The 142,397-nt window shown below is 48.0% G+C and overlaps 3 protein-coding genes, 3 long non-coding RNA genes and 1 pseudogene across 13 annotated transcripts; 3 read left to right on the top strand and 4 right to left on the bottom strand.

Annotated features, from left to right (window-relative positions):
• Positions 1-5,138: 5,138 nt before the first annotated feature.
• LOC122481897 (general transcription factor II-I repeat domain-containing protein 2-like) lies at positions 5,139-26,485 on the bottom strand. Of its 7 annotated transcripts, none has more exons than XM_043578154.1 (6): positions 26,205-26,485; positions 25,626-25,722; positions 20,853-21,078; positions 19,409-19,495; positions 8,046-8,202; positions 6,864-7,067 (listed from the first exon to the last, which is right to left on the bottom strand). In XM_043578154.1, exons 2-6 carry the CDS (start codon positions 25,650-25,652, stop codon positions 6,914-6,916), a joined length of 651 nt encoding a protein of 216 aa, XP_043434089.1. In that variant the 5' UTR covers positions 25,653-25,722; positions 26,205-26,485; the 3' UTR covers positions 6,864-6,913. The 7 variants fall into 7 exon arrangements, with proteins under 7 accessions (XP_043434085.1, XP_043434086.1, XP_043434088.1 ...); XM_043578155.1 differs by having other exon boundaries at positions 25,626-25,725; XM_043578150.1 differs by lacking the exon at positions 25,626-25,722 and having other exon boundaries at positions 5,139-7,067.
• A 7,433-nt stretch (positions 26,486-33,918) lies between these two features.
• Positions 33,919-39,060, bottom strand: NMUR1 (neuromedin U receptor 1). The gene is given in 3 exon segments (XM_043578158.1): positions 33,919-35,874; positions 38,111-39,026; positions 39,028-39,060. Coding segments are annotated over 3 exon segments (1,332 nt in total). The 3' UTR covers positions 33,919-35,491.
• A 5,435-nt stretch (positions 39,061-44,495) lies between these two features.
• Positions 44,496-50,924, top strand: LOC122479535 (annotated as a pseudogene).
• A 26,745-nt stretch (positions 50,925-77,669) lies between these two features.
• TEX44 (testis expressed 44) lies at positions 77,670-79,267 on the top strand. The gene has a single exon (XM_043578159.1). It carries the CDS (start codon positions 77,946-77,948, stop codon positions 79,128-79,130), a length of 1,185 nt encoding a protein of 394 aa, XP_043434094.1. The 5' UTR covers positions 77,670-77,945; the 3' UTR covers positions 79,131-79,267.
• A 23,078-nt stretch (positions 79,268-102,345) lies between these two features.
• Positions 102,346-112,957, bottom strand: LOC122481901. Its single transcript, XR_006296950.1, has 2 exons — positions 112,844-112,957; positions 102,346-102,604 (listed from the first exon to the last, which is right to left on the bottom strand). It is a non-coding gene; the product is annotated as an uncharacterized LOC122481901 (long non-coding RNA).
• LOC122481902 lies at positions 110,810-115,722 on the top strand. Of its 2 annotated transcripts, none has more exons than XR_006296952.1 (4): positions 110,810-112,062; positions 112,376-113,375; positions 114,011-114,587; positions 115,496-115,722. It is a non-coding gene; the product is annotated as an uncharacterized LOC122481902 (long non-coding RNA). The 2 variants fall into 2 exon arrangements; XR_006296951.1 differs by lacking the exon at positions 110,810-112,062 and having other exon boundaries at positions 112,205-112,760; positions 113,210-113,375.
• A 7,415-nt stretch (positions 115,723-123,137) lies between these two features.
• On the bottom strand, positions 123,138-133,801 carry LOC122481903. Its single transcript, XR_006296953.1, has 3 exons — positions 132,945-133,801; positions 132,705-132,834; positions 123,138-123,822 (listed from the first exon to the last, which is right to left on the bottom strand). It is a non-coding gene; the product is annotated as an uncharacterized LOC122481903 (long non-coding RNA).
• Positions 133,802-142,397: the final 8,596 nt, after the last annotated feature.

Below are 142,397 nucleotides of genomic sequence, written 5' to 3' on the forward strand. Positions count from 1 at the left end.
AAAAGAGTATTTAGACCAAATACCCTGAGACTAAAGAAAAAACTTGTACAATATTGTACCCTGAGTAGTAGGTTTATTTTTCGTATCTGCACTAAGCAGATAAGAAAATTATACTGACTGGGGCACCTGGGTGGCTCAGTTGGTTAAGCATCGACTCTTGGTTTCAGCGAAGGTCGTGGTCTCATGGCTCATGAGTTCAAGCCCTGCGTCAGGCTCTGGGCTGACAGTGTGGAGCCTGCTTGGGATCTCTCTCTCCCTTTCTCTCTGCTTCCCCTACTCATGCTCTCTCTCTCTCTCTCTCTCAAAAATAAATAAACTTAAAAAATTATTTAAAAAAAGGAAAAAAAGAAAACTATACTAATAAAAGCCAGATTTGTCATAAAAATGAGTTAAAAATATGGAAAGGGGGTCAGCTAGAATAAACACTGTGGTGTTGGGCTGGAAGTAGAGCCATCATTGTGAACTCATAGTTTTCAAAATTACAGACAGATTTGTCAAAATAGCTTTTGGTATCTATGTGTATGTACATACATTTCCTGACCATCCACCGAGAGGGCCTGAAGGTCCTAATGCCCAACATCACTGACCTCACCCAGCACCCAGGTCTTGGTGTCTACTGCCATTCTGTAATGAGAGTCCCCAAGACTTCTTGGGGAATAGCCATATCTTCACGGCTGTGGCAAGGAAATTACAAGATGAGCCTCTAACACCTTGGGGTGCCAGAAGGTAAGGAAGGGTTCAAATAATAATGGGGACATGTAGACCCATATCAGTGGACACAGGAGGCAACTTGAATGGGCTCCCATGCCAAATCTGGGGCAATCTGATAGACAAAATAAATAATGATCATAAAGGATTATAACCCTTAGAATAAGAAGCTATAGGATAAAATAAGAATCTGTGAGTCCATATGGATATAAATACTTGAATGAATGGAGAAAAAAATTAATGAGGGTGAAGGGAAAGGACTTCCTCATGGAATTCCAACCAATAAATATAGGATGAGCAAAATTGAAAACCACCATTTGGCAAATACCCCGGTGGTAACTGTTTCAGGCAAGAATCAGCAATAGATGTTAAAATTAATAGGAGAAAGTAGGATAAGAAACAGACTATTTAGAGAGTCTCTTAGTATCTGTCCATGAGATACTTATAAACAAGTAATATTATAGTGAAGGAACCTGACAGAAACCATCTTAAGCAAACGATCAAAGATAACATCACCAGGAATGGGGCAAATGGACTCCATATGCCTCCTGATATGACACTGAGGATACAACATTTTGGGGTAAGGGTATCACATAAGTGGAAACAAAAAAGGAGAGGGAGGGGTTGCCTGGGGGGGCGGTCGTTCTAAGGTGGGTCAGGAGAGGCTTCTCTGAGGAGGCAACACTGAAGCTCTGACCTGGGTGGTCAGGAGACCCAGAGAGGAATATTCCAGGAACAGCTATGCAAAGGACTCAAGGCACAGAAAGAAGGCAAGTATCAGGTGTGCAGCCAAGAGCAAAGTGGATAAGAAATCAGGGAGACAGGAGAGCCCCTATTACATATGGCTTTGTAGTCCCATCGTAGGTGAGGAGTTTGGGGTTTTTTTCCTCTTTATTTTAAATTTTTTAATGTTTACTTATCTTTGAGAGAGACAGAGAGAGACGGAGAGAGAGACAGAGAGAGACAGAGAGACAGAGAAAGAGGGAGACACAGAATCCAAAGCAGGTTCCAGGCTCTGAGCTGTCAGCACAGAGCCTGACGCAAGGCTCAAACTGACAAACCTCAAGATCATGACCTGAGCCAAAGTCGGATGCTCAACTGACTGACCCACTCAGGTGCCCCCTCCTTTTTTTTTTACTGGGTAAAGTACAAATAACATGTCATCTTAATTACCTTTAAGTGTATAGTTCAATGGTATTAAATGTATTTGTAATATTGTGCAATGACTACCACCATCCATCTCCAGAACTCTTTTCATCTTGCAAAGCTAAAACTCTATACCCACTAAACACGAAGCCCCTCCCCCCAACCCCCCCGCACTAGGATCCTGACTGACGACTCTAAGCTCCTAAGTGGAATCATCCTATATTTGTTTGTTTTGTGATTGGCTTATTTTACTCAGCATGATGTTCTTAAGGTTCATCCATGTTGGAACATGTGTCAGAACTTTCTTCTTTTTTAAGGCCAAATGATATTCTAATGTTATGTACATACCACATGTTGCTTATGCATTCATCCGTTGGGAGACCCTTGGCTTGCGTCCATGTTTTAGCTGTTGTGAACATGGGTATACAAATATCTGTTCAAGACCCTGCTTTCAGGTGTTCTGGGTATACACCCAACAGTGGAATTGCTGGATCAGATGCCAATTCTATTTTTAAATTTTGAGGAATCACCACATTGTTTGCCACAGTGGTTGCACTATTTTCCATTCTCACCAACAGAATACAAGGGTTCCAATTACCCTACAGCCTCTCCAACACTTGTTTTCTGTTTGCCGTTGTTGTTTGTGTTATAGTAGCCACCTAATGAACGTGAGGTGGTATCTCATTGTAGTTTCAATCTGCATATCCCTATTGATCAGTGATGCTAAGCAGCTTTTCATGTGCTTACTGGCCATTTGTACATCTTCTTTGAAGAAATGTCTGTACAAGTCCTTTGACCACTTAATTGGGTTGTTTTTTTGTTGAGTTAGAGGAGTTTGACTTTTATTATAAATGATGTAGGGAAGCATCAGAGAATGTTAAGCAGGGGAGTAATGTGACTTAATATGATGTTGTTTTGACTTATTTTTTGGTAACTCTATGAAGAATATTTTGGAAGCCAAGAATTGGAGATGGGGAAACCAGAAGCAGGGAGACCAGGTAGGGGCTTTTGCAGGAGTTCAAGCAAGAGATGACAACAGTCCTAACTAGGGTAGTGTTCACTACTAATGGGATTGTAGAGAAGTGGGAAGATTGGAAACCTTGGTTAAGTAGTATAATCAAGATTTGGCAACTAAATAGAAATGGGAAGTAAGTTAAGGAGGAGTCCAAGATGACTGCCAGGTTTCTGCCTTGAGCCAGAACTGGGTGGATGATGGCACCATTCACTAAAATAAAGAAAACTAGAAAAGAATTGGCTTAAGAGTTTGGGGAGAGAAATGATGAATTAAATCATCAACACCATGCATTGAAAGGGCCTGTGGGACATCCCAGTGGAGAGGTCCAGCGGCTTCCAGGCTGGCGTTTAGAAAGAAGTGCAGGGCTGGAGATTCTATGCTGAAAGCTTGCACATAACTGAAGCCATGGGACTAGATGGTCCCAAGCTGGGCTTCTAGGGTCTGGAGACTTCCTGAAAGTGTGATAAAAACACACGTGTAGGTACATGTGTGCATAGTTCTTGGAAAAGGGTTTGTATCTCTTGAAGTTTATTTATTTTTTGTGGGGGAGGGGCAGAGAGAGAGAGAGAGAGAGAGAGAGAGAGAGAGAGAATCCCAAACAGACTCCATGCTATCTGCAAGTGGGTGGAACTGACCCAGGGCTCCATCTCAGGAACCATGAGATCATGACCTAAACCCAAACCAAGAGTCGGACACTTAACAGACTGAGCCACCTAGGCGTCTTGGGTTGGTATCTTTTAAGTGTTGCTTTAAGAGAGCCCTGACTGACCTCCCCTGTCCCCTGCCCACCCCGCCCCCATGCTAAAAGCCACCGGTAAATTGTAGGGAAGAAAAGTCACTGGAGGAAAATCATCATTTGAAGGACAGAGGAAGGAGAGGGCCTGAGAAGAAGCATTCCGAGAGGAAGGAGGAAAATGAGAGTGAGATTTCAAGGAGAGGGAAGGGAGGGCAGTGGTGGCAAATGGTGCAGAGATTAAGGTCAGATCTAGAAAGCTGAGCTTCTTCATGCTCATTAATGGTCCCAGAACCTCTGCCCAAAGGGTGTCCTGAGTGTCATCAGATGTAATCTCCCATTCCTTCCCCAGAAAACACGGTGTTTCTCTGGCCTTCTCAGAGCCTGGCAGAACAGAAAAATCAATCCTATGGCTTATGTGACGCCAAGAGAACTCACCCTGGCCGCCAAAGGCCTGTCAGTACACACCTGACGCAATCAGATAAACTCAACTTTGAGCTTGGAAGACTGACAGATGCTTAGGATTTCGCTGTTAAGAGGGGAGGGGGGAAGGAGAACAGAACACAAAATGATTCAGACATAATGCACTCAACCATATAAAATAATTCATAGGAAGTAAAAGGAAACAAACATATTTAAATATTTATAGGGGTTACCTTTGGTTGTTGACATTATAGACTTTTCCCTCTATTTCTTTATAGTTTCCAAATGTTCTACAATAAGTACATTTCACTTTCATAATTGGACTACTTAATTTTTTTTTTTTTTTTTTTTTGAGAGAGAGAGAGCGAGCGAGCACAAGCAGGGGAAGGGCAGAGGGAGAGGGAGACACAGAATCCTAAACAGGCTCCAGGCTCTGAACTGTCAGCACAGAGCCCGACATGGGCCTCGAACCCACAGACCGTGAGATCGTGACCTGAGCCAATGTTGGACGCTTAACCAACTGAGCCGCCCGGGCGCCCCATAATTGGACTATTTAAAATACAGTGTCTGTAACAGTGAGCAGTCATGTCCCAATTTCACAGTGGAAAAACACATTTTGGGTCACAGACCTTTGTAAGGGGCTGCTGGTACCTATGGGCCTTCTCCCCAGAATGATGCTCATAAGCTCTTCGACACGGACACCTCATTCTGCATCCCCTTGGGGGTGGCCCTGATGGGGAGGAAATGCCTATCCGTGCCTGTAAGAGGCAGAATGGCTGTGGGACCAGCCACAACTTCTTCTAATGCTGACCAACAACATTGAAATTTCAAAGAAATGTGTAAATCCAAAATGGAAGCACCAAAAGAGAAGCCGAGGGGCCAGTATTGGCTATGCTGTCCCAGCTCTCTTCAGGGAGGGGGCTGAGTCTGTCATCCTTGGGGATAGAGCTGCTCTAGGCATCTAAACACCCCATTCATCCAGCGGACTCCCTGGTTCACATCCCCGGTTCACAAGTGCCTTTGGGAAAAACGCGATTGCTTCTAGGGCAGAGGTTTACCAACGTGAATCACTCTTCAGGGCCAGAAAGGTACGGCAGGGGGAAAATAAACCGCCAAGGTATAATCAAACTTTATTTTATACGTGGTAAGATACAAACATAGGATGCCAGAGATTGTAGTTTAAATTTGACAGTGAACAAATACAATTTGGAAATCGAAATAATCAGTCTCATAATGTATTACTCCTTAGATTTGAAATCCAAAACGTGACATTCCTTTCTTAAGCCCCGAGGTGTCATTCGACGCCAGGGTGTGTATCTGGTGCAGCGACGTGCCGCAGGGAAGTCACCCCTGAACCTTTTAACTGGGGGCAATACTTAGTAGTTTTCTGTTGTTTCATAACTGAAAATAGCTGCTCACAAACGTAGGTACTTCCAAACATGGACAGAATCTTTGCACAATGGTTCTTATATTTAGGGTAACCATTCCCAAGGTGTTTGTAGAATTCTGGGATTCCGACACAGTCGTATTTCGTTTTCAGTATCGTGTTGCACTGTAGTTCAATAACCTCCATCTGTAGCTCCTCGCTCACGTTGTTAATATTAACTGAGAAAGGTGAACTGAACAACGTCAGCTCGCTTTCATAAAGTTTGAAATCAGAGAACCGTTTTTGGAACTCAGTCTTCAACTCTTTAATTCTGGGGATATAGTTCAGGCCATCTCTTTCATTTTCGGAAACTAATTTCAGCGTGGGGAAGTGGGCCAGATTGTTCCTCGCCAAATGAGTCTCCCAAAGACACAGTTTCATCAAAAACGAGTGAATTGAGTCATACATCTGCGTAACCACTTGTGAACGCCTTTGCAGGGAGATATCCAACATGTTTAGGTAAGTCATAATGTCAACCAGAAAGGCTAAGTCTTTGACCCAATCTTTGCTAGTAAGCTGGGGAACAGGTTTTCCTTTAGAAGACATGAAAAAATCAATTTCTTCCAACAGTTCGAAAAACCGCCTTAACACCATGCCACGACTCAGCCACTTAAGTCCCACGGAGAACAAGCTTCCATACTGTGCATCTAACTCACTGAACAAAGCACTGAACTCTCTGTGGTCTGAGCCATGGGAACGTATCCAGGTTATGGTGTGAATTACTATGTCCATGACATGATCCATTTTTAACTTTTTAGTGCAAAGTGACTCCTGGAGAATGAGGCCGTGCACAGACTTAAGCTCTGTGTCTTTGCAAAGCCCTGACACCTTAGATTTAAGTTCTGTAACCAGTTGCTCAACACCAACCAGTGCAGAATTGCCATCGGTGCTAACACTGACTAATTTCGACCAGTCTACATTAAATTTTTTAAGACTTTCCTCAACACATACAAATAATTCGTTTCCTGATGAGGTGCCTGTCATGGGTACCATGTCCAAAAGCTCTTCGGTCACATCAAAAGTTTCGTCAACACCACGAATAAATACAGCCAGTTGGGGGGCATCATCTACATCAGCCCCTTCATGAGCTGCAATGGAGAAAGCCACAAATGATTTACCTTTTCCTCGCAACTTGTCCTGTAAGTTCCCAGCCACATCGCCAACGTGCTGCGGAACAATATTAGCACTTAGTCTTATGTTCGCAAATGCGTGTCTCTGTTCAGGGCACATAATCTCCGCGGCACTCAATAGACATTCCTTTATAAACTCGCCATCTGTAAAAGGTTTGGACGCCCAGGCAATTTTCTCACTTAATACGTAACTGCATTTCATAGCAGCATCACTTATTTTATTCACGTTCAAAAGGACATCATGTTGAAATTTCAGTCTTTTTTTCAGCTCATTTAGTTTTCTATCACGCATCTTTTCTGTATATCCCTCATGGTTCCTGCTGTGGTTTGTTTCATAATGGTGTCTGAGGTGATACTCCTTCGACACAGACACGCTTTGTTTGCATATTAAACACGTAGGGACATTCTTTACCTCCACAAAGAAATAGGCTCGTTCCCATTTTTCTTGAAATGTGTGGCTTTCTTGCTCTAGCTTTCGTTTTCCCACTTTTGAAAGAGACAAATGCATAAGAAATATTAACATGTCACCTTCGCTAATGCTTTGCAAGAAAAAAGTACTGACTCTATTTTTGCAAAGTGTAAGTGTGCTGTTCGCTCCTTCAGTTAGGGAAGAACTTAGTGAATGGTGCGGGTTGTAGTCAACAGCTAAGAGGAAGCCTCTGATTTTCCTGTGCAGATGACTGCAGACATGTAGGGATGCAGCCCCAGGGCCACCAGATTTTCTGATGCAGCAGCAAAAGAAGCTGGAAATCCAGATTTCTATGTGAAATTTCTTGATTTTTAAAAATATTCATAATAAATTATGGGTTTTTTTCCCCCTGTAAATACTGTAGAAGCCATTATGACTACTCACTAGATTAGGCAGATTAGGGACTCGTTTGGGGTCTCTGGTTTAAACCTGACAAAAACTCTACTTGAAGAGAATTAAATATCTAATTTCTGAAACCACAGCTTTACGAACCTGTCCAAACACAATCCTAGAGAGCCCCCAAGAAGGGGAGCTAAGCTGATGTATCTCAAAGTGCTGTCTTTTTGCAGACTTCAAGGTTACAGTTAACTAGGACAATACTCATTAACTTGATCTGAGGAGGACTTACCCATTTTTAATACAGGGAGAAATTGTATTTAAGTGTCCCTATCCTGAGGGGCGCTGGGTGGCTCAGTCAGTTAAGCATCGGCTCTTAGTTTCAGCTCAAGCCACGCTCTCACAGTTCGTGAGTTTGAGCCCCGCGTCAGGCTCTGTGCTGGCAGCGTGGAACTTGCTTGGAATCCTCTCTTCCCCTCTCTCTTTGCCCCTCCCCTGCTCGCTCGCTCTCTCTCTCTCTCTCTCTCTCTCTCTCTCAAAATAAATAAACTTAAAAAACAAAAAAGTGTCCCTATCCTGATTGCAGCCCCTCTCTGGGGAACCCGGCTGACAACCCGACCCTGGCAAGTTTCAGTCTACGGAGCTTTAGTGTCCCTTACTTCTCCGCATGCTGTTCTTCCAGCCTCTCTCTTCTTGGCCTTGACTTTTCTCTCCAACAGGGTCCAGAGCTATGGCAAGCCCTCCAATCTTTGTCCTTGCTTGTCGTCCAAGGCCCTCTCTGCATCAGCCTGTGATGTGAAGTCAGCATAGGCGATCCTGCAATTGTGGGGACCGGGTGGAGGGGAGAAGAAAGCATAGTCAGCATTCAGTACTTTTGGCTTCTGAATTAGTAATACACATACAAGATTCAAAAGGCAAAAGGTAGAAAAGGATATGGTGCAGTGTGCCTTCTGCCCAATTTCTATCCTCAGAGGCAACATGCTGTACATATAAAAGCAAATGTACACATATACACACTGTTTTTGTTAATTTATTTTTGAGACAGAGAGAGACAGAGTGCGAGCAGGGGAGGGGCAGAGAGAGGGAGATACAGAATCTGAAGCAGGCTCCAGGCTCTGAGCTATCAGCACAGAACCCGACGCAGGGCTCAAACTCATGAACCGTGAGATCATGACCTGAGCCAAAGTTAGACGCTCAACCGGCTGAGCCACCCAGGTGCCCCACACTCTTATTTTTTAAAGCTTTACTGAGATATAATTCATGTATCATAAAACTCATCCATTTAAAGTGCACAGTGAGGGGCACCTGGCTGGCTCTATCAGTGAAGCATGTGACTCGTGATCTCCAGGTTATAAGTTCAAGCCCCATGTCGGGTGCAGGGATGACTTAAAAATAAAATAGTGCACAATGACTTCTAATGTATTTATAGAATTCTATAACCATCACGATAATCCGATTTCGGCAGATTTTTATCATCTCCCAAAATGTCCGTCAGTGGTTACTCCTCGTTCTCCCAAGTCATTCCCAACCCTTGGCCCAACCGCTACGCTATTTGCCTATTCTGGACATCTCATACAAATGGGATCATAGGACTGTGCAATCTTTCGTGAGTGGCTTCTTTCACGTGGCCGCATGTTTTTCAGATCCTCCATGTTGTAGCATATGTTACTATTTCATTCCTTTTTATGACAGAACAGTATTACGTTGCATGGAAGAACCACGTTTTGTTTATCCATTCATTTGCTGGTGGACATTTGGGGTTGTTTCCACTTTGGGGCTGGTAAGGATGAAGCTGATACGAACATTTGTCGAAACGTGTGGATTTACGTTTTCATTCCTTTTGGGTGCGCACCTAGTGGCAGAATTGCTGCACCATATGGCAACTCTATGTTTAACATTTTCGGAAACCGCCAAACCGTTTTCCAACGCAACGGCCCTATTTTACGTTCCCGCCAGCAACGAACGAAGGTTCCAAGTTCCCCATATCCTTGCCAACACTTGTTATGGCCTGCCATTTTTTATAGCCACTCTACTGGTTGTGAAGTAGGATCACACCATGGTTTTGATTTGCATCTCCCTAACGACTCATGTCGAGCATCTTTTCATGTTCTTATTGGGCACTTTTACACCTTGTTTGGAGAAATGTCCATTCAAGCGCTTTGTCCATTTTTTTAAAAAATGTTTATTTATAAAAAATGATAAAAATAAAGATGTTTACTTATTTTTGAGAGAAAGAGTGATCGCAAGCAGGGAGGGGTAGAATGGGAGGGAGAGAGAGCATCCCAAGCAGGCTCCACATTCAGTGCAGAGCCCAACGTGGGGCTCGATCCCACACCTTGTGATTATGACCTATGCCGAAATCAAGAGTCAGACTCTTAACCGAGTGAGTCATCAGGCACCCCAAGCCCTTTGCCCATTTTTTAATTGGGTTGTCTTATTATTGAGTTCTAAGAGTTCTTCACATATTCTGAAGATAAGTCCCTTAACAGACACATGATTTGCAATATTTTCTCCCAGTCTGTGGAGTTTTTTTGTATAGTGTCCTTTGAAGTACAAATGTTTTTAATTTTAATAAAGCCCAACCTGTCAATCTTCCATCACCTGTGCAACACTCTAACCTAAGATCACAATGATTTACTCCTGTGTTTCTGCCACAGTCTTGTTTTAGCTCTTGTGTTTTAGGTCTTTGATCTGTTTTTAACATTTGTGTTTTGTACACAAAATACAACCTCCATTATATTTTTACATAAAAAGTAGAATATCACACACACTGTTCTATATTTTGCCTTTATATTGGAGATTATTTCCCATCAGTACACAAAATGCTGTTTCACTTCTTTTTACAACTGTATACTAGAATATCTTTTGGATCTACCAGAAAATTTTAGTCAGTTTTCTATTGACAGATATTCAGGTCAATTCTAATTTTGCACAACCAATTTTGTAACACATTATGTCACACTTGTCTGACTCTATCTGCAGGATAAAACAGTACGTGCAACTATAACAGATACTAACTCATCTCTATAGACTTCACCAATATCCCTCTACCAACGAAGCCCGAGCATGCCAGTTTCTCCAACCCTCTAGCACTGTGATGATACATTTTTTGATCTGTGAACATCTAACAGGTAGGAAGTTGCATCTACATTAAATTAATTAAAATTACATTTTAATTAACAATTCTTTTAGTATGAATGAGGATGGGTGTCTTATGTTCAAAATTCCTTTGGGAATGCAAGCTGGTGCAGCCATCTGGAAAACAGTATGGAAGTTCCTCAAAAAACTAAAAATAGAACTACCCTACGACCCAGCGACTGCACTACTAGGCATTTATCCAAGGGATACAGGTGTGCTGTTTTGAAGGGACACATGCACCCCCATGTTTATAGCAGCACTATCAACAATAGTCAAAGTATGGAAAGAGCCCAAATGTCCATCGATGGATGAATGGATGAAGAAGATGTGGTATATATATATATATATATATATATATATATATATATACACAATGGAGTATTACTCGGCAATCAAAAAGAATGAAATCTTGCCATTTGCAACTACGTGGATGGAACTGGAGGGTATAACGCTAAGTGAAATTACTCAGAGAAAGACAAAAATCATATGACTTCACTCACATGAGGACTTTAAGAGACAAAACAGGTGAACATAAGGGAAGGGAAGCAAAGATAATATAAAAACAGGGAGGGGGACAAACCAGAAGAGACTCTTAAATACAGAGAACTGAGGGTTAGGGAGGGGGTGCGGGAGGGGGGATGGGCTAAATGGGTCAGCGGCACTAAGGAATCTACTCCTGAAGTCATTGTTGCACTATATGCTAATTCGGATGTAAATTAAAAAAAAATAAAAAATAAAACAAGTTAATAAAAATAAATAAAATTTAAAAATAAAGGAAAAAGATACACATAAAAAAAAATTCCTTTTCTGTGACGTACCTGTTCATACTTTGCTGATATTTTTACTGGATTGTTGGTCTTTTTCTCATTGATTTGTAAGATGCACTTTACCAACAAAATTAGCCCTCAGTTGTTTTTTTTTTCATTTCTTTAATGTATATTTTTTTGAGAGAGAAAGACACAGTGTGAGTGGGGGAGGGGCAGAGAGAGAGGAAGACACAGAATCCAAAGCAGGTTCCAGGCTCTGAGCTGTCAGCAAGAGCCTGACGCAGGGCTTGAACTCATGGACTGAGAGATCATGACGAAGAGCCAAAGTCGGAAGGTTAATCGACTGAGCCACCCAGGCACCCCTATTAGCCCTCAGTTTTGATAGAAATTACAATTTTTTTTTCCTGGTTTGTCACTTGTCTTTTGACTTTGCTTAAGGGATTTTTTCCCCCACGTAGAAATACTTTATGCAGTCAAACTTATCTATTCTTTTAGGACTTCCAGGATTTGTGTCACACTCAACAGGTCTTCCCCTGCTGAAGATTAAAAACAAACAAACAGCAGAGTCCAGCTGGTTCAGTTGGAAGAGCATGTGACTCTTGATCTTGGGATTGTGAGTTCCAGCCCCCCATTGGATGTAGAGATTACTTAAAAATAAAATCTTTAAAAACAAACAAAACGAAAACATTCTCCATGTCTTCCTCTAGTACTTTATGATTCCATACTTTCAACGTAAACCTTCATGAACCTGTAACTTACTTCGGTGAAAGATAAGTAGAAAGGATCTGCTGAGTAAGAATATTCTTGAAGAATGTACCACACTCACTTCTGACATAGGTATTATAGGCTTTATTTAATACGGCCATGGATTCCTTGGCTTCCGCTATCTCCCCTTTATAATAATTCTTCATGTAAAGGAATGATTCTGAAGACTTAAGTATATGTAATCAAAACTTATTTGAATATCATTAGAGAAATTCTATGGTTTTGGGCAGCAATTTGTTGTTGTTTTCCAGTGTTTCTGACTGTAAGCATGGCAGAGTCCCCAAATCTCCTCACAGAAAACGCTGACAACAGCTAATTGCTAACAATATGGGATTCATCCTTTCAGACTTGTTTTCTGAATTGGTAGGATTCTTTTCTAGAGATGTTATTCAGAATATACTGGTATAGACTATTTTAGAGTTTACCTACTCCAACAATTTTCACTCAAATGTATCTGTAACTCTGATATGCAAGCTGCACCTCATTAAGAATTCCTCCAAAATAGGGGCCTCTGAGTGGCTCAGTTGGTGGAGCATGGGACTCTTGATCTAGGGGTTGTAAGTTGGAGCCTCACAGTGGGTAGAGATTACTTAAAAATAAAATCTTAAGGGCTGCCTTAAAATAGGGGTACCTGGGTGGCTCAGTAGGTTAAGCGTCCAACTTTGGCTCAGGTCATGATCTCATGGTTCATGGGTTCAAGCCCCACATCAGGCTCTGTGCTGACAGCTTGGAGCCTGGAACCTGCTTCAGATTCTGTGTCTCCCTCTCTCTCTGCTCTTCCCCCACTCACGTTCTGTCTCCCTCCCTCAAAAATAAACATTAAAAAAATTTTTTTAATAAAATTTTAATGGGCACCTGGATGGCTCAGTCAATTAAGCGTCCAACTCTTGATATTGCCTCAGGTCATGATTTCACGGTTCATGAGTTTAAGCCCCACATAGGGCTCTGTGCAGATGATACAGAGCCTGCTTGGGATCCTCTCTCTCTGCCCCTTGCCCACTCATTCTTTTTCTTTCAAAATAAAAAAACTTAAAAAAAATTATCAAAATCTTAAAAAAAAAAAAAAAAAAAAGAGGGTTGTGTGGGTGGCTCAGTCAGTTAAGCATCTCACTCTTGATCTCAGCTCAGGTCTTGATCTTAGGGTTCTAACTTCAAGCCTTACATGAGGCAGTTTTGAGCTTACTTTAAAAAAAAGGGGGAGGTGGTGGTGGTGCCGGGGTGGCGCAGTCAGTTAAGTGTCTGACTTCCACTCAGGTCATGATCTCACAGTTTTTGAGTTTGAGCCCCACATCGGACTCTGCGCTGATGGCTCAGAGCCTGGAGCCTGCTTCAGATTCTGTGTCTCCCTCTCTCTCTGCCCCTCCCCCACTCATACTCTGTCTATCAAAAATAAACATTAAAAAGATTTTTAAAAAAGAGAATTCCAGGGGAGCCTGGGTGGCTCAGTCGGTTAAGCATCCGACTTCAGCTCAGGTCATGATCTCACGGTCCATGAGTTCGAGCTCCGCGTCGGGCTCTGTGCTGACAGCTCAGAGCCTGGAGCCTGCTCTGGATTCTGTGTCTTCCTCTCTCTCTGCCCCTCCCCTGCTCATGCTCTGTCTTTGTCTGTCTCAAAAATAAGTAAAAACATTAAAAAAAATAAAAATTAAAAAAAAAAAGAGAATTCCTTTCAAAATACATCCTACTCCATCCTTTCTGATTTCACCACATTCACCCTCTTACTCTACCAAAGCCTAGATACGTAGTGCTAGTGTTTCATTAATTATTACAACACAGTTCTTTTTTTAAAAAATTTTTTTTAAATGTTTATTTTAGAAGGGACAGCACAAGCAGGATAGGAGCAGAGAGAAAGAGAGACATAGAATCTGAAGCAGGTTCCAGGTTCTGAGATGTCAGCACAGAGCCCACTGTGGGGCTCGAACTCAAGAACAGTGAGATCATGTCCTGAGCCAAAGTTGGAGGCTTAACCAACTGAGCCACCCAGGTGCGCCCCCCCCTTTTTTTTTTTTTACCGATGATGGCTTTAAGGTTGTTGTTGTCTTTTTAATATTTATTTATTTTTAAGAGAGAGACAGAATGCTAGCAGGGGAGGGGCAGAAAGCTAGGGAGACACAGAATCTGAAGGAGGCTCCAAGCTCCGAGCTATATTAATACAGAGGCTAACGTGGGGCTCAAACTCACAAACTGTGAGATCATGACCTGAGCTGAAGTCGAATGTTTAACTGAGCCCCCCAGGCGCCCCTGTTACAACATAGTTCTAACGGGCCAATTCAATGCTTGTTTGGCCACCTGTCCAGGCAATTCACCAAGTGTGCTGTTTTACTGGAGTCAGCCCTGGAGAGAGAAGAATGGAGATGATCTATGACTGAATTCTTCCAATCTTCAGTCTCGAACTTGGTAGAATAAGCCTTCATTTCTCAATGACACCACTACAGTTTTCTAGAAACTTCTGACTGTCCATTTATGATGCCCCCTTCAGTTTTTTTATTCTCTTTTTTCCTTTTTAAAAATTTTTTTTAATGTTTATTCATTTTTGAGAGAGAGAGACAGAGAGAGAGTGCAAGCAGGGGAGAGGCAGAGAGAGAGAGGGAGACACAGAATCTGAAGCAGGCTCTAGGCTCTGTGCTGCAGAGCCTGATGCGAGGCTTGAACTCACAAACCGCAAGATCATGACCTGAGCCACCCAGGCGCCCCTGTCCCCTTCAGTTTTTTATGCCTACTGGTAGAAAGGTTGGATAACTACTCTTTTGTTTTCTAAAACCAGGCCTAAGTGACTTGGGAGAATGCAGTGAAATTCTGTTATGTCTGAACCCAGTAGAAATACATTGTTTTTCAACACCAGTACAAAACACACCTTTTATTCATCCCATCCTTGCTCACCAATCTGATTTGAAAGGCATCCTTAAACACTTCTTTTAACTCACGCTGAGTGACTTTATCAGGCAGGTCCTTGATCAAAAGTGTTTTGGTATTTCGAGCTATGTAACACAAAAGCATATTTTCAGTCTGAGTTCAGATCTAATAAGCATCAAAAGTTCTACAAGGGAGGAAAAATACTTCTCCAAGAGTTAGGGAGTGTTAATAGCAATACATATTCCTTCATTTAACAAATGTTTGCACACACATCTGGGTGAGGGCCTATGCTACATGGTACATGAAAATACAGGCTTCTACTCTCGGGAGTGTGGCCTTGGAGGAAAAGGCTAGCAAACATACAGTCACATAATTACAAACCCTGATAAGTGCTAAGAAGGAAAAGTAAAAGGGAAATGAGAACATCTAGTAAAGACTTAACCTAGGGGCGCGTGGCTGGCTCAATCAGAAAAGCACGAAACTCTTGACCTCTGGGTCGTGAGTTTAAGCCTCACATTGAGTGGAGAGATTACCTTAAATGAACGAAAGGAGGGGAGGGGAGGGGAGGGGAGGAGAGGAGAGGGGAGGAGAGGAGAGGGGAGGAGAGGAGAGGGGAGGAGAGGAGAGGGGAGGAGAGGGGAGGGGAGGGGAGGGGAGGGGAGGGGAGGAGAGGAGAGGAGAGGAGAGGAGAGGAGAGGAGAGGAGAGGAGAGGAAATCCCCCATACTCCCCCCACCCAAAAAAAAAGACTTAATCTAGTCTGGAAGGGAAATTTTTTCTGATCTGAGGAAGTGACCTTTAAACTGAGATTCTATGGATGGGCTGCAGGTGGTCAGGGACTGAGTCCTGCAGAGAACATTATGGCAGAGAAGGAAAGGTACATAATGACAGAGAGTGCTGTAGACAAAGGATGCTATGACAGGGAAGGTGAGCCAGGGAGCTAGAGCACACAGGGTGAGAGCAATGCAGATAAAGTTTGTGCTGTGGAAGCAGGTGACCTGGTGGTAACTAAGTACTTGTACACAATAAGAAAGAATCTGATACTACTAGTTCCTGACCCAGAGTCTTCTAGATACACAGTTATCTATAATGTTTACTTATTTTTGAGAGAGAGACAGAGTGTGAGTGGGGAAGGAGCAGAGAGAGGGAGACACAGAATCCCAAGCAGGCTCCAGGTTCTGAGCTGTCAGCACAGAGCCCGATGCAGGGCTCAAACTCACGAACCGTGAGATCATGACCTGAGCCGAAGTCGGACGCTTAACCGACTGAGCCACCCACGTGCCCCCACAGTTATCTATAAATAAATTACCTTGTTTACATACCTTTCTTTACTTCCCTTCCTTTTGGTTTTCTCAATTTAATTTCATTCCCAAGGACCTTTGTCTCACTAAGTTTCAAGGCTTTTCCCTGATCATTAGCAGATTTAAAACTCACATAACCAAATTTCCTACAGAGGTGTAAAAGGGGAAAAAAAACACCAAGTAAGATCAAGAGGCACATGACTTCTGGTTGGCTAGTCACACTGGACGTGAAAGTGGAGATCAGCACTGAGTCATTTACAATTTAGAACTAAGCCTCCACCAACCAGCAATAAGAATGCCAATAAAGTAACCAAAGGAGTGGTTCTCACCTATAGGCAAGTTTGACAATGTCTAGAGACATTCTGGCTGTCACAACTGGGGGAGTGCTTCTACTACTCAGTGGGGAGAATCCAGGCACACTGCCACAGAGCCTGCAATGAACTGGACAGTCCGCCACAACAAATTATCCGGCCCAAAGTGTCAACAGTGCCAAAATGGAGAAAGCCTGTTCTGGATCAAGGGATGAAGTCAGTGCAAATTCACCTGCTGAAATCTTTATTAGTTTTCTGTGTAGCAACTGACCAAATTTAACCAAAACCTATAGAAAATGAAGTTTAAAAGTAAGGTTTTGAATTTTTGTTTTAAGAAAAATCCACGTGCATTTGTGAATTAGAACAAAAATATCACTCCTAATGAGGAATGTATTAGCAAACCCAAGGGCTATTACAGAAAGATTTTTTTTTTAATGCAAAAAGGGTTCTTATTTATTGCAAATTACAAACAAAAAGTTAACAAAAACCGTAAGAGCGATGTGACAAAAGTTGTGGCGTAGACTCTGGAGCCAGAGTGCTGGGTTCAACGCCGAGCTCTGCCACTTTCTAACTGTGTGATGTTGGGCACATTACTTAACTTCTCTGTGCCTAAATTTTCTTTGTGAAATGGGAAGAACAGCAATAATTACCACTGAGGATTGTCTTAACAGGTTCAATGAGTTAATAGAAATAAGGAACGAAGAACAATGCCCGGAACAGTGAGTGCTCAATGAATGTTTACTATTATTATTATTATTTTTTTAATGTTTATTTATTTTTGAGAGAGAAAGAGACAGAGTGCAAGCGGGGAAGGTGCGGAGAGGGAGACACAGAATCCGAAGCAGGCTCCAGGCTCTGACCTGTCAGCACAGAGCCCGACACGGGGCTCGAACTCACAAACTGCGAGATCATGACCTGAGCAGAAGTCGGACGCTCAACCGACTGAGCCACCCAGGTGTCCCTGTTACTATTATTATTTTTTGTTTGTTTTTACCTAAGACAGTCTGAGTACTATAAAATATGCTCACACCCAGGAAATATCTTCTGATGAAAAAGAAGTGAGAAAGATGAAATTCAACTTGGCAAAAAAAGCAGAAGTGATACAGAACCTATATTTGCCACCAAAGCGAGGGGGCTACGATTAAATGTGCAGCTTAGTTTAAAATAATTCTGGGCAGGGGCGCTTGGGTGGCCTAGTCCATTAAGTGCTGGACTCGGTTTGGGCTCAGGACGTGATCTCACAGTTCATGAGTTTGAGCCCCCTTCGGGCTGCAAGTTGACCGTGCGGAGCCTGTTGGGATTCTCTCTTTCTCCCTCTCTCTCTCCCCCTCCCTTGCTTGTGCTCTCTCAAAATAAATATATTTAAGAAATAATAAAGTAAAATAGAATAAAATAATCGTGGGCAAATAACATCACTCACTGTAGAAAATCATGGAAATATGTTTCTGTAAAGACAAGGAGAATCTCGGGATTACTTTAACATTTCAATTGGAAAAATGGGATAGCAATTTAATATGATGGATTTTTTAAATAAATTTTTTAAAATTTATATTTATGAGAGAGTGCATGCATGTGAGTGGGGGAGGGGCAGAGAAAGAGGGGGACAGAGGATCTGAAGCGGGCTCTGTGCTAACAGCAGAGAGCCCGACATGGGAACTGAACTCACGAACCATGAGATCTTGACCTGAATCCAAGTCAGATGCTTAACTGACTGAGCCACCCAGATGCCCCAATACAATGGATTTTCTAAGAGCCACTGAAAGATTTTAAATATAGTAGTCCCTCTTATCCGTGGTTGCAGTTATCCACAGTCAATTGTGTGGTCTGGAAGCAGACAATCCTCCTTCTGACCTAGCTTCAAAATGTCAACAGCACTCTAAAGCGAGGTCACAACGCCTATACCACGCACCTCACCCCATCTCATCACGGAGGCATTTTGTCATTTCACAGCATCACAAGAAAGAGGGTGTGCATAGCAGAGTAAAAATATTTTGAGAGAGACAAACCATATTCATGTAACTTTCATTATAGTATACTGTTACATTTGTTCTATTTTGTTGTATTGTTGTTCATCTCTTAGCGTGGTTAAGTTATAAATTCAACTTTATCACAGGTATGTTGTAAAAGAAAAAACATAGTATACGCAGGGTTCAGTACTATCTGTGGTGTCAGGCATCCACTGGGGATCTTAGAATGTTTGCCCCGCGGATATGAGACTACTGTACTCACTTTGAACTGCCAGAGACTGATGTGAAACCCCACTAAAGGGTGAACAGCAGGTACCAGAAGGATCCGATGAGACAGAAGTCTGGTAACCCACAATGAAACAGAAAAATACGGGAACTCGTAATTTCTCCAGGGATAATAATGCTGGGCTGATCGACTTAACATTCTTCATCTATCAGTATTTACCTGGGCATGCCAACTCTGACATCAACCACTGTGAGATCATTTTTAGCAAAACCTCACTGAGACCAGTTTTTAGTTCAGCAGCGGTTTTGTTGAAATTCGGGTTTCCAACAAACAGTTTGAAAGTTACAGGTGGTTCAACTGCCATACAAAAAGGTTAAGAAAGAAAGAAAGAAAGAAAGAAAGAAAGAAAGAAAGAAAAAGAAAGAAAGAAAGAAAGAAAGAAAGAAAGAAAGAAAGAAAGAAAGAAAGAAAGAAAAGAAAAGAAAGAAAAGAACTCAAATAATCAGTTCAGTAACAATGATGCTAAAAGAAAATTCCGTTAAAGATTCTGGCATATTGTAACGCCAAGCTGCAATAAAAATCCCCTTGTTTATCACTTGGGCTTTCGCCTTGTCCACAAACATCATACCTACACTTAACCAATACGCAAGTCTCCGTGTTTTGTCTTGTGCTTTAAAACACAACAAACAAGTTACCTTCCAATCTCTGTTTTTTGATTTCAGGGGAAGCCTTCTGTTTAGCCATCTCCTTCTTCCATTTATCAGGTGTTTTTTTGATAGGCTCTGTGGGCAAAAACCAGAACACTATATTTTTAATGATCTGTCTGTACCACTAATGAGTAAACCGGAAGCTTTTACTCTAATCACAAATATCATACCTATGGTATGTCTACTCTTCACAAAACACATAGGTTAGGTCTGGTCAGAGTACTGGTGAAAGCATTTATAAATTAATCAGAAAGTTCTTCAAGTTCCTAAAAGAAATCCAACAGCCTCTGCCCAAGGGCTTCCCTTACAACCTGAACTCCTTGATACGGGCCACCCCTCTACTGAACTGATTTAGGTCATTCTGACCTTCCTTTTCCTCTTCTTCCTTACAGCCCTTTTCCTCAGTCACTGTCCCCAACCCCTACAGGAAGGGCTTTCTCCCTCTGACCCATGTAGAATACACATCTTCTTTTTCAGATTCTAAATGAAAACCTACCTAATCAATTAGACAGACTTATTAAGAATGAGAATAACTTGGGGCGCCTGGGTGGCGCAGTCGGTTAAGCGTCCGACTTCAGCCAGGTCACGATCTCGCGGTCCGTGAGTTTGAGCCCCGCGTCGGGCTCTGGGCTGATGGCTCAGAGCCTGAAGCCTGTTTCCGATTCTGTGTCTCCCTCTCTCTCTGCCCCTCCCCCGTTCATGCTCTGTCTCTCTCTGTACCAAAAATAAATAAAAAATGTTGAAAAAAAAATTAAAAAAAAAAAAAAACAAAAAAAAGAAAGAATGAGAATAACAAATTGTTCTTTCAGAAAAACTTCCTGTAAATCTGGCTATAATACACAAACCAAAAAAAAAAAAAAAAAAAAAATTCACTGCCACTTTAACCTCTTATTTTGAAATAACTTTAAATGCATTGCCATTGTATTTTAATAAAAATATAGTAATTACTTATTTGGAAGCAGTATCTTTTTTTTTTAATTTTTAAGTAATCTCTACACCCAACATGGGGCTCAAACTCACAACCCTGAGATTCAGAGTCATATGTTCCACTGACTGAGCCAGCCAGGCACTCCTGGAAGCAATACAATTTAAAATGTTACATAGATTCCATCAAGACAAAAACGAAATCACTGAGAATTAAGTTTGGGGGACTATTAACGCGCGTGGCTCACAGCACCACGACAGAAACAATCAATGTATAATGTTCAGTGAAAACTGATTCTGGTCATGGGGACAGCAGAGGTCAAATGTCCACTGAGATTTCCTCCTCAATGAAGCCAGGCCTGAAAAATCAGCCAGAGATTGCCACGGCAACTTTCTGAAGGGGGTATCTTCACAGAACGCCTCTAACAGCAATGTGGAAGGACACAGGGCTGACCCTTGCTATCTTGTAGCCACTAGCCAGGAACGCCTCTGGAAGAGGACTTGTTACCTTTCCCATCTTGGCCCAACTCCGTGTTCTTATCTTCTTCCTCCTCATCGTTCCCACTTCTCTTCTTGGCACTCCTCCTGTCTTTTGGCAATTTGGCCCATGTGGCCGTCTTCCTGTGTGGTGATGTTAGTTTCTCAGCAACCACGGGAGCCAGAGACGTTTTCCCCCCGACTTTATTTTCTGGAGCAGTAGTAACCTTCCCACCATTTTTCTGAGGGACGACAGCCTGGAGGTGAAGTAGCAACAATGAAAGCAGGTCTTCCCCCTGCCCAAGAGGTTACAGCCACATATACAGTCAGCAAGGGCAAGATGTGGTCAGGCACATATGTCAATGTCTATGTTGATCTGAGATGAACTTCTCAATGTGCAGTAAGAGAGCTCCCAGCGCCACCTGATGTGCTCGTCTTAAGAAAAAGGAAAAGAAAAACAAATTCCTAAACTTCACTTAGAGTTATCAAATCAGAATCTTTACAGGGAAGGAACTAGTTTCTAGGAGTATCCAAGCTACTGCCCTAGGAAAATATGCCAAGTCAACTACTGTTTAGGTGGCTCTACATGCCTTTAGAGTGCCAAATTTTTGCATACAAATATACATCAAAGTGAAAAGCTTCCCACAACAGACGACTAGAATGAGAGCCAAGCCCCAAACATTGAGTCTCATGTTTTCTAATTATACCATCAATTCCCACCCCATGGCTACTAATAACTGGGCACGGTATTATAAAATTAGATACCTAAAGATGACAATTTTAGTAAAACACTGAATGCAGTTTCACCATACACAAAAGAACAAGATGGGCAATTAATAGAAGCACTGTCTTTATCTTTCCAGTGCTAACTAGAACCATGTCATAATACAGGGAAGGCATTACTGGTGTTATGGGCTGAACTATATCCCACTAAAATTCATATGTCAAAGTCCTAATCCCCAGTATCTAAACATATTACTGAGGGCGCCTGGGTGGCTCAGTCGGTTAAGCATCTGACTTTGGCTCAGGTCATGATCTCACGGTCTGTGGATTCAAGTCCTGTGTTGGGCTCTATGCTGACAGCTCAGAGCCTGGAGCCTGCTTCAGATTCTGTGTCTCCCTCTCTCTCTGCCCCACCCCCACTCATGCTCTGTCTCTCAAAAATAAATAAATGTTAAAAAATTAAAAAAAAAAAAGAATATTACTGTATCTGGAGACAGGCCTTTAAAGAAGTAATTAAGTTAAAATGGGGTTGTTACACTGGCCCTAATCCAATATGACTGCTGTCCTTATAAGAGATTAGGCCACAGATGACAGACGAATGACTACGTGAATAAACACTGAGAAAGCAGACATTTACAAGCCAAGGAGAGAGGCTTCAGAAGACCAAACCTGCCAACAGCTTGATCTTCAACTTCCAGTTTTCAGAACTGTGAGCAAATAAACTTCTGCTGTTCAGCCACCCAGTCTGTGATATTTTATTAAGGCAACCCCAGCAAACTGGTGTGTATATATATATAGCCCTCAATCCACATCATAGGAAGAGATAAGTACATGTGATTAGCATTACTGATTATGAACACAATTTATAGGCAAGCAGATGAGGGGGACCTGTGCATCTGGCATGGTAATGATGTGGGATCAGGGAAGTTAGGTGAAAGAGATTAGGGTTTTATTTATTTATTTTTTTAATCTATTCATTTTTAGTAATCTCTATACCCAACGTGGAGCTTGAACTTACAACCCAGAGATGAAGAGTCACATGCTCTACTGAGCCAGCCAGGTGTCCCAAAAGATGAGGGTTTTAATGAAATAATTTCAATGAGCCAGCTTTAGGTTCTGGTTACCTTAAAAGTTCATCTAATTGCAACAGTATTACTACATGCTGCACTAATCAAGGATTATAAGAACCACACTTTAATGACCAAGGGTGACCAGTGTGAACAGTCAAGAACCACATCACATGCTTATCAGCCTAAGAAAAATATGTGACTACTCCTGTTTTCCTCTAAGCTACCAGAGTCTGAGTTCCAAAGCAAAAGTTGCATTCACCAATGGGAATGCAAGGTGGTGCAGCCACTCTGGAAAACAGTATGGAGGTTCCTCAAAAAACTAAAAACAGAACTACCCTACAACCCAGCGACTGCACTACTAGGCATTTATCCACGGGATACAGGTGTGCTGTTTCGAAGGGACACATGCACCCCATGTTTATAGCAGCACTATCAACAATAGCCAAAGTATGGAAAGAACCCAAATGTCCATCGATGGATGAATGGATAAAGAAGATGTGGTATATATATACAATGGAGTATTACTCGGCAATCAAAAAGAATGAAATCTTGCCATTGGCAACCACGTGTATGGAACTAGAGGGTATTCTGCTAAGCGAAATTAGTCAGAGAAAGACAAAAATCATATGACTTCACTCACATGAGGACTTTAAGAGACAAAACAGATGAACATAAGGGAAGGGAAACAAAGATAATATAAAAACAGGGAGGGGGACAACCAGAAGAGACTCATAAATATGGAGAACAAACTGAGGGTTACGGGAGGGGTTGAGGGAGGGAGGATGGGCTAAATGGGTAAGGGGCACCAAGGAATCTACTCCTGAAGTCATTGTTGCACTATATGCCAACTAATTTGGATGTAAATTTTAAAAAACAAAAAATAAAATTAAAAAAATAATAAAATAAAATAAAAAGTTGCATTCACCAAGAACTTTCTGGCTGATCGGTATGGAAAGCTAATGCAATGTATAGTGACCATCATAATACATTAGATGTTCTCTTAACTGTGTCTAACCATCATATAACATATCTATGGCTAGATTAAATGACAGTCTGAATTCCAAACAGGACTTACTAACTTGCCATCCACGAAATACCAAGCATGTGTGGCTAGCAGGTTCCTCTATGGTACTCAAAATACACCCGGGCATTTCTGTTCCATATGGCTAAAGTGTATCCTTAAAAAGCATCAATTGCGTTTTTTCCAAACCTGCAAGTGACCATCGTATTTGCAGTTTCAATTACATAACCAAATCATACAAACCAATCATGCAAAAAGTAAGTTACTAAATCTATGAAAACCAAGTTGAATGCTTTGGGCATATTAGATAAAGCTTAAAAACCTGTAGTCAGGTTAGGTGTGGGTGAGCAGCCATAAAAGGATGGAAAAAATGGTAAATATGTAGGCGTATTCAAATTGCTTTACTAGTAGTCTTTCTGGTTTTCTTTGCTCTAAAGAAACAAACTTGGGGCACCTGGGTGGCTCAGTCGGTTAAGCATCCGACTTTGGCTCAGGTCATGATCTTGAGGTTCGTGAGTGTGACCCCCGCGTCAGGCTCTGTACTGACAGCTCAGAGCCTGGAGCCTGCTTCAGATTCTGTGTCTCCCTCTCTCTCTGCCCCTTCCCTGCTCAGGCTCTGTCTCTCTCTCTCAAAAATAAAATAAGCATTTAAAAAAAATGTAATAAAAAAAAGAAACAAACTTCAGGGCGTCTGGGTGGCTCAGTCAGTTAAGTGTCTGACTCTTGATTTCAGCTCAGGTCATGATCTCACAGAGTTCGAGCTCCACATCCGGCTCTGTGCTGACAGTGCAGAGTCTGCTTGGGATTCTCTCTCCCTCTCCCTCTCTCTCTGCCCCTCCCCCACACGCGCTGTCTCTCAAAATAAATAAAAATAAACTTAAAAAAAAAAAACCTTCAAATTACAGAAGATGCACTTATGGGTGTACTTTGTACAGGGAAGACAAATTATTCCAATGCTGAACCCAAAGTCAAAGACAAAACCTTAGTCCCACATCAAAGGATTGGTAAATGAATATATATTTAATGTTTTAAATTAAAATCAAACGGTATGTATGGATAATTTACTTTTGATTGATTAAAACAACTACTAGACTGAATAGGGCTGAGGACAGTTTCTTTTATATAACTCGTTGCTCAAAGTGGACAATAAACGATTGTTGACTGCCTCTCACAACGAATGCTTGGGGGGAAGACAAAAAAAATGAGCTGGGAAGGGGTAAGGGCTTTGGATTCTGCAGAACCATGGATAATCCTGGCTGTGTCGCTTATTAGTTCTAAAACCATGGGCAAGTTAGTTAATGGCTAAATCTGTTTTCCCATCTATAAAATGGGGCTGATGCCGCCTGCCTAATATGGTCACTTAATGCATTAAGCCCGAGCACGGTGGGGGCAGACATGAAACATTCACTATTCATTAGCTGTGTCCTCACTCATCCACCTCAGTTCTTTCAGGACTTAACTTAAACCCGTCCATATTCAAATGCTAATACAGAGGCTCCCAGCCAGAAGCAGAGAATGTAGTAGGGACCTAAACATTTGTCAAAAGAATAAATATGGAAACAGAGATGTTTGGCGGGCATACAAACTAAAGAAATTTAATGGGGCAGTCTGACAAATCAAGAGATTTCCTTTCAAGCCAGTATTTCCAGGCAACCAATATCACTTTTCAAACAAAAAACACTTTTGCATTCCCCCGGAAACAAACCTCACTTCTCACAATGTATCATTATTCTTTTTACAGGACACGGGTAGTTGACTCGATAAGATTCTGTTTGGAATTTCTGCATCTATGCTCATGGGAGTGGTCTGTAATTTTTTTTTTCTAAAAGTGACTGTCAGATTTTAGCACTGAGTCTACAGGGTGGGCTTGTGAAACTAGTCAGAAAGTGTTCAGGATACCACTTTTGAGATTAAACAAGGCAGTTTAACTGTTTTACTCTGGATTCTGACAGTAGTAAGTCATTATGCTACGTGCTGTATATATAATTACCTCATCTCTACCTCCATCGTCTGACATCTCATCTTCCGCATATTCTATCTCCTTTGGAAAAAAACCTCATTTTCTTCAGTTCATCTTGCTTTTTTTCCTGCTTAAAATGGACAAGATTATTAGGCTCATCACAGGGCCTTTGACATTCCATGCTATGTACGTTTTGCCTCTAGTATCTGCAATAAGTTTCAATTTGTAATAAATTCTATTTGTAAGAATTCTACTTGTAATAAAATTAGGCCTCATCCTAAAGTTAGTTATATTTGGAATATTTTGCTCACACTGGGGAGTAACAAAATATGTCGAAAAAGATAATTTTTGGTAAATGTCTGTAGGTCAGATGTCCCGTACCGTGACTTCTGCCAAAACCTAGAAATGGTAACTCCTCAAGGTATTAGGCAAGCTTCCAAGAATTCCTCCCTTTCCCTCTCATCGGCTCCCTTCACCACGCGTTTTCAAATAATTTCGATGTTTTTAAAAATTAATTCCACTACCAACTGCTCAAATGAAGGCACACCGGGCCAAAATAAAGCCCCCATACAGGTAAAAAATCAGTACCTACAGTTCAAATGTCTTTACCTTTCCAGACTGAGAACTCAGTGTTAAGGAGAGCAGCGTCCATCTCTACCTCCGTCCAAATTTACAACACAAATAAGGAGTCTCGCACCAGAACCTAGAGCCGCCACTTCTCAAGTTAACCCGCACAGTCTGGTCCCTCCTTTACAGGCGACTGCGGGGGTGCGGCCCCGCCCACCCAGGGCCCAGCGAGCCACCGCGCACTGCAGAGCCGAGCAGGAAGCCCCTAGCGCCAGCAGATCTGCAGCGCCCTCCCAGCGGCCGCCCAGGACTCTAGACCCGTGCTGAACGCTCTCCGGAAGGAGACGGAGACCTTGTGCCTCCGCGTCGGCCAATCAGAGCCCGCACAGTCTCTGGGCCAATCCGAGACGCGGGCCCCAAGAGGAGACTGAGAGCGCGAGCCTGGGGGCGGGGTCTCGAGTCAGGGCCACCAATGCTGCGCCTGCGCACAGGGCGGACATCTTGGTCGGTTTTCGTCGGTTTTCGTGGGAGGTTCGGTGTTCGGTTCAGGTTGGCGGAGTAGAAGAAGGTGCAAGCCCTGTTAGGTTTGGGGACCTGGCGGGTGGTCCCACGTCCCGGTACACCCTTGTCGGTGGGTCCGGAGAAAGTGAATGGCAGTCATAAAAGCAGCCACTCGTTGCCCGCTCGTGAGCAAGGGTAGATAGGTTCCAGGCGCTCAGTTAACCCGGTGAGGCCGCCACCTGCTCGTAGCCGAGAGGGAGGCGCAGGGCATCAGAGGCTGCGACCCGACAGGAGGGACTGGGGGGGCGGTCTCTCGACCCCGGGCACCGCCGCCACGTCGCCAGTGACGTTGGTGATGGTTCTAGCCCGAATCATTAATACCTGTTTTGTGCCCGGCGTAGTTGCTTTTCACGCATTTTATCATGGACTTCTCGAAACAAACTTGTGATTTAGGTGTTATTAATAAAATACCATATCATTTGAAATAATGCCTATCTGTAAAAGTGAAAGATGTGATGACGCTAAGTAAAAAGCATTGTTATTAAAATCAGGAATAAGAGGGGTGCCTGGGTAGCTCAGTCCGTGCAGCATGAGACTCTTGATCTTGGGGGTTGTGAGTTTCAACACCACATGTGGTAGAGAGTTCACTTAAAATTTTGTTTTAAATCAGTAATAAGAGACATATTAATAAAAGACAAAAATGGGCAAAGGATACGAAAAGCAATTTTCAGAAGACGTTTAAGTAGCACAAAAGAGTGTGAAACCTTGCTCGACCATACAACCGTCAGGAAAATACAATTTAATAAGATACCATTTGTATCCGTCAGATTAACAGAATTTAAAACCTCAAACAGTATTTGGGGCAGTATTTTAGGATCGTGGGAAACTGGCAAATTGTTACTGTAGGGAAGAAAATACATTTTTTATTTTTATTTATTTATTTATTTTTTTGCTCTATCCTCCTAAATTCTGGGGTGGGGGACAAAAGAGATAAACAAGAGAAAAGCATGTAAGTTTCTTCATCGTAAGTTTTGTGTAACAGGGGAGCCTTCAAAAGGAAGACCTGAAGAAGTGGTTAAGCCTGAGTGTTTTATGCTTTTGATGAAGAGTGGAGACTTGTGGGAACACAGAATGGGACAAAGGAGTATGAGCTCAGTGTGGGAAACGAGAGAAAACAGCAAGGCCTGTTGGTTCATATTCCTCATTGGTGTCTTGGAGAAAAGGGTGCTCCTTTCCTCCGCATACAGGGAGGGTACCTTTGCCTCAGAGTCCTCTCTGCACCTGCTTTGTTCAAATTCATTTAGCTTAAAATATTCACTATGCCAAGGTGCCATACTTCGGGATAGTGTGCCCTGAACCCCCTCATTACAGTCACTCACAGAGAACTTTGTCAATTTCCAATCAAGGTAAAAATTTTCATTCCTTATATTTAATAATTCCCACTTATAGGTATCTAAATAATAAAGAAGCAGTCACACTGATAGACGTGAATTTTTTTAAATATTTCTTAATGTCTATTTTTAAGAGAGAGCACAAGAAGGGGAAAAGCAGAGAGGGAGACAGGATCCGAAGCAGGCTCTGTGCTGTCAGCAGAGAGCCCGGTGTGTGGCTTGAACTCATGAACTGTGAGATCATGACCTGAGCCGAAGTCGGACACTCAACTGACTGAGCCTCCCAGGTGCCCCCATAATAAAATTCTTTTTAAGTTTGCAATAAAGATTTCACACATTAGGGAACCTGGGTGGCTCAGTCGGTTAAGCGTCCCAACTTTGGCTCATGTCGTGATCTTGAGGTTTGTGAGTTCAAACCCTGCATCGGGCTCTGTGCTGGTAGCTCAGAGCCTGGAGCCTGCTTCAGATTCTGTGTCTCCCTCTCTCTCTGCCCCATCCCCACTCATGCTCTGTCTCTCTCTGTCTTAAAAATAAATAAAACATTAAAAAAATTTTTAATAAACATTAAAGAAAAAAGGATTTTATTATGAACATTTCCAAACATACATTAAATAGAATAAAAAATGAATCCACTTTTACCCATCACCCAGGTTCAAAATTTCAATATTTTTGCCAAATTTTTTGCAACTATTCCCTGCCTTACTTTCCCCCCCCTTCCCTTCATTTTTTTTTTTACTTGAGCATTTTAATGTGAATCCTAGGCATCCTATCATTCTACCTATAAACACTTTATTATGTACATTAACATGATATTGGCTTGATACCAGTTAATAGCTAGTCTGTGTTCAATTTTCTGTCTCCAAAATGCCTTCTTACTGTTGGTTTGCTTGAATTAAGATTCAAAAGTTTCTACACATTCCATTTGGTTGTTATTGTCTCAAATCATTTAAAATCTTTAATAGAAAACCTCTTTTAGATGCTATCTATTTATTGAAGAAACCAAGTCATTTGTCCTATAGAATTTGACCTCATTCTGGATTTGGATGACACCTTTAAGGTATCTTTTTTTTCTTTAATGTTTATTTTTGAGAGCGAGCACTTGAGAAAGTGGGGAAGTGGCAGAGAGAGGGGAACAGAGGATCTGAAGCAGGCTCTGCGTTGTCAGTGCAAAGCCTAATGTGGGACTCAAACTCAACGAACCGTGAGATCATGGCCTGAGTCAAAACCGGATGCTCAACCGACTGAGCCACCCAGGCACCCCTCTTCATGGTATCTTGAACATATTCGTCCAACCTCAGTGTTCTTTTAAACTGGTAGTTAGATCCGGAGGCTCCGTTACATTAAGGCTCAGGGTTTTTTGCAGGAAGACTTCATGGTTGGTGGCGTGTAATTCTCTTGCCTTCCTCTAGGAGGCACTTAGGGTCTGGTTGTCCCACTTCAGCGAAGTTAAAATCGATCAGACTGTTCGGGTGTTGTCAGCTTCATCACCCATTGTAACCATTAATCTTCTACCTGATGGTTCTAGGCAGTTTGTTTTGAAAAGCAAATGATTGAAAACAATCTATTATTCATTATGGGGGGAGGGGATATGTGTAGGGACATGATAGGAATCAAATTGCCAAGAGCCTAACAGTGGTTTATGTAGGTGTTGGGAACAGAAGTATCATTTTCATTCTGTATACTTCAGTGTTTGAAATTGACTAAAATAGAAACAAAAGAAATCCTGCCTATGCATGTCTAAAGAGGTAAACCAGCCAGGGAAAACGACTGGCAGGAAGATTCCAAATCCAAATTCCAGGAAGGGCAGCCAGGGAAGTGCGCAGAGTGAAAGCCGTGAATGTGGAGCGCAGTCTGCTTTGCTGTGTTTTTGCCTCCCGGTGTCCCTTCCTCCTTCTGACAGCCTGCATTGCCTCTAGGGTCTCCCCCTTCCTCCCCTGGATTCAGTTTCGGTGGAATTGTCATAAGAGAAGGTCCGCCTCTCCTGGCCAAAGCTCAGAGGCCAGTCAGACTCCTTCTCCCCCGCCTCTGAGTCTTGAACAGCATCACTTCCTCCTGGACGCCTCCCCTCCACTGAGGCAGGTGCCCCCTTCGGTGCCGCCCGAGTTCCAGCTGTCAGAGCACTTCTAGGCCAGTAGGTTTGTATGCCCCGTCCTACCCCCGTACAATGGCTGGCACGTGGTGCCAGCTGAATGACTGATGCCCACATTGCTTTCATGCTGCTGGAGACACTTGAATAATAGATAAAAAGATCCTGCTCCTCTTATAGATGTTCCAGAGAATGTGGTAGCAGCTTCCAGGCCTTCCAGTCTAGCCCCAGCCTGTGGCCACTTCTCCTGAGCCAGGGGACTCTTACCCAGCCAGGTACAGCCTTCCATGAATCCCTCACCTGGGGGCTATCTACTGTCAGCACAGAGCCTGCTTTGGATCCTCGGTCCCCCCCCCCCCCGCCCCTCCCCAGCTTGTTTTCCTCACGCTAGCGCGCTCTCTCTCTCTCTCTCTCTCTTTCAAAAATAAACATTAAAAAAAAAAGAATTGGTATGAATCCCTCACCTGGGCCTTGGGCCTCTGTTCCTAAACAGCCCCCTAGTTGTCCTTCCCTGCCCTGTGCAGAAGCTTGAAAGAGGGTGAGGGTTAGGGGACTGCATTAAAGGAGGTGACACAAAGGGACATTTACCTGAGAGGGTAACTACCATCCTCACACTAAACCTTGTAGATTTAGGAACCTGAACACTGTTTGGAAGGATGCTGTCTTCTTAGCCTGTGAGTTCTCTTATTTGTGCGCAGGCAGGTTGCACATTCTTTGTTTAGAAATATCAATACCTTTCAGTCCAGTCTGACTTTGGCCTAAGGCCATTCTGACTTTTAAGGCTAATTAGCTGCTAAGCCGAGATTCAAACCCAGGGGGCCTGACTCCAGAGGCCTTGCTCCCCACCTCTGTACCCTACTGCTTTGTCGGCACTCAGGTTCTTTTCTTGTGCTGAAGAGGTTTAGGCTGTTAGAAAAATGTACATATGTTTCTAGGATCAAATGCCTTAAATCTGTCCTCGTCTTTTCTTGCCTTGAAAAAAACAAAAGCTAGTTTTAAAAACAGTGAGAGAGAATGATGATTAAGAAGTATTACTGTAGTTTGGGCTTTTAACAAACAGTTATAATATCTGCTCATCTTTGAAACGTACAAAGATAACCACTAGTAGAACAAACAGAATGCGTCATCTTCAAGCCAGTGAACGGATGCATGTGTTAAGGTTCTTCGTTGCAAAAAACAGCCAACGACTCTGGCCGACTCAAGAAGAAAAGGAATTTATTGAAAAGCTCCCAGTAGCTTGCAACAGCCACAGGAAGGCCAGAACAGCTGGCAGAGAAAAGAGGGCAGAAACCAAGGAGCCTGGGTGGCGGGAGCCCCAGGAACCAGCCCAGACGGGATGCTGCTGTTGGCACTGTGGGCCTGGACACATCTGCCCCTGTCGTCACGGGTCTTAGGATCACTTGCTCCAGATAGGAGTCCCATGTCAGATCAGCCAAGCTGCCTGAGGGCGAGTCATGGGCCACTTGGTGATGTCAGCGGTAGAGTGTCCGGAACCCTTCCAGTGTCTGTAGTGGGAGCCTGGGTTTGGTCTCTTGACGAGAGTCATACACTGAGGGACTCCTGGCCCACACACACACCAGGAATGCGGTAAATATGCCAGGAAGCTCCCAAAAGGCAGCTCCTCTCTACAAGGAAGTCCTGGGACAGAGAAAACTTGGTGGATCCATTAGAGGGGAACATGGGGAAGGAAGAGTCTGAGAAGTATCCAACATGAGGTGGGCTCCCACATGTCAGGACTGATTTGGAAACACCATCTGACTATGTAGCAATAGATGTGAAGTGCCGTGTCCTTCACATTTTCTTTCTTTCTTTTTTTTTTTTTTTTTTTTAGTTTATTTATTTATTTTGAGAGCGTATGCAGGAGGGGCAGAGAGAAAGAGAGAGTCCCAAGCACTGTGGAGCCTGATGCGGGGCTCGAACTCACCAACCATGAGATCATGGCCTGAACCAAAATCCGGAGTTGAACACTTAACTGACTGAGCCAGCAGGCGGCCCCTGTCCTTTACGTTTTCTGAATAGATACTTAAAAGAAGGAAGAGTGGGAAAATGCAGCTTTGTTTGTTGAGACTAGTCTTGGGACTGTGAATTCCCAGAGAAAATAAACCTTCTGAGAAGGATGATTCCAGCATGTTCACCTTGGCGCTTAGAGATTCTGGCACAGAAGGTTGTGTGTGACCTGGCAGAGAAGGACCATGGGATGTAGGACACATCCGAAGGGAGGTGAAGATGGGAGGGAGCTGATGAAGTGGAGGAAAGCAGAGCCGTTGAGAACGAGCAAGGCTGGCTGAGGTAGAAGAATAAATCTATCATGGGGGAAGAGCAGGAAGGAGGCTGTCATGGTCAAGAGTTCCCCCTTCCAGAAATGGAAAAACTCCTGGAGGTCCTGGGAGTGAGGAGGTCACCAAGGAACCAAGAGGCGGGGTGGAGGAGAGGTCTCCAGAGCTGAAGGAAAGATCAGGAACTGAAACAGGGCAGCAGTGGGACATCCATGTGGACTTCGATGCCTCCCAGGATAATGGCAAGAGTGGGATAGATGGAGGGGTGCCTGGGTGGCTCGGTCGGTTAAGCGTCCGACTTCGGCTCGCGTCATGATCTGAAGGTTTGTGAGTTTGAGCCCCGCATCGGGCTCTCTGCTGTCAGCACACAGCCACTTCAGATCCCCTGTCCCCCTCTTTCTCTGGCCTCCCCCCTCACGCATGTGCACTCTCTCTTTTTTAAAAAAGGAGTGAAGTAGATAGGAAGGGGAGAGAGCCCCAGCTCTTGAACACAGAGGAGGAGGGATGTGGGTGACCATAGCCAGGAGGGGAGGTGGCTTGAGCCCCAGAAACCCCAGACACTTAAGAGTTGGGGACCCCTGGCCTGGGAGTAGCCCCAGGCGCTCCGGGGAACGCTGCCCCACCCTGACCGGTGCAGAAGGGCCTGCCGCAGGGGACTCACTGCCGGGGAGTGGGATCCTGCTGGCTGGCCTTTCCACCTCCATCCCTTTTGCTCCAGGACAGAGCCCAGAGCGGTTTTTTTCCACTTTCCATGGTAACTGGCGACCTGTGACAAATGGGACCCAGCCACTGACACGCTGGGGAGACACTTGAGAGACAGGCATCGAGTTTACACTAAGGGGAGCCATGCCTTCTGATAAGTCACGTCTCCACCTTCCCCAGTCAGCCCAGCACTGCTCTGCAGCAGACCTCCCATAACCGCACACTGGCCCAAGCTCCTCGGGACCATAGGTCATCTCTGACAGTCGCTTGAGAGAGGCCCCTGGGAGCCCACGGTTAGTCTTTGGGAACTGCAGGCTCCAGCCTGGAGTCCGGGGCCTGGCTGCTCCCCCTGGCCAGCCCGGAGCCCCGGGAGCTCACTTCAGAGGCGACCTTCTGTGCTGCTTCTTTTCACAAGCCCCTCTCTCTGAAGGCCCCCGTCTGTCTTCCACACAGTGGTCACCTCGGGAGAGTAAAGCTATGGGTGGTCCCTAACTTTCCTCTTTTCCTTTAGACTTAATCCTTCCTCCCTCCCTCCCTTCTCCCTTCCTCCCTTCCTTCCTGTGCTGAGAGAGAATGTGAGCAGAGGAGGGGCAGAGGGAGAGGGAGAGGGACAGAGAGAATCCCAAGCAGGCTCTACACCCAGTGTCGAGCCCGACGCAGGGCTCCATCTCATGACTTGACCCAAAATCAAGACTCGGATGATTAACTGACTGAGCCACCCAGGCACCCCTAGCCTTAATCCTTTCTTTAAAAAAAAAAAAAAACGTGGCAAAATACACATAACATAAAATTTACCATCTTAACCATTTAAGGGTGCAGTTCAGTATTAAGTACAGTCACACTGTTGGGCAGCCAATCTCCAGAACGTTCTCATTTTGCAAAACTGAAACCCTGTATCCATTAAACAACTCCCCATTTCCCCCTCCTGCCGGCCCCAGCAAAGATGGTCTTTATTAAAATTCATTCATTTTTGCTTATTTGTACTTTCCAATTTTTCTACCAAGAGCATTCGAAATTTTTATAATTGAATTTCAAAATCTCCAGAACATTGTGCACAACCTGTACAATCTCTCCACGTCACAGGGAGAACCTGGGCAACAGACCTGCGTCACGCCGCCCTCTTCACTCTGGGCACCTGCAGCACCCGCCAGGGAGGCTGGGAGTCCTCCCACAGCAGTCCTGTCTCAGGAAGGGGATGGGGTCCACAGACTTGTAACAGGTCAAGTTCCAGAAACTGAGTGGGTCCTGACTGAGCACGGCGCCAGCCCCCAAGCATTTGGGATGGGGCTCCGTTTCAGGACTTACATACTTACCCCTGGTCGCTCTTCCCTCACTGAGCCCCAGGCAAAACTGTCCTCACGGTCACTCCTTGCCCTTGGTTGGCCCATGTCTCTTACCTCCGGAATCCTCTGGTCAGCCAGGCCCGGGTTCTGCCCACCTCAGGCCCCCCAACCAGCCCACGTGGAGGCGAGGACTGAGGCAGTCAGGGGCCTCGCTCACACGCTGGCCCTCAGTTGCTGTCAAGCAAAGAACACGCCAAGAGTGGCTCTCAGTGCAGTGGCAGGGGCGGGGGGTGGGGGGCGGCGCGGACATGGAGGTCAGGGAGGGAGTAGGAGCTGGAGGGCGGTGAGGAAATACAGAGTAATTTCTGCCTTGTCGATCCTGGGTTTTCCATCAGTTTTGTTACAAGCAGTGACTTAAGCACACGCACCAAAAAACCGCGGCTGAAGTGCCAACGTGTGACACTGTACAATGTCAGGGCCCCTCTTATTTTGCAAACAAGGGACCAAGGCTTGGAAAGGTGATGTCACGCTGCAAGGTGGTGGCAGCAGGGCTGAGACCAGAACCAGGTCCCCCGGATCCCCGGCACCCCTGCCACCCAGCGACTCCACCAGGTGGAGATCCAGAGCAGAACGAGCTGACCGGGGGCCACGGAGGGCCAGGCTGGAGGGGGCCCCGGGTACAGGCCAAGAGCTGAGAGGGCCGGAACGGGCCGGAACCTGCAGAATCTCAACAAGAAGTGGGAAGGAAAGGTGGGACCCAATGAAAACCTTTCAGAAAATGGGGATGAGGGTGGGGGAGAGCCCAGATGGAGGCTGGCTCCTCCAGTTAACCAGCTGCCATGTTTCTGTAGAAGGACTTTGCCTGTGGGCCTGGGGCTCTGGAGGGCAGATAGCAACGTTGTATTCCTTCCAAAACTTGGGTGGGGGTAGGAATCACTGAGGTGCCAGTTCAGAGTTTAGAGGCTGAAGTGGGGACGGGCACAAAGGGGGACAGGCCACGAAGACACCCCAGCAGAGGAAGGCGAGTGTGGCTCCCAAAACTGCATGTGGCACTCTGGTCTCTCTGGGTGTAGCTGCTTCGAGGCTCCGCTCAGAAGGGGTCAGTCTCTTGCTGCCCCTCTCGGCCACCATTCTCAGTCAGAGGGTGGGCCCTGGTGCCCGGGGAGCCCAGGTCACACAGGGTGCTGCCCATGGTCACCCTGCTGAGGCTGTGGGAGTTGTGGCAGGGCCTGTGGTAGCGGCGCCGGGCCCCCAAGCACAGGGCTTCCTGGAAAGTCTCCCTGAAACGGCTCGACATGAGGTTGTAAAGCACAGGGTTAATGGCGGAGCTGAGGTAGAAGAAGACGCCGGAGATAATATGCACGTACTGGAAGGCCAGGTACACGCCCTCGGTCCAGCTGGACACAAAGCTCCACATGAGGCGATCGACGTGGAAAGGGGCCCAGCAGACTCCAAACACCACGACCAGCACGACTGCAGGGACACAGAGGGGAGACTTTGGTGCCTGCCAGAGTCCTCTCAACTAACCGCCTTCCCTGGGCTTCAGTGTAGGCTGCCCGCTTTCACCTTCCCACCCCCGCCCGTCGTCCATATGGAAGTTTCTAGAAGTTTGCCTGCCCTGGCCTCATCACCCCTTTCAGAGAGGTTGGTCCCACCGCTGTCACTGACAGGGCAGCGGGCGTGTGCTCTACCCCCCTGCCCCCCGCCCCCCAGCCACAGTCAACTGGACCAGGCGTGGACATCTGAGCCAAACTGGCCCAGTCTGGCTCTCTCACCACAGAGTTTGGAACTAGGTGACTCTAAGAGTTCACCCAGCTTCCCAGAGCTTCCCTCCAGCTGTGGTGTTGACCAGCCACGCCCTTCCTGGGGTCTCTTTCATGGGCTTGCCTCGATTTCTGTTTATTTCTTGTGTTTGCTTCTGTGACTGTCTATCTTTCCCCTGCAGTGCCTTCCCCACCACACCCCAGCACGGTTTTCCCTCCTAATCCAGGATTTCAATCAGGATGCTGCTTACAATATCCCCACCAGGCCCTCAGAAAGTAAAGGTGGGGGAAGGAGCCGGGGAGGTGGGGAAAGGAGAAAGCCAGAGCCCCAGGCCAGCAAGCAAGGCAGGCTTAAGGAAGCACCCCAACTTCCCAGGGGGAGAGCCATCCCAGCTGAGCAGACTTGACCCCCACGGGACAAGGAAGGAAGTAGAAAGCAGAGGCAGAACGGGCAGGGAGCAGGTGGTCTGCAATGCAGGCTTCACAGAGCTGAGGGGCAAGCTTGGAACTCTGGGGTCAGCCTCATTTTAGGGAGCAGCACGAGTGGCCTTGGGCTCTGGGACACTTTCTGGAGGGCACGATGAGTGGGTCTCTCACTGGGAATGGGGCAGTCCCCTATATAATCCCACGGCTTTGACCAGGGTCTCACTAGCTCTGTCTTGCCCTGGCTCACCCCACCTACCTGATTCAGACCCTGCTAGGGTAGGGCAGGATGGGGACGAAATCAGTGATTGGCTTAGTGTCATTTTGTCTGGCTTCCCCAGGGCCACTGTTGTTGAAAAAGAGCCAGATCTAGATGATAGTCACACCCAGAGCCTCAACCCAGCTGGGCTTGCCATGGCCTGCCCCAATCCACACTTCTGCCCTGACCTTCACAAATATGCCCCCTGATGAGACTCTCTTAGACAGCAGTGGCCATTCCTGTGGTCCCCTAGGAACCAGAGATATAGCACGGAGGGAATTTATCATCTTGCCTCTCCAACACCTTGCTCCCCTACTTTGAGGAATTTTGCTCCCCCCAGATCCCACCACGTGAATCCATGGGGACTGCAAACCTCAGCATCCTGCACTCTGGGCCAGGGGCGGGCTATGACCTAAACCCACCAATTGGAATCCTTCCCTGGGATTTTTCAACAGCCATTAAGGGAAGAGGGCAGTTCCTCAAGAAAGGGGAATTCTGTGCCCATGGCCATGCCTCCCAGGCTGCTATAGGGAAGAACAAAGCCAAGACGTGTTTAGGAGCAAAGATGAGAGACCTGGAGATCCAGCTCCCACAAACAGCTCTGCCATCCTGGAACCCAGCCACATGCCCTGGCCCTGTCTGTGGTTTGATTCCACGAACCAGCACCAGCTTCTGCACAGGCCTCCAAGCTTAGAAGGACCCTAGGCTTTGTGGCTTAGTTTATGCTCGATTATTGCTGTCTGGACAGTCTTTTTTTCTTTTAATGTTTATTTATTTATTTTGAGAGAGAGAGATTTAGAACACAAGTGGGGGGTGAGCAGTGAGGGAAGGAGAGAGGAGAGAGAGAATCCCAAGCAGGCTCCACACCTTCAGCACAGAGCCCAACACGGGGCTCGAACCCACGAACCGTGAGATCATGACCTGAGCCAAAACCAAGAGTCAGACGCTTAACCGACTGAGCCACCGAGGTGCCCCGCTTGCCTGGACGGTCTTAATGATTTTTGAACAAGGGACCCCAAATTTTCATTTCACACTGGACCCCACAAATTATGTGGCCCATCCTGCCGTTTATCTTTGAGTTTCTTACAGAGTAATCGCACAGGTGCGTGCACACACACAGGGCGGCATGGGCGGCAGTGGTGACGACTTCAAACTTCACACTCAGCCCCCATCTCAAACCCAGACACTCAGCCCCCAGGTCCTGGAAGCTCTAGCCCCTTACCCAGGGCCTGGCTCAGTCCCTCTTCCCCACCGCAACACTTACACAGCATCTTGGTCACCTGTGTCCGACCCTGATCCTGCGGCCGCTGAAACCTGCGGCTCTCGCTGGACTTGGCCCTGCCCCTGGCCTCCTGCCTGAGCAGCAGCAGTCTCTCCCGCTGCAGCCGAAGCCCGATGAGCAGATAGAGCACGCTGATGGTGGCCATAGGCAAACAGAAGAAGAACAGAGTGGTGATTTGCACCACCAGGTTGTAGAGGGCCCGCGAGCGGACCAAGGTGCACACAGCTGAGTGGGGCACCGTGCCCCGGCAGGGCACCTCCAGATGCTGGATGCCGTGCAGGCTGGCGTTAGGCAGAGAGCACAGCACGGCGAGGCCCCAGATGGCTCCGAGTACGCGGCGCACGTGGACCCGAGTCATCGTGGATCTGGCCTGCAGCGGGTGCACCACGGCCACGTAGCGCTCCACACTCAGGGCGGTGACATTGAGCACCGAGGCCAGGCAGACCGTCTCGAAGAGCAGCGTGCGGAAGTAGCAGCCACCAGCGCCCAGCAGGAAGGGGTAGTTGTGCCACATCTCATAGAGCTCCAGGGGCAGGCCCACGAGCAGCACCAGCAGGTCCGACACAGCGAGGCTGAGGAGGTAATAGTTGGTGGGCGTGCGCATGGCCTTGTGGCGCAGGATGACGGTGCAGGTCAGCCCGTTGCCCACGGCGCCCACCACGAAGATCAGCAGGTACGTGGCGCAGATGGGCATGAACAGCTCCGTCTGCCGGGGCCCCCGGTACTTGAGTCTCAGTTCCTCATCGGTCAGGTTCAAGTCCTCAGGGCCAAAGACCCCCCAGGCCCTACTGCCATTGCAGGGCACCGGGCTCCCTGCCTCCGTCGGGGACATGTCTCCAGGGAGGATGGAGCAGTTGAAGCAGAGAGGAGTCTGTGGAACAGAAGAGAGAGACCCCCCCGGAAACGTCACTCAGAGATCCCTGGTAATTCATGAAACCAAAGGTGCCGGCGACACTAGTAGGAAGGTTATTTTACGTACCACTGAGAAACAAAAAACCGTCATCTGTTGTAAGGTGTGTAACAATTTCAGAGACGTAAAAATGTACATCTTGGAAATGATAAAAGCGGGATTCGGTCGGGGCGCCTGGGTGGCTCAGTCGGTTAAGCGTCCAACTTTGGCTCAGGTCATGATCTGGCAGCTTGTGGGTTCGGGCCCCGCGTCAGGCGCTGTGCTGACAGCTCAGAGCCTGAAGCCTGCTTCAGATCCTGTGTCTCCCTTCCTCTTGGCCCCTCCCCCACTCATACTCTGTCTCCGTCTCTCAAAAATGAATAAACATTAAAAAAAACTTTTAAAAAGCAGGACTCAGTTATGAATTTCACAATCCACCGAAGCTTTAAATAAACAATGGATCCTCCGGAGCATGGGCTTTGCGGTCAGCAGTCTCCCCTTGGGTCTGTCCCCTTTCAAGCCCTGGACTTTGGGAGAGGGACTCGGTTTGGGCGTCTGTAAAATGGGCACAACATGCAGTATCTTGTCAGTACGGTTTCTAAGAACAAGGCCTCTGGAAGCAACCGCCCGGATTCAAATCCAACTCCTCAGTCCTGGGCTGTGTGGCCACCTGTAGGGGAACCTTTCTGACTGTCTCCTTATTACAAGGATGCAGGGAGTTTAAGCTACAAAAGGTATTAGCTCAGGGCCTGCCTGACACACAGAAGGGCCCGGTTATCAGCCATCTCTCAAGGAGGACTGAGTCATTGTGGGGACGAAGCGAGGGGGTCAAAGGCTAAAAACTAGAATGCTAACCCCAAAGCTGGTTCGTGTTCCTGTTTCCTATCACCTGCGCTGTTAAACGTTGAAATATTTGCCAACCGTGACCCTGCTAGTTCTGGGGCCCCCTCTCCTCTGTTGGGTCCCTATCTCTGCCAGTCCGTGGGATACAGTGGTAAGGACCCAGACCACAGAGCCAAACACGCTGCTTTGGGGTCAGATGCCAACTCTGCTACACTCTAGCTGTGACCCCTCCTCACTGTGCCTCAGTCTCCTCACCTGTGAAACGGGTGTGTCCACAAAGCTTACCCCCTAATTGCTGTGAAGATTAAATGAGGGAACACATATCAAGTTGTAAGGGGTGTGCCTGGCACGTTTTAGGTGTTCGAGATCAACGCATAGGAACATTATCCTTACTTCCCACGTGGAAACGGAAGATTAGTCCAAGGGAGGGGCACCTGGCCGGCTCAGTAGGTAGAGGGTGCAGGGTTGCGAGTGTGGAGATCACTCAAAAATAAAATATTTTAAAAAACAAATGTAAAAAAGAACCGTCCAAGGGAGATGGGACAGGGGCCGAAACAAGATTCGGCTGGGCAGACGGTTTGGTGGGACAGGCCAGGAGCTGGGGACTGTCCTCCTTAGCCTTTTTGCCAAGCCCGCCATCGCCACCACCCCTCTCCCCAGGGCAACCTCGGATTTTCAAGCTCTCTTCCTGGATCGTCTCCCTATTCCATCACCTACATTTCCTCTTGCCAACGGGGGCTTGGGGCATCCCCGTTGCCCATGTACCTGCGCGGCCACATTTCAACTTCCTTTCTAGGTCCTTTTCTGTCCCAGACCCCAAGAATTCTTAATCCGGAATGTCTTCCTCCTCACCAGAACCTCCACCCAGAAGTCTCCCCCAGCCTCCCTGCCAGTCTCACACCTGATCCCCGCACCCTGGGATGGAACGCATTTTCACCCATCCAGGCGGTTCACCCGCCCGCCTCCCAAGCTGGGGGCAAGGGCCGAGCGGGCAGCCGCGGGGAGGAGCTGGGGACCCGCAGGCGCCGAGCAGGGTTCGAGGGAGAATCTCTGCGCCACCGGGAACGGTCGCAGCGCCCGTGGCCGGCAAAGAGACCGAAATAACCCGGAGGCTGCGAGTCCTCCGACAAGGGGGGCGCCTCCGATCCCTACGGCCCTGGGGAGACCCTCTGTGCGCGCTTCCCAGTCCCGCGCCCCAGCCCCAGGCCACCCGCGCGCCCCGTCCAGCCGCCCGCGCCCTTGGCCTCGGCGGTATCGCGTTCACTTACCCTCCCGTAAGCGGCTGGAGACATCGAGGCGCGCGGCGGGCGGCGGAGACCGACGCCCAGACGCGGCGCCAGGAACCAGCCGACTGGAGGCTGGACGGCGACCGGCCCCCAAGTAGCCCTTCCCGTCGCCCCGCCTGTAGTCTGGGTGACCCTAAAGGGACCGCCACCAGGGGGCGGTGCTCCCCCCGCATCGCTGGACCCAGACACCCTCATCTGGGGTCCCCACACCCACCCCTAGTTGTTTCCAGACGTCTGGCGCGACACTCCCAGGAGCACCATTATCGAACTCCCACGGAACCCTCACAACAACCCCTTTACAGATGAGAAAACCGAGCCTCAGAGACGCGAAGTGCGAGTGGTCTGGCTCTCACACCCTTGCCAGGGTCTCCAGCGTGCTTTTACCCCAACTCCTTATTATGGGGTCTCTCCAGACCCCGCCTCCTCCTGCCGCACATTTCAGACGCACCTGAAAGTCCACGTGCCCCAAAGGGTCTCCTCTCCCTCTCTGGGGCCCCAAGTCCCAGGGCAACAGTCTTCACCCCTCTCCCTAGGGTTCCCGGCCCCTGAGCATCTCCTCCTGCCCTCCCAGAACTTCTGCCTGCTGCGGGAGCCTCCGTCCTCCCTCCAGTCTGTCCTCCCACTGCCCAGTGGGAGCCCCCAACACCTCACTCCTCTGCTGGAAAACCTCCCCAGCCACCCACCTCACTTCCTTCTGAAAAAGAACATACCAAAGTCTAGCTTGGTGTTGGACCCCATGCCCCACTTGCCTTCCTGCCCCCCCCCCACTATATTCCCTCACCCCCAAATACCCTCCCTCTCATCCATTCAAATGTTTCTCCATCCCTCTCACCCCACCGCAGGGTGCCCAAGGGGGAAGGAGGGAACTGTAAGGGAAGACTCATGAGTGCTGGAATCCCAGCCTCCTCCTGCTCCCAGAAGCTGTAGACAGGTGAATTCCAGCAGGGAGCCCCTTCCCTGCTCTGTCCCTTCCTCCAACCAGCTCCTTAGCTGGAAGTTATTTCATTAGGAACCTTCTAGGGAGCCTACATACATGAATCTTGCAGGCCCAAATGCTGGCTCTTGGGCCTCTTCCCAGGGTCTGATTCATTTAGTCTGGGCAGGGTCCAGCAACCTTCATTTTCGAGGACCACCCTCCAGGGGGCCCCAAACCTAAGAATCACACTTTGAGAAGCACTGAAAGGGGTTAAATACCAAGTCCCAGGACCCAGAAGGGCTGCCTGAGCAGTGTGAATGGGAAAGAGATCAGCCCCTCTGTGCCTTGACTCTCCTTCCCGGTGGAATGTGTAACCATGTGTTCCTTGAAACATCAGTGCAAAGATTTAGCACAGGGCTGGCATGCAGCCAGCACTCAAAAAAGTCTATGTGATGACAAGTGGAGGTGTGACCTTCTTCCCCCCAGACTTTCCCTGCCTCCCCTTCACCCATGAGTCACTGTCTGGCCTTGGGAACTGGGAGTCAGACCCTCTCAGAGCCTCCACAAGCCCTGCCTTCCCAGGAACCCCACGTGTAAACACAACCCCAGGCACAGGGAAATTGTAGGCCAGTGCAGGGGCAGATGTCCTTGGGGAAAAGAATTCTAGGGTGTCCCTGAGAATTAACTGCTCCACCTCAGATGAGTGACCCCACCCAGAACCTTCAAGGTCCAAGCTGCTATTATATCAGAGGAGCGTTGAAGGGTAGGCAGCATCACTGGGAAACAGCCCACCATGGGGTCAGGGTGGTACTTAGCACGTGATGAGCATTGTCAACCCCTGCCCCCGTCACTGGAATCACATTCCCACCACACACACCACTTTGCATACACTCTGAGCATCCTGAAACCCACTGTGGACTCATTGGAGGTGCTCCGAGCCCAGGAAAGGAAAGGGAAGGACCTATTTCTGCCTGACAGAGACACAACGGTTCCTGCCAATAGGAATTCTTTAGCTGGCTGCATCATTCACAACATTAACTGAAATCAAAGACCATGCCAGGCTAAAATACAGGGCTAGCCCCCCCCCAGAAGGGGAGGCCCAATGGCCATCATGGCTATAGCCACCCCTGCACTGTTCAGAGGGCCCTGGGTGTCCCAGCCTCAGGCCTGAGCTCAAGACCGCCATGGCAGCATGTCCCATCGGAACTGATGGTAGGTATACTGCTGCCTCCCTGCTCCGTCCTGAGGGAGCTTCTCCAGGGCCACGTTCGCTGGGGTACTGCAGGGCTGAAGCCTGGAGTAAATGCATCTTAGGTTTTCTGGGTGTACATTTCAGTCTCCTGGCCTGGCTGGTGGTCATCTGCCCAGACCAGGGTGTTAAGGGCCCCACTGAGCACAATCGCAAATGCCTCAGGGGTCAACGGGAGGCAGCCGGGAGACCTCTCAGGTCCTGGAGTCTGTGCAGGGCTCGCAGGGCCTGAAGTACATGATTAGCTCCATAGCCTTTCCTCACCCTGCTGAGAGCCACAGAAGGGCAGCTGCCCCAAGCCAAGTCTTCACCGTCACCACCTGAGCAGCTTCTGGAACATTCACCATTCACCCCCACCCCTCCCCCTGCTCTACTGCCTACAGGGACCAGACAAGGAGGATGAGATGAGCTTGGGGACACCAAGGTATTGGATGGGAGAGAGGAATTGTTCTGAAGGCAGTGGGGACAGCCCAGAGTCCACCAGTAATCAGGCTCAACAAACATGGAGAGCTGGGCATAGCAAACATTTGGAGTGGGGAGAGTGCCCATGCTTACCTAGGAACTTCTCCACGTCAGACACCTGTCACCTGGCTCTGCTGGGCTGGACTGGGGCCAGGCCAGGGCTAAGGGAGAGAGGAGGAAAGGTCTGAGTCCCTTCAGAGTGGAGGAGGGGTCCCCAGTGCAGGGGCTGGGATTGCACCTCAGTAAGCCATGCAGCCCGTGTGTGGCCATCCGCACTCCCCAAGTCCCCAGGCCTGGATCCACTCACAGAAACCAGCACGCTTCCCAAGGAGAGAGAAGGCAAAGGAAGGCAAGGAAGAGTGAGGCCTGGAGGAGAATCCTTGCTTGTACTGCCACAAACTGGCTGTGTGGCCTTAGACAAGCCTCTGTGCACTCCAGACACCGGCTTCCTGGTCTGTAAAAAAGCAAGAACAGCACTTACTTCTCTAGATGCTAAGTGAGATAATGTGGGTTAAAACACCTAGGGCTGACACACTCAAGAAATGGTAACCGTAACTGTGCTCAGAATTCTCTGAAAGATACTAGAAAGCTGCCAGGAGTCAGGGCTGGGGTGGAAGCTAGAGAAGAGAAAAGCTTGCTCAGCAGGGCTTGGAAGGGCAAGGTCCCCAACATCCTAGGGCAGGAAAGCTACTCCCCAGTGAGAAGAAGGAAAACACAAACTTATGGGGAACCTGGCCACAGTGCAGGAGGCCCAGGCCCTGCAGTTGGACCTCGGGGACCAGCGGCCAAGACCTCCACTTAGCATCGCCTCTGCCTCTCCTGCCCACGGAGAGGGCCACTTGGGACGAATTGTCTGGCTCCTTGCCTTCTGAGGGCCATGTGGCCTGGCTCTGAACCATGCCCGGTCTCTCGGGCAGGGCCTGGGCTACAGAGTCAGTCCACTTGTGGCCAAAGGGAGGACAGACTCAGGTGGCACATCGAGAGGGCCAGAAAACGCCTGGGTCTCTCTTGTCCTGAGTCTGTGTGTCCTTCATCCCACCCCGGGGTGGGGCTAGTTGTCACTGGTGCTCCTGGCACCTGCTCGTCCACACGGCCTTCTCAGTTAACCGCAGAGAGGCCCCTCCCGGGATCTTCCCTGTTATGAATGCTCACGGTTAGCTCATAACCGAAGCTCCTGACCTCCTGCCAGTGACTGCTGTCAGAGGGCTTAGGGACTCGTTAGTCACATGGGTTTGCTGTGTCTACCTTAGTGTTTTTGTCTTCCCTTTGAGTTTTTTTATACCGGCATAATCTGAGAGTCAATTGCAGCCATAATGCCCCTTTACCACTAAATACGTCAATTCTGGTTTAGTTTCAGTGTCCCATGAATATCATTGATTCCACCTGGGAGGAGTAATCGCTTCTCATCTAGCACGTCTGATAATAGAAAGCAGACGACTTTTAGTTGGTCTGAGTACTGTTTTATATTTTATCGTGGTTATTGCCATTCCCAAGGCCTCCACAGTCAACAGATACAAAAGCAGTAAATATTCGAAGTGCTGGCAAACAGAGGCTCAGGATTCCAAAGGATATAACATGAAATCGGAGGAAATAAATTACAAAACCTGCAGGTAGTGGAAAAAGGACAGTTGCTCATGCATACGGAATGAATCTTTCTAGAGTTATCATGAGGTAAGTGAAAAATGCCGGGCATATCACCCAGCAACCATGAGACATGGGGCAAGGGACAGAACACAGGGACACTGGGAGTGTGCGGTGGAGGGCTGGACCCCAGTGTGGACACAGCAGGCCCGAAGTAAAAAGAAGGCAGGAATCTGAGCACTTGAAGGCAGTGGGCCAAGAGATGCCGCTACCGAAATTCTGGTTGCAAACGATAGCGGGCTCCTGTGCACAATGTGAGGATCTTGGTTTGCAAATATCCAGACTGGCTCTAATTAAGGCAGAATTTCCTGGAGACTATCAGGTAGCTGGAGGACCAGGGAGGCTGTTCGGTGTGGCCCACCGCCCCAGGCATGTAACCAAAAGGCCTGGGGGTGTGGCCCTACATCTTCTGGATGCTTGCCCTGGGCTGGGACCACATCCCTACTTTTTAAGGCACTTGCCTGGACTTCCTGCCCCGGGTGAGACTTAGGATGCCCTGAAGTGAAGTTGGATCTGACCCCGGTGTTCTCACTGCTTGGGACAGGTGAGCCTTCTGGAGTGGAGGAGGGCAGATTCCCACTGCGTGGATCATTGCTGGCAGACAGCCTGAGTGCCACGCAGCTGAGACAAAGCGCGTGGGTCCCTGCCACTCAGAGGTTCAAGGCCTCTTCAAATGCACCAACATCAGAAAAAGGGGCCAGCAGCTCATGTGGGCACAGTGGGACCCAACTTTGGGGGTGGGGGGTGGCTTGTCCACCAGGAGAACATGCATCTGCAGGGAAGATAAGAGATTGCAGATTTTAAAACTCGGAAAGACCAGCTCACCCTCATACTTGGGGAAACCACATCCAAGAACTGAAAGTTTAAACCTTTTCTGATCTTTTTGGACTCAAAAAAAAAAAAAAATCAGACTTATAAACAGCCTGTTCTCAAGTAGCAAAATGTCTGTTACTCTTGCCAGCTGCCTTAAGGTGGAGGTTATGACAAACTGGCCTTAAACACAAGGAAGCAGTGAGTCTGAAGCATTGAATAACTTGCCCAAGGTCCTGTAGCTAACAAGAGCTGGAGGTGGGATTCGGGACTAAGTTTATCCAAATAAAAAACTTTCCACCTTTTACTCTATGGTTCCGACACTACATCCCCCATTTCCAAAGACAATCAAATTTCAAGAGTCTGGACTCAAAAATTTTTTTAATTTTTGAGAGAGAGAGAGACAGAGACAGAGAGACAGAGTGCAAGCAGGACAGGAGCAGAGAGAGAGACACACACAGAATCCAAAGCAGACTCGAGGCTCTGAGCTGTCAGCACAGAGCCCAACGCAGGACTCGAACCCATGAACCGTGAGATCATGACCTGAGCCAAAGTCAGGCGCTTAACTGACTGAGCCACCCAGGTGCCCCTCAAGAGTCTAGACTTAAAAATAAATGTCCACATGCATTATTCATCCCCTCAGAGACTGGATTTTTGTGGCCATGCCTAGCCTGGTTCCCCTTCTCAAGCCCATGTTGCCTCTCCCTCGCTGGGTTATGAGTTGTCTTCAAGAACCGCCCTGCCTGGTTCTTAGTGGCCCTGAACTGCTTAGAGGTGTCACTTTCCATGGGCTGGTCTGTTCCCTCCATGTTCCCAGCCCATGGGCAGCTACTGAGTGCCTTTCCCTGGAGAGCAGCGTCGGTACCCATTTGGCTCTGGAACTTTTGGAAAAAATTCAAGAGTTTCCTAGTTAGGGCTTGGTGCCTTCCAAGGGGTTAGGACGTGTGGTTGCAGCTCAGAGGCTGTGAGGTGAGTTTCCAAGGATGCAGTTTTATAACCTCTGTTCTGAAGCTCTTGGGGAGGGGTGCATGTTGCTTAGACTTTCTATGCCTCAGTTTCCTCACCCGTAAAGCGGAGATGACCACAGACCTACTCATGAAGTCATGAGAGGATTCAGTGAAATAAGGATGTAGGGTGCCCAGAAAGCACTTAGCTGGCACCTGAGAACTATTTTTCAAATAAAAGAAAGTAGGTGCATGGCTCAGAAGCTTGGTACCTCTTCTGAGCAAAAATGAAGAGATTTTTAATATTTCTCTTCTGAGGCAGCAAGAGACAATAATGTAGAGGCTTCTCCACCCCCTGGGAGAAGTAGGCAGAGAGAGACAGAGGGCCAGAGGAGTTACAGGAAGGAGGCAGGCCCCATCCCCGTGTAGGTGGCCCGGCAGGCCCTGTCCACCCTCAGGCTAGCATCCTGCCTTCCGGCCACTCATGTTCCCACGAACTTCTCAAGTGTGTTTGTGTGCAAGCACTGTAAACAAAGATGGAGAGAGCAGGCTGCAACAAGCAGGCCTCTATTAGGGCAGAACCAGTTCAGCCAGGCTGAACCCGTCTCCCTCAGGAAAGGGACCCAGGAGGACCCCAGCCCCCACCTGGCTCCAGGCTGGCTCTTTCCCCGAGCAGAGGTCATTCTGCGGTGAAAGAGGGCGGCTGCAGCAAGAGCAGGGACTTGGATGTGTGACCTTGGACGAGTCCCTTCCCTCCTCTGACCTCAGCTTCCTAGTCTGCAGAAGGCGGACACATAGTCCCCTCCATGGAGTTGAGGACGGGAGAACAGGTTGAGGTTCTCCCGCAGCCCCCCACCCTGCCGTGGCCAGCGTGCAACTCACGGGCTGGGGAGCGAAGCGGGGCCTGGCGGGAGGGGCGCCTGTGTTCCGTGTCTCTTCCTGCGTCTGATTCTGAAGTGAACACTGGTTACCTCTGGGGGTTGGTTAGGGTGGGAGGAGGAGGGGAGTTAGAAATTTGTTTCAACAGTCAAATTTGTTCCTCCTATTTTTTTTTCTTTTTTTTTTTAACGTTTATTTATTTTTGAGACAGAGAGAGACAAAGCATGAACGGGGGAGGGTCAGGCAGAGGGAGACACAGAATCCGAAACAGGCTCCAGGCTCTGAGCTGTCAGCCCAGAGCCCGACGCGGGGCTCGAACTCACTGACCGCAAGATCATGACCTGAGCCAAAGTCGGCCGCTTAACTGACTGAGCCACCCAGGCGCCCCCTTTTTTTTTTTTTTTCATTTTAAAGTGCAGTTCCTTGGGGGCACCTGGGTGGCTCAGTCGGTTAAGCATCTGACTTCAGCTCGGGTCATGATCTCAGGGCTCCTGAGGTGGAGCCCCCCCCTCCCCCCGTCGGGCTCTGTGCTGACAGCTCAGAGCCTGGAGCCTGCTTCGGATTCTGCGTCTCCCCCTCTCTCTGCCCCTCCCCCTCTCATTCTCTTTCTCTCTCTCTCAAAAATAAACATTTAAATAAATAAAATTAAGTAAACAAACGAATAAATAAATAAATAAATAAATAAAATGCAGTTCTTTGGAGCACCTGGGTGGCTCAGTGGGTTGAGCATACAATTCTTGATTTCAGCTCAGGTCATGATCCCAGGGTCATTCCTCCAATTCCAATCTAACCAACCCGGCATTCATCCCCTTTCGTTCATCCCTCCCTGAGAGTGAGAAACGTGCCTTTTGTTATTTTCAGCATATTTATTGGTAGGGTCGACCCCCCCCCCGCCGAGTGTGTAACCAGTCTTCCACGCTGCCACCCTTTGCGGACCCCTCCTCACCCTCTCTAAGCCTCTAAGTTGTCCCGCTTCTCCCCACGTTTATCTGGGAGGCATACAGGACGCCCTCCTCGCCGCACGCAGCCTCTCAGATAGAGGGGAACAGGCTTCGTCGCCAGGGATGAGAATTACAGCATTACCGGAGACAAATCTGGCAGCAGGTACCAAAATACAGAGATGTCTCTCTCTCTCTCTCTCTCTCTCTCTGGTCCTGCAACTCTACCTCTAAAAATGTATGAAAAAGAGTCCACCTGCAGTCCTGATGGCTCCAGGTGCGTTCACCCCGCCCAGCTCCTGCCCGTGACCGCCGCGTCCGAAACTGCCCAGGGGTCCCCGCCCCGCTGCTGAGATGGCCACGTGCTCCTGCCATGAGGAGGGTCAGAGGCTGAACGACAGCGCCAGCTCTTCCTGTCCAAGGTGCGGAGGGAGGAAGACAGCACACAGTGCGTGAACTGCAAGCTCAAAGGTCCTCCATGGGCTTCCTGGAATATTGGTGTGTTTATTTGCATCGGATGTGCTGGAATCCATAGAGATCTTGGGGTTCATTTATCCAAGGTCAAGTCAGTCAACCTGGACGCAGTGGACACCAGGACAGATACAGGGCATGCGAGATATGGGAAATACTAAAGCAAGACTATTCTATAAAGCCAATCTTCCAGAGAACTTTCGAAGACCACGGGTAGAGGGGCGCCTGGGTGTCTCAGTCGGTTGAACATCCAACTTCAGCTCAGGTCACGATCTCACAGTTTGTGGGTTCGGGCCCCGTGTCGGGCTCTGTGCTGACAGCTCGGAGCCTGGAGCCTGCTTCAGATTCTCTGTCCCCTTCTCTCCCTGCCCCTCACCAGCTCATACTCTGTCTCTCTCTCTGTCTCTCAAAAATAGATTAACATTAAAAAAAAGTTTGAAAATAAAAGTACCAGCGCTAAAAAAGTCGCAGAGCCCACTGCCAACCTTTTAGGACCTGATGGCGCTGCTGAGGCACCAGTGACCAATGGGAACACAACCGCGTTGCCAGCCCTGAGTGATGATCTGGACACCTTTGGACCAATGACTTCGAATCCCTTACCTCCAACCGTCTACGCCCCCAGCTCCGGGGACGTCCTCTATACCTACAGCTGCCACTCTGTCTACGTTAATATCTGGGGTGCTCGATCTGTTCACTCAGCAAGCTACAAAGTCAGAAGAGGTGGGGAAGAAGGAACGCGCCAAAGACTCCATCTTCTCTCTGTGTGGTACAGAAACCGTTCGGCAGAAGAGTACTCCTGGTGTGCTTATGGGACGCACAAATATGCCCTTTGCCTCACGAGCACCGTCTGTCTTTCAAGGCTTTCCATCGACGGGCACGCCTGTGCCTCCACCTGCAGCTCCTGGTCTTCTAGGAAATGTGATGGGACAGAGCGCCAGCCTGAGGGTGGGCATGCCCAGGCCCAGCGGGTCTATGGGAAACACATGAACCGGTGTGATGTCACTTCCTTCAAATGTGGTCGGCCCCCAAGGAGGAACCGTAGGACAGAGGGGCGCACCCTCGGGTGAGCTTGGCCTGCCGCAAGCTCAACGGCCCCAGCAGAACCTCTCGCAGATGAATCAGCAAATGGCTGGCACGGGTATCAGTAGTACGAACCCTGCAATGGGTTTTGGCCAGCCCCCAACACAACAGCAGTTTGGCCCGGAAGCTCATCCGTTCAGACTCTCGGCACACAGCTGTGGAAATGAAAACTGCAGGGCAAGTTACATCCAGAACCAGCCCCTGACATTCTTTGCTAAAACACATCTCGTTCCCATGTTTACTCATGTACTTTTTTTTTCTTTCTCCCCGTTTGTTCATATTAAGAATTATCTGACTGGGGCACCTGGGTGGCTCAATCGGTTGAGCGTCCAGGTCATGAGCGTCGGCTCAGGTCATGATCCCCAGGGTCATGGGATCGAACCCCGCACTGGGCTCTGTGCTGAGTGTGGAACCTGATGAAGATTCTCTCTCTCTCTCTCTCTCTCTCTCTCCCCCCTCCCTCCCTCCCTCTGCCCCTCCCCCACTTGTGCGTGCTCTCTCTCTCTCTCACAAATAAAAAAAATTAAAAAGAATTATCTGATTGACCATGTTGGTCGGTACTGATTAAATGTGATGTGGGGGCACCTGGGTGGCTCAGTCCGTTAACCTCCTGACTCTTGACTTGGGCTCAGATCATGATCTCACAGATTGTGACTGTGAGCCCCGCAATGGCCTCTGCACTGACAGTGCAGGGTCTGCTTGGGATTCTCTCTCTCACCCTCTCTCTTTGCCCTTCCCCCACTCGCACATGCACTCTCTCCCTCTCTTAAAATAAATAAAGTTTAAAACATTGAGGGGCACCTGGGTGGCTCAGTCAGTTAAGCATCCAACTTCGGCTCAGGTCATGATCTCACGGTTCATGAGTTCGAGCCCCACATCAGGCTGTGTGCTGACAGCTCAGAGCCTGGAGTCTGCTCGGGACTCTGTGTCTCCCTCTCTCTCTGCCCCTCCCCCTGCTCTTGCTCTGTCTCTCTCTCTTTCAAAAATAAATAAACATTAAAAAAAATTTTTTTAATTAAAAACATTGATGTGAAAAGCAAAAAAAAAAAGAATTGTAGCTCAAATACGGAGATGAGGTAAGAGGATACCAGGCACAGCCTTTCTGTAAAATAATGAATAATTGGAGACAAGTTCAGTTTTCTTTGCCTCAGCTCCTGAAGCAGGGTGGCTTACATGCCTCCTGAACCCATCTGCCTGGAGGACCAGATAATTGGTTGTTAATTGGCTTCCTCCCAGGGCTCTTAGCATCCTGCATTTTCTGGTTGTGTTTGTACAAGAATCCAGAGGGCTGTTGTGTGTCAGAGAAGGTCCTGGGGCAGAAAGTGGAGGGAGCAAGGCAGGCACTTGAGTCGGGACCCTTCCTCCGTAGGCACAGCTGAAATCAGAGTCAGGCCAAAGGGAGACCGGTCTTCAGCATGATGGTGTCTTCAGCATGTTCTGGTTTAGGCCAAAAGTTCCAGGGACTTAACACCCCAGGAGCAACCCTCCCACTGAGGGATGGGAATGGGTGGGAAAATGTCTCATGTGGTAGGCGACTTCCAAGATGGCCTCCGATGACCCCTGTTTCCCGGGACTCACACCGTGTGTATTTCCTTTCCACACTGAAAATGGCTGAACTGTGTGATAGGATGTTACAGAAACGACAGTGTATGATATCCAAGGCTAGATCATAAAAGAATTGTAGCTCCTGCCTTTTTCCCTTTTGGATCTCTTGTTCTTGGCGGAAGCCAGCTGCCATGTTATGAGGATGCTCAAGCAATCCAGGAGAAGGTACACATAGGAAAGGTGCATAAGGACTCCTGTCAACAACCAACACTCCCTCATCAGGCAAGTGAGACAGCCATGTGGCCATGTTGGAAGTGGATTCCCCAACACAGTCAAACCTTTTGATGATTCCAGCCTCATGAGAGACCCTAAGCAGAACCCTGAGCTAGAACCACCTAGTTGAGCTGCTCCTGGATTCCTGACCCTCGAAAATGGTGTGATATAGCAAACATTTATTGGTTTTTTTAATGTTTATTTATTTTTGAGAGAGACAGAGAGCACGAGAAGGGGAGAGGCAGAGAGAGAGGGAGACACAGAATCCGAAGCAGGCTCCAGGCTCTGAGCTGTCAGCACAGAGCCCAACGCAGGGCTTGAACTCAAGCACCGCGAGATCATGACCTGAGCTGAAGTTGGACACTTAATGGACTGAGCCACCCAGGCACCCCAAATGTTTATTGTTTTAACCTGCTAAGCTTTGGAGTGATTTGTTGTGCATTAATAGCTAACTATATTCTCATACAGCCCTGTAGGAATGGAAAATGGTGTAGTGACTTTGGAAAACAGTTTGCTGGTTCCTCAAATGATTAAACAGAGAGGTACCGTATAACCCAGCAATTCCACCCTAAGTATACACCCAAAAGAAATGAAAACATGTGTCCCCAGAAAAACTTGTGCATGAATGTTTACAGCAGGATGTATGCAGGATAGTCAAAAGGTGGAAACAACCCAAATGTCCATCAATGGACACATGGAAAAATAAAATGTGATACATTCATATAATGGAATATCATTTGGCCGTACAATGGAATGAAGTGGAGATACATCCTGTAGCTTGAATGAGCCTTGGAAAGCGAAAGAAGTCAGTCACAAAAATCCACATGTTCTGTGACTCTACTCATACGAAATGTCCAGAAGGCAAGTCTATAAAGACAGAAAGTAGGTTAGTAGTTGCCTAGGCTGAGGTGGGGGATCGGGGTGATAACTAAAGGGTATAAGGTTTCTCCTTAAGGTTATGAAAATATTCTAAAATTGACTATGGGAATGGCTAACACACATTTGTCAGTAAACTAAAAATTACTGAATTGACTACTTTTAATGGATCTGTTATATGTATATGAGTTACACTTTAATAAAACTGTTTAAAAAGCTGGTAATGAAGGGGTGCCTGGCTGCCTCAGTTGACAGACCATGCAACTCTTGATCTCAGGGTTGTGAGTTCAAGCCCCACGTTGGGCGTGGAGCCTACTTTTAAAAAAAAAATGCTGATAAGGAATACACCCCAGCTTCTTCCCCGCTGGTGAGACAACTCTGAGGCGTGTTCCACACAGTCTCTCAGAAGATGCCCTGTAGGACCGATCCCATTTCCCATGGCCGTATTATGCCTGTTAATATGCACTTTCTTTTCTCTCCTTTCTTCCCGGTCTCATTTCTCCACCCCATGCTTTCTGGGACCACATCTCAAATAAACTTCTTCGCCCAGTTCTTGTCTCAAGGTTTGCTTCTGAGGGAACCAAACTAAAGCAATCATGTTCTTCAGGTTGGAGGCCAGGATGCCCTGGCATGGGGCTCATTCTGCACCCATCCATAGAGAACCCAGATGGAACTGACAGACTGTCCAGGGTGAAGGCTTGAACCAAAGTCCAGAACGGTCACAGAGCTGCCCGCCATCCTCCCCAGCACGCCTGGCATGAGCCTGGCACGATTTGCACACACACACACTTTTAGGCATGGGAGAATTAAACAACCCAGCCTGTCACCGCCCTTTACCCGAGTCAGGCTGTGTGGGACATGTTCATTTCCCCTTTGGCTTATTTTGCTTGTCTCTGTGGCTGGGCGTCATCTGACCACACAAACTACCAAGACAGAGAAACAGGAGGCTCTGAAGGGTTGTGTGGAACTCAGTCAGGCAGTCAGACCCTCTAATGGTGAACCAGAGGTATCTGATTGAGGGGGGGAAAAGATTGCACAGCTAGACTTGACATTAAAGATACAGGAACATCCCTGGAGGCCCCCCGCCCCAGGCAGAGGGGCCGGCATGGTAAGGCACCTCCCTCACAGGTCACTCTGGCTGCAAACCTCACCAACTGTCGCCGAGCACAGGCTGACTGTCCAACAGGAGAGGGAAGACGCTTGGGCTCGACTCAGCTTCTCACAGCAGCCTCCAGGCCCAGACTGGGAAACGGGTGCCTGGAGTTTTATGCTTTCCCTGATTTAGGCCTGTTCAGCCGTGGTCAAATGCCATCATCTTCAACCAAAAGACAGCTGGTGGATGTTAATGCTTCCAGCATTCACACACAGGGTTACCCAAAGCAACAGAACTAAAGAGCTCCGATTGGCCCAAAGATTTCATAAGTTGGTCCTAGAATAAGGACTTCGATTTCACTTTTTATATATTTTACTGTGATGCTGAATTTCATGTGTCAGATTGGCTAGGCTATAGTACCCAGTTATTTATTCAAATGCTAAACTAAGTGTCGCTGTAAAGGTATTTTGTACACATGGTGAACATCTACAAGGAGTTGACTTTATTACTTTCCATAATGGGGGTGGGCTTCGCCCAATCAGTCGAAGGCAGGAGCTGCAAAAGCTGAGGCTTCCCAGAGAAGAAATTCTGCCTCACGATGGCACCATCAACTCCTACCTGAGTTTTCAGCCTGCCAGCCTGCCCTACGGATTTCAGAGTTGCCAGCCCTCCAGTCACATTAGCCAATTTCTTTAAAAGAGGGACAGAAAAGGTATATACCTATCACCTATCGGTTTCGGTTTTCTGGAGAGCTAGGACTGGTACATCTACCTTTAGAGGAAGGTAAGCCTGAGAGGCGCTGTGCTGTGGGGCATCACAAACAAAGAGTCCACCTTTCAGGGGCATGAGCGTCTGTCCTGGGGGAGACAATGCCAAGGTCACAAGGAAGCAGGTAGGGGATTTGCAAAAACACGTCCTGTGGCTCTGCACCCATAAAATGCATCCTGCTGTTGGTTTAACCGAATTGGCTAGAAAACATAACTCCCACAAAGCTATCCCAAGATAGTGCTGCAAACGGAAAATTACAGAAACCACTCAAAGGTCTCCCAAAATCCAGGTCCCGTAAGCCGGCTGCCACATAAATCAGAGCAGGTCACAGCACTGCCCTGATGAAAATCCTCCCGAGGATCTTACAATAAACCCGAGTTTAGCTCAGCCTGCAGTCCAGCCTTGCCCACTCCTGCTCCCCTTCTCCTTCCCTTTGCTCTGCCGGTCCACTCTGTGCCACCTCAGGATCTTTGCATGTGCTATGAAACTCCTGTCTCCTGGCTCCTTGTTTGGTGCCTTCTCCTCCTTGAGGGCTCTGAGGTGGCCTTCCTGACCACACATTCTGACGTACCCCCCTCCACCCCTAAAACCATCTTCTGCACCCCCTGTTCATGCCCTTCATAGAACTTACCACAGTCTGGGGGCACCTGGGTGGCTCAGTCGGTTAGGCGTCCGACTTCGGACTTCTGAGCCAGCGGGGCTGAGGCGAGGCCCGGGAACGTGCATTTCTAACAAGGTCCCTGGTGAGGCGGTTGCTGTCTGTTAAGACTGGACTTTGAGAACCGCTGATGCCCATGGTCTGCTCCTCAGTTTCTGGCGTCTGTTAACCTGGGTTCCAGTCACAGCTCTGCCCCCTGCTGGCAAGCGGCCTCTTAGACAAAGAAATTCTTCGGCCCAAGTTTGTCTCCATCAGAGAGATAAATGGAATATTTACTTCCTGCTGTGGTTGTAAGGATTAAGTTGAAATAACTTGGGTAAATTATTTAGCACAGTTCCTGGCATAGAATACGACTGGGGACAAATCAATCCTTTTTCAGTTGGTTGTGGTGTGGGAATTTGGCTGGAAGGAAGCTGCTGTTTGGAAGGTTTTGTTTCTTCGTAAGCCTTAATGAATTATTTGACTTTAAGAAAAAGAAATTTTTAAGTAGTCTCTATGCCCAACGTGGGGCGAAACTCACAACCCCAAGATCAAGAGTTCCAGGCTCCACTGACTGAGCCAGACAGCCCCCCCGCCCGTGAAGTATTTGACTTTTAAGAAGATGGGGTGCTTGGGTAGCTCAGCCCCACTGACTTTGGCCTTGAACTCCTGATGGGGTGTATGTGACATGACCTGCAGCAGAGATCTGAAGAGCCATTGCTCATTTTTACCCGTTCCCTAGCTCCTGTCCTCTGCCAGAAGTCTGATGTGTCCCTGGTGGGGGTTGGTCCTTCACTTGTATTCCAGAATGAAGAAGAATCACAGCCACAGCTGACCCACAGCCAAAAGGAGCCAAGCCACAACCAAACTGTGAAGGAAATGTACGACAGGCATGGCTGCGAGCTGCTGAGATGTTAGGACACATTACTGCAGCTAAACTTAGTGACAACTCAGTAAAACTATCCTAAGAGAGACATCTGGCTAAATAAAGCATGATGCGTCTATATGATGGGAATGTAGCTAGTAAATTTAAACATTTTTTAATGTTTATTTATTTTGAAAGAGAGAGAGACAGAGACAGAGCGTGAGTGGGGGAGGGGCAGAGAGAGCCGGAGACACAGAATCGGAAGCAGGCTCCAGGCTCCGAGCTGTCAGCACAGAGCCTGTCACAGGGTTCGAGCCCACAAGCCAAGAGATCATGACCTGAACCGGACTGACGTCCAACCGTCCAACCGACTGAGCCACCTAGGCGCCCCGCAGCTAGTAAATTTAAAGTTACATTTCATTTATTTTTTTAATGTTTATTTATTTTTGAGAAAGAGAGGTGGGGGCAGAGAGAGGGGGACAGAGGATCTGAAGCCGGTTCTGCACTCACAGCACAGAGCCGGATATGGGGCTCAAACTCACAAACCATGAGATGGGGACTTGAGCTGACGTCGGACACTTAACGGACTGAGCCACCCAGGCGCCCCTTAAAGTTACATTTTAAGTTGCATTAACTTTAAATTCATATTTAAATGCATGCAGCTATTGAAATTACATGTAAGGATATAGGAAACAGCTAAAAGTGTCATTTTTTAGTAAGTAAACAAAGGCAAAATTTAAAACGGAAAGTACAGAGGGATCCCGATTTTGTAAATAAAAACATATCTTATAAAATATATATCTTGTATATATTGTATATGTTGGTTGAAGTAAGTTGGGTAGAAACTTTTCCTAGAAAAAAAGAATTGGGGTGAGGGGAAGACACCTAAAATATTTTAACCATAGTTATCTCACGATGGTGGATTAGGGGGGTGCTTGTTCTCCTTTTTACTTATCTAAACTTTCAACTTGCCTGTAATAAACATGTCATGCTTTTATACTTTAGAAAAATAGTTATACTATACAGGTATGTTTCAAAGAATCAATAGCCTAGAGACGCCTGGCTGGCTCAGTCGTAGAGTACAGGACTCTTGATCTTGGAGTTGTAAGTTCGAGACCCATGTTGGGTATAGAGATTACTTAAAAATAAAATCTTGGGGCGCCTGGGTGGCTCAGTTGGTTAAGTGTCCCACTTCAGCTCAGGTCATGATCTTGCAGTTTGTGAGTTCGAGCCCCGCGTCGGGCTCTGTGCTGACAACTCAGAGCCTGGAGCCTGCTTCGGATTCTGTGTCTCCTTCTCTCTCTCTGCCCATCCCCTGCTCTCTCTCTCCCTCTCAAAAATAAATGTTAAAAAATGTAAAAATAAATCAATAAAATAAAAATAAAAACAAAAATTAATCAATTGAGGTGCCTGGGTGGCTCAGTCAGTTGAGCATCCAACTCTTGATTTCTGCTCAGGTCATGATACTAGGGTCATGGGATCAAGCCCTGCACTGGGCTTCTCATTGAGTGTGGAGACAGCTTAAGATTCTCTCTCTCTTGGGGCATCTGGGTGGCTCAGTAGGTTGAGTGCCCGATTTTGGTTCAGATCATGATCTCACGGTTCATGAGATCTGCCCTGGCAGCATATAGCCTGATTGGGATTCTCTCTCCCCTCCTCTCTTTGCCCCTCCTCCACAATCTCTCTCTCTCTCTCTCTCTCTCTCTCTCTCTCTCTCTCTCTCTCTCTTAAAATAAATAAATAAACATTAAAAAAAAAAAGAAAGAAACAGTCACATGTTGTACCCACGGAGCCAGCCAGACACCCAGTAAATTTTGTGTTAACAAGCCTCCAGACTCAACTGCAATGCAAGTCAATTCTTATGTAATTATATGGAACTCTAATTTAAGGTAGGCTGTGGGTGACCTTCAGTGTATCTAATATGTTGTGAATGGGACCCCAAAATAAAATTTCCCCAGAAGTGGTGGTGGTTGCTAATGATTCCTATTCTCCTGTCACTGGATACCTTGTGGAGTGACAGTGAACGTGCAGCTTTTAGGGGGCAGGGGTGGGAATGGGAGGACTCCTTCTCAACTGCCACAATGGGGTCTGGGGCTCAGATCCTGACTCTGAGAGGGATCAGCCACAGAACCAGGATCCTGGATCAGGGGTGGCACCCTCCTGCAATGCCGAAGAATCAGCACTAGGGGACAGCCGAGAGCCAAGTCAGGCTGGGAGGGCGCCTGGGAGCTTCCCCGCATCCTCTGCTCTCCCTGCCAGTCTCCCGCCTGGGACCATCCCTACCACCAAGACAGTAGCTACAGCTTAGAAGATGGTGCCATTTTTCAAAAGGGAATCGCTTTGCAAGTAAACCTAAGTGTTTCACCGGCTCTTTCCAGTGGGATACTCAGAAATATTCAAGATAGGTCAGAGGGGTTTTTTAATTAATTTTTTAACGTTTTTATTTGTTTTTGAGAGACAGAGAGACAGAGTGGGGGGAGGGGGTGGAGGGGCAAAGAGAGAGGGAGACAGAGCATGAGCAGGGGAGGGGCAGAGAGAGAGGAAGACACAGAATCCGAAGCAGGCTCCAGGCTCTGAGGTGTCAGCACAGAGCCTGACGCGGGGCTTGAACTCATGGACTGTGAGATCACGACCTGAGCCAAAGTCAGACGCTTAACTGACTGAGCCACCCAGGTGCCCCTTTTAAGTTTATTTTTGAGAGAGAGAGAGAGAGACACAGAAAGACAGAGCTCGAGCAGGGGAGGGGCAGTGAGAGGGAGACACAGAATCCGAAGCAGGCTCCAGGCTCTGAGCTGTCAGCACAGGGCCCAATGTGGGGCTCAAACCTTTGAACCAAGAGATCGTGACCTCAGCCAAAGTCAGATGCTTAACCGACTGAGCCACCCAGGCGCCCCAAGATAGGTCTGTTTTTACATGTTTAACACAGTCTACCATTTAAAACACGTTCTCAATTCCTCTGTAGCCAGTTTGTGGCTGATTTTAGGGACTGACCTAATATAGTTCATATCTCATTTTTGTGCGGTATCACTTTAAGGTATTTTCACCTGCTGTTCATCATGCTGATACTTTCAAGAGGTTAAAAAACTTTTAGTAGCAAGATTGGTGGCAAGGACCATTTCTCTGTAACACTGAGAAGGTTGACGTGGCACAGACAGAAGCGTCCTGAGAAGACCACTCCGCAGAAAGCCGTGACGTCACGAGTTTCTTCGAACTGGCCTTTACTAGCATGGGACAAACCACCTCAAAAGTAAGTAGTTTAAAGCAATTACCACTACTGCTACTATATTTTGGGGGCCGGCCTGAGTGGCGTGGTTCTTCCGCTGGTCTTCCTTCCCTGGGTTCACTGTGTGGCTGCAGTCAGCGGGCAGGTGGGCTGGAAGCTGGCTGGTCTGGGTCTCAGATGGCACCACTCAAGGGTCTAGTGTTTGGCTGGGGTGGTGGGGGGCAACCAGGCCATGGTGATCTCATTCTCAAACAGGTCATATTTCTTCACTTGGCCGCTGGGCTCCAAAAGGAGCAAGAGAAGCCAAGCCCTCAGCACCCAAACACTTTTTACGCCTCTGCTCTGTCGTGTTCGTACTGCCCCCTCGACCAAAGCAAATCACACGACCAAGCCCTGGTCAGGGGTAGAGAAGAGAGTCCCCAGTCTCGACCCGAGGAGCTGCAAAATATCGTGCCCTTTAAAAAAAAAAAGATCTACTATGTGCTCTTTCTCCTCTCCTGCCACTGCCAAGGACATCTTTATCCAAGCAGGAACGGATGGCAGCCCCTCCCCCTCCCCCATTACCCCTGTGATCAAGGTCAAGTCAACTCCATGTGCGTTTCCCCAGCTGTGTGTGTGTGGTGTACCAGTCTCATGAAGTTAGATGCTATGGACTGAAATATAACCCCCTAAAATTGGTATGTTGAAGCTGTAACCCCCAAGTGCAACTGCATTTAGAGATAGGGCCTTCAAGGAAGTAATTAAGGCATGCGTGTGCACACACACACGCACACACACGCACAATCCTATATATGCAGCTGGATGAATGTGTAGATGGGTGTTTTGTTTACTGGACTGAGGAGTTTTTAAATCCTTTCCTTTTTTGTTACATCAGAGCACAGATTTCAGCAGATTGTATTTTCTGAAAAATTAGCCACAGCAACGTTTCCAGTCCTGCACGCTGGTCTAAAAACTTGTCACTGTCTCATGAAAGGAGGCAGCCTAACAGAACCAGAATACACACTCGGGGGGTGCCTGGCTGGCTCAGTCAGTGGAGGATGCCACTCTTGATCTCGGGGTTGTGAGTTCGAGCCCCAGGTTGGGCATGGAGCCTACTGAAAACAAAAATCCTTTTTTTTTTTTTTTTAAAGAGAGTGTGAGTGGGGGAGGGGCAGAGAGAGAGGAGGACAGAGGATCTAAAGTTGTGACGTGGGCTCTGCACTGACAGCAGTGAGCCCCATGTGGGTCTCAGACTCACAAACCATGAGATCATGACCGGAGTCAAAGTCAGTTGCTCAACCAACTGAGCCACCCAGGTGCCCGCCAAAAAAAAAAAAAAAAAAAAAAAAAAAAAAAGAATACAGACTCTGAAGCCAGACTGTTCACATGCAGACCCAGAGCCATCATTTTCTAGCTGTATGATCTTGAGCACATTGTTCAGCCTCTATGTGTCCCTGGTTTCTTCATCTGCAAATGGATGATAATACGACCAACCTCAAAGGGTTGTTTTGAGGATTTAAAAATATATAAAATTCATTTTTTTAAAAAAGGAAGTAATTGGGGCGCCTGGGTGGCTCAGTCGGTTAAGCGGCCGACTTCAGCTCAGGTCATGATCTCGCGGTCCACGAGTTCAAGCCCCACGTCGGGCTCTGGGCTGATGGCTCAGAGCCTGGAGCCTGCTTCCGATTCTGTGTCTCCCTCTCTCTCTGCCCCTCCCCCGTTCATGCTGTGTCTCTCTCTGTCTCAAAAATAAATAAACATTAAAAAAATTTTTTAAAAAAAGGAAGTAATTGAGGTTAAATGAGATCATAACCATAAGACCCTAATCTAATAGGACTGGCATCCTTATAGGAAGAGGAAGAGATGGGGCACCTGGGTGGCTCAGTTTGTTAAGCATCCGACTTCATTTCAGGTCATGATCTCACGGTTCGTGAGTTCGAGCCCTGCATCCGGCTCTGTGCCGACAGCTCAGAGCCTGGAGCCTGCTTTGGATTCTGTGTCTCCCTCTCTCTCTGCCCCTCCCCTGCTCACACTCTGTCTCTCTCTTTTTCAAAAATAAATGAACATTAAAAATACATATATTTTAAGAAGAGGAAGAGCCACTGGAGTGCTTGCTGTCTCTGTCTGTACACACAGAGAAGAGTCCAACTGAGGACACAGCAAGAAGGCTGTGTGCCAACTTACCAGAAACCAACCCAGCCGACACCTTGATCGTGGATTTGCAGCCTCCGGAAGTGTTCACTCAGTCTGTGATGTTCTGTTATGGCAGCCCGAGCTAAGACATAAGAGTTTCTTGATTAGTTATGCTTGGGAAGTGAGTGTTCCATACTGATTCCCACCCGCCTTGGAAATTCCTAAAGCTCCATAGCCTCTCAAAGCGCTCTGAGCGGTTCTTCAGCAAAGAAGGCTATAGTTTATCACAGGTCCCAAAACTTACTCAACCAGGAGGTCCTTTTCCAACACCTACGATCACCATATGAAGCCATGTTAGTTTCTAGGGCTGTGGTCATAAACCAGCACACTGGATGGCTTTATGCTCTCACAGTTCTGGAGACCAGAAGTCAGAAATCAAGATGTCAGCAAGGTTGGTTCCTTCTGGAGCTTTGAGAGAAAATTCGCTCCATGCCTCTCCCCTAACTTTCTGGTGGTTGCTGGCCACCCTGCGTGTTCCTGGGCCTGTAAGACACGGCACTCACTCCCCTTCTGCCTCCGTCTTCACGTGGTTCCCTCTGTGTCTCATTCTCCACTCTTTCCCCTTTCTCTTCTAAGGACCCTGGTCGTTGGATTTAGGGCCCACCCTAATTCCAGGATGATCTCATCTGGAAATCCTTAATTTTGTCAAATTTTGTAAAATTTTTAAAATTGTTTTTAATCTTTATTTATTTTTGAGAGACAGAGTGCAAGTGGGGGAGGAACAGAGGGAGAGGGAGACACAGAATCCGAAGCAGGCTCCAGGCTCTGAGCTGTCAGCACAGAGCCCAACATGGGATTCTAACTCACGAATCAGGAGATCATGACCTGAGCCAAAGTCGCAGGCTTAACCAACTGAGCCAGCCAGGCGCCCCAGGGCTATGCTTTTAGAGACTTGCTCCCAAAGCCCCGCTTCCTCCATGCCTCCTTTCTGCCCAGAACCCTCCAACACTCCCTTGGCTTCCAGGAGGAAATGAGACCTCTTCCTCCCTCTAGGGACAGCCTTCCAGGATCAGCCAGAGTGTTCTTACAACTTCCCCGCAGAGGCCACTTCTTTGGTGAATTTCTCCTGGAATGCATCCCTGCCCAACCTCCCTCCAGCTGTCCACACCTCTGTTTGCCTATAAGCCACACGGCAGATGAGTTTCAGGAGTCTGCGGGTCCCTGGAATGCAAATAACCAGAAACAGTTCGAATCTCAGAGGTGGGGCGCAGGGGGTCTGTGCATGCGCATTTTTCCAGGGAAGGACCTAAAGCTTTTCATCGCTTCTCCAAATCATTCTTTCCTGAGCTAAGGAGGCTAAAACGGCAAGTGTGGAGCGAGAGAGCAGTGAATAATTCTCCCTTAGAGCAGTACCACTGGGGAAATCTGCTCTGAGGGGAAAGAACCCCTCTCCCCACTCCTCTGTGTTGAGGGGCATCTGGTAAGAACAGACAGCAGGCACAGCCCATCCAAATGGGTCAACCGTCCACAGGGGTCAGATGTGGCAACACAGCCTGAAGGATGCCCTGAGGCTGGAGCAAAGCTGGCTCCATGCAGACTGGCAGCTGTGAGCAGAGGGGTGGCTCAAGGCTCTGCCACCTCCACGCCCCCACCCCTGCCCCCAGCCCTGTACCCTGTAGGTGACTAGCAGATGGAGGTAGGGGGGAGGCTGGGAGAGAGGAGAGAAGCCTGAAAGCAAAGCCCTATGGCCCCCACCCCCCCACCACACCCCATGGTTTGGCCTCTGGCTGGCCCCGTCTGTAAGTCTTGCCAACATCCTAGATTCTGGGAACCTGCACGTTCCTGGGAATGTGCGTTTGGTCCGCTGGGCTGTGTTGTGACAACTGCTAGGTAACTTGTCTCTCAAACTGGGTAATACGGTTTTTGCAAGTAGCCATCTAAACCTCTTTGGGATTCCATTTGAAAGCCTAATCCTGTGCCCAAGGACTCTGTATTAGTCAGCCGGGACTGCCAGAACCAAGTACCACAGACTGGGAGTCTCGAACAACAGAAATGTATCTGCTCACAGAAGTTCAGATATGAAGGTGTCGGTAGGACCCGTTCCCTCTGGGTGCTGAGGGCCGTTCCCAGCCTTTCCTTGATTTATACACGGTCTTCAGGCTCACATGCCATTCTCCCCTCTGTGTGTGCATCCAAATGTCCTCTTCTCACAAGGACACCTGTCACATTGCATTAAAGCCCACCCTAATGACCTCCTCCTAACTTAATTACCCCTTTAAAGGCCTCATCTCCACATAACAGTCACATTCAGAGGTCCTGGGGGTTAGGACTTCAACACGTGAAGTTTGAGAGGATACAATTCAGCCCAGAACAGACACCCAGGAGTAATTAGAGGGTGGATGGTGGCACTTGTGGGTGGAGATCACAGTTTGATTCTGACCTCTCAAAGCTAGTCTGCACCAGGGCCCCCTCGGGACACTGCATGGCCACCTCGCCCAGCCTCCGAGGGGCGTGGATGGCCCACCCCTCCGCACTGGCAGGCCAAACCTGAGGGGGAGGAGGCATCAGGGAGGACCCTGGAGATGGGGGCAGGGCAGCTTGAGGGGGTGTACATGTGGTTTGGGAAGGGCTAAAGTACCCCTTTGTTTGGGAGATGGGGTGGGAGAGAGAGTCTCTCGGGTTCAACTGGCCTTCCTGCTGGGGAGTGGGTGTGTGGGTGTTCCCAGGAATCCTATTTGCATACAGGACCCAGACTTCTGGGAGGTTAGCAAGAAGGAATTTATTTTAACTTGCAAATTTGTTCTATTACGTAAAGTGCTATTTAGTTGTTGTTGAAAAGACAAATGAATCGTAGAAGTTAAAAATGCACAAAAGCTTGAAAGAAAAAAAATGCCCACGATCTGCCAGAACTAAAAGTCACTGACATTAGCTAGACATTTGTTATTTGATAGTGTCATGTGCTTTCCGAACCTTCTCTTAATACAAGTAATAAATGAGGTTACTAAAAAAAAGAATTAGAAAATGCAGTTCACCAAAAGAAAGCAACGTTATTGGGTCATTGATAATCCCACTACCTAAATATACCTTGCTTTTTTGTCTTATAAGTCTTTGGCTACTAATTTAAATACTTTCCCATGTTTATTAGTCATTTAGATTTCTTTGGCGAATGGTCTTTTCTGGTCTTTTGCATATTGTGCTATTGGGTATTAATGGTGTCTTATCAACCTGTTTGGAATCTCTATATAGTAAAAAGGTTCTGAACAAGTCTCCCACAAACGTACTATTTGCGTGTGGACTATTTTGAGCTGAAGGCAATTGAGGCCCCGTGGACTCAAGAGAAACTTTTGCCTCTTCTGGGAATGCAAGCTGGTGCAGCCATCTGGAAAACAGTATGGAGGTTCCTCAAAAAATAGAACTATCCTACAGATGCCCAGCAATTGCACTACGAGGCACTTATCCAAGGGATACAGGTGTGCTGTTTCGAAGGGACACATGCATCCCAATGTTTATAGCAGCACTATCAACAATAGCCAAAGGATGGGAAGAGCCCAAATGTCCATCGATGGATGAATGGGTAAAGAAGATGTGGTATATAGATACAATGGAGTATTACTCGGCAATCAAAAAGAATGAAATCTTGCCATTGGCAACTACATAGATGGAACTGGAGGGTATTATGCTAAGTGAAATTAGTCAGTCAGAGAAAGACAAAAATCATATGACTTCACTCATATGAGGACTTTAAGAGACAAAACAGATGAACATAAGGGAAGGGAAGCAAAAATAATATAAAAACAGGGAGGGGGACAAAACATAAGAGACTCAAATATGGAGAACAAACTGAGGGTTAGGGACGGGGTGTGGGAGGGGGGATGGGCTAAATGGGTCAGGGGCACTAAGGAATCTACTCCTGAAAGCATTGTTGCACTATATGCTAATTTGGATGTAAATTTTTAAACATAAAAACTAAAATTTAAAAAATAATAATAAATACTCATGTTGATTTAGGAAAAGAAAAAAAAGAGAGAAACTTTTGCCTCTTCCTTAATTACCTAGAGGGATCTACACTGGGAGTCTTTCCCAGGATAAGAGTTATCTCCAGAGAGAAACCTTATCTGAGTGACCCATCTGTATGGCTGGGCAAACATCTAATACCAAACATCTGGGCCTGTTCTTACTGCCCTGTAAATTGCCCTCCTCCTCTTTGAAGCCCAGGTCCTATCCCATTCCTTAGCTCAAGATGCCATATACACCTCATTTTACCTGTCTGCGTTTTAATCTGTCGCATACCTGGGATTTCTGCAGTTAAATTTTATTTTCTCCTGTTCATCAGTCTCACGTCAATTTAATTCTTAGACCTGTGAGAAGAACCTTAGGAGAGTAAAGAAAAATTTTTTCCTCCCCAACAACAGTACAGATATTAGGGGCGCCTGGGTGGCTTGGTCGGTTAAGCGTCCGACTTCGGCTCAGGTCGTGATCTCGCAGTCTGTGAGTTCGAGCCCCACGTCGGGCTCTGTGCTGACAGCTCAGAGCCTGCACCCTGTTTCCGATTCTGTGTCTCCCTCTCTCTCTGCCCCTCCCCCACTCACACTCTGTGTCTCTCTCTCAAAAATAAATAAATATTTAAAAAAACTGTTTTTAACAATACAGACATTAACCCTGGGTGGTATTCGTCGCAAATATTTTTACCCAGACTGTGGTTTGCTCTTAAGTCTTTTAGCGTTTTTTGACCTGTGTCTATCTTTTCCCTTTGGGATTTCTTTACTGACTCTTATATTTAGAAAATCCTTCTCCTTCCCAAAATGAAATATTTTCTTTTAGTTTACTTGTGGCTGCTCTCTTTTCTCTTTCTGTTTTTGCGTTTACTTCTTTAAAATCTGGAAGTGGGGGCGCCTGGGTGGCGCAGTCGGTTAAGCGTCCGACTTCAGCCAGGTCACGATCTCGCGGTCTGGGAGTTCGAGCCCCGCGTCAGGCTCTGGGCTGATGGCTCGGAGCCTGGAGCCAGTTTCCGGTTCTGTGTCTCCCTCTCTCTCTGCCCCTCCCCCGTTCATGCTCTGTCTCTCTCTGTCCCAAAAATAAATAAACGTTGAAAAAAAAATTAAAAAAAAAATAATAAAATAAAATAAAATAAAATAAAATAAAATAAAATCTGGAAGTGAAAGTGAGAATTTTACCCAAGGTTCTCCAAACACTTAACAGATTTTCCCCCCACCACTGTGTACGGGGCCCTCCACTACCCCTGCTAGGAGCACACACTCCCCCAGGGCCCGGGGTCCCCGGCTGCCAGCACTCACACAAAAGCACTAGAAAACAAGTGTGGTTTTTGATGTTGGGGGGGGGGAGGGGAGGGGTTGACCTTGGAGATCTCCACGCAAATAACTTGAAAATTCCCCATAGGGATTTCTGTTCTCCTGAGCCCCTGCCCCTGGCTCTACCCCCAGGGGGCCGGACCTTGCCTCCTTTCTCAGGGCAGCTGCCTTGCTGCCCACCTGTAACTCCGCATCCATTTCTTCACTTCAAAATCCCTCCTCACTCCCTCTCTCCCGCAGAACAATCGGGCTGTGCGGCTCCTGGCCCAAACCCAATTCTTCCCGAACAAAGACGTTCTGCTAACAGCATCCACCTCCTTAGAAAGCAGAGTGGCAACTGTTTTTTGTCACTTGAGAATTCCTTTGGGGCCTAAGTCTCCGCCCCATGCGGCCTATTAACCGATTTCTTCCAAGCAAATCCAGTGTATGTCTAAGTGAAATTCCCACATCATCTGCTAATGGAGCCCCAGGGTGCTCTGTCTCTTCAGTGTGTTGAACATGCAGGAAGTGGGAGTTCTGGAAGATATAGAATCTGGACCACCCCCCACTATGGAGCGCCAACATTCAGAGAGGCCTCCCTGGGAGCGCAGAGCTAGGACTGAGCAACTGAGGAGCCACCAGTCAAAGAGTCAGACACCCAGGACCCTTCCCAGGTCCTCAAGGTGGTCTCACTGGCAGGGAGGGTCCGTGTGCACCACCCTCCTCAAGGTGGACGGGCTCATGGGGGACACGTGGGCAGGGCAGCAGAGCTCCAGAAGCCTCCAGGCCCCCACTCCCAGGAGCAGCCATGGGAGTCCAGGGAGTGGGCCAGATCCCAGTGGCCACGCCTGGGTGGCAACAGCCAGAGCGGTGACCACAGCGAAGGTGCCCATCACAGCAGGTGTAGAGAGTGGGTGGCAGCCCTGGGGACTCTGAGATAAGGGAGAGGACTGGGGTCCCCGTGTGAACGCACAGGTTTGTGGAGGCAAATTCTGACCTGCTCTGAAGGGTGGTTCCACGAGCTCAGCTCACAGGATCGTCCAGTGGTTAGCAGCACAGCCTTGGGGGCTTGGCCAGATGGCCTGGCTCACATCCCCGCTCTGGCCCCGGCTGAGCCACGCTTTTCCCACCCGAGAAATGGGATAACACTACCTACGACGGGCCTCGTCGGGAGGAGTAAGTAGCTCAGTGGCTGTGCGTGCGTTGAGTCAAGAGGCAATCACTGCTCATCGTTGTCAGCTGCTCTGTTAGCTTCCTGGGCTGCTGTCACAGATCACCACAACTGGGGCCCTCGCAACAACAGAAAGCTATTCTCTCACAGTTCCAGAGGCCAGAGGGCCAAAATCATGGTGTCTGCAGGAACACGCGCCCCCTGAAAGCTCTAGGGTAGAACCTTCCTTGCCTCTTGCAGCTTCTGGTGGTTCCTGGTGTTCCTCAGATCGCTCCAATTCACGGCTCTGTCTTCACATGGCCGTCTTGCCTGTGTCCTCGTGCTCTCCCTTCTCCTTGTCCCGTATTGGGTCATTTGTACCCGGGGGATTTTAAGTTATGGAGGTGATCGAGAGATGACACAGAGAGGTCAACGCCATCGAAAGAATTCATTACTTACACTTCCCGAGAGAAGGGGCGTGCCCCGCCACACAGGGCCGCATGGGAAACGTGGTGGTCAGGAGGCAGAAGACAGGAGCAAGGGGAAGGCAAGGCAAGGCTGAGTAAACCCTGCAGGACTGGCTATTTGGAATAATTCCCACAGGCTTTGGGCTATAGGAGCGTCTCCAGTTGCAGGTACCTGGCCCTGGGATTACTTGGGGGCAGGGACAATGTCGGCCTGGTGTGCAAGAGATCAGAAGGTAGGTGGGGGCTCAGCCTTAGGTAGCCTGCCTGCATCAGAAGGGAGAGTTCCTGGCAAACTGACCTGCAGGAGAGAGGTAAATACTCTGGCCAATAGTGTGGTCCTGTGATTGATAGATGCCAAACAGACTTACAGAACCTAAGAAAACACAGAACACTTCTCCTCTCTTACAAAGAAACTAGCCATTGAAAATCAAAACAAAACCAACCAAACAACAACAACAACAACCAAAGAGACTAGCCATTGGATTTAGGACCTACCCTAATTCTGGATGATCTCAAGACCCTTAATTTAACTATGTCTGCAAAGACTCTCTGTCCAAACAAGGACACATTCACAGGTTCCAGGGGTTAGGATAAAGACATACCTTTGGGGGGCCCACAATTCAACCCACTATGGATGGCCATGGACTAGATTGGTTTATAGTTCTGTTAGACTCTGGGGAGAAATGACGGCTTTTGCCTTTTTTGACGAGCCCTGCAGTGTTTCTACCGTGGTGGTGGCTCTAGATGAGTGCCAAAGCCAGGAAGGAATCTAAGGAAAGGTGTGGGAGGGACCCTAGGGGGTGATTTCTGGATCAGTGTGGGCAGAAGTCTTGGGGTGGAGAAGTCTGAAGCCTAGGCAGAAGGGATATGACTGGAGAGCAGTGGCCACGGTAGCCAGAGGACCCAGGGTGCTCTGGAGAGGCAGGGTTGGTGGGGCCTCATAGCTCAAGTTCCTTGGATGACTTTCAGGCTAGGGATGTTATTCCTTAAGACGCTTTTGGTGGCTAGTAACAGAAAGCCCTGGCTCAATTTGCTGAAACAACTTGGAAACAAATCACCACCCATCATGGGAAAGCTGGTGGCTGGGTGGCTGCAGGTAGAGTTTGATCAAGGCTCTACTTTTCTATAATCTCCATGGTTCCACTACTCTCTACGTAGGGCTTTTTTTCAGGCCGGGTGCCCTCATGGTTACAAGAAGCCAAACTAAATGTGATCACGTACAAGAGCAGAGGAGGACTACCTCTTCCTGGGTCTCCTAGTGAGTGAGGAAACCTCTCAAGGTCTCTAGCAGAACTCACCTTGCTCTCATGCCTCCATGGCTAGCATTGCATGAAGGCCTATGCCTGATCCAGGGACCCCCTCAGGGAAATGGCTTAGATAGTCAGGCCCATCCTTACAGTTGGGCTGGGGCCAGACCCCCTCCCCCTGCTATGCACCCTTTTCGCTACCGGTGTTACGCAGTTAACCTCTTGTGGACAGTGTCTAATCCAGCATTTCTGTGTGTTTGAAGGATGGGTGTGTGAGAGAGTTTCTATGTGCTGGGGTAACAGACTTCCCACTCACTGAGCCCAACATATGGTTCACGGTGAGTCTTCTTTTTACTGTTATTTACTTTTATTTAATTATTTCTGATATGTATTTTCTGATTTTGTTACAATAATCAGAGTATCTTTGGGAGTGGGGGGTGCCTCGGTGGCTCAGTTGATTAAGCATCCGACTCCTAATTTTGCCTCAGGTCACGATCTCACAGTTCGTAGGTACCAGCTCCGTGTCAGGCTTTGTTCTGACAATGCAGAGCCTGCTTGGGATTTTCGCTCTCTCCCTCTCTCTCTGCCCCTCCCCTACTCACACACACACACACAAGAGCGTGAGCTCACTCGCACTCTCTCTCTCTCTCTCTCTCAAAATCTCAAAATCTGAAAATAAACTTAAAAAAAAAAAAAGGGGGCGCCTGGGTGGCGCAGTCGGTTAAGCGTCCGACTTCAGCCAGGTCACGATCTCGCGGTCTGTGAGTTCAAGCCCCGCGTCAGGCTCTGGGCTGATGGCTCAGAGCCTGGAGCCTGTTTCCGATTCTGTGTCTCCCTCTCTCTGCCCCTCCCCCGTTCATGCTCTGTCTCTTTCTGTCCCAAAAATAAATAAACGTTGAAAAAAAAATTAAAAAAAAAAAAAAAAAAGAATATCTTCTGGGCAATTTGCTTTATTTCCTGCCAGGCTTTTCCCCAACAGACTTTTTTTTCACATGTCTGTGTTCACCATACAAGTGGGTTTTTCACCATACAAGTGTATGGGTTTCACCCATACAAGTGGGTTCACCATACAAGTGCCCCACCATACAAGTGGGGCATCCATTTGCCTTCTTTTGGTTACAGCACCCCAAAATCCTTTAGGGACCCACTCCGCTACCACTTGGAGGCCTTATGCTTCAGTGGGGCTGACCCCATGCCCCCACTCCAGGCCTGACCAACCGGGATGTGGTCCCCAGGCCATAGAGATCACGTCAGAGAAGGGAACAGGAGCCCACAAGGCTCAGGCCTGAGGTTCACCATAACTCCGTAACTACAGCGTCTCTGCACTGACCACAGCCGCCAGCAGCCTGCACGCGGAGGACTGCTCCCTACAAATCTAGCTTCGGTGAGAAAGGGGAGCCAAGAAAGGGAGACAGAGGGGCGCCTGGGGGGGCTCAGTCGGTTAAGCTTCCGACTTCCGCTCAGGTCATGATCTCACGGTCCATAGGTTCAAGCCCCGCGTCGGGCTCTGTGCTGACAGCTCGGAGCCTGGAGCCTGCTTCACATTCTGTGTCTCCCTTTCTCTCTGCCCCTCCCCTGCTCGTGCTCTCTCTATCTCTCAAATATAAGTGAAAAAAGAAAGAAAGAAAGAAAGAAAGAAAGAAAGAAAGAAAGAAAGAAAGAAAAAAAGAAAGAAAGAAAGAAAGAAAGAAAGAGAAAGAAAGGGAGAGAGAAGACTAAATCTTGACATTATCACGGGGCTCCTGCAGTAGGGAAATTTTCCCTTAGACTTTACAGGTTCTGTGAACCAACAAATGCCTTTATGATTATTAATAATATTATTATTATTCAGCTTAAGCAAGTCTGAATTGGGTTTCCATTACTCCCAGCTGAGAGTGTTGGCAAATACACATAGTGTGCATGAAATACTGTATCCTGCTTTTTAGAGTAATATTATTTAAGCATTTTTCCATGTGTCTATGTAGGCTTTATATAGTTGCATAATAGTCCCCAAACTGGGTTTACCCTAAAATGAGAATATTTATTTATTTAATAGGAGAGTCATCATGTCTACAAGACAGGAATGGAAAAGAAATCAAAGGCAACAGTTTCTAGACTAATTTCCTCCTCTGAGCATTGCTTAATAAAGGCAAGGGGTGCCTGGGTGGCTCAGTCAGTTAAGCACACAACTCTTGATTTTGGCTCAGGTCATGATCTCACAGTTCATGGTTTCAAGCCCCTAGTCAGGCTCTGCATTGACAACATGGAACCTGTGTGGGATTCTCTCTCCCTCTCTCCCTGCCCCTCTCCCACTCTCACTCTCTCTCTTTCAAAATAAATATTTTTTTAAAATATAATAAAATAAAGGCAAGAAACTTTCAAACTAAATTAAGGAGAACAACTCTTTTAAATATATTTTCTTTTATATATGCCTACATATATATTATGTATAACAGAATAAATATACATGATGTTCTACGCCAATATTATTTAATATTTATGCATAAATAAACAATATTTTGTCCCCAAATCTTAATACTCCTCTCCACTCTTTGACATTAATCCCTCTTCAGTCTACTTTTCTTTCCTTGGCACAGATTTTCATTTTGTTTATTTTTTTAAGTAGGCTTTGCGCCCAGCATAGAGCCTAACGCGGGGCTTGAACTCATAACTCTGAGATCAAGACCCTAGCTGAGGTTAAGAGTCAGACACTCAACTGACTGAGCCACCCAGCACCCCTCCTTGGTTCAGATTTTTAAGGCATGTGAGATTTAACAAGGGTAAGTGTCAAATGCCACATGTAGGATCAAAAATCGAATTCCAGGGTCCCTGGGTGCCTCGGTCAGTTACGTGTCCGACTTCGTCCTGGGTCATGATCTGGCATTTCACAAGTTTGAGCCCCGCATTGGGATCTCTGCTGTTGGCACGGAGCCCACTTCGGATCCTCTGTCTCCCTCTTTCTCTGCCCCTCTCCCACTCTCACAAGCACTCTCTCTCTCTCTCTCTCTCAAAAATAAACAAACATTTAAAAAAAATTTTTTAATCGAATTCCAATGGAAGGGGAGGACAAGGAGCTTGGTTTCAGTCTTATGAGGAGTGCCTGACAGCTTCAGTGGTCCACAGGCTGTGCACAAGGTGACATCAAGAACCAAGAACGTACTAACTAGAAGCAGGGCACAGGGAGGAGTAGAGGGGGGGAGCCTCTAGGGTCAGGCAGATGCCATTGAACGTGCTGTGCACTTAGTTTCTCTAAGTCTCAGTCTCCTCACCTGTAAATTGGGGAGATAACACCTGCACAGTGCAGGCACTCAATGCAATCAGTGCAGTATGCTGGTCTTCACTGTTTAGGACAGGAAGATATTCAGGCGAACACTGAACAACTGCCCCACAGGGATCTCATAACCTTCAGGACTGGAGGAGATTAAATTTAGCTGCATGTAAAAGGAAAACCAAATAACAGTAGTCTGAGCATATATATGACTCTTTTCCTTCACATAAAAGAGCTCAGGAGGCTAGCAAAGGTCTCCTGGTGACTGGTATGGCGGCTCCAACCGTGGCTCCCAGATTCCCTCTATTTTTGTGGTCCACCATCTTAGTGTGGGCCTTCCAATCTCAAGGTCACCTCATGAACCAACACAGCTGCTGGGGCTCCGGCCCTCACACACCTGATAGCAGGATGGCATAATGGGGAAAGAGCAAAAAAGATGTTCTGCTTTTCGAAGGATCCCTTCTAAATTCCACTCAGGACTTTCTGTTACATCTCATTGGCCAGAAGCTCTTACCTCGCTGCAGGGAAGGCTGGGGTACATATTCTTTTGGCTGAGCACACAGCCACGCTGAATAAAATGGAGGTTCTGATACTAAAGAAGAAGGGTGACTAGGGTGAGCAACTAGCAGTCTTCTCCATGATTCTTTCACAGGGTACAAGGTCGTACCAGTTGGTCCCTCCCTCCCCAACAAACTTGGGTTTGCCCTGTGAGCTCCGAGAAGGCCGCAGAGTATTCATGGGGAGAAGAAATACTTAATGAGCACTGAGCCTGGGGCTCAGGAGAAGTTACAACGGCTGTTGCCTACTGATGCGATGCGATTACGGTAGGCCTCTGTCTGCATTATCCAGTGTCCTTACCATGCCAGTCATCCAATATTTTTAATACCCCCCTCCAGGGTATAAGATGGTGTAGGAGAGCTTGAGTTCTGAAGCCAGACAGAGTTTAAAACCCAGATTCAGTGCTCGTTAACTGTGTGACTTTGAATGAGCCATTTGTCCCCTCTGAGGCTCAGCTTCCCCATGTGTAAAATGTGTGTAACAATAGATGCATTACCTACGTAGAGACGATGGGGTAGTTGGAAGGGTTGGATGCTTGGCTCCTTCTCCTGCCTGTTAGTAGTCGCTGTGAGCTGGCAACCCCAGGGGAAGCACAGATAAAAGAGACTGGAAGCTTCCACTCCAACCGCCTCCTTAACAAAGAGCATAAGCACAAGTAGGTTGACCCGGGTCTGCACTTTTCCGAAGAGTACTCGGGGGGTTATAGATCCTTTGTTATCCTCTGCCCTTCCAGCCCAGTTGAGCGGGGAGGAGATGGAGACGGTTCATCCTGTGTCAGGAGGAGCGCAGGAAGGGAGTGGAGCCTGCGAGGTGCAGCTGGGCCGGCAGTTACGCCCAGGTCCCATGCCGGCAGCCCCTCCCGTGCTGATCTGCACCCCACCATCACCAGCCCTCCCACTCTGGGCCGGCGAAGGGAGTGACCGCCTTGATGATATCAAGTGACCGCTTGGCCGCACCCTTGATGTTCCCCAAACACACTTGCTCCAAACGGAAAGACGTTCCATACCTGTGGATTGGAAGAATACTGCTAAGATGGGGGCACCTGGCTGGCTCAGTCGGTAGAAAATGCGACTAGATCTCAGGGTCGTGAGTTCAAGCCCCGTGAGTTCTTGGGCCTAGAGCATACTAAAAAATTAATATATAGGGGGGGAGCCTGGGTGGCTCAGTCGGTTAAGCGTCCGACTTTGGCTCAGGTCATGATTTCACGGTTTGTGAGTTCAAGCCCCGCGTCAGGCTCTGTGCTGACAGCTCAGAGCCTGGAGCCCGTTTCCGATTCTGTGTCTCCCTCTCTCTCTCTGACCCTCCCCCATTCATGCTCTGTCTCTCTCTGTCTCGAAAATAAATAAACGTTTAAAAAAAATTAATATATAGGGGCAACCTAGGTGGCCCAGTCGGTTAAGTGTCCAACCTCGGCTCAGGGCTTGATCTCACGGTTTGTGAGTTCAAGTCCTGCATCCGGCTCTCCACTGTCAGCACGGAACCCACTTCAGATCCTCTGTCTCCCTCTCTCCCTGCCCCTCCCCCCAAAAATAAGTAAGCATTTTAAAAATTAACAAAATAAATTTTAAAAATCTTAAGATGTCCATCCTACCCAAAGCAATCTACAGATTCAATGCAATCCTTATCAAAATACCAATGGCACTTTCCACAGAACCAGAACCAATAATAATGAAATTGGTATGGAATCACAGAAGACTCCGAATAACCAAAGCAATCTTGAGAAAGGAGAACAAAGCTGGAGGTACCACAATCCTAGGTTTCAAGATACACTACAAAGCTACAGTAATCATAGCAGTACGGTACTGGCACAAAATATAGACAAATAGATCGATGCAACAAAATGGAGAGCCCAGAAATATAGCCATACTTCCAGAGTCCCTTAATCTACGACAAAGGAGGCAAGAATATCCGATGGGAAAAGGACAGTGTCTTTAATAAATGGTGCTGGGAAAACTGGACAGCTACGTGCACAAGAACGAAACCGAACTGCCTTTTGACACCATACACAGAAATAAACTCGAGGGGTTAAAGATCTAAATGTGAGACCCGAGGGGCACCTGGGTGGCTCGGTCAGTTAAGCATCAGACTCTTGATCTCAGGTCAGGTCACGATCTCACAGTTGGTGAGTTCCAGCCCCACACTGGGCTCTGCACTGATGGCACGGAGCCTGCTTGGGATTCTGTCTCTCCCTCTCTCTCTCCGCCCCTTACCCACTTGTGCTCTCTAAACAAACAAACAAACAAACTTAACAAAGAAGAAAAAAATAAATGTGAGACCCAAAACCATAAAAATCCAAACACACCTCATTCTTTGCAGTATGGATAGACCGAGAATTTTCCAGATCTTTAAGTTCTAGTTCTTTTTAGCTTAACAATTCTCCTTTGGAATTCTACATTAAACAGTAAGAGGACTCAAGCTGCACCTTCAATACTTTACTTAGAAACTGCTTCAATTTCTTCCGATTTCACCACTCACAGGTTAAGTTCTACCTTCCAGAAGATCCTAACACACTTCAGCCAAGTTCTTTGCCACTTTATAACAAGGATCGCCATTCCTCCGGTTTCCAGTAACACGTTCCTTGTTTCCACTTGAGCTCTCATCAAAATGTCTTTACCTTCCATATTTTTCCCAACACGTGGTTCAGGATTATGAGGGGTTCTCTAGGAAGACTGAGGCTTTCTCTCCAGAACTCTCCTTTTCTTTCTGAGCTCTCTCCAGAATCATCCTTAAAGATCTCCAGAGCTGTGGAGACTTTTGTGAGCGTGGGCTCAGACTCTTTCAGCCTCTGCCCGTTCCCCGGTTCCAGAGTGGCATCCACGTGTTTAGGTATTTGCTACAGCAGCCCCCCACTTTTCGGTGCAAATTTCTGTCTAATCCCTTCGGGCTGCTATTACAGAACACCATAGACTGGGGCAGTGGGGTGTGCTTACAAACAACAGATTTTTTTTTAAGTAAACCCTATGCCCAATGTGGGGCTCAAACTCACGACCCACAGATCAAGGGTCACACACTCCACTGACTGAGCCAGCCAGGCGCCCTAACAGAAATTTATTTCTCCCAGTTCTGGAGGCTGGGAAGTCCAAGATCCAGCGATGGGTGGGTTCAGTGTCTGGTGAGGACCTGCTTCCTGGTTTGTAGGTTGCCTCCTTCTTGCTGCGTTTCACATAGAGCAAGGGGGCCCGGCAGCCGCGTGTGGCCTCTTTGATAAGGGCGCCAATGCTACTCACGAGGGCTCCACCCTCATGACCTAAGCACCTCTCAAAGGCCGCACCTCCACATACCATTCCACTGGGGAATAACCTTCAACCTATGAGTTTTGGGGTGGGACACAAATGTTCAGTCTATGGTGCCCCACAACCAAACACAGTCATTGCTAGCAGCTGCCCAGGCCCTTAGCCTTCATTTATTTCTACTCACCACTGCTGGGAAACTGACACTCTGCAGAAAGGCTGGCCAAATCAGGGTACCGAGTCACCAGTGTGGACAGAGAGGTGCTGGAGGTGGCTCCTGGCAACATTCATTTACTTTTTTAAAGTTTATTTATTCTGTGTGTGTGGGTGCGTGTGTGTGAGAGAGAGAGAGACAGAGACAGAGACAGACAGAGACAGAGAGAGAGAACAAGTGAGGGAGGGGCAGAGAGAGAGGAGAGAGAGAATCCCAAGCTGTTAGCACAGAGCCTGACAAGGGCCAGATCCTACAAATCCTGAGATCCTGACCTGAGCCGAAATCAAGAGTCGGACGCTTAATGGACTAAGTCGCCCAGGGGGGCCCCTTACAACATTTATTAAACAACATTGAGTCCCACGACTCCTGTGGGCGCCAGCAGCTGCACCTGTAGACACACGTCCACTTTTTCCCCAAAACATTTGCCCTTCTCTCCTCATATTCCTGCAAACTCAGCTCGCTAGGGCGGCCACTCCAGAGGCTCAGGAGCCGTGCGGTGCAAGCACCTATGACATCGCCAGCTGCCTCCAGCCCCCTGTGACCTCACCACCTGGACAACTTGGCCCCGCAGGGCCGTGGCCACTCCCTCAACCAGCACAAGTGACAGAGGGCCTAGATGACCACCTCACCCTTGGGGGAGACCAGAGCTCCCAGCATCCCCACACATGGTGACAGCAGGCCCACAGACACTTCAACAGTGGGGTCCCAAAGTCAGGACCCACTCCTTGCAGATGTCCCAACGGCTAACAGTGCCACCGTATCACCTGAACAGCAGGATGTAGATCAGGTCTCCATTGAGCAGGTCACCTCCCAGTCCTCATCAGAATCTGGGGACAAGGACAAACATGACGCTGCCGTAGGGGACAGCCAGGAGCCTAAGGAGGCCACAGCCCTGCTTGACCACCAGGCCTCAAACGCTCCACAAATGCCCACGAGCTCCCAGGACCCAGCGTGGGAGGGACTGGTGCAAAATGCAAGCATGTCTCTGAGTCCTCAGACCTCCCAACGAGACCCCCTGGGGGAAGAAGAGACCCTACAAATGTCGGGTACCCCGGACAGTGACCAAGAATTAGCTCCAACTATGGCAGCTGCTAAGGCACAGTTCCCCGGAAAGGACACTCAGCCCGCTGTGAGCTCTGCAGACTCGGGTGGTCAGGAGGACACTGAGACCACGGGCACCACCACCACCGCTGAAGGAGGGACTCTTGAGGGGGAACCTGAGGGTCCGGAGACCTTGAACTCTGACACTGAAGCTTCGACTACTGCTGAGTCCCAGGGAGGGACTGAGGAGGATTTGGTGGGCGGCTCAGAATATCTGCAGGCTGAGCAGCTCCCGCCCGCACGAGGAGGCAGTGCCCCCCCCTCGCCTGGCCCCCGCGAGGTGGCCCCGGGGAGGAGGCCCCTGGATGTCAGCCTTTATATGGCCAATGAGGACAACAGCTATATGCGCTCCATGACCAGCCTGCTGGGCGGAGGTGAGGGGTCCATCAGCTCCCTGGCAGATATCCTAGTGTGGTCTGAGACCACCATGGGCATGGCCACGGCCTTCCTGGCTTCTGGCCACAGCTCCGCGACAGACGTGCTGCAGAGCAGCGGGCCCAGCCTGCGCTCCATCTCCAGCATCCTGGGGAACACCTTCTCCTCTGGGCTGATGACAGGGACTGGCTCGGCCCTGCGCTCTGTCACCCACATGCTGGAGACGGTGGAGCAGAGGACTATAGGGGGCATCCGCTCGGCCATGCGCTACCTGATCAGCCACCTCAGCCCACACAGGGCCCCTGCCAGACCAGACCCTGACTAGAGGCTACGAAGGGAGCCCCGAAGGACCGGCTCAGCAACCTCCCGAGAGCCTGGGACCCGCATGCCCCTGCTGCCTCGCCCACCCCTGCCCGGGCTGGCTCTCCCCAGATCAGGCAATAAATCACTGGTGAGCGTTTATTTTCTAAGCGCAGAAAGGTGTCCCCCGAGGGCTTCCCGGGCTGTCCGATTCAGGGGCTGGAGGTTGAAGTCCAGAAAGAGAAGAGCTTGGCAGGGCTGGGGGGCCAGGCGTGGGGGTCTCAGACTTACAAACATTGATCCTAGAGGGACCCCCACCCACTTAAGTGTGTTCCTGAGGAAGTGAGGCCGGACTCTTCCCCAGGGCCTTGCTGGGCTCTCCAAGGGGACTGAGAATAGAGTCAGACCAGTGTGAACTGGGGTTCACACGCCAGGGCTCTTACTGATCCGGGGCAAGTCAGTTTGCCCTCTGAACCTCTGATTTTCGCCTACAGGATGGATAACGAATCCGCATCGTGAAGAGGTTATGAGGCATGAGGGGAACAATGCAGGGCTTAACACAGGGTGCCTGGCACTTAACAAGCTGACACAGTTCAGCTGCCACCATGATTATCCTCCAGCGGTCTGGGGACACGGTGGGAACAGGGATCTAGTAGGGTGACCGACCATCCGTGTTTGCCTGAGGGTTGGTCTGAACTAAGAGGGTTCCTGGGAGGTGGGACTTTCAGATTTAAAACCAGGAAAACCCCAGGGCACCTGGGTGGCTCAGTCAGTTAAGCGTCAGGCTTTGGCTCAGGTCATGATCTTTTAGTTCGTGAGTTCAAGTCCCGTGTCAGGCCCTGTGCTGCAGCTCAGAGCCTGGAGCCTGCTTTGGATTCTGTGTCTCCCTCTCTCTCTCTGCCCCTCCCCCGCTCATGCTCTCTCTCTCTCTCTTTCTCTCTCTCAAAAATAAATAAACATTAAGAACAATTAAAAAAAAAAAAAGATATTCCTGCTTCTCTTGAGAAACCTAAGAGCCTTATTTCTTCAGAGCAACCAGTAGCCAAGCTGTCCTGTCTAGAGGGACCACCCCTGGCCTGCATCCGTGATTGATGTCACCTGCCTGAGCCCAGAGGCGCCCCTTTGCCACCCCGCCCCTGCAGATCACCCCAGACCCCAAGGGGATGCCAAGACAAACCAGGCGTGTCTACCCCCTTTTCTCAAGGAGCTGCCACGTGCTGTAGGTGAGCTAGGAGATGTCCTCATAGTGAGAGCAAAGAATTCGGAGGAGGAAGACTGTCGATCCAGATCCCAGTAATCAGGGTCTTCCGGAGAATCAACCGAGTCGGACCTGGGAAGAGAGGAAAGGGAGCGTCCACCCCGACAGAGGGGAGAGGAACAAAAGCTGGGGCAGGTGTGAGGCCTGCTTAGCTGGGGAGCAGCTCAACCTGACCGGAGCCCAGAGCAACAGTTGAGCCCGGCAAGTGCCGCTGTCTGGCAGGCACCGCTAGAGACAGACCGCGGAGGTGAATGAAAGATTGGAAGGGACAGAAACCAAACTCGACCCAGATCAGGTGAAGGGATTAGATGCAAGACACCAGCGCCAAGGGGGCGTGGCTGGCCCTGGGCTCAGCCTGGCCCTCAGGGCTCTGTCTCTGCAGCTCCGCCCGCCTGTGCTGGCTCCATTCAGAGGCGGCTCAACCTCCTTCCCGGAAAGACAGAGGCCCTTGTTCTCACAAGCTCCAGTAGGAGAGGCCCAAAGGAGGACAGCGCCCGGCTTGGCTCCCTTGCTCTCTCTCGCACCAATCATGGAGGCTTTGGAAATGAAATACCTGGCCTGGGCCTCGCGTCCATCGGGGTGGGGTTCGGGGGAGGCGGGGTCAGCCCCGTGGCGGAGGTTCCCCCACAGGAAGGGCTGCTGGGCCCGTTTTGTGTGTCAGAGCCGGCAGCATTGTAAAGAGTGTGGCCTTGGGGGCCAGGCTGCCTCGAATCCTGCTCTGCGTCCCACTAACTCGTCTCCCTGTGCCTCAGTTTCCTCATCTGTAAAATGTCAATAACAGTGTCTACTGCACCGGGCTGCCCTGAGGATTACATGAGCTAAGGAGTCAAGTGCATAGAACAGCGCCTGGCGCGTAGCTGAGCGCTCTGTGTTAGCAATCATTGTGATTATTGTGACAGAGGGTTCTGTGCAGCTCCTGCCAAGGGCAGACTTCCCCCGCTCCTTCCAGCTCCCTCTTTGCTGCGGGATAAACAGTTGTGTTGGCAAATCCTCCTGGCAACACGTCTCCTCTGTAGGTGGAACCCCCCTCCCCCAGGCATCCAGGTGCTAAGACACCTGGGGAAAAGGTCAGGGCTGCACATGGGGGCTGAGGACTCCAACACGGATGGAAGTGGGTGCACCGCAGCTCCGGATAAGATGGCCAGAGTGAGAAAGGAAAGGCCCCATTCCACAGGCAAGAGGAAGCCGTTCCTAGGACACAGGTCAGCAAGCAGGAGTGGTCCAGCCCATCACGGCCATGGATGAAAACTGAACAAGGAGAGGGCTACCGGGAAGGGAGAGGGAACGGAAGGTGGTGTGTAAGGGGGAAAAGAATGAGTAGTCGTCAGAATAATGGGGTGGCTGTATGTATTCTTTGATGGTGAGGACTCAGCCATAGACAAAGTTATTAATTCACCCCTGAAAAGCTAGCGCCCCCTCGCTCTTTCTCATTTATGCGCTGGGGCTAACACCTGACAACCATCCGTGCTTCTCCAGGATCAACAACCATCTTTCTGGGTGCGTGCTGCCACTGAGAGACCCGTCTGTAAGCAGAGGTTCTGCTTAAAGAGACATTTAGGCTGGGCGAAGAGCCGGCGGGGCAGACACGACATCCCGACATCTGAGCCCGGCAGGGGCTTGGCTAAGGGAAGGGCACCAACGAGTCCCGGCAGGCGGCATAAGAGACACTGTGGCCTCTCCCCGGGGCACGGTGGGCACTGTGATGGGCCACCCAATCTCCTTCAATGAAGGACTTGTCCCCCCAGCTGCTGGGAGCGCTGGCAGTGCCCAGCCTTCGGTGCTGACCCCCTTTCAGAGGGCCGCCACCCATCGTCGTGGCCAGGTCCGTGCCAGAATCTAAGGCCTGACCGTCCAACTCCAGCTCCAGAGTGCCCATGGGGCTGGCCGGGGTGAGCTGGGGTTTGCATTATAGACTCCATTCCCCTCCGCCCAATCTGGCTCAGAGCCTGTGTTCCAGAGAACCCAACCTGTGACCACAGGCTGTTTTCTTTCCCATCGGAGATGTGTGTGTGTGTGTGTGTGTGTGTGTGTGCGTGCGCGCGCGTTTGCGGAGAGGTGGGGGAGGACCTACAAATTCAAACTGTGGAAAAAGTTCAAAGATCTTTTTATTATGTTTATTTATTTATTTTTGAGAGAGAGAGAGAAAGAGACAGAGCACAAGCAGGGGAGGGGCAGAGAGAGGGAGAGAAAGAATCCCAAGCAGGCTGCCAGGGCAGAGCCAGATGTGGGACTCAAACTCACCATCTGTGAGATCATGACCTGAGCTGAAATCAAGAGTCAGAGGCTCAGCCGACTGAGCCACCGAGGTACCCCCAAAGATCTTTTTAAAAAGAATCTTCATTGTAAGAAAAGTTAAGAAATTTGAGGCCATCTTGAGAATGGTAAAAAAAAAAAAAAGCTAAATCTTTGTCAGTGCTTTTACTTGTTTTGTAAGGACAATAATATTGTTTAGTCTACAGCCACTTGTCTAACTGGTTAAAGTCACCATGTGCTTGTGGTCAAGTTTATAGGTTTGGCTGGGTGAGGCACAGATTCTATCCAGGAAAGAGTGTCTCCAAAAGAAAGTGACCATAGATAAGGGCAGTTCCCACAGTGGGATGTAACAAGGTGTAAAGGTAAACTAAGGTCTTTAGTACACATTTACTTATTTAAATGAAACACTGGATCCTCTCTGGGCTGGAAGGAAGCCCCGTATGTTGGGCTGTCTGGATCTTCAGCTTCTAGTCCCTAAGAGTGGAAGTGCGCCCTCTGCTGGAGAGAAGGCACCACTGACCTGTGCCCGGAGGGCCCAAAGCTGAGCCTTGACCATGTTCACTGGGGGATTTGAGACACATTCAGGAGCGAAGCGGGGGTTAAAAGAAAATTTTCTCGGGGCACCTGGGTGGCTCAGTCGGTTGAGCGTCCGACTTCGGCTCAGGTGATGATCTCACGGTCTGTGAGTTTGAGCCCCGCGTCGGGCTCTGTGCTGACAGCGCAGAGCCTGCAGCCGGCCTCAGATTCTGTGTCTCTCTCTCTCTCTGCCCCTCCCCTGCTCATGCTCTGTCTCTCTCTGTCTCAAAAATAAATAAAAACATTAAAAAAAAAAAAAAAAAAGAAAATTTTCTCCACTCACAACACTTCTGACACCAAATGTGTGGGTTTTCCACACGAAGCAGTTCTCCAATTCCCTGCAGACACCCACCTGGGTGGCCAACAATTCAATTCTGGCACTAACTTGAGTTAGCACAAACCCTGCAGGTTAAGGGCTCAGTCTCACCAGATTGCCCCACTTCAGATACCAATCCCAAGTAGCGGGTCCTGAGGTGCCCGCACTTCTGTCTGATGTGGCTACAAATCAGGGATTCCCTCATTCCCTCCTCAGGTTGGATAATTGTCTACAATAACTCAGAGAACTCAGGAAGACAGGATCACTGATTTATTATAAGGGATATAAGAAAGGATACAAATGAACGACCAGATGAAGAGGTATACATACGGCAAGGTCCAGAAGGGTCTCAAGCACAAGAGTTTCTGTCTCCCAGAAGTTAGGGTGTACCACCCTCCTGACACGTGGTGTTTTCACCAACCCGGAAGCTCTTCAAACTCTTTTGTTTAGAGTTTTTTATGGAAGTTCCATTATGTAGGCATGACTGGTTAAATCACTAGCCATTAACCCAATCTCCAGTCCCTCTCCTCTCCCCAGAGGTCAGGGGAGGGGAGGGGTTGCTGAAAGTTTCAACTTTTTTTTTTTTTTTTAGTTTATTTGTTTTTATTTTTTTTTAATGTTTATTTTTGAGAGAGAGAGAGAGAGAAACATAGTATGAGCAGGGGAAGGGCAGAGAGACAGAGAGGGAGACACAGAATCTGAAGCAGGCTCCAGGCTCTGAGCTGTCAGCACAGAGCCTGACGTGGGGCTCGAACTCAACTCACCCTGAGATCATGACCTGAGGTGAAGTCAGCTCCTTAACCCTTTACCACTTAACGGACTGAGCCACCCAGGCACCCCTGAAAGGGGCATATTATGAATAACAAAAGATGCTCCTCTCACCCCTACCACTCAGGAAATTCCAAGAGTTTTAGAAGTTCTCTGCCAGGAAGCCGGCAGGGGCGAGGAAGAGTCCAAATATATATTTCTTATTATATCAATGTTCAGAATAAACCCTAAGGTACCAACAATCAAGCTCAGGCTGGAAATGTGTCCCTAGGAAGATCTTAGGAACAAAGGCAGGAGGACAGAGGAGGACAGACCCTCCAGCTGGAGTCACTGCCAGAGCCCAACATCATGGCAACGTTGGTAGAACAGTGTTCTAGGACTCAGACCTCAGAAGGCCCAGAGTCCTCCAGAAAGGATCCCACCATGGCAAAGGCCTTCAACGGCAGGGCCTGGCTGAGGGGTCCCTGGAAGAGCAGTACCCCCTGCACCTGCACCTAGAAGCCAGCCGGCCCACCCTGTGGAGCCCTCAAGTGGACCCTGAGGCACTAGATGAAGGTCCCACTGTCTTCCAGCCTGTTTCCTCATCTATAAAATGGGTCTCCCATTTGCTTCACAGGGATGCTAAAATCAATAATGCATCTTTTTAAAAATAGCATTTAAGGGTGCATGTGACAAACGTCAGTTTTCTCCCTTCTGTGGGGTTTTCTGCATCATCTGTGTATTGATCGGGAGTCTCTTAATTGGAAGTGACAGAAACCAGCCCCAAGTAGCTTACTTAGGCACAAACAGATTGATGGGCTAGGTAGAGAAGGGCTAGGAAGGAACTGGCTTTGGAGATGCCCGGTGTCAGGGACTCAAAGCTGCCAGGAGTCCATTGCTTATGCCCCCTACTTCCCCTGGCAACTCTGCTCTCCTCCAGGCTTTTGCTCCTTGCAGGGAACATGGCTCCTGGAGGCTCCTGGAGTCCCACAGGCTTGTACTTCCTAGACTAAGAGGAAAGTTCTGTTTCCCTGCTCCTGCCTGATAAATCCTAGGGGTCAGTGTTCTGGTTAACCTAGCCTGGATCACACGTTGGAAAGGCCTTCCTCACGCAGAGTTCCCGGGACCTCCGGAGCACCCGGAGCTGTGTCCCTCCCAGAGAGGAGGAGGGAGAGGAGGCTAAGGAAGCCTGTCCCCTCTCCTAGGTCCCTCACTGCAGGTCACACTGCTCTGCAACTAAAGGCCCCCAGCAGATTACAATCACCTTTCCCACCAGTATGTGACCCTTCGACCCACAATCAAGTTTCCTTTGACCATGTGCTTTGGAAAGATCTGAGGCCTTCTTAAGTGTACTCCCTCTAACTCTACGAATTAAAAAAAAAAAAAAAATTCCTTTGCATCTCTAAATTTTAAATATCAACCAATGAGGAAAAGGGATTCACTTGCAACGCCTGATTTTGCTTCTGGCCACCTGCATGTTATTAGGACTTGTCAAAATACAGTTTGGGGTGAGGAAAAACTCCTCCCACAGATGGCCTTCACCACAGCGAACCTGAACAAGATAAGCAAGGCCCTCCAGCAAGAGGAGGTAGCTGGGATTACCCTTGGCCAAAGAGGGTCGGTTGAGGCAGACCAGGTCCGGGCATGGTGGCAGGTTACTGCCGGCCCCCGCATGGTTCTGGGCTTTGGGTTCCAGCACTGTACTATCTGCCTTGACGTGAAACAGAGACGGGAGATGCTGCAGCCTGACAAGGCCCGCACCAGACTCCGCGCAAGGTGCTCAGACAGGCCCCTCCCTCCCCACTCCCCGCACCCAGAGGCGGCCCGGTCAGACTGCAGCCAGGGCAAGGAGGTGCATGTCACACGGACGTCAGGGGAAGGCACGGGAGTGGGAGAGCGAACCAGGGATGGGAGCAGAGTGGCGTGAGCAGGGCCCAGTGTCTCCTCCCCCAAGGCAGGTGGCCAAGCGAGGGAGAGATTTCCTGGGCGACCGAGGGGGGAGGGGGGGATGAAAACGCCCCGACCGCCACCTGCTCCTCGTGGCCAGAGCAGGAGCCCAGGTTGTGGGGCCTGGTGAGAAACGAGACGAGCGGAAAACTGGGGCAGTCAGACGGGGTGACGGCAAACAAAGGCCTCTCTCTGCGAGAGAAACGCCGGCTGGCTGAGGGGTCGCACTCAGGCCACGCGGGGCCCTCGCGGGCGGCGCCGTTTCCTCCGCTGGGGCCGGTCCCTTTCCGCCGGGGGCGCGCGGTGGGCACAGCTCCGGGGCGGGACAGAGGGCGCGGCCCGGCGGGCGAGGGGCGGCGAGGGGCTGCGAGGGGCGGCGAGGACAGCCACCGCCCCGCCCCGCCGTGTCCCTGGCGACCGAGGCCTCAGCGCCCGGGCGGGGGCCTTCGGAGGGTGAGTCTACGCCGGTTGCTACGCAACGGCCCGGTGACGTCAGGCGATTGAGTTTGGTTCCCAAGGTAACTGGCCGGGCAGCTGGGCCGGGAACTATTTGTGTCTGTCCCCAGAGGGGCTGCGGAGCCTCCGGGGTCTGGCGCAGCGGAGCAAATGCGCTGCTGGCCGGCGGGCAGGCGGGGGACCGAACACAGAGGCCCTTTCAGCTCTCGGAGCCGGCGACCCAGGCGGGGCGGCGTCTGCGCCCTACGGGAGGACGCCCCTCCTCCGCTCCCCGCCGCCCCGGTTTTCTCCCCACTCCTGCGGGGGAGGCCCCTGGACCGCCAGGCTTTGTCCTACTTCTAAACGCTCCCCTGGGTAAACCCTAGGAAGAAAGGGGCCTCTGTTTGCAGCAGCCCGGCCCGCACCGCCACCCTCACTGCACACAGTAGGCGCTCAGCACGGCATTCCCATGGGACTGTGGACATTCTGCCCCTTCGGAGCTGCCAGACGCCTCCAGCACTCACAACCCCGTGTCAGGTTCTGATCTCGAGCACCCCGGTACCTGTCCTCCTTGCCCTGGTGAGCACATCAGCAGACCGGCTCCGTAGTTAGGGGGCCACGATGCAAAAATAAAGTGAGAGGCCCCTTGTTCAAAAGTGACTGAGGGACAATGTAGGAAACAGACCCCAATCCTGCCCACTGAGGACGAACTGCAAGAGAGTGGAAGTACATGGGTAAACTGAGGCAAGTGGCCCCAGTCACGGAGGAGAGAGGATAAGGTTCAAATCTGGAGTGGAAGAAGTGAGGGACAAGACACAGCGGGACCAGAAAGACCAGCAGGTGCACAAAATAAAGCAGTGACCTACATCTGGGCCTGAGAGCTGGCAGCAGGTTGCCTGGGGGACCCCCAGGGCGTCGGGGCGCTGTAACTGGGTCTCCGGACTAAGGCGGTGCAGTCTGGCCAGGCCTCTCGGGCTCTCCCTTCCTCACCGCACCTGTTGCGGTGGATAACATGGAGCCTCTCACAGTCCGTCTCCAGGGAGCCACCATCACCTCCTCCAGCAGGGGGGCCAGGCCAGGCTGGCCCCGGGGATGTGGATATCCAGGTCCAGGTCTCAGAGACCGGGTGTGCATGCATCGACATCCAGACCAGCTGTTTCCCCAGGAGCCAGGGCATGCTCTGCCTGTCCCACCCAAGGGAGGCATCTGCCCCATCCCTGTAAACCTTCACTTCTTGTCAGCAGTCTGACAGCTGACCAGGGGCTCTGAGGACCGGAGGCATCTGGTATCTCTTGAAGAGCAGCCGCAAGGCCTTCTTTCCAGGGCAGTGAATTCCCACAACCTGATCCTCACTTGAGAAAAGCCTGCAACCCTTGTCTTCCCTCCTCTCTGTGAAGCAGGCTCCGTAATCCCAGTTTCACACACAGGATGGGTTCTAGAATGCCCCCTCCCCCAGTCTCGCCTCCAGATTTGCCAGACTCTCCCAGAGGATGCCTTGAGAACTGGCTCTGGGCCTAGGAACCAGAGCTGGTGAGCAGAACCGGCGACATAATGTGCGGGGCCTAGGGCAGAGTGAAAATGCAAGGCCCCTTGTTCAAAAAGTGTTGAGAAGGTCAAGATGGGAGGGTGTGTGGCTGGCTCAGTCAAAAGAGCATGTGACTCCTGATCTCAGGGTCATGAGTTCGAGCCCTATGTTAGGTGCAGAGATTACTTAAAAATACGTAAGTAAACTTGGGGCACCAGGGTGGCTCAGTTGGTTAAGCCTCCGACTTCGGCTCAGGTCACAATCTCACAGTTTGTGGCTTCCAGCCCCGCATCGGGCTCTGTGCTGACAGCCCAGAGCCTGGAGCCTACTGTGGATTCTGTGTCTCCCTCTCTCTCTGCCCCTCTCCTGCTCATACTCTGTCTGTCTCTCTCTGTCTCTCAAAAATAAAAAAAAAACACTGAAAATAAATAAACTTAAAAAAAAATTAATGTCAAGATGGTGACAACAGACATGAGACCAAGCATGGGGCCCTGTATGGCTGCATAGGTTGCACACTCACAAAACCTGCCCCGCCCAGCTGGCAAGTCCTAGACACCAAGTAAACCTCCTTCCTGCACAGAACCTGTTCCCTCTGTCAAGGTCCATCTGTTGGCCTCTCCCCACACTGCGGCCAGCCACTTACTTCCGGGGGCACTTTCCCACCCATCCATTCAACACAATCTGGGCACCTACGGGGTCCTCAGGCCCACCAGATATCGCAATGGGGATGTGCCCATTGCTTTCCCATCAAAGGACCAAAGTCATAGAATACTTCCAGAAATGTTCATTTATGCAAATGCTGGATGTTTGGTTCTCTATTTTCGGCTGAAGAACGCTTGCTCTTGAAAAAATAGATAAGGATAGATAAGCATCTCTGTAAGATGATGAAATATGAAATGTAGCAGCTGATTGATGAGGGTTTGGCACTAAGCAACATTAAAACAATATAAAAGAACAGAAGTCAAGGGTGTGTTTGCGGCCTCTTAAGGTCCAGGTCACGCCCATGATTCATCTCACTCTGCCCTCAGGGAACCAGGGGGGGGAAATTCTGCCACAGCCCATTAGGTTTAGTTCACCCTGGGATCAGATCCTGCAGTGGGAGCTCCCCGGGGATCAGCTGAACCTGCACCCCCTCTTCTCTCTCTGCTTGCTCCTGCCATCTTCCCGACCCTTCCACAGATGTGACCCCAGGAGAGCTCCCTGATAAACTTCCTGTACGCCAGTCTATGAAGTCTCCTCTCACCCTGGGAGGCACCCATGGGCCCCCTCCCCCACCTACTTAAATGCCCTATAACAGCTGTTCTTTCATTCATTCCAAAGACCTTCACTGAAGACCTACTATGCACCAGATGCTGTTCTAGGTGCTGGGGGTGAAGCAGAATAAGGCAGGCAAACACCTGTGCCCTCATGGAGCAGACATAAAGCAACCAAAAATACAAAGCCATAACATAGAACTTAGAAGTTCTATTTTAAAAAGCCAACAGAATGATACTGTAGAGAATATCTGATCTGAGCCAGGGGCAGCTACTTTAGAACAAATTTCCTTTGGGTCAAGAAAGTTCTCTCTGAGGAGGCAATAAGAGGCCAGGCACTCACCAGTTTGAAGGACAAGCATCAACCAGGCAAATTCAAAGGCTCTCAGGTAGGAAGTTGGGATGTTGGGTTCAAAGCAACAAAAGGTGAGTCTAGAATAAACCGAGTGATGGAAGAGGAGGTCAGAGGCAAGGCCAGATGATGCAGGGCCTGGAAGAAGAATCCAGAAGAATTCAGCTTTTATTCTAAGTGAGGTGGGAGCCATTGGGCAGTTTTAAGCAGGGCAGTTATGGGATCTTTACCTATTTAAAGCATCACTCTGGCTACTGGGGGAGAATGGATTCACTACACAAACCACCTGCTGTTTGGCACATGTTTGCCCTTTGACCTAATTGTTACTAACCACCATTTGCGCAATAGCCTCTCTATTGCTGGAGGCCAGTCCTTGGACTTGTTTGGATCCCCACACTGCCTTGCACTGAGTAGGTGCTCAGTAAATATTTAGAGGCCAACCAGATGACACTTTCGTGTCTGCAGTGATCTTCTGGAGTCTTGCTTCTCGGACCAGCATCAGTGCCCCATCTGGTAGCTTACAGGGAAGGTAGAATCCCAGGCCCCACCCAAAACGTCTAAATCAGAATCTGCAATTTAAGAAGATCCCCCAGAAATCCGAAGGCATGGTAATGTTTGAGAAGCTCGTACAAAAAAGAGTAGAATAACTGGAGGGCCAGACAAGGAGGTGGGGGGGGGGGGGCTGGAGGTGAGCCAGGAGGTGAACCCAGGTGAGCACAGTGGGCTCACTTGGGAAGTCTCCCATAAAAGTGGCAATGGCCCTGAGTCACTGAGTCTGAGAGGAGCTGGGACCAGTAATACAGCTCACACTTATTTGGTGCTTTCTATACGTCAGACACTGGTTTCTCAATCTTTTCCATGCATTAATCATTTAGTCTTCACAACAGTCCTATAAAGTGGTACGATGGCAGTCACCGTGCCCATATTGCAGATGAAGAAACCGAGGCCCGGTGAGGTTAACGTTATTCCAGAATCTTCAGCAAGTATACACACATGTGTCCGCACCGGGTATTTATGGCAGAGTGTGTTCTGATTGGTCCCTGCCTGCCCTACTGATGATTCAATGTTTTGAACGTCGCCCTGGTTACAGAGCTGGACGGAAGAAGCAGGATCCAAACTAGTCCACTGTGCTGGAGCTACACTCTAAACCACTATCCTCTATACATCTAGTGCCATCACCGCCCAGAAACGGCACTCCTCGGGGACAAGTAATGTGTGTCAAAGTATTTTGCAAGCTATAAAACCCAGTATGAATGCCAAGTGCATAGACTCCTCCAGAGAGAGAAGCCTGTTAAAGCTGGAGTAGCTGGGCCGCCAGAAGTCAGAGGAGAGGTTGCGGTGGGGAAACAGCATTTTCTCTGCTTACTCCAGGGGGAAACTGAGTCAGAAGGAACGGCCTTCCTGAGTAGAGCCCCCACGATCAGCCCTTGGGAGGCTCTAATTTGCCAGAAACCCCAGGCAATAACCACGTTAGCCTGGGCGTGTCTTCGCGGACCGACTGGACCCTCCTGATGCTGACCACTAGAGGGCGCTGCTCCCCAGCCTTCGTCCCACCGGACCCCACTTGCTCGCAAGAAACTAGAACTTGGAAGGGGTCCTCGTGAACAGGCACCACGGACTTTGAGAAGTGGAAAAGGAGGAAAGGAAAGGTGGAAGGGGGACTTCTACACACTGTCGATACCCCAAAACACTCTGGTGCAGGAGCTCTTGTTCCCATTTTACAGATGAGGAATTTGAGGTCCAAAGATGTTGGATAAGATCCCCCAAATCAGGAAGCTAGGGAGAAGCAGAGCTGGGTCATCTGATTTAAACCTCAGTTCCCAAAGGGACCACAGGTAGGTGTCAGCTCATCTGACCCTGTCATGTCGCTGGTGTCCCTGCTTCTGTTGACCCTGCATTCTGATTGGTGGCCGCAATCACTACCTCGCTCTGTTCCGGGCTATGTTCCGGCAACAATTCCAACAGCCAGCCCTCATATAAAAGGCCCTTTCTTGAAACTTGAAGTCATGGTCTCCTGCTTCATTGCCCTCTGGCCTTCAGGGACCCCCATCTGCCACCCCAACACAGCAGCCTCCGATTTTGGCAGATTCTGGGTTGCCTCTGATCCTTAACCCTCTGATCCTAGCCTCAAATTCTACGTTCCTTCCGCACCCCAGGAACCCCACAGGTTCAGGCGTTGCCCCCTGGCACCCCACGGCAGGTAGCAGCACAAATAAACACGGGGACATTTGACCAAGAAAAGCCTGTGGTTGGGGCCAAAGTTTTTTGTTTTTTGTTTTTTTCCTCAGCTCCCACCAACTCCTTTTATGGTCTCTGGGTCCAGTTCCTTCTTCATAATAAGTCAGAGCTGGAAAAGGCCTCAGGAGTCACTAAGTCCAACTTGAGCCAACACTTTCCTTCTCTACATAACCCTCCCCACCCCCACCCCCTGCCTTGTTGCCTCCCTGCCTGCAGCCAGGTTCACAAAACCAGGCCAAGGCAGGAAGCTTCCCGCACTGGAGGGAAACTCCAGCCCTGGGGCGGGACCTGGGCAACTCGTCGGCCCAGGTGGCCCAGCCCGGCACCTGCAAAACGGAGGGGAGGGAGGTGCCCAACCGCCACTTCTACTAAGGCCCCGCCCCCGGTTTCTGAGCTTCTGTATCTAAACCCGGGGACCGCCCTAACGAACGTCTATTTCGGTCCCTTTCGCACGGCCCCTTTCCTTCCTTCTGCCCTGGGAGCTATGGGCAGCTCGCGTGTCTGTGCGCACGTGCGTGTAAATGATCATGTGTGCGCTGGAGCGTGTGCGCCGCGGCACACGCGTCGGCGCCAGTGCCCGGGCCTGTGTACGCCCCCTACCGGCTGGCCGCCACCGACTGCGGTAGCTGCCAGGTGGCCGTGTGCAGCGCCGCGTGTGCAGAGTGCCAGTCCGGACCACCCTTCCCTCGCCTCGCGGCCGAGAGCATCCGGAGCATGCGGGCGACTGGCTCTCTGTCCGCGGGCACGGGCCTCCTTTCCCGGTCCATCATTTTCTGTCTTCCCGGGCCTCCCCGCTCCGCCCGCTCGGAGCGCTCCGGGGCGGGGGCCGGGAGCAGCCCCGCCCGGGCCGCCTGGCGAAGGTGGCAGGGCTGCGGGGCGCGCACCGCCTCTCCCCTGCCGCCCCCGCCCCGGCGCCCCGTTGGGTTTTTCCATGACTGCATCCGGCCGCGGGCCGCCTTTGTTCCCGCCGTCCCTACGAGCTGGCCCGCCTCTCTCCTGCGCGCCGGGGTTTTTCCAGGGCTCAACTGGAGCATGGCGGAGCCGAGTCCTGCGCCCGCGTGGGCGGCGGCCTCGCAAGGACCCCCGCGATCCCCTGCGGGAGGCCGAGCCCTCTCCAGACGTAACGCTTCGTCCCTGCTGTCCCCAAGGCCTGCCGCCCCCGAGCCCCACATTTGTGCGAAAAGTTGGAGCACCCGGCCCGGCGCCTCCGCTCTTCGGGAAGCGCTTTCGGCGCCCCAGGTCCCTCGCCGGACTGCGCGTTGTGGCGCGGAGGCCGCACGGGTGCAGTGTTGCCGGAGCCGGAGCCGGGCCGCCCCTGCCTCCGGCTTGTAGAAGGGCTCTACATTTCTCCCACGGGGCAGGGGGCGCAGTCGGGGCGGTAGGAGGCCTGGCCTGGCCCACCCCACTGCAGAGGGGACCCAGGCGCGCACACGGCCAGGCACAGCTGGGAGACACCGGGCGGTCCCCACCCCCACGGGAAACGTCACACTCGCCTCTGTAAGCGCCAGAGCGCGGGGGACTCCTCTGTGCCCTGAACCCCCTCTCCGACATCAGGAAGGAAGGGGGGAGGTAGGCAGAAAGGCGGTGTTCGAGGCACGGGATCCTCACGGGCCGCATGGAGACTGCGTGCCCGCAGCCCTGTCCTGTCCACACTGCCGGACCCAGTCAGTCCACGCTGAGCTCCGTCCAGTTTGGTGTCTGTGCAACGGTGGCTTTATGCCCCTGGGGAGCCTCTCAGCTGTTACTCGGCCATGTTGGCGGGAAAAGTGTAGAAAACGCTGTGTTTGCGTCCGAGTGAGGCTTGCTAACCCTACCACAGAAGCCAGACTCGCAGGGTGGCCTCCAGGCCGGGGTATAGGGAGAGGGGGACATCTGGGCTGGGGAAGGGGTTCTGGAATAAGACGGCGTCTGCCTGTGTGCGGGTTTCGGAATCCCTGGCTGGCCCCTCCCCACAGCTCAACGGGAGGCGGCCCCAACTGGCCGAAGATCGAGAGGTGGGGTTGGGAGGAGGGTGAAGGACAAGGAGCACCCAGATCCAGGGAGGCCCAGAGCTCTCTCCCTGGTGGGGGCAGGCGGGACGCGCCTTGAGCGCTCCCGGTGCCAGCTCCTCTCTTCCTTCCCTGGCGTATTACCTTGTTTCGTAAGCAGGGAGCCCGAGTGCCCTGAAAGGGTGGCTGTAAGCAGGATGTGACCCACTTCCCCAAACGGCGGCATTCTGGCTTCTCCTTTCTTCTCACCACACCCCCAAAGGGGTGCAGGTTGTGTTTAGGGTCTCAGACCACTTGTAAGTGGTTCAGATGGTAAACCACACTTCTTACCAGTCCCGCTGGTCCAGACAGAGCTGGTGGTGGGGACAGCAGGTTAGAAAGAGAATCTGCTGGCCCTAGAGTTCTGTTTGCGGTGCCTTTGTCCTCAGCTGTCTTGTGTGTCCACTATTTGCCCTTGTTGCCCCTGTTCTTGGCCAGGCTAAGAACCTTAATCCCCCGCGGTGCCTGGGCAGCTCAGTCGGTTAGGCCTGGGACTCTTGCTTTCAGCTCGGGTCATGATCTCACAGTTTGCCAGACTGAGCCCCGTGTCTGGCTCGGCCCTGTCAGAGAATCTTGGGATTCTCTCTCTCCCTCTCTCTCTCTGCCCCTCCCCCTCTCATGTGCACGTGTGTGCTCTTTCTCAAGTAAATAAACGTTAAAAAAAAAAAGAATCTTAATCCCAAGCCTTAACCATTATCCCTCAGTTCAGTCATCTATAAAATGGGGATACAAATGGTGTCTATTCCCCAAGGTGGTTACATGGGTTAAATGAATTTATATGGGTTTAATATATGTAAAGAGCCTGGCACATAGCAAATACTAAACAAACATTTTCTGTCATTATTGAAAGTTAAGCGACTCCTCTGAGGTCACGCAGTAAGTGGCTGAGTTTGATTCCAACCCAGGTCAGCTGGTCCCAGAGCCCATGCTCTTTTTTTTCTAATTTTCTAAAAAAAAAAAATTATGTTTATTTCTTTTCTTTTTAATTTATTTAATGTTTATTTTTGACAGAGAGAGAGAGTGCAAGCGGGAGAGAGCAGAAAGACAGGGAGACACGGATCCAAAGCAGGCTCCAGGCTCCGAGCTGTCAGCACAGAGCCCAATGCAGGGCTCCAACCCATGAACCTTGAGATCATGACCTGAGCCAAAGTCGGACACTTAACTGATGAGCCACCCAGGTGCCCCCCCATGCTCTTATACTATGCTATATATATATGCACTAGCAGAATTGGGAAACTACTCATGTACACAGGTTCTCTGTAAACTAGAGGGAAATCACGGGTGTTGGGGGTTAGGAGACATTTTTCTAGGGGGGGCACATTCATAATGGTGATGTCTGATCCAGTTCCCACTTTGGGACTGTTACAATTGTTTTACGGCTTTTAAAAATTACATATATTAATCGAGAAATTTATGACAAGCTGATAATTACCTTGATGGTAGAAAACTCCAGGTCCTTCCAGCAGTGATATAAATTCTATGACATTTCACTTCATATTTATTGACTTGTTTTTACCCAGCATTGCAGCAGGTGCTGTGGGGGCAGGGAGAGCATTCTTAGGAGGGCAGAGAAGTCACTTTACTGCCTTCTTGTGGAGACAATACATATGTCTATGTAATGGTGATATCTTTTTTTTTTATGTTTTTTAATTTATTTTGAGAGAGAGAGAGAGAGAGAGAGAGAGAGAGAATGTGCACGCATGTGAGCAGGGGCGGGACAGAGAGAGAGGGAGAGAAAAATCCAAAGCAGGCTTCTTGCTGACAGTGAGGAGCCCGACGCAGGGCTCGAACTCATGAACCGTGAGATCATAACCTGAGCCAAAACCAAGAGTCAGCCGCTTAACCAAGTGAGCCACCCAGGTGTTCTGATCTTTTTTTTTTTTAATGTTTATTTATTTATTTTGAGAGACAGAGAGAGCGTGAGCATGAGTAGGGGAGGGGCAGAGAGAGAGGGAGCGAGAGAGAATCCTAAGCAGGTTCCCAGCTGCCAGCACAGTGCCTGATGCTTGGACTCTATCTCACAAACTGTGAGTCATGACCTGAGTTGAAATCAAGAGTTGGACACTTAACTGACTGAGCCACCCCTTTAAATTTTAAGTAATCGCTACACCCAACATGAGGCTCGAACTCATAACCCCGAGATCAAGAGTCACAGCCTCCACCGACTGAGCCAGCCAGGTGCTCCTAATGGTGATATCTTTAACTGTCAAAAGGAGTAATTTAATTAACTAACCATTAATATTTCATGAGGACCAGGGGTGAGCGGACTGAGGTGGTCCCATGATCCTTCCTCCTGGCCTTCCTGTCTTTGTATAAGCACCTCCCTGCATGTGGGTGGGGCTTGTTCTAACCAATAGAATAAGGCAAAGGTGATGGGTGGCTCTGATTATGTGCACCTGATTACATTATACAAGACCACAATGACCGTCTTGCACAGGACCTCCTCTTTGCTGGCTTTGAAGAAGCAAGCTGCCATGTTGTGGACCGCCTACAGAGAGGGTGGGATACTGCGATACTGGCTGACACAGGGGAGAAACTGAGGCCTCTGTCTGATGAGCTGCAAGGAACTGAATTCCGCCAACAACCCCATGAGCTTGCAAGCAGATCCTTCCCCAGTCAGGCCTCAGGTGAGGCCCCAGCCCTGACTGAAGTCTTGCCCAGCCTTCTGTGAGAACCTGCAAGATGATAAATGTGTGTTGTTTTGAGATGCTACATTTGTTGTTACATATACAACAACAGAGAACTAATGCGGGATCTAGTAGGTGAAAGGTCCTACGTAGTAATATTATGGGGTACAAAGAATTATAAGGGATCCAGCACTTGAGGAGCTTCCAGGCAGCCAAGGTGAGAAAGGAAACCCAGCATGATTTCACTATCTGCCAAAAGGAAAGTAATGTTTCTAAACAGGCATCTTGGCTCCTGAACCTAAGAATTTGTCACATGGACAATAGAATCTATGAACAGAGTGCAGAGTCTGAAAGGCCTGGACCCACCTGCAGTTCAAGATCCCCCCTCATCCTGCCTTACTTCCTGCCCGACCTCTTGCTACATGGCACTCTCTTGTTCACTGCTGTCCTTCCGGACGGCTCTTCTCCCTTCTCTGCTCACTGACTGCTCCATTTCAAGGACCAGCTTGACTGGCAGCCTCTTCTACAAAGCTTTCTTGAATTCCCTAGCAGAATTAACCACTTGCTTTTTAGTTTCCAAATCTGTATGTTTTAATTTTTTTTAAATGTTTATTTATTTATTTTGAGAGAGAGAGAGAGCAGGTAGAGGAGGGGCAGAGTGAGAGGGAGAGTGAGAAAGAATCTCATTGCACTGCCAGTGTAGAGCCCCGTGTGGGGCTCAAACTCACGAACCATGAGGTCATGACCTGAGCCGAAATCAAGAGTTGGCTGCTTAACCGACTGAGCCACCCAGGTGCCCCTCAAATCTTTGTTATCAAAGGCATCATATTGTATTATTCATTTCTGATTTTTTACTGAGCATCTGCTAAGTGCTAGGCCTCCTGTTAGGTGCAAGAGATACTGTCACAAGTATAGCACAGAGCTGTCCTTGGGGCCTTAGGCCCTCAGTCACGGGCCCATCCTGTCCTCCACCCAAGGCCAGTGCATCCTAGGCGCTCAGCAAACACAGCAGCCACAGGTCTTCGTGTGGGTTAAGTGAGCGACTGAGGCTCTGTGGGCCTTCCTCTCATGATGCGTTCCTGGCCTCGTGACAGCCTCTTTGAGGGGTGAGTTAACTGTCAAATATGCTCCCAAGTAGCTGAAATCAGTTGGATATTACGATTTGGTAATGTAACACGCAACATGTCGGCAGCAGATGTCAGCAGAAGCGGACTTAGTTTACCTGTAATTGATATAGGGCTTTGGGGACTGACTGTCATTAATAAATTAGTGGCATTTTAAGGTTGTTCAAGGCTCCGCAGTGTGGGAGATAGGGGTCTCCTGAGCCAGTGATAGGAGGTGTATGCACCTAATTTATCTAAAAATTGATTGACGTGAGCAGCCAGTTAAAAAGAAAGGGGGCCAAGACGTGGCCCTATTAGTTCTTGTTGCCAGGCCGCCCCGCTAGGTGTTTATAATACGGGGTGTTCAATTCCCTTCTAACTAGCGGCAGCCCCACATGACAAAACTTCAACGGGTGCTGCCCATGCCGTCAGGCAGAGTTTGGAAAAGTGTGAGGGCCCTGGAGGACACAGGCTGTGGCATTTGGCTATTGTTAGGGGAGCGGCCCATGCCCTCCTTTCCCTGGGCCCCCTCCCCCAACTTCCTGGCCATCCTGGGCAAAGGTTTGGCCCCATGTTTTCCATTTCCTGGAGAGTCTCCTTCCCCAAGCATCCTGGCCCTCAGGGAAGGATGGGGTGCTGCCCTGAGTCCCCCCCCCCCATCAGAGGGGACCTCGCAGCCTGTCGTGGGGCTGCATCTTGCTGTGTATTTGGAGTTTCCTGGCTGTGACCTGTCTTGCACCTGGGGCCTCCATTATCTCCACCTAGAGTTTCCAAGCCACGCCCCGAATCCTCGGGTGGGGTGGGAGTCCCCACCCCACCCCCAGACACAGACCAGGGCTTCAAGGGATCATTTCTGGAGTCTGATGAGCTTCCTGGATCTGACCAGAGTTCTGCTCCATTCCTGGGACTTGCTTGCTGTGGCCTGCGGCCTCCGTGGGGAGGAACCGTTCCCCTCCCCCCACCTCCCCGCCCCCGCCCCTGTGCTGAGGAACCCGTCCCGTCCCTACTTGTCTCCTCCCTGCCCCAGTTTGCCCTCCTTCCCTCCTGGCCAGAGCCGATGTCCCCTTTTAATTTAAGCTGCAGAGGAAGTGGCCTCAGGAATGGCCTAAAAAGCTGCCCCTGGGCCCCATCATCGAAGAGACCGTCCTGTGAAGGGCCCCCTTCTATCAGGTCTCCTCCCTCAGCCTCCCTAGAGCTGGACCGTTTTTGGATTTCCTGTCTTCATACCCATTTTTCTGCTTCATCCTTGGAATTTGGTGACCCGAATTTTGGCCTGCCGTCTTGGCCGGGGGCCTGGCATTGCTTTGACTCTCCCCCTGCAGACTTGGCATGGGATTCTAGAAGGACTGCCCGCTGCTACACTCTGTGTGTGCCCAACCCCAAACCCCAGTCCCAGGAAGTCACTCCACTGAGGCCGCAGTGAAGACATCTCTCCAGGCTCTGATCTCTGCCTCAGTCAGACAGTTTGGCCCCGGGCAGTTTCCAGCTGATGGTGTGGGATTAATAAACACAGCAGGAAGTCTTTGTTCTTAAAAAAGAAAGGTCTCTTTAAAAAATAGTTATGCACATAACAGAAAATTCAAAAAGGGGGGGGGGGTGCATTCTCTCCAATACCCGTGTTCTTCAGTTCCCGGCTGCACAGGTAACTATTTTTGGAGTTTTTTGTTTCTTCCAGACATTTCTAGGCACTCACCCCACCTCATCCCTGTCCCCACCACCAAACACAAAGCCTTGATTGTACTGTTTGCCATTTTTCATGGTGTAAATGCTCCCACCATGGCTGATTTCAAGATGCCAACGGGATGTCGGTGAACGCGGGGTTAAAAAATAGGCCCGATTCGCTGGGGATGAGAGCCAGCTCCCGCTCTGCGTGGTAAAGTTACACAGACACATGAAACACACGGCCAGACACACACAAACGGAATCCTAGGACACCTGCATTGCCTTCTCACACTGTACTGAACCACCTTCCCGGGCAAAGCCAGATAGCAAGCACCGCAGGGGAATGAATGTATCGACCGGGCTGTTCCTCACACGAGACAAGAACGGGGAGAGTCTGTCATGGAGAAGCTTGTGGCAGAAAACCATGAAGGGTCATCAGGTTAACTACGGGGTAAGAGATGTTAAGAACCTAATTAGTGAGAAGTCATTTCTGAAGAATAACAATTTGGGGGGCACCTGGGTGGCTCAGTCATTTGAGCATCAGACTCCTGGTTTCAGCTCAGGTCATGATCTCACAGTTTGTGGGCCCCACGTCAGGCTCCAAGGTGGCAGCATGGAGCCTGCTTGGGATTCTCTCCCTCTCCCAATCTCTGTCTCTCTCTCTCTCTCTCTCTCTGCCCCTCCCCACCCCCATGTGTGCATTCTCTCTCACAGAATAAATAAATAAACTTAAAAGAAAAAAAAAAAAAGAATAGGGGAGCCAGGGTGGCCCAGTCAGTTGAACTCCCGACTCTTGATTTTGGCTCCGATCATGATCTCGCAGTTCGTGGGATCGAGCCCCACACCAGACTTTGCACTGACAGTGTGGAGCTTGCTTGAGATTCTCTCTCTCCCCCTCTCTCTGCACTCCTCCCCCACTCTCTCTAAATAAATAAACATAAAAAAGAATAAAAACCCTTTGGTTTGAGTAAATCTTTTTTAAAGTTTATTTATTTTGAGGGGGAGAGAGGGGCAGAGAGAGAGGGTAAGAGAATCCCAGGCAGGCTCCACACTGTGTGGAGCCGGATGCAGGGCTCAAACTCACCAACCATGAGATCGTGACCTGAACTGAAATCAAGAATTGGTCACTTACCCGACTGAGCCGCCCAGGCACCCCTGGTTTGAGTAGATCTTGAAGAAACAATATCTTAATTTCTAATCGACTACTTAGGAGTTAAATGAACCCTTAATTCAGGACAGAATTTAAACTGCCAGGAAAAAAAAAAAAAGTTTCACCTACCTCTTTAAAAGCTGCAGAGATGGGGCGCCTGGGTGGCTCAGTCGGTTGGGTGTCTGACTTCAGCTCAGGTCATGATCTCGCACTCCGTGAGTTCGAGTCCCGCGTCGGGCTCTGTGCTGACAACTCAGAGCCTGGAGCCTGCTTCAGATTCTGTGTCTCCCTCTCTCTCTGACTCTCCCCCATTCATGCTCTGTCTCTCTCTGTCTCAAAAATAAATAAACGTTAAAAAAGAAAAAAAAGCTGCAGAGGGTTGAGGCTCCTGGGTGGCTCAGTTGGTTAAGCATCCGACTTCAGCTCAGGTCATGATCTCACAGTTCATGAGTTCAAGCCCCACATTGGGCTCTGTGCTGACAGCACAGAGCCTGCTTAGATCCTCTATCTCCCTCTTTCTCTGCCACTCTCTCTGCTCTCTGCTCACTTTTCTGCTCTCTCTAAATAAATAAATAAATAAACTTAAAAAAAAGAAAACCTTCAGAGGGTTGATCAAATTTCCCAGCTAGAGAGAATTGAGGAATCTAAAAACCTGGAGAGAAGAGCCAGATGAGTGACGTCACCTGCAGGCATGTGACCTTGGGCTTCCTCGGTCTTCTAAAGAAGCTGTGGACAACCCAGCCCTGACATCTGCCAAATTACTCACTTCGGTGGCTGCCCAGGACTCCCTCTGAGTTCCATTAGGAAACATTGGTTTTTTTTTTGAAACAAGCACTTGAGAAGGGATTTCAGCTCCCTGGGTTTCTGGGTGACTTCCTCTGTGGTTGGCTCGTCCCTCTGCCTCCTGGTACCTCTGTCAGGCATTCTGAGCTTCCAGCAATCTTTGTCAGAAAGGGGATAATTACAGCTGGTGTCCACCTGGGCTCTGTTGGTCCGGCTTAGTCCCTGGCAAGCTGCTTCTCACAGACAGTTGAGGTGGAGGTTCATATACCCTGCAGATGACAGGTAACCCTTGGGCCCCTCAACCCCTGTGTGAGCCCCTCCTGTCCCTAAATCCCAGGAATAGAGAAGGGGACCCATATTGAGCACTAGCACCACAAACTGTTTAGTTTGTGGAAAAGCAATATCTTCTAGAGTATCCATCTTATACCTAGAACTGAGAAGGGTTTCACTCCGAATGCGAAGACATACAAGTGTATAAAGAGCTGTGGGTGTAGCCCCGTGCCATGGTTGTGCAGCAGGAGGTTATGGATGACTCCCCCGGCAGCACTCGGGGCTCCCTTTGAAGCATGTGGCTGATCCCCTTTGGGAAACAATCCTTCAGGCCCCATCTTTGCCAGGGATATATCTTTGGCGAAGCCATAGCTAATGGGAATTTGGGAATATATAAGATGGGTATGGACAGCTAATAGGAATATACAAAGTTCAAGAGACTATGAGGTTGGAACCAGATGGCTGAGAAATGTCTTCAGCTTACCATCCACACACAAGGACAATACCATTGCAGTTTACTCAGGGAGCAGCAGAGGAGAAATGGATTATTATGAGGGCCACATAACTCAGAGATGGCTCCCCTGTGTTGAAGGAGCTCAAGATAGTTAGCCCACCACTGTAATTGGATTGGGGCAGTAGGGAAGGGGGGTGTAAAAACTTAGAACACAAAATTTGGTGCCTAAAAGCCACAGGCTGATAAAGAAAAGAGGAAGAAAGGTCACAGTCTTTGGATTTATTCCTCCATGCTGCCATTTTCCAGGATACAGGTTCAGTTCGTTGGCAGGTATGTTTCAGAACACTTGGGGACAGGAAAAATAGACAAGCATGTATTTGGGGGGAGTTCAGGACTGAGTAATTCTCAAGCGGATTTGCTCACATTGCCAGGATTAGATTGACTCCTTCACTTAGGCTGAGGGGTCGTAATGCAGAAGACTTCGTTCCTCCCAGTAGACCATCTCAGCACATTCCACGGCATTCTGTGGGGAGAGCAGAGAGCTTCAGAACCATACCAGCTCTTCTAGAGGCTGGCCCAAATGAAACATAGTGGGCAGAGGGCTGGCTGGAGCGGGGGACTCACAAGAGAGAGAATTGAGGGAATGGGGTGGACCACACTGAACACAGAAGGTGCTGGGTGGGTCTGTCATTCAGGGTCAAGATGGAGGAAAAGTTGCTGCTGCAGAACATTCAAGAAGATTTGGAATAGAACAGATTGACTGGAAAATAGGTAAGGAAAATGAATCTTAAAAAACAGTAAATCTGAAAACACCAGATGCTGAGGATATGTGGGAAATGGGTATTTTTAAACACTGTTGTTGGCAGGTACCCTGGGACCGCGTGGCAATCCTCAGTAAGCTGAAGGTGTGCATACCCGGGACCCAGCCATGCTGCTCCTGGGTGTATCCCCACTGAGGTCTTTGGCACAGGTGTTCCAGAAAACAAGCACAAAGATATTTTTTTTTTTGAAGCACTGTTTGTAATAGCAAAAAAAGTGAAAACAATCTGTCTCTAGGCAAAAGAATGGACAAAATGAACTCTAACTTGCTCGTGGGAGGCATTCCATACTGCAGTTAAAGTGAATGAACTATATCATCATGTATCAACATGTAAAATCTCAAACACATATTGCATTAGAAAAGCAGGTTGCAATACGGTACACACGGTGATTCCTTTTACATAAAGTTTCAAAACACATACAAATGGTACTCTTCGGTTTAAAAATGCCCTTCAGGCACCTGGCTGGCTCAGTCAGTAGAGCATGTGACTCTTGCCCTCAGAGTTACAAGTGCAAGCCCCACATTAGGTGCAGAGATTACTTAAAAATAAAATCTTTAGGGGCACCTGGGTGGCTCGTCAGTTAAGTGTTCAAATTTGGCTCAGGTCATGATCCCCTGGTTTGTGGGTTCGAGCCCCACGTCGGGCTCTGTGCTGACAGCATGGAGCCTGCTTTGGATTCTGTGTCTCCTTCTCTCTCTCTGTCCCTCCCCGGCTTTGCTCTGTCTCTCTCTCTCTCTCTCTCAAAAATAAACACTAAAAAAAAATTTTTTTAGTGTGTTTATAATATGTACCAAAGACAGAAACATACATGGGGTGAATTTCACCAACCTCAGGGAAGTGGTTACCTTTGAGGAGAGAAGGAAGGAAAAGCCACGTAGGGATTTAGCTATTTTTGTAGAGCTTTATCTCTTTAAAATAAATAAATAAACTAAATAAATAAATAAATAAGGCAAAATATTAGCATCCGTCTAATCTCAGTGTCTGTCTACAGATGTCGACCTATGTTACATTTCACACTTGTGGTGGACTGAATAATGGTCCCAGAGATGTCCCTCCATGCCCTAATCCTCAGAATCCATGCACATCCTACCTCCTGTGGTAAATGGGCCCTCGCAAATATAAGTAAGTTAAGGATCTTGAAATAGGGAGATTATCCTGGGCCCAATGTCATCACCAGGGTCCTTAGGGAGGCAGGAGAGTTAGTCAGAGAGAGGAGATGTGATCGTGGTTGTAGAGGTTGGAGGGATGTGCTTTGAAGATGGAAAAAGAGGCCACTAGCCAAGGAATGCAGGCAGCCCCTAGAGACCAGAAGAGGTTAGAAAACAGATTCTTCCCCGAAGTTCCAGAAAAAGTGCAGCCCTGTCAGTATCTTGGTTTTGCACTCTGACCCCCAGAACTGTAAGGGAATAAATTTGTGTTGATTTAAGCCACTAAATTAATGATAACTTGATATAGCAGCAACAGAAAACTAATACAGTGTCTTGGGGGACATTGTTTCATAATTCAAAAGTTTGCTTGCTTTTCTTTTATGATGGTAAGTTGGGAGAAGAGCAGTAAAGTAGAGCCTAGGCCCTGTCTTCCTGTTCCTCCTCCTTTAGAGGAGGTTGAGCCATTGAGGAACCCTCCCCACCCCAGCCTCTGGAGTTTCTGGAAGCCCTGGTTGTCAGAACGTGCCCAGAGCTCTGGGGTGAGCCACACGCCGGGAGAACTTCCAGAGCCGGTTCCCTCCGTCCCTGGAAGGTAAAGCTGCCAGGAGCCCACAGAAACCTGAGGTGACTACAGAGATGAACAAGAGCACTGCGTGAGGAGCTCCCCCAACGCTCCCTGGCCCTTGTACTATCTCCTGCAGAGGCCGCGTGGGCTGCGGGGGCAGGGGGAGGGCAGCCAGTGCCCAGGGGCTTTGCCTGGGAGTGGAGACTCCAGATGTTGGATGGCCAGGCACCCCTCCAAGGCCAGAAGTCTTACGCAGGGGGCTGGGCAGCAGCACTGTGCTAACAGGAGCCTCGACTTGGGTCAGTGCCCTCCCAGGGGAGTTCAGCAGGCGGCTGCTGCCTGAGATCTGATGGGTGCAGGTGTGAAGTCTGGCCAAGGGAGCCATTTGTTGAAGAGGTTGGCTGCAAGAGAGACTGATAGGAGAGGGGGCTGAGGGCATGAAAGGATCCAGAAAGACTTGTTTTCAGGAAAAGAAACATCTGGGTATCTCTGTGTGCATGTGTGTGTGTGCATGTATGGGTAGGAGGGCTGTTGGGGGAGAGATGTTCGGTTGGGGGGTGTAGGAGTGGAGGCCAAAGGCTGTGGAAGAGGCTTGAGGGTCCAGAACATGGCACCGGCAGAGGAGTGATCTTGGGTGGGAGGAAAGATGGTTCTGCTCTTTCCAGAGCTGGAAACTGGTTGAGGAAGACATGGACAAGCGTCTGGAAGGACATGACACCCCACCCACCCCAGAGTCAGCCTGGTGTGGGAGTGGGGGACAAGGGACGATCAAGAGGCTGCATTCACTCCATGTGGGTCACTTGAATTGTTTTATAGTAAAGATGCATTCCTGTACTACTTGTGAAATTAAAAATAAATTTAAATATGTGAAACCCAATGGGCATCTGGGTGGCTCAGTCCGTTAAACGTCGGACTCTTTGATTTCGGCTCAGGTCACGCTCTCGCCATTCACGAGTTTGAACCCCACATCGGGCTCTACGCTGACAGTGTGGAACCTGCTTGCGATTCTCCCTCTCTTTCTCTCTCTGCCTCTCCCCTGCTCCCACTCGCTCTCTCTCTCTCAAAAATAAATAAACATTACAAAATATATTAAACCCTATAAATATTATAGTTAGTTGTTCAGAAAAGTGGCAGACAGGTGTAAGATTCACCGAAGGGGTAGGATGGGGTTTCTGGATCAGACTAAGTATAGGGGCCCCTCAGGGGGAAAAGCTGAAGAAGTAAAGGGAACGTGTAACAAGTCTTGAGGCTTCAAGGCACCATGGCCAGAGCAAGGACCCTGCTGGAGAGGAAATGGCAGCTGAGGAGATGAGGATCAGATGCTTCAGGGTCTCTGGGAGGCATTTTGAAAGCACAGACTCCACCCCCACCCTCACCCCTGAGTCAGGAAGCCTTCCAGGGGCTCTGGAATTCCCTTGCATTTCAAAGGACTCCATTTCATTCATTCATTCATTCATTCATTCATTCATTTTGAGAGAGAAAGATCAAGTGTGAGCAGGGGGGGGGGGCAGAGAGAGGCAGAATCCCAAGCAGGCTCCATGCTCAGCCCAGAGCCTGATGCAGGGCTTGACCCCACAAACTGTGAGATCATGACCTGAGCCAAATCACGAGTTGGACGCTTAACCGACTGAGCCACCCAGGCGCCCCTATATTTATTTAAGTAATCTTTGCACCCAAGGTGGGGCTCGAACTCAGGACCCCAGAGATCAAGAGTCACATGTTCTACTGACTGAGCCAGCCAGATACCCCCCCCCTACCAAACTCCATTTTATTTTTGGGTTTTTTTTTTTAATGTGTATTTATTTTAGAGAGTGGGGGAGGGGCAGAGAGAGGCAGGGGACAGAGGATCTGGAAGGGGCTCTGTGCTGGCAGCAGAGAGCCTGATGCGGGGCTCAAACTCATGAATCGTGAGATCATGACCTGAGCCAAAGTCAGATGCTTAACTGAGTCACCCACACGGACCCTGATGCGATCTGTGGACACCATCTCCTCCTCTAAAGGACTTCTCCCCCCAGACATGTGGCTCAGCACCATGGCTCTGGTTACCTGTGACCTAACCTGCAGGCGTCTTCCCAAGAGCCTCCCTCCTGCTTTTCTGCCAGCTTCTCTCCACACAGCGTCCTCACCCAACTCCACAGACTCACTCAACCCAAGGTCCCGCACACTCAGAATGAAACACTGAAGGGGAAAACCCTTCCATGGGTCACAGGGCCAGGGAGGGGCTGAGTTAACCCTCAGACTCACCCCAGCTGAGAATATTTCTTTTCTTTCTCTCTTTTTTAAATTTTATTTTTAAGTAATTTCTACACCCAGTGTGGGGCCCAAACTCATAACCCCAAGATCAAGAGTTGCACGCTCTACTGACTAAGCCAGCCAGTCGCCCCAGAATATTTCTTATCAACTGCAGTTTTTATAAGGTAGTAAAATACAAAATAACGGTCTAGCTTGGCATGTTCAGAACTTAAATAAATACAACATAAAACAGGTGAGGGGGCGGGGCTTGGCTGACTCAGTTGGTGGAATAGGGGACTCTTCATCTCAGGGCTGTGAGTTGGAGCCCCATAAGTGTAGAGGTTACTTTTTTAAAAATCTTGAGGGGCACCGGGTGGCTCACTCATTGGAGCGTCCGACTCCTGATTTTGGTTCAGGTCATGACCACCTGGTTTGTGAGTTTAAGCCTCATGTTGGGCTCTATACTGACATTGCGGAGCCTGCTTGGGATTCTCTCTCTGCCCCTCCCCTGCTCACATTCTCTCTCTCTCTCTCTCTCTCTCTCAAAATAAATAAACAAACCTTTAAAAAATCTTAGGAGGGGCGCCTGGGTGGCGCAGTCGGTTAAGCGTCCGACTTCAGCCAGGTCACGATCTCACGGTCCGTGAGTTCGAGCCCCGCGTCAGGCTCTTCTGGGCTGATGGCTCAGAGCCTGGAGCCTGTTTCCGATTCTGTGTCTCCCTCTCTCTCTGCCCCTCCCCCGTTCATGCTCTGTCTCTCTCTGTCCCAAAAATAAATAAACGTTGAAAAAAAAAATTAAAAAAAAAATCTTAAGAAAAAAAAAGCAATACAATCATGGGTCTACAATTCTGAAAAAAAGGAAAAAAATTAGAAACACATTTTTTCCCCCTTTTTCTTGTAGCAACAGTCCTGCAATGAGCATTTTTGTAGCCGTATATTTTGGACACCTTAAAGATTCCGTCCAGATAACTTGTAGAGGTAGAACTGACAGGTCAGAAGATACTTGTAATTTTAAAGCTTGATTTCTCTCCAAAAAGGCTGTTCCAATTCTTTCACATTTCTAGAAATAATTCAGGAGAGAGCTGCTGCCCAATAGTGGGCATTGATCTGCTATAATCTGATGGTAATAAGGGGAAATGTTATTTTAAATGGTTTTATTTTGACTTCTTTGTATTAAGGAGATTAAACATTTTCTCTTCTTATTTCATTTATTTCATTGTTTTTTTAATTTTTTTTTTAACGTTTATTTTATTTTTGAGACAGAGAGAGACAGAGCATGAACGGGGGAGGGTCAGAAAGAGGGAGACACAGAATCTGAAACAGGCTCCAGGCTCTGAGCCATCAGCCCAGAGCCCGACGCGGGGCTCGAACTCACGGACCGCGAGATCGCGACCTGAGCCGAAGTCGGCCGCTTAACCGTCTGAGCCACCCAGGCGCCCCAATTTCATTGTTTTGGTTCCTCTGCCCTGCTCACATCATCCATCTATCTCTTTGGTGCCATGTGCTTTATCAGAGCCCTTTGATGATGAGGGTATTTGCCTCTGTTGCCACATACATCTGGGAAATGTATTTTCCACATGTGTCTTTTGCCTTTAAATATGTTTTGCTGGTGGGGCGCCTGGGTGGCTCAGTCCGTCAAGCGTCTGACTTGATTTCAGCTCAGGTCATGATCTCACAATTCGAGAGTGTGAGCCCCACACCAGGCTTGGTGCTGACAGCACAGAGCCTGCTTGGGATTTTCTCTCTCCCTCTCTCCGCCCTTCCCCCGCTCTCTCTCCCTTAAAATAAATAAATAAACTTAAAAAAAATTTTTTTTAATAAATAAATGTTTTGTGGGTCTTGACATATAGAAATTTTTCATTAAAAAATTAGATCTAGGAGTGCCAGTCTGGCTCAGTTGGAAGAGCATGAACTCTTGATCTCAGCATCATGAGTTCAAACCCCACGCTGAGTGCACAGATTACTAAAGAAAAAATATATAAACTTAAGAAAATTTAAGTCTAATAGGATTTGTTTTGTTTATTTCTATTTCTGTCTTGAATGTGGCACTCATCAATACTTCAGGTAATGAGGTACCATAGTCCCCCTTTATCCATGATTTCACTTTGGGCCTCATTACCCAGTCAACCATGGCCTGGGAGGAGGTGACCCTCCTTCTGACGTAACATCAGAAGGTCAACAGTAGCCTGATGCTAACGTCACAGTGCCTACGTCATTCACCTCCCTTCATCTCATCATGTAGACTTTTTATCATCTCGTATCATCACATGAAGGGTGAGCCCAGTACAATAAGATACTTTGAAAGAGAGAGATACATCCACATAACATATATATGTTTTTTTTTTCAAATTGTGGCATATTTTTATAATCGTTCTATTATCAGTTATTGTGGTTAATCTTTTACTGTGCCTAATTTCTAAATTAAACTTATCAAATAAATCATAGGTATAGATGTACAGGAAAAAACAGCATATATAAGGTTTGTACCATTCACAGTTTCAAGCATCCACTGGGGGTCTTGGGAAGTATTCCCCATGGGTAACGGGGGACTGCTGTATGAATAGTAAGAATAAAAAGGAATATTGAGAGAGGGAGATAACGTAAGGAGAGGCTGAGTGTGGCAAGATCCCTATTCACTGTAGCCGATCCAGGTTCACACTGGAATTCCTGTCAGAGGTTGAGATGGAGGGATGGAGGAGGGAGGGAGGGAGGGAGGGAAGGGCAAAGGGGAAAAGGGACAGAGGAAGGACGGACCTGTATGGCAGGGGAGGGCCCAGCTAGATCCAGTGTATAGATCTGAGCATGTCTCCAGGGTGGTCCTGTCTCCAGGGTGGAACTGGAGGAAACAGACTGCTGTGGCCAGGAAAACCAGATTATCTCATCCCAAAAGCCAACACCGTGTCTGAAACATCCAGACAAGGGGACAGAACCTACACGGGGGGCTGTCCTTGGACCCAAGGGAGGGCACAGCTGTTTCCTGGACAGGCAGTCTAAACACCACACCGGAAGTTCTGCAGAATCAAGGTCAGATTGACCTTGGTCAAGGTGGCTGGGGAGACCAGGTCAAAGGTGAGTTCTCAGTTTGCCCATCCCTAAGAAGTGAGGGGTGCTGCCCGAAGGAGCTTTTACCTGTTGCTCACTTTACAAAGACTCCACAGTTGTTTTCCTGTTTGCCAAGTTCGAATTTTAAAAACCACTGAAGTCAGTAAACTTGCCTTTCTCCCACAAAAAGCTGAAAAACCCTCAAACATGGTTTGTCTGTGAATTTTAAAAATTGTTCTCTGAGTGGTGCCTCAGTCAGCTAAGCATCTGACTCTTGACTTCAGCTCAGGTCATGATCTCACGGTTTGTGAGTTCAAGCCCCACATAGGGCTCCAGGCTGACAGTCGGAGCCTGCTTGGGATTCTCTTCACCTCTCTCTGTGCCTCCCGGCCTCAAAAAAACAAAACAAAACACAAAAAACAAACAAAAAAAACCCTTAAAAAAAATTGGCCTCTGTGTTTTCACATTGTGTGTTTAGTGTTCTGCATAGTTGAATTTGAAAACAAAGGTCAGAAGCATTCTTCCTGACTTACTGTAGACTTTCAAAAGAACAGGCTCTGGCTAATACTAAGAAGTTACAGAAATAGACTGTTTGGTCACTGGCTGCTTAAAATGGAAAAGCCAAAGTTTTTCCGAGAGGCAACAAAAGGACGTGAGGAGTCTAGATTCTGACCACTCTATCGGTGTGTGTGTGACTGAGTGGGACTGGAAGTTTTGGGGGGCTTGCTCAGCACTCTCTAAATCCGGTAAGCATTTTGGGGTGCCGATGAGCAGGATCTTTAGCTGCACAGCTGTTTTTTCCTTTTTTTTTTTTTTTAATTTTGAGAGAGAGAGAATATGTGCATGGGGGAGGCGCAGACAGAGAGAGAGAGAGAGATGAGAATCTGAAGCAGGCTCTGAGCTTTCAGCAAGGAGCCCAATACGGGGCTCGAACTCACGCTGTGAGATCAAGACCTGATCCAAGGTGGGGAGGTCGGTCGCTTAACCCACTGAGCCAACCAGGCACATCTCTGAACGAAGGCAGTTCTCGGTGGCGAGAGGGTGTGCCTGGGGCAGCCAGCCGGCTCCGTGGGATCCTGCCCCTGTGGAAACAGTATGAGTGTGTGATCCCAGAGAGGGTGTGTGTCCCTGGGCCTGGCATTCTGTGTTACCAGGCAACCCAATGTGTCTGGGTGTGTCCCCTCAGCGCTCGCTCTCCTGCTAAAGTCTCCGGGCACAGCCTGCTTGGAGGGTGTCTGAGCCGTGACCATCCCCACCTGATCAGGTCTGTGACAGCCCCCGTGTCTAGCCTCAGTGAATACATGCACAAAAACACGAGGGGTGCGTGGCTCAGGTTCTCACAGACTGCTACCTCTGGATATTGTAGCTGAAACTAGAAGTTTCCATTTGGCCGTGTGTGTGTGTGTGTGTGTGTGTGTGCGCAGACCCCTCTGTGTCTGAGTGTTGGACTATGGAAGGCTCTAGAAGGACCCTGCGTGTGGCTGAGGGTTGAGAGCTCCTCCAGCAGCTGTCGTCCCTCTCTGGGGACCGGCCTTGGGCATCAGGGGAATTCTGCAACAGTGATGGCACCTGACAGCCTTTTCACTGTCCTTGCAGGAATCTTTTGAGCTCAGTATTTGGAACCAGCCCCAAGTCTCTTGGTACCGTGGGCAGCGATCCCTCTAGGCAAAACTGAAATGTCTGGAAAAGTAACAAGGCAGACCTATGAGTGCCTAAAACTGGTCCTTAAAGGAATTTTTCAGATAGAAAAAAAAAGGGGGGATTTAAAAATATTTTGAACAAAGAAAGAGACATCTTTGAAATAATCAAAGCACTTTCTAGGTTGATTCCTTTAGAGTTCTGTTCTATTTTGATTCTTAAGAGGTCTATTTTAATATTAAGGAGGTAAAAAAAAAAAAAGAGTTCAGAACAGGAGATGATTTGCTCCTGCCTCACAGGAAGGTGGAGACAGTGTTGGGACAAGAACCTGATCCTAGGGTTCACACCCCCCCCCCCCCAGGGTTTTCCCAGCCTGTTTCTGTTTCTGTTTACTTCTGTGTGTGTCTCTGGGCGTGTCCCCCTCTGGGTTGTGCACAAGCAGGCTCTAGGTGTGTCCCAGCTCAGAGCAGCTCCGCCAGCGGGGTGTTTCTCCCCTGCAGGGAAATTCCAGGGGGCAGTGCCGGCCTCAGCTGCGGTGAGACATTATTTCCTTGGGAGGAAACCGGCTCTCGGCAGCCAGGAAAGAAACAGTTTCCATTCTGAGAGGGAGGAGAGGAGGGAGGAGGGAGGAGGGAAGTGGGTGGGAGGAGGAAGGGGGAGGAGGTGGGAGGGGAAAGAGGGTGGGTGGAGGGAGGGGAGAGGGGGAGGGGGAGGAGGCAGAAGGGAGTGGGTAGGTGGAAGCAGAGGAGGGAGGTGGGACGGAGCCACCCCAGGGCCCACAGGCCCGCGGGCTCCCTGAAGCCTCCAGACCCGGTTTAAATTTAGCCCTTCTATTCTGGTTCTTGCAGCTCAGCCTCGCCCCGCAGCCATACAGCTGGCCAGTTTCCCCAAGCACAACTGCTCCTCCAGACAAGGTAGAGGGCGGAATGTGTAAGCTTTTCTCCTGGAGAGGGCACCCCCCCCCCACCGTGTCTTCTGGCCCTGTGGAATTGGGAGGTACAGAGGAATGGAAGAAACCCACCACCCTAACTCACATTCGGAACCTGGGGCCCCCATGTGTGCGCGCTCCACTGACGCCACCCCCAGAAAGGGTCATGGAGAGGAAGCCACGTGCTCAGCTGAGATGGGAACCGACCTAGTCCCGGTTCACTGACTGGTGGAAACTCAGGCAAGAGAAGGAATGATTAAGGGAACATGCAGGAGGAACAGCAATGAGACATCATCCTAATTCCGGTGAGGCCACCTCATTCTGGTCTCTGCTCAGATGTGCCTTCCCTGACCACACCAGCCCCCACCTCTCCCTCCCTGCCTCTCACCTGCTTCCTTTTCTGCTGGTGTACCCGGCCATCTGATGATGGCATGTACACCTTTGTTTAATGGAAGATCCAGGAGAGCGGGGCTCGGCTTTGCTCACTGCCGTGTCCCCAGCGTCTAGGGAAGTTGGCTGCATTAACTGAACACTTGCTCTGTGCCAGGCACTGTATCATGTGCTTTAAATGCGTTAAGTAATCTTAGCCTTACTGTGGTCCTGTGAGGGTTTTTACCCAAGTAGAAAAATGAAGCCCAGAGAAGTTAAGAATCTTGCCCAAGGACATAGGATTTGACCCTGGCCCTCTGTGCTCCTACACATGCCCTGGATCGCCAACCATAGTGACTTGGCCCTTTCCTCCACCCTCGCACAGCCTCTGCTGGGGGGACTACCCCGCTCCTTCTGCCCTTACTGAATTCCCTGTGCCAGTCTCAGGAATGCTGAACCAAACCCCTAGACCCTGAGCACCCCCAACCAGCCTGGCCTTTGGACAAGGAGAAGAGGAGCATTCATACTGAAGGGATCCAGAATCTCTCACTGTGAGTGGTTTTTCCCGTACTCCCAGTATCTAAAAGCAGAGTCTCCCGGAAGGATTCAGCTGTCACCAGTCTCCTCCTCAGGAGATGGGCTCTTTCCACTGGAGAGAAATCTGCTTCGGAGTAAGAAATCACATAAGCAGGTATTGTCACAAGACTACCATATTTCCTATCTATTTTCCTAAGGGCCTACTTACCTTTCCTAAAAGCCATTTGATGGGACACCTGGGTGGCTCAGTCGGTTAAGCATCTGACTCATGGCTTCACCTCAGGTCATGATCTCATGGTTTTGTGAGTTTGAGCCCCCTGGTCGGGCTCTGCACCAACCGTGCGGAGCCTGCTTGGGATTCTCTCTCTCTCCCTCTATCCTGCCCCTCCCCTGCTCATGCTGTCTCTGTCTCTCTCAAAATAAATAAATAACATTAATAAATAAATAAATAAATAAATAAATAAATAAATAAATAAATAAAATCCATTTGTTTTCCTGTAAATGCCCTGCTCCCCCTCCCCTTCCCCTATGAGGATGGTATAGAAGCCCCAAATTCTAACCACCTCCTTGAATTACATTTTCTGTGAACTCACATGTATGTATATGAATTTTAAAATATCTCTTCTTTTGCAAATCTGTGTTTTGCCAGTTTAATTTGCATGTTCCCAAGAACTGAAACTAAGAGCGTGCAGAAAAAAGTCTTCCTCCCAAACAATGCCAAGTTCAACCTGGAAGGAGAAACACCGGTGGTGCCATTTTTTAGATGGAAGGGGACCCGCTGACCCTGACCATTTGTTAGCAGTCAGGATGGATTTGTGCTAATTTTTCTGCTATCTGATCACTGTACATCCAAGGTCACTATGATCTCTGCAACTGAGTTTCTTTCACACAGAGCGAACAGACACTGGAACCTACTTCCTCAATCTGACTAACATGCTTCCAGTTAAAAGGCCCACCAGGAAGAGCCCCTGCCCCCAAGCAGCAGGTTCACTGGCCTAAGAGGGCAAAGTGGGCACTTACTCTGGGGGAAATCACTGTGGTCTGCAGTGCAACCCTTAGCTCTGTGGGCCAGAGGGGATCCCTTTGGCAAGACTGACTCACACTAATCAAACTCACCAAGCACCGATGTAAAAACCAGAATGCTATCTTCCTATTTTGCCGAGAAGCCTGCTTGGCCCACAGGATGCTTACGTTGGCAGGTGTGGATGGTCTCTCTTTCCTGCTGGGTGAGTCTGGCAGGAAACTATACTAGAATGAGAAGTATAGTGGGTGGGCCTGGAATCTATTGGTGTATCTCAGTGGCCCAAAGTGATGAAAGGGTCAGATGTCAATGAGAAGAAGCCCCCTGCTGGACGTGTGGTTTGTTGGGAGAAAGCACCCATTCTTCAGCTCAAAGCTTATTTCAGAGAATGGCATGTAAACCCTAATAAACTTGGAATGGGAACTGCTCTTAGTGCAGGGACACAGGGCACCACCCCCAGGGAGCACTTAGACCTCTTAGCATCGTTCTGAGGTGTTCCCAGCGGTGGCTGCTGGCCTGCGGACATATCTGGTGAGAGAAGCTGGGGAGGAGAGCTGGTTGGCTGCCAGTAGGAGAGTGACATTGATTATATAGAGCCCCATGGTTGGCTTGGGAAGACAAGGTTAATCTCTGGATAGACAGAGATCTTGAACCCTAGCACTTGGATTTGGGACACCACAAGTACACTTCTACCCAAAGAGCAACTCACCCCTAGCCCTGCCCAAAATTTACCACGTAGTCATTTTTGGAGTTAAGGTACAATAGTCCTGTGAGACCCCTTTTGAAAAGCAAATCCACCCAAAGAGGAATACAGAATTCTTTCACCTAGGATCCTTGGAATTTTGTAGGTGGGTATATGAATTCTAGAACTACCCTGCAATTTCTGGCTATATCTGAGTACTCCTGTTTCTGTGGAAAGACATTCTTTTTCCACAGACTGCTGGGAAATGACCAGAGAAGTAAAAAGGAAAGAACCAGGAGGGAAGTATTTATATGTAGATAGAAGCAATTTTCGAGACAATATTGTTAAACAAAAAAGCCAGGTGCAGACCAGGTGCCAAACATTTAAATAAGAAAAGGCAGGGTTCCAGCTCACGTTCATTTTTGCTTTAGATGTGGGGAGCGGCTCTGGAAGGAAAACGAAGCTGGTGAAGTTTGAGGCCAGTGGGACAGGGAGGGAGAGAAGCTTCCCACCACATTCTCATTTCGACTTTTAACTAGTGGCCCATGTGCTCAAAGAACAATTGGTTTTTAAAAATCCATTCGGGGGCGCCTGGGTGGCTCAGTCGGTTAAGCGTCCGACTTCAGCTCAGGTCATGATCTCACGGTCCGTGAGTTCGAGCCCCGCGTCGGGCTCTGTGCTGACAGCTCAGAGCCTGGAGCTTGCTTCGGATTCTGTGTCTCCCTCTCTCTCTGACCCTCCCCCGTTCATACTCTGTCTCTCTCTGTCTCAAAAATAAATAAACATTTAAAAAAATAATAAAAATCCATTTGGCTTGATACTCCACCACAGGTGCTCCTGCCTCTGGCTTCAAGTCCTAGTTCTGTGCTGGGCTGTTCACCTCTCCCAAACCCTCATCACGGACCAGGCAGCACCACACATCTGCGGCGCAGGGACCCAGGGACCCTGGCAGGGAGCAAGTGTCGAGTGGGAGTGGCACGGAGGGTCCTCCAGCAAGACTTGTGGCACAGTCCATATCTTCACTTACACCTCATAATGCCCAGAAAGACTAGAAGGACCACAAGCATCTAACCAAGGCCATGGGGTTAGGGAAACTGAAGGACTCAAAAAAAAAAAAAAAAAAAAAGTCTGCTTTTCACTCCTTTTCCTGCTTCTATTCTTGCTAGGACTTGCACCCCCGCCCCACTCTTCACATGCCTCATAATGCAAATAGCGTATGTCCTCCTTGTAAAGGATGAGGAGTTCATGATTACTCTAGAACAGGTAATCTCTAAGGAAGGACCAGGTGAGAAAGACTGAAGAAAGACATCATATCTGTATTCCAGACCGCCCGCCCCAACCTGCCTGCCACCCTGGCACAACACAGCTCACCGCCAAGACCCACTGGTTCCAAGGAATAACACCCGGGCCCTGTGTTCTAACTGGGTCCTGGATGCCTGAGACGACCCATATACCAGACCCAGGAAAATAGAAGGGACTCTCCTTTCCTTTCTGAGCCTCCCAGACACCTTGTACACGCTCGCTCACGCTCTCTCCCTTCAGTAAGCTCTGCTTTTACCTCCTGCTGGCTTGAGTTTGATTTCCATCCTGGGAGCAGCCAGAGACCCTCTCAGCTGGTCCCTCAGGACCCCCCCACCCCAGGGTCCCCAGACCTGGCCTGCTGGCATTACCCCCAGGGTGTCATGTGGGCCACCCCCAGCAGATGGCAGCATGTAGCTGGCCTGCTGAGGAAGGGTGCCAGGCACACACAGCACCCAGGAATGGGGACTGGATGCCCAGAGAGAGGACTGGCAGGGTGATTCTGAGGGCAGGAGGTGCTGTGGACAGGACTGAGAAGGCCCCTTCATCTCTTCTGTTCCATAGGCCACTCTGGAGTCTGGTGAGACCCTTGGACCCTTCCCAGAGTGAGACTTTTAGTTGTTTGCTTTTAAGTAATCTCTACACCCAACATGGGGCTCTAACTCACAACCCAGAGATCAAGAGTCACATGCTCTACGAACTGAGCCATCCAGGTACCGCCAGAGTAAGATTTTTAAATGCATAAAGTAAAATGCCCAGGATTACAAACGAGGCAAGTTATTCTGAAATACAGTATAGTGGTGGGCCTGATAACTTCTATGATTTTGAAGTCATGATGAGTGTACATATTCAAAATGTTGGCAACTGTGATGTGTTATGAAAATAGCTGTCACTCCCAGTAGGGACAAAGTCCCAATAACTGCCTGCACTAATGTGATGTGATGTCTACACACACAATGGAAGGAAATGCTAGATTTCAATGAAAGATTAACGAAAACAGACATGTAAAAATTTCCCTTCCAAATTCATGGACTCCTAGAACCTTGATCACAGGCGAAGAAACTGAGGAGTGAAGGTTTGAAGGGGTACCAAGTGGGGAAGAAAAGATGGATTTCTAGCCCATCTCTCCAAACCAGTGTGTCCTTTCAAAGTGAGTGTCCGAGGGCTCCTGGGGGGCTCAGTCTGTTAACTGTCTGACTCTTGACCTCAGCTCAGGTCATGACCTCCCAGTTCGTGGGATTGAGCCCCGAGTCCGGCTCTGCACTGACAGAGAGGAGCCTGTTGGATTCTCTCTCCCTCTCTCTCTCTCCTTCTCTCTCTGTCTCTGATTTTCCCCATGTGCATACCAGCACACACTTTCCTTCAAAATAAACTTTAGGAAAACAAAGTGAGGCAGCGCCTGGGTGGCTTAGGCCGTTAAAGCTTCTGACTTCGGCTTAGGTCATGATCTCATGGTTCCTGAGTTAGAGCCTCACATCGGGCTCTCTGCTCTGAGAATAGAGCCTGCTTTGGATCCTTTGTCCCTCTTTCTCTCTGCCCCTTCCACTCTCTCTCTTTCTCTCTTTCTCTCTCTCCCTCTCTCTCAAAAAATAAATAAAAACATTTTTAAAAAACAAAGTGAGTGTCAGAAACAAAACCAAAAAAAATGTCAGAGACACAAAAGGGGTCTGGGGACTGGTCTAGCTTCTGCTAGGACACTTTGCCCCAGCTGGACACAGGCACGAAGTTTACGAGGGTGGATGTCCCACCCAACCCCTCCAGGCTCTCTGGTGACAGTTGAAAAACAGGGCCCGGCTGGGAAGACCCGTCAGGGTTTCTCTCCCTCTCATTTCTCCAACTCCCCTCCAACGTCCCCCCTCCGCCACCCCATCCACTGCACTTCTGGAGAGACCATGCCCGAGGAGCTGGAAGCCAAGAAATCCCCAGGAGCCTCCTCCCTTGGGAAGGTAGTTCACCCCAATAATGGCCAACAGCAAGGAAGCCGGGGGAAGGCCTTCCTTCTGCTCATGCTTCAATCTTAACAGATACTCTGAGTCTTACTAAAAAGAGAAGCACAGGGGCACCTGGGTGGCTCAGTGGGTTAGGCGTCTGACTTCAGCTCATGTCACGATCTCACGGTTTGTGGGTTCAAGCCCTGCATCAGGCTCTGTCTGCACTGATAGTTCAGAGCCTGGAGCCTGCTTTGGATTCTGTGTCTCCCTCTCTCTCTGCTCCTCCCCCACTTGTGCTCTTTCTCTCTCAAGCATAAATAAACATTTTTTAAAAATTAAAAAAAGAGAGAAACACAGGCCAAAAATGGCGACACCAGGGCCAGGCCAAGTCACCAAACTGGGCTCAACACCTAACTTGATTGCAGTTTCAACCTCTGCTAGAATGGAAGTTTTAGCCTGTCAATTGGCGTGTTTTAAGTGTATTGTTTTTTTAAAGTAATCTTTATATCCAACGTAGGGCTCGAACTCCTGTCACCTGAGTCCTCTGCCTCCCCAAAAGGAACAGGAGATAATCCACCCAACAAGACCTTCCCTGCCCTTTCCCTTAAAGGAAAGTGACTCTGCCTCAAGCAATCCTTTCTTCTCTTTTGCTAATAACTTCCTCGCCCCACCCTCCTTCCTATAAAAACTTTCCATTTTGTACAACTCTTGGAGGTTCCCCTCTACTTGCTAGAGAGGATACTGCCCAATTCATCAGTTGCTGAATTAGATCTTCGATTTACTCAGCTGAATTTTTGTTCTTTAGCAGTCTGAACCTAAAAACAGGGCAAGGGCACCTGAGTGGCTCAGTCAGTTAAGCATCCGGCTCAGGTCAGGATCTCAAGGTTGGTGTGTTTGAGTCCTGCCTCAGGCTCTGTGCTGACAGCTCTGAGCCTGGAGCTGCTTTGGTTTCTGTCTCTCTCTCAAAATAAATAAACATTAAAAAAAAATTTTTTTTTAAGTTATTTAAAAAACAGGTCAGCCAGGTGCAGTTTACCAATAGTTTGTTTGTTTGTTTCTTTGTTTGTTTTTTAAGATTTTATTTTTTGGGGCCCCTGGGTGGCTCAGTCAGTTAAGCCTCTGACTTCGACTCAGGTCATGACCTCACTGCTGGTGGGTTGGTGGGTTTGAGCCTTGCATGGGGATCTGTGCTGACAACTCAAGAGCCTCGAGCCTGCTGTGGATTGTGTCTCCCTCTCTCTCTGCCCCTCCCCCACTCACTCTTGATCTTTATCTCTAAGATAAACATTTAAAAAAAAAAGATTTTTTAAAAAAGTAATCTCTACAGTCAACATGGGGCTCAAACTCACAACCCCAAGATTAAGAGTTGCATGCTCAACCGACTGAGCCCGGGTACAGTCTTACTTTATGTCTCAGGGCTTGGCATATTCCTTTTCAGTTTCACTTGTGTTTTAAAAAATTTGAAACCCACATGAAAATAAGCAAAATGGATGCCCATTTACCTCCCAACCAGATTCTACAATTATCAATCTTCTGATAATTTTGCTTGACCTGGTGGATTCACCCAGTTTTGAAAATCAATTAATAAGTTTAGCCAATAGATGGTTGAATTCTCAAGTAGTAATCTCTTAAGAAGGAGTGCAAAAGGCTGAGAAGGAGAAGAGATAAATTGGAAAGACTTCAGGAAGCACGTGCACGTGTGCGTGTGTGCAGTGTTTTTAAATGCCAAGAAATAGATCTGCAAGGATACATAGCAAATGCTGAAGGTGCCCGGGGGGTTAGCAGGAGCAGGGAGAGAGATGAGACACAGGCTTCTGCATTTTATCTGTATAGGTGTCAGCATTTTTCAAAAAAATTTAACCACAAGCATGTACTACCATTGGACTTCTAAAAAATTATAAAATAGGGGCACCTGGGTGGCTTAGTTCATTAAGCATCTGACTCTTGATTTCAACTCAGATCATGATCTCACGGTTTGTGAGTTTAAGCCCATGCTGGCAGTGAGGAGCCTGCTTGGGATTCTCTCTCTCTCTCTCTCTCTCTCTCTCTCTCTCTCTCCCTCTCCCTCTCCCTCTCCCCCCCTCCTCCCCCCTCCCCCCCCACCCCGCCACCTCTGCCCCTCCTACTCATGCTCTCTCTCTCTTTCTCAATATAAATAAATAAACTTAAAATTTTTTTAATTAAAAATTATAAAATAAGAAAAAGTCTTTTTCAAAGACTTTCTTTTTCTCAAGTACTGTCAGCCCACTGAACAGGAGCTGAAAATGGGTTTATAATTAACACAGGAAAAGTCTTCCTTAAACTTTAGCTTGAGGGCTTGGAATTTCCAACAGGGACAATAGAAAGGAGACATTCTCAGCAGGGTCTTCAGTTAAGAGTCTCCTTGCCAAGCCCACAGCCTGCCCTTCCAACAGTAGTTTACCAAAGCCTGAAAGAGGTGTTGCCTAGCTAGTGAACGGCCTATGGACGGAGGTGATGCTGGAGTATCTCGAGGCTCCCTCTCTGGGGTCTTGCCAAAGGAATTGATATATTTTCTGATGAGGGATGGACCAGCTGCTAGCAACCCAGAATTGTTGAGGTTCCAGATTTGGAGTAATCTATGCCTCCAAAAAGCCACACCTGAGAGCTTTAGAGAAGCACTTCTCTGATGTGAAATGTGCCAGGAAGCCCTGGAGGCAGATTCTGATTCAATAGCTCTGGGGTGGGGCCCCAAGACTCTACATTTCTTTCCTTTTTTAAATTTTAAAAAATTTTCTTTTTTAATATTTTATTTATTTTTGAGAGAGACAGAGAGAGAGAGAGAGAGAGAGAGAGAGAGAGAGAGAGAATGAGAATGAGTGGGGGAGGGGCAGAGAGAGAAGGAGACACAGAATCCGAAGCAGGCTCCAGGCTCTGAGCTGTCAGCACACAGCCTGATGCGGGACTTGAACTGGTGAACCACAAGATCGTGACCTGAGCCGAAGTCGGACGCTCAACCAACTGAGCCACCCAGGCACCCCAAGACTCTGCATTTCTAACCAGCTTCCTGGCCCACAGCCTTGCTTGAGTAGGGAAGTTCTGGAGTACTTGACCTAGAGGCCCTCTACCCTCTCGAACTTGCTCCTTTGACTCCACAGCCTGTCAACATACATTAAAATGTGGCTGACAGTTCCTGGTGCCATAGTATGAGCTTGACTGCTGCATCCCTCACTCCTGAGGGACACTGGTGTCACTATGTTTGGGCACAACTTCATCATGGTACTGGTGCCAGCTTCCCAGAGTGAGCCTTCTCATCCCACGCTTAGCCCCGCAGAGTGGTCAGGTGCAGAGCAGGGGGTGGGGTACAGCCCTCCCTCCCCAACTTTACCTTCCATGAAGTGCCTTAGCTGCCTAGGCAAGCGTGCATTTCTCAACCTGCCCATGAAACCAGTTTCCCCAGATCCTTACAAAATGGTTCCTCACAAAACGGATCCTTACAAAATGGTTCCCCGTAGGGTGTGCCTCCCCCATCCAGTTGTGGAACAAAAACCATTTGTCAAAAACTGAAAAATGGGAATAAATGTTGTTGAAAGGACATGAGGAATCATATTCTTCTACTTTTTTTTTTTTTTTTTTGAGAGAGTGAGAGAACACAAGCAGAGGAGGAGCAGAGGGAGAGGGAGGGAGAGAATCTTAAACTTCATCTCATGATCTCATGATCCATCTCATGATCCTGAGATCATGACCTGAGCCAAAATCAAGAGTTGGACGTTTAATCGACTGAGCCACCCAGGAGCCCCCTCCTACTTTTTCGTATGTTTAAAATTATTTAATTTTTTTTTAATTTAAGGGTGGCTCAGTCGGTTAAGCCTCTGACTTCAGCTCAGGTCATGATCTCGCAGTTCATGAGTTTGAGCCCCACGTCAGATTCTGTGCTGACAGTGTGGACCCTGGAGCCTGCTTTGGATTCTGTGTCTCCGTCTCTCTCTCTCTGCCCCTTCCCTGCTCACACTCTGTTTCTCTCTCTCTCTCAAAAAATAAAATAAAATAAAATAAAATAAAATAAAATAAAATAAAATAAAATAAACATTAAAAAAATAATAAAATAAAGTTTAAAGCAGTTTATTCTTTGGGGTGCCTGGCTGGCTCAGTTGGCAAGGCATGTGACTCTTGATCTCAGGGTTGTAAGTCCAAGCCCCACTCTTGGGTGTAGAAATTGCTTAAAAAAATAAAATATATTCTTTTTTTTTTTTTTTAATTTTTTTTCAACGTTTATTTATTTTTGGGACAGAGAGAGACAGAGCATGAACGGGGGAGGGGCAGAGAGAGAGGGAGACACAGAATCGGAAGCAGGCTCCAGGCTCTGAGCTGTCAGCCCAGAGCCCGACGCGGGGCTCGAACTCACGGACCGCGAGATTGTGACCTGGCCGAAGTCGGACACTTAACCGACTGCGCCACCCAGGCGCCCCAAAATAAAATATATTCTTAAAAAAAAGAAAGAAAACTGCTCTAAAAGCAGGTAACCTTAGAAGTACATATACAGGAAAAAGTCCTTGGGTTCATCATCACTAACAACAAATTTGAAAGTCTGCCCAACTACAAGATCCTAAATGCCTATGTGAGGGTGGAAAAAATTTTCTTCTACTATTCTAAGTTCTTTGGCTAGTCTAATAATTAAATGAAAATTAAACAGGGAAAAAAAAGCAAATTTAATTTTGTATATAAAAAAGCCCTATAAAAATATGAGATCCAAGGGGTGCCTGGGTGGCTCAGTCAGTAAGTGTCTCACTTTGGCTCAGATAATGATCTCACGGTTCATGGGTTTGAGCCCCGTGTCGGGCTCTGTGCTGACAGCTCAGAGCCTGGAGCCTGCTTTGGATTCTGTGTCTCCTCTCTCTCTGCCCCTCCCCTGCTCATGCTCTGTCTCCCTCTCTGTCAAAAATAAACATTAAAAAATTTTTTTTCTTTTAAACAAGACCCAATGTCAGTCAAGCAATTGAGGCTTACATGCCACCCTGAGCTAGGGAAAGGGATGGGGCTGGGACATCGAAGGGGAGGAGGGCAATTTTCAGGACCATGAGAAGAGTAGATGTTTCCTAGGCAGGTGTTGGCCCTGCCATGCAGGTAAGTCTTTCAGGAGATATGTGTGTGTGTGTGTGTGTGTGTGTGTGTGTGTGTGTGTGTGTGTCTGGTAATAGCTCTCTTTCTGGGTCAGGCTCCCCATCTAACCATCTAAATTTTTTTCGGCAATGAAGGGAGGGGTAAAAGTTTTTCTGGAGTCTGCTGGGACTTGATTGCCTTTAGGTCAAAATAATCTACATGCCAAAGTGGCACATTTTGGGGTGGCACGTTCTGTTCCCGTTCGGTCCCATCTCTGAAACTTTCCCAAGAAGCTTCACAGTCCATAAGTTGAATTGGTAGGTTGCCCCATCTCACTGAACCAGTCTCTTAGGCCCAAGAATAGGCCAGTTCAGTTAAACAGTTGTGTCTTATTTTAAGACAGAAATGCAGGTGGGCTCTCAAAATTAGGCCTATTGTGCAAGCAATCAGATATTTAATAAGAGGCATTTCTATGGAAACAAAAGGAAAACAATAGTTAATGATTGGAGAAGATTATACTCCCGATTTCTGAGTTCTGAGGGCAGCCAGTTGAGAAGATTTCTAGATATCTGTTTGGAAACCTCTTCAGATGCAGTAAGACCAGGTAACGGCAACCTGAAAGATTTTTCTGGTTGGCAGTTTTAATGTCTCTGGTGGTCTTTCTGAGGGGCCACACAGATACAGGCATGAAGACTGTCCTTATATGACATGTTGTGGTGATTTCTTTGAAGTTTATATCAAGTTGTCCAGCTTTAGCTTGCTTGCGTGGCTCTGGGAAAAGAGCAGTTTTAGTCCTCAATGATTCCAGGTCAGAGGGTCAAAAAAGTAGACTATGCAGGGTCCCTGGCTGGCTCAGTTGGTACAGCATGTGACTTGTGATCTTGGGATTGTAAATTTGAACCCCATGTTGGGTGTAGAGATTACTTAATAAAATCTTTTTTTTTCATGTTTATTTATTTTTGAGAGAGACAGAGTGCAAGTGGGGGAGGGGCAGGGGGAGAGGGAGACGCAGAATCTGAAGCAGGCTTCAGGCTCCCCGAGCTGTCAGCAGAAAGCCCAAAGTAGGGCTCAAACCCATGAATCATGAGATCATGACCTGAGCGGAAGTTGGATGCTCAACAGACTGAGCCACCCAGGTGCCCCACTGGATCTTGGGGACCTGTCTTCAAGCCCCATGTTGGATATAGAGTTTAGTTAAATAAATAAACTGAAAAAAAAAAAAAGAAAAAAAGTAGGGGCACCTGGGCGGCTCAGTCAGATAAGTGTCTGACTCTTGATTTCAGCTCAGGTCACAATCTCAGTCTTGAGATCAAGCCCCATGTTGGTCTGTGCACTGGGTGTGGGGCCTGCTTGAGACTCTCCTTCTCTCTCTGCCCTTCCCCCACTTATTCTCTCTCTCCCTCTCTCTCTCTCTCTCAAATAAATAAATATATATATATATTTTAAAGTAGAAGAATATGATTTCTCATGTACATTCAACAGTCAAAAAATCGGAAATGTTAGTTTGAAGAGCTGTAGCCAAATATTAGAGGAAACTAGAAGAATTCAGGACCCGTGTCAGTTTATAAGTCGCAACAAAACCTGGGAGACAATTGGCAGGACTAGAATCCGATATCCACATGGGTGTACTATAGTTTCCTTTGACACATAATTTTCTCTCTATTTTTCTAATTTTATTTTTTTAACATTTATTCATTTTTGAGAGTGACAGAGACGGAGCGTGAGCGGGGAAGGGGCAGAGAGAGGGGGAGACAGAGGATTGTGCTGACAGCAGAAACATAATTTTCTCTTTATAGTCAGCCCCATTTCTACCAAAGATAACCACAGTAAGACTAATTTGTTTGCAAATTAAGTCTAGTTTGGATAACCTTGGCCTGATTATTTACTTAAGTGAAGCAAGAATAATGATTTACCATATAGGCTCTTTCAAATCTGCTTTGCTGGAACTTTTCATAAGGAATCTCATATTGGACTTTTAAAAGCCTCTCAAGGCTAAGCCAAGCCAATGACTCACCATCAGACTTTGCCTGCAATACATATAGATTTGGGTGTATTCTTTTTTTCTTGAGGTCCCCAAAATATTCTAAGGTTCCTGAGCCTGCCGGAGATTGACCTTCTTTACTTACGTAGTAAAACTGCTGGGAACTCTGCCTGTAAGCAGGATACCAGACCAATTTTTTCAAGGGCATTATTGGCTCTATAAAGTCAATATTAGTTCCTTAAAGCTGTCTGATCATATCTGAGCCTATGCTTTTATTCTCAAATATGACATTCTAGTCAAAGCCTTGGTAATTTATAACCAATGTTTCCAATTGTGTCCTATTACAGGAGAACAGATTCTTATTGAACTTAAGCAAATAAATATACTGTCATAAAGAATATTCGCTAAGTTTCCCAATACTGGAAGGATCAGGCAGGGAAAGAAAGTAAATGTTTCATCTTTGTTTACAAAGGTGTACTTTACCAAATTGCTGTAAGTCATAGTTAGCTTAAGAAAAAAGTGAAAGGGCACCTGGGTGGCTCAGCTGGTTGAGCTTCTGACTCTTGGTTTCAGCTCAGGTCATGATCTCATGGTTATGAGATCAAGCCCCACAACAAGATCTGTGCTGAGTATGGAGCCTGCTTAAGATTCTCTCTCTCTCTGTCCCTTCCCTGCTCTTGCTCTTTCTCTCTCTCACACAAATAATAATAATAATTATACACACACACACACACACACACACACCCCTTAAAAAAAAGGGGGGGAAGCAAAAGAGAAAAAAGTTTCCTTAAATCTGGAGAAATAAAACATTAAGGAGCCAGCAACATTTCAAGCAAAAAGTCATAAAAAAACTATAATCGTCCTCCTCAGTTCATTCAGTCCCATGTTAATTCTTATTCTGCTTGAATCCAGTATTTGTATTAGTTCTGGAAACTCTTACCCAGTTCAGTCTAATGATCTTAAAGTTATCAGAAACCTATACTTGTCAAAGTCCTTTCCATGAATTTCCTCAAAGAAGCACTTTTGCCAGAACACTTTTGTGAAAGCATCAGAGTAAAACAGTAACTCTCCGTAAATGACAAAGGCCTATAATGGCCATGGTTAAAGATCTAACAACAATTCATTATAATGCAATCAACAAGGAAATGTGGTTATTTCTATGACATATGATATTTTAAGACAATAACTAGCATTAAGACTGGTTAACATTATCCCAGGACATAAAGAATTTTATATAACTTCTAAAACACGTATAGTAACATATACCTTTACAAACATAAGGTAAAGAAGGTTTAGTAATGTCCATTTTTATTTATTGATTTATTTTTGAGAGAGAGAGTGCACAGGGGAGCAGCAGAGAGAGATTCCCAAGAAGGTAACACACTGTCATGGCAGAGTCTGATGCAGGGCTTGAACTCACGAACCATAAGATCATGACCTAAGCTGAAACCAAGAGTTGGACACTTAACTGCCCAAGCCACCCAGGTGCCCCAAGGTTTAGTATTCTTATTTGACAATGCTTCGTATGTAATTTAACATATCAAATAAACCTAATTAGTTTTAATGTCTCTCATTGTGTAAGAAGAGATAATAAATCTTTTGAGAGGTTCCAGGAACCCTCTGGAAAATCAAAGTTACTCACATGCAGGTCAGAAAGATTGCATTTAGAATTTGTTTTTTGGAGATTTGTCCAAAATATCAAAAGATTTGAGGGTTTTAGGGGTGCCTGGCTGGTTCAGTCTGTGGAATGTGTGACTCTTGATCTTGGAGTTGTGAATTCAAGCCCCACTTTGGGTGTAAAGCTTACTTTAAAAAAAAGGCAAAGGAGGGGCGCCTGAGTGGCTCGGTCAGTTAAGCGTCTGACTTCGGCTCAGGTCATGATCTCATGGTCCGTGAGTTCGAGCCCCGCGTCGGGCTCTGTGCTGACAGCTCAGAGCCTGGAGCCTGTTTCAGATTCTGTGTCTCCCTCTCTCTCTGCCCCTCCCCTGTTCATGCTCTGTCTCTCTCTGTCTCAAAAATAAATAAACGTTAAAAAAAATTTTTTTTTTAAAAAGGCAAAGGATTTGAAGACTTGACTAAATAGGATCACAAATCTGGGGCGCCTGGGTGGCGCAGTCGGTTAAGCGTCTGACTTCAGCCAGGTCATGATCTCGCGGTCCGTGAGTTCAAGCCCCACGTCGGGCTCTGGGCTGATGGCTCAGAGCCTGGAGCCTGTTTCCATTCTGTGTCTCCCTCTCTCTCTGCCCCTCCCCCGTTCATGCTCTGTCTCTCTCTGTCCCAAAAATAAATAAACGTTGAAAAAAAAATTAAGAAAATAAATAAATAAATAGGATCACAAATCATTATGAAACAATACTTATTTATTTAACTCAAGAGACAGGGGCTCCTGGGTGACTCACTTGGTTGAGTGTCCAACTTCATCACAGGTCATGATCTCACAGTTTGTGGGTTTGAGCCCCACTTCAGGCTCTGCTCTGACAGCTCAGAACCTGGAGCCTGCTTTGGATTCTGTATCTCCCTCCCTCTCTGCCCTTTCCCTGCTCATGTTCTGTCTCTCAAAAATGAATAAAGGTTAAAAACTTTTTTAACTAAAGGGACAAAAGATTTTGAAGGCAAATACCAAAGTGTACATAGTTATAAGCAAAACTTAGAACTTTTAATATTGAGAAGACTTAGTTTTCTTAAATAATCAAAGACCTAATTAAGACAACATGAAGCATAGGAAATTATTTTGGTAAGACACAAAATCTTTGCTTTCCAGTCAGATTATTTAAAAGGCAAAGAAAAACTTTTTACAATCTCTTCTTATCAAGACCAGACCAATAGTTCAGGATAACTTTATCCTTTCAGTAGACGAAAGAAAAAGAAGTTCATTTTACATAAGTACACCATTAACATTAAAGTTTCTTTTTAAAAACCCTTAAAATAATAATTCAATTTTAGCCAGCTTGATTACACAAATTCTTGCTCCTTTTTTCTCTCTCTCTTCCTGACCTTCTATACCTTTTTGTCCTTTAATCCTCTTTCCTAATCTGAAATAACCAGTTTTACTTTAGGACAAGTTTATTTTTTTTTTCCCTCGACAAAATGTATCTTCATATCTCATACCTCTTCTTACCAAAAACACATCTTACTTTCTTTAGAGTTGTTTCCTTTGTTACTTCTTGTAGTTTTAACGTCATTTGTTAGAATTCCTAACCTTACCAAACCTGAACTTCTAGTGAAAACCAATAAATGAGCAATGTAAATTGTTATATAGCATTCTTTAGACTGGCAAATTTATGAATACATTTCACAATTTCTAGAAACATGTGCCCTTTTTTTAGTGCAATTTTCCAATGTAGTACTAACACATCCAAATGGCTTTTAGTTTCTCTGTAATAAGAAGCAAAAAGCAGATAAACCCAGGTTCAGTAATTAATGTTTCAAGATTTTATCTTACTTGGAAATGATCTACATATTCAATGAATTTCCATCACTTAGCTCTTCCATCACCACTCTAATAGTGGAAGTTATTAAATGATTTTGGAAGGTATTTTTAAGTACACACACCATAAAATGTAATGATGGCTGAGAAGTTCACCTAAAAGTTCTTATTCCAATTATATCTAAGTCACTTGTTCCCAACAATTATGCTTAGACTACCCATGAGAGCGTTATGAGACGGCCATCATCCCAAGTTATTTTCTTGCTGACAAATTTTGTAACAGAGATGATATCATTTTTTTTAAGTTTATTTATTTATTTTGAGAGAGAGAGAGAGAGAGAGAGAAAGCATGAGCAGGGGAGGGGCAGAGAGAGGGAGAGAGAGGATGCCAAGCAGGCCCTGGGCTGCCCAGCCCAGAGCCCAAGGTGGGGCTTGATCTCAAGAACCTGAGATCATGACCTGAGCTGAAACCAAGAGTCTGATGTTTAACCAACTGAGCCACCTGGGTGCCCCAGAGATGACATGAATTTTTTGACTAGCAAACTCAGGTAGAATAAAAGTTGTATGCCTATATTATGTTTAATGTTGACAATTCTGAAGACATGTTTATTTTTTTAAATTAATTTATTTATTTTGAGAGAGAGAGAGAAAGGCAGAGAGAGGTAGAAACAGAATCCCAGCCTCTGTGCTGTCAGCGCAGAGCCAAATGCGGGGCTCAAACTCATGAACCGTGAGATCATGACCTGAGCTGAAATCAAGAGGTGGACGCTTAACCAACTAAGCCACCCAGATGCCCCTGAAAACATGTCTATTTTAATTAAACCAATAAACTTAAACCAGTTTTAGTTACTGAATATTTTCCCAGATCACATGAATTGGAAAAGCACTTGGATTTGTTTCTATTACATTTCTGAGAGTTTAGGAATACTTAATTCATATAAGCACTTATTTCAAACCAAATGAACAGAGTTTTTTTACAAATTAATATTGGCAATACTATCAGGAAATAGAAAAATATCACATGTCTACAATATATAAACATAGACACACACAACCATACAGACTAACACAGAGACCCTATATATATCTTTCTTTCTAAAATTTTAGAATTTGAGAGTCAGGGATGATAATTACAAAACCCACTGATTTATAAAAGAATAGTTGGATTCAAATGTTATTTTGGCAGTTGAAATAAGTTCACCTACTCAGATGGCATAAGCTTCTTTTTTGTTTTTTTTAAGGTAATCTCTACAACCAATGTGGGGCTCAAACTCACACCCCCAAGATCAAGAGTTGCGTGCTCCACTGACTGAGCCAGCCAGGCACCACTGCTAAAGCTTTTTACTAAGATTTGTGGAGAGGATCTTCAAGATTTTTCATCAGCCCAATTTATAAATAGTTCCTTTCTTGTCCTCCTTATAAGAAACCTCTCGCTGGGGGCATCTGGTTGGCTCAGTCAGTAGAGCATGTGAGTCTTGATCTTGGTGTCTTAAGTTTGAGCCCCAGGCTGGATGTAAAGCTTACTTAAAAAATAAAATATTTTTTAAAAGTTTGCATTTCAAAAGGCTGGCTATCGGATTCTAGAAAAGATGGGGTAGAAAATCTGTATCACAAAGGCATAAAGGAAATATCCAAGTTTTCTCCAAGAAGTTTTGAGTATATTTCCCTCTTATCAAAGGTCTAGAGAAATTATTATTTAAATTTTTCCGTTTTTCCTTAAATGTAGGACAATTCTGTTTCCAATGTCCCAAATATTATAGACACAATGTCCCAGATATTATAGAAACAATATCTGCAAGCATTTTGAGATGAATAGGAGAGCTTTGGGGGGTGATAAAGAGAGGCAGACTTTGAATTATTTCTAGAGTTGCATTTGTAAGAAAAGGACAGTTGCTTTTAATTTCTCAAAGAACTGGGTTGAAGCCTAAATGATATTGAGGCACCGATCCACCCATCCAACTACATTATCTTCAATTTGCTTCTTTTTATCAGGGAGAAGATTTCTAGATAAGGTGGAAATCAAAAGATTTCTGTGTTCTAGAGCTTCAGGGTTTAATGTGATATGCCTTTGAAAAGTCTGTATAAAGTGCTTTAACAAAGGCTTTCTTTCTGAGGGCACAATTCAACCTTGGACCAATTCACCTGAGAGGCAAAAATCTTTACTATTGGTTCTATCAGTCCCTTAACAGCATTTATAGCAGTGCCTACGAGAAATTCTGGTCATCTGTTTACTCCGTGAGGGGGGTTTTCCTCAGGGAGCCAATCTGGCTTGTCTATTAGCTACAGTATAATTAAGGACGGGAAGAACACCCCTTAGCAGCTGGTCCAGGTCCCTGTGAGTGGGGTTGTGAGTGGCCAGTGATCGTTCTTTCTTTCTTTTAAAAAATTTTAAAGTTTATTAATTTTGACAGAGAGAGAGACAGAGAGACAGAGAGAGAATCCCAAGCAGGCTCTGCACTGTGTAGAGCCCAATGCAGGGCTCAAACTCCTGAACTGTGAGATCATGACCTGAGCCAAAACCAAGAGTCGGGGGGGTTAACTGACTGAGCCACCCAGGCACCCTATGAACGGCCAGTGATCTTTCTAGCACTTCTCTAAATTTGGTAGGATATTCTGAAAGTGGAGGTAAGAGGATTTTTATAATTTAAAAGATCTGCTGCTTGTCTCTGTTGCATGAATTCTTTGTGGTCGGCACCTAAGACATTCCAGCAAAGGACACTGCATAAGAAGACCTGAGGCTGGTACAGCCTGATTACCGAGCTTGGTGTTTCTTCTAAATTCACTCCCTGGCCCTCTGCAGTTACACAGATAACCAGTACCCTGGGCCTGGACATCAAGCCAGAATGCTCTCTGTAACTGTCACAGGGAAAGGGAAGCTAAAACAGTGAGACAGGCCAGGATTTCCGTTGAAGGTGGGCTTGAGTTTTTTATCGAAGTCTAATTTCTGTTCTTTCATCTAGTTAAGGGAGTCCCTGAGGCTAACCATTATATTCCTTTGTGTTCTCTTTGTTTTTTCCACTGGTACCAGTAAGACAATTGCAGATGAGAGCTCTCTAAAATACTCACTTTCAAATACAGCCAATTCAGAGGGTCCATTATCTGGCCATTGACAAGTAGGATCTTATATTCACCTCAGTAGTAACTCCAACCAGTAAGTCTTTTTATGGCTTAACCATGGATGCAAGAAACATTCCAAAAGAGGGTGCAGAGGATTCAGTCCTCACAAAATCCAGAAAGTTCACTCCCATAACTAATCCAAGAAAGCAAAGACCTTCAGTGACACAGGCAGTAAGAATGGTGCCGTACAGGGGCGCCTGGGTGGCTCAGTCGGTTAAGCATCCAGACTCTTGGTTTCAGCTCAGGTCATGATCTCACGGGTACCTGAGTTCGAGACCTGATATCTGTGACACTGGGCAGGTGCTACTGATATGGCGCTTTTCCATCACCAACAAGACAACAAAGGCCCCTTATGGACCGCAATCCCTTAAGACAAAGGGGATCCCTTAAGCTCCCCCTAGAGCTGGCACAGTCAGACGAAGACAGTGCTGCTTTTCAGACCTGCAGCCTCTTCGGCCGTATGCCCTATGCATGCTGGTACACGCATCTTCCAGTGAGAATATTCTCACCGGTCACAAAGCCGAGCTCTCAAGACATGGAACAGGATGGAAAGGAAACCTCGTATGGGCTATGATTCTCCCTCTCATGACAAAGGACACAGAGACCAGAGGAAACCGTGACTGTCTCTGGGAGAAAAGGGATTAACAGATGCATGAGTCCTCGTAACAAATCTTTACCAGAGTCCCCGTACTCAAGGAACTACTTCACACAAATATTTTCTCTCGCTAATCTGAAGTTAGAAAAAGGACAAAGGACTCTCAGCATGCTCGCTTCCACTGGACCCTACAGGTGGAGATCCAGGAGACTGACTTGGTAAGAATTCTTACCTTCCGCTGGCTCTTGTCAGAGGCCCCGAGGTCGGTCAGCTGCAGCAGGCTTGGAGCAAGCGGTGTCTGGCCTGTGAAGGTCCCTTGCAGGTCGCCAAACTGTCGGGGTAGTTCCTTGGCTGGTCTAGTACTCAAGTTGACAGGAGACAGATGAATAGGAGAAAAACAAATTTTATTTCATAGGTATGGGAGCCCCATAAAAATATGAGACCCAAAGGCAGTCAGGCAATTGAGACTCACATGCCATCCTCAGCTAAGGAAAAGGACAGGGCTGGGGCTTCAAAGGGGAGGAGGGCAATCTGCAGGGAGATGAAAAGAGCAAATGTTTGCTAAGCAGATGTTGGCCCTGCCATGCGGGTAAGTCTTTCAGATTAAAAAAAAAAAAAAAAAAAAAAAAAAAAAAAGAATTGTCTCTGGTAATAGCTCTCTTTCTGGGCCAGGCTCCCCATGGAAATTCTTTTAGGCAATTAAGGGAGAGGTAAATGTTTTTTCTGGAGTCTGCTGGGACTTGATTGCCTTCAGGTCAAAATAATCTACATGCCAAAGCGGCATATTTTGGGGTGGCATGTTCTGTTCCCCTTCACCTAGGAGAGGTGAAGAAACTGCTGTCTTCAATTCATTCCCTCATACTCAGACCTTGTTGTAATTTCAAGTTTTATAAAGTAGCCATGTAGCCATGTGGAAGATTCTGGAATAAAGGGCACTGTGCTAGTCAGTGGAGAGCTCTGCATCCGCCAACCTATTTTTCTTCCCAGTAACTACAAGACTTTTACACCAGGAACTTTTCTAAGCCTTTTCAGTGTATTAACTCATTTAATTCACAAACTTTATGAGTGTTACCACTGTTATCCCCATTTATGAGAGGAAAATGAGGCACCAAGAAAGTGATTTGCCAGAAAGTAACACAGCCAGTGAGGGGAGAGCCCAGGCAGTGGACTGTCATACAAAAGCACAGCTCTTCTCACACTGAGGCCAGGCCGCAAAGCACTCACTCCTGTAACATATACAAACACCTTCCTCTCAAGAGTCTTCTGAGACAGGAGAGCCTGGGTGGTGCAGTTGGTTAAGCCTCCGACCCGATCTTGGCTCAGATCTCACAGATCATGAGTTTGAACCCCACTTCAGGTTCTGCACTGATGGCATGGAGCCTGCTTGGGATTCTCTCTCTCTCCTTCTCTCTGCACCTCCCCTGCTTGTGTGTGCTCTTGCTCTCTCTGTCTCTCTCAAAATAAATAAACTTAAAAAAAAAAAGTCTTCTGAGGCAGAGCCACACAGGGAATATTTTTCAGCCATAGAAGGAAATAGATATGTGCCATAACATTAATGAACTGAAAAACATCATGCTAGGGGTGCCTGGGTGGCTCAGTCAGTAAGCGTCTGACTTCAGCTCAGGTCATGATCTCACGGTTCATGGGTTCAAGCCCCATGTCGGGCTCTGTGCTGACCGCTCAGAACCTGGAGCCTGCTTCGGATTCTGTGTCTCCCTCTCTCTCTGCCCCTCCGGTGCTCACACTCTGTCTCTCTCTCAAAAATAAATAAACATTAAAAAATTAAAACAGAAAAAAACCACATCATGCTAAGTGAAAGAAGCCACACACAATGAGCACACATTTTGGATTCTGTTGATGTGAAATGTCCACAATGGGCAAATCCACAGAGACAGAGCAGATTCGTGGTGGGGCTGGAGGAAGGGGCAGATGAGCAGTGACTGCTAATGAGTCTAGGGTTTCTTTTTGGGGTGATGAAGTGGTCTGGAATTTGTGATGATAGTTGCTCAACTTTGTGAATATATTAAAAATATTGAGTTATATACTTTTTAAAATGTTTTTTTAACTAAGTAAACTCTACACCCAACAGGGGGCTTGAACTCATGATCCCAAGACCAAGAGTCACATGTTCTACTGACTGAGCCAGCCAGGTGCCCCTGAGTTATATACTTTCAATGGGGGAAATTTTATAGCATGCGAGTTATATGTAAAAAGCACAAAACACACAAACAAACAAAAAACTGGTCTATTGAGAATATTTAACAATTTAGTCAATGAAAGCTGGAGAAGGCTAGTAGAATACATTGCCCTCAAATATACTACATTGGCATAAGGATGATTTTCAGTGGACGGCAAATAAGAAGAAACAGATCCAAGAAAAACTCTCTGCCCTCCTATTTGCCTAAAAGCAGGACATAACTTTGCAGAATGTCCCCACTCCCCTCTCTACCAGGAAGGACAGAAGTTAATCACCAGAGAAAACTCCAGACCCTTATCAGCCTGGAGATGGCACCAGAGGAACTTACATAACAAACCTTGCAGAAATTAGCCATCCTCTACCATTAGTTCCCTGAACACATACCTTCCCACGGTTTGCCACTCTAGAAACTCAAAAGTCCTTTTCCTTTGTCTTGTCACTTTTTTTTAATGTTTATTTATTTTTGAGACAGAGTGTGAGAGGGGGAGGGGAAGAAAAAGAGAGAGAGAGACATAGAATCCGAAGCAGGCTTCAGGCCCTGAGCTGTCAGCACAGAGCCAGATGTGGGGTTCAAACTGACGAACCAAGATATCATGACCTGAGCTGAAGTTGGAAGCTTAACAACTGAGCCACACAGGCAACCTTGGTCTTGTCACTTCTCTGAAAATGTATTGTTCTCTTATTAACACGCTATAAGAAGCCCAAGTTCTAATCACTCCTTTGAATTACTTACCACTGGTGCTTCCTTGTGTTTGTGTGATGTACATTTTAATAAACGTGTTTGTTTTTCTCTTAGTAATCTGTGTCTGACAGACTAATTTACAAGGCTCCAATCAGATAATTTAAGGTGGCAGAGGAAAAACATTGTGTTTCTTCTCCTATACTCCTAGAGGAATCACCATAGTCTGATTTTTTTCTGTGTCTCAGCTCCTGTCTCTCCTACCCCTTAGTTCCCATGCCCGGCCCTTCTGGACTTGTTCAGCTCTTCAAGTTTAATGTGCCTCTTCTCTCTTCAGAGTTTAAGAGAAGGTTCAGCTCAGCTGAGGCATCTCTGCATCCAGGAAGCCTTCCTGGTCTTCTGCCTAAGTCATGGCCACTGCCACCTCGTGTTAGCACCTCATCATCCTACACTCACCATCAGGGTCATATGCTCAAGGTGGGACTCCATCTCATGAACCATGAGATCATGACTGAGCCAAAATCAAGAGTCGGACACTTAACTGACTGAGCCACCCAAGCATCCCTCAGTCTGTTTTTTATAGTCAAGAATGTTTCTTGGCTTCTCGCTTTCCTCCTTTGATCATTTATTTCTTAAATTCCACATATGAGTGAAATCATATGGGATTTGTCCTTCTCTGACTTATTTCGCTATTATACTCTCTAGACCCATCCATGTCATTGCAAATGGCAAGATTTCATTCTTTTTAATGGCTAAATAATATTCCATTGTATATAAATACCACATCTTCCCTATTCATTCATTTATTGATTGACATTTGGGCTGCTTCCATATTGGCTATTATAAATAATGGTGCGATAAACGTAGGGGGTGCCTGTATCCCTTTGAATTAGTGTTTTTGTATTTTTTGGGTAAATACCCAGTAGTGTGATTACTGGGTTATAGGGTAATTCTATTTTTAATTTTTTGAGGAACCACCAACACCATTTTCCACAGTGGCTGCCCCAGTGTCCATTCCCACCAAGAGTGCAAGAGAGTTCCTTTTTCTCTACATCCTCACCAACACTTGTTGTTTCTGAGCAATCTTGGATGTTTTTTAGGGTAGAACTGAGCAAAATGCTGTGCTCAACAGAGAACTATATATTAATGTTTTCTCAAATGCAACCAGCTAGTTAATCCTGATACTTCCTTAACACAGAATAGCAACCAAACACGATAGCTGCCACTTGTTTATTGAGCACCTATTATGGTCAAGGCACTTTAGAAACATCATCTCCAATCATCCTCCCAAAACTCTGCCAGGACATATTCTTATCCATATTGTACATATGAGAACACAGAATCAGGAAATAAGTACTTGGCAAAGCCACAAGCTACTAAGTATTAAAGTACTTTGTTTTACACAATGTTCAGGAAAGGTAATTATCTAGAAAGCTTTTCACAGACACAAGCATCTTGATTTTCTAGGAATATTTCAAAATAATTATCAGGAAGCGCGCTTGGCTGGCTCAGTTGGTGGAGCATGAGACTCTTGATCTCAGGGTCTTGAGTTCAAGTCCCACGTTGGGTGTAAAGATTACTTAAACAAATAAACTTAAAGATGCCTATGGCTGGGGGGGGGGTGCCTGGGTGGCTCAGTTGGTTAAGCTTCCAACTTTGGCTCAGGTCATGATCTCAAGGCCTGAGTTCGAGCTCCGCATTGGGCTCTATGCTAACAGCTGGAGCCTGCTTCAGATTCTGTGTCTCCCTCTCTCTCTCTGCCCCTTCCCCAATCATACTCTTATCTCTCTAAAAAATAAATAAACATTAAAAAATTTTTTAATGGGATAAGAAGGATTTTGATAAACAGATGAGTCCTTAAAGGATTAATAGTAAAGAGGGATATGTTGGCTGCATACCTCCCCACCTCTTTAAGAAAAGACCATCTTTCCCAGACTTCAAGCTGTATTACAAAGGTGTACTCATCAAGATAGTATGCTACTGGCACAAGAACAGACACTCGGATCAATGGAACAGAAAAGAGAACCCAGAAATGGACCCACAAACGTATGATCAACTAATCTTTGGCAAAGCAGGAAAGAATATTCAATGGAATAAAGACAATCTCTTCAGCAAGCGGTGCTGGGAAAACTGAACAGCGACATGTAGAAAATGAACCTGGACCACTCTCTTACTCAAAAATAAACTCAAAATGGATGAAAGACCTAAATGTAAGACAGGAAGTCATCAAAATCCTCGAGGAGAAAGCAGGCAAAAACCTCTTTGACCTTGGCCGCAACAACTTCTTACTCAACACGTCTCCGGAGGCAAGGGGAACAAAAGCAAAAATGAACTACTGGGACATCAAAATAAAAAGCTTCTGCACAGCAAAGGAAACAGTCAGCAAAACTACAAGGCAACCGACAGAATGGGAGAAGATATTTGCAAATGACATATCAGATAAAGGGTTAGTATCCAAAATCTATAAAGAACTTCTCAAACTCAACACCCAAAAAACAATCCAGTGAAGAAATGGGCAAAAGACATGAATAGACACTTCTCCAAAGAAGACATCCAGATGGCCAACCACCACGTGAAAAAATGCTCAACATCAGGGAAATACAAATCAAAACCACAATGAGATACCACCTCACACCTGTCAGAATGGGTAACATTAACAACTCAGGCAACAACAGATGTTGGTGAGGATGCAGAGAAAGAGGATCTCTTTTGCACTGCTGGTGGGAGTGCAAACTGGTACAGCTACTCTGGAAAAAGTATGGAGCTTCCTCAAAAAATTAAAAATAGAACTACCCTGCAACCCAGCAATTGCACTACTAGGTTTTTATCCAAGGGATACAGCTGTGCTGTTTCAAAGGGGCACATGCACCCCAATGTTTATAGCAGCACTATCAACAATAGCCAAAGTATGGAAAGAGCTCAAATATCCATCAATGGATAAATGGAGTATTATTCCGCAATCAAACAGAATGAAATTTTGCCATTTGCAACTACATGGATGGAACTAGAGGGTGATACGCTAAGCAAAATTAGAGAAAGAAAAATACCATATGACTTCACTCACAAGAGAACTTTAAGATACAACAGATGAACATAATGGAAGGAAAGCAAAAATAATTTAAAAGCAGGGAGGGGAACAAAACATAAGAGACTCAAGACTCAACTATGGAGAACAAACAGGATTACTGGAGGGGTTGTGGGAGGGGGGATGGGCTAAATGGGTAAGGGGCACTAAGGAATCTATTCCTGAAATCACTGTTGCACTACATGCTAACTAACTTGGATGTAAATTAAAAAAATAAATAAATAATTTTTTTAAAAGAAAAAAAAAAAGAAAAGCCCATCTTTCACCAAGCAAGAAGAGCACCTACCATTTATCAGCTGGGTGTTGCGATCTCTATATTGTCAAAGTTGTTAGACATAAAAAGACAAACAGGGACATAACAGATCCCACGGAAGCTGAGGACTTGCCAGACTGAGGTTTTCGCAAGGCAGATGCCTCAACTTGGATGAAGCACTTCTCCGCTATTATTTGATGAACATGGTCCAGACTTCTAGCCATAAATCTCAGCTGCTTCACCTGTAAATGAGGAGATATGCCTGCCCTGCCCTCTCTTAAACTGACCTTACTCTGATCAAGGAAAATACCTTCCTTCCTCATAGGCTGAAATGGGCTCGGGAAATTAAAGTACGGCAATTATGACCTGAGAAAATGCTACAGTAGGAAAAAAGGGACGGAAAAAAGAGAGGAATAAGGACGCTTTTCCTCCCAACTCCCAAAAATGGTCACCAGTCATGTGAATTCTCCAGGATCACTAGAGGCCAACATTCTAGAGTCGGGGTGCTCCTCGGGCATCAGCTAGTGCTGTCTCCAGACTAGGCAGGACCAAGCTGCTCCAGGCACAGCGAGGAACTGAGGAACCGGCACTGCCTGGTCCCTCTGAGCCTTTCTCATTTTCCAGACCACGGCCCTGATGATCAAGAGGCCATAGGCTGCATGTAACTTGAACCAAACTTATTCTCAACGGACAGAAAAACACTGGCGGGAACCAGGCCAGTTTATGAAATAGTGATTGTCTTGAAAGGTGGGTTTAACACTATTCGTACTTTCCTGTACTTGTAAGTACTTTTGTGTGCTTAACCTCGCTGTGTTTATTTCTCCATCTGTACCTAGTTAGGAAAATTATAGCACTTAAAACGGTCTGACATGTAACTATTCAGTGAATGCCAGCTTTCATGATTTCTTCCGAGATTTTCTACGAAGAGGGATTTGCATCATGAAAAATACCCTTTAAAAGTTCTATTATTGTTTTTAACAAACATCCCATAACGGAAAATTTTTTACCTTTTCAGCATTAGTATCCTCACCCCTTCCCTATTTCCCAATTTGAAGTAGCAAGTTGCAAACTATTGTAGTAATTTGCGGAGATGTCGGCCTTTTCTTTTTTTTTTACATCACATTCCAAACCTTTATAAAGAGCTACATCGGTCAACTCCCGCTCTGAAGCGCGCGGACCGAGCAAAGAATCTGGAGAGAAGGCCTCTGGCTTTCCCAGAGGCGAGTCGTTCCCTCCGCACCCGGGGAAAAGCACCCACTTCCGCCATTAGGGCGCGCGACGGAAAATGGAGGCGCCAGGGCCTCCCCGCGGCGGCCGGGAGTTCGGCGCCTGCGCCCTGCCGGCCCGCTCCGCCCCACCCCAGCTCGCGAGGCCGTTACGGCCGTTGAAAGAGGGCGAGGGGAGGGGAAGGAGCGCCGCCCAACGCCCCACCCGGCGCCCCAGCGCGCGGTTCCGGCGAGCCCGGCTCCGGCAGTCCGCTCCAGGCCGCTCCGGACCGCTAGCCGCTCCGTAGGTGCTGGCCGCGCTCCGTGCTTTCCCTCCAGCCCTTTGTGTCCCGGCGCGCGTCGGAGGGAACGCGGGAACGCGCGCCGTGCCGTGCGCCTGCGCAAGGGGGCGGGACGGCGCGCCTTGCCAGGAGTCGTGAGTGGGCGCTGTTCCGGGTCGCCCCGTCCCGCCCCGCCCCCAACCGCCATTTCGTGCTCCGGCGCGCGCGGACTCCGCGTGATGGACGTCCGGAAGCAGGGACAACAAAGGCCCCTGCGCAAGGGCCGCCGGGTCTGCTGATCTTTCCGCCGCTCGCGGGGCGAAGATGGCGCCCAGACCCTACAGCTGTGCCCGAGTTTGGGTCGAATGGGCGCCTCTACTTTCTCTGGACTAGGCCTGAGAGTTGGCCCAAGGGGCATGCAGGACCTCGTGTGTGCACAACCCTGGGGTGTGCCTCTTTCCACGTGTGTACAACCTCGGGACAGTGCACTCGTCCCAGTATACGTAGACTTGTGTTTGCACCATCCGATATGCACGAACCGGTGGGTTTCCACGTTTTCCTCTGTGCACGATCTCAAGGATTCGCTTTTCACACGAGTATGCGCACACTTGTGTTTGCACCGAATGGCTGCCCACAGAGGTACGGGTGTGTACGGATTCCTGTTCGCACGGACCTGAGATGTGCACAGGTGCATGGATGCATGAGTCTGGTATATGCACCAACTTGTGTTTGCCCTGGGACGTGTGCAGACCCATTAGTGCAAGCTCGGCCTCCCTCAGTCAGGAGCACCCTCAAAAACTATGGTGTTTCTGGACTGTTTTGGATTCTTTAGCCCTTGCTGAGTTTACATGCGAAGAATAAACACCTGCCTGCTACTCTATGCTATTCTTAAGCTTTTTTTAAATCTTTCTTCTTTCCTTCCAGCTCATTGGGCCCCTCCCACTTTGCATTGGGGCCACGCGGTGACAGCGATGGGCAGCTAGTGAAAGAAACACAAAGAAATGGGCAGTTACGGGCAACACGGTGAAGTTGGGAAGGAGTCCCCTGGCCCAAAAGATTTGAAAAACCTTTTTGGAGAAAGCATGAGCCAAGGCCAGGGCCTGGCTACAGAGGGAATCAGGGGTCAAGTCCCAATTTCCTGTTCAGGCCTGAGAAGTTTTTTCTAGAAGGCATTTAAACAGGAGATGCCACCAAATTCCTTTTGAGGCTATGGGGTTGAAGGAGAAGAGGCGGGTGATAGGAGGGTATGTGGTAAAGAGGACTGTTTGTGGGGCCCAAGGGACAAGAGAGTGGGAACAGGCTCAGAAGGAAAGTGGCCTCCCCAGGGAAGGAATGGGGTATAAAAACAGGATGGGGGACTATGGTCTCCCCAGCTGTTTACACCTCCTGGTGTTTCAGGCTCTTCTGTGTTGAGCACACTCCTCACTCTAGGGGAGAGACAAAGACTTAAGCCCCAGGGCTGACCTTTACTGGCTGGGTGCCTGGGCAAGCACCTATGTCAGTGGAGAAGTCTGCAGGCACAGAGCAAGAATAACCCCGAATAAACATGGGATGTTAGCATTTATGCTGGACTGACTTTAGAAGTTCCTTGTCTGACCCTCCTTGTCCTGTTATCAAAGAACCACCTCTTCAGCATACATTTCATACGGTTATGAATATTTTCTTGTTATGCTTGCTATTCGTAGGTATATTTTATGGGCATAAAAATACATCAACTCTAACATGCCTCTACATTCCTATTGAGAACCCCTCTACAACAACCCCAATGTGTTATCATTTGAATGTGTCTCATGATGGAGGACACTTCACAGGACAGCCTTAAAGCATAAAAAATTTATCCTTATGAGCCCCAGATCTTTAGGATATGAAATGAAGGTCCGCGCGTGCATGTGTGTGTGTGTGTGCGTGCTCCCCAAAAGATAATTTTCTGAGCATATGCTGTGTGTTAGGCTTGTGTTAAGGCTAGGCATATAGCAGTGAAGGGGAACAAAATATACTACCCCAAAATATGCCTCTTTAGCATAACGATTATTTTAGGCTGGTTAGTTTTCAGAGACTGCAAACACAGGGGAAGCTCTGAAAACTGAGTAGAAGTTACCCTTTTGTAAGAAACATTTACATTTATAAGGGAAATCTCCATTTCTAAGGGTGACTCCTTCACTGTACGGAGAAGAGGAGGATGGCTCTAAATCTTTAGAAACTCTTATCAATGGAGAAGACAAGGA

Source organism: Prionailurus bengalensis, chromosome C1 (genome assembly GCF_016509475.1).
Source record: "Prionailurus bengalensis isolate Pbe53 chromosome C1, Fcat_Pben_1.1_paternal_pri, whole genome shotgun sequence".
Classification (NCBI taxonomy): domain Eukaryota; kingdom Metazoa; phylum Chordata; class Mammalia; order Carnivora; family Felidae; genus Prionailurus; species Prionailurus bengalensis.

Excerpts from the sequence above, each read along its gene's own strand:
- TEX44 (XM_043578159.1), top strand. The coding sequence starts at position 77,946 with ATGACCACCTCACCCTTGGGGGAGACCAGAGCTCCCAGCATCCCCACA.